This window comes from Pongo abelii, chromosome 6 (assembly GCF_028885655.2).
Source record: "Pongo abelii isolate AG06213 chromosome 6, NHGRI_mPonAbe1-v2.0_pri, whole genome shotgun sequence".
NCBI classification, from domain to species: Eukaryota; Metazoa; Chordata; class Mammalia; order Primates; family Hominidae; genus Pongo; species Pongo abelii.
Genome location: NC_071991.2, coordinates 64,913,188 through 65,057,366, shown reverse-complemented (window position 1 = coordinate 65,057,366; position 144,179 = coordinate 64,913,188). Strand labels below are relative to the sequence as shown.

The following is a 144,179-nucleotide window of genomic DNA, read 5'->3' as shown; positions in this document are numbered from 1 at the left end:
AAAAGCACATTGAAGTACACAGATCAATGATGTTATGAAGCAACTACATTAACAAGTCTGCAAAATTAACCAGCCGGCATCATCATGACAGGATCAAATTCACACATAACAATATTAATCTTAAATATAAATGGGCTAATTGCCCCAATTCAAAGACACAGAATGGCAAGCTGGATAAAAAGAGAAGACCCACCATGTGCTGTATTCAAGAGACACATCTCATGTTCAAAGACACACGTAGGCTCAAAATAAAAGAATGGAAGAAATTATACAAGCAAATGGAAAATAGAAAAAAGCAGTGGTTGCAATCTTAGTTTCTGGCAAAATGGACTTTAAACCAACAAAGGTCAAAAAAGGCAAAGAAGCACATTACATAATGGTAAAGGGTTCAATTGAACAGGAAGAGCTAACTATCCTAAATATATATGTACTCAATGCAAGAGCACCCACATTCATAAAACAAGTTCTTAAAGACCTACAAAGATATGTAGACCCACATGCAATAATAGTGGGAGACTTTAATGCCCCACTGTCAGTACTGGACAGATCATCAAGAGAGAAAATTAACAAAGATATGCAGGATTTGAACTCAGCTCTAGACCAAGTGGACCTGATAGATATCTACAGAACTCTCTACCCCAAAACAACAGAATATACATTTTTCTCAGCACTACATGGCACTTAGTCTAAAATTAATCACAAAATTGAAAGTAAAGCACTCCTCAGCAAATGCAAAATAACAAATAATAAAAGTCTCTCAGACACCGGCACAATCAAGACAAGATTAAGAAACCCACTAAAAACTACACAACTATGTGGAAATTGAACAACCTGCTCCTGAATGACTTCTGGGTAAATAACAAAATTAAGGCAGAAATAAAGTTTTTTGAAACCAATGAGAACAAAGAGACCAACGTATCAGAATCTTTGGGACACAGCTAGAGCAGTGTTAAAAGGAAAATTTATATCACTAAATGCCCACATCAAAAAGCTAGAAAGATATCAACACCCTAAGATCACAACTAAAAGAACTAGAGAACCAAGAGCAAACAAACCCCAGAGCTAGCAGAAGGCAAGAAATAACCAAGCTCAGAGTGGAACTGAAGGAGATAGAGACACAAAAAAACATGTCAAAAAAATCAGCAAATCCAGGAGCTGGTTTTTTAAAATCAATAAAATAGACTACTAGCTAGACTAATAAAGAAGAAAATAGAGAAGATTCAAATAAAAACAATCAGAAATGTTAAGGGGGATACCAACACCGACCCCACAAAAATATGAGCAACCACCAGTGAATACTATAAACACCTCTATGCAAATAAACTGGAAAATCAAGAAGAAATGGATAAATTCCTGGACACATACACCTTCCCAAGGCTGAAACAGGAAGAAGTCAAATCCCTGAATAGACCAGTAACAAATTCTGAAATTAAGGCAGTAATAGCCTACCAACCAAAAAAAGCCCAGGTCTAGATGGATTTACAGCTGAATTATACCAGAGGTACAAAAAGGAGCTGGTACCACTTCTTCTGAAATTATTCCAAACAATTGAAAAGGAGAACTCCTCCCTAACTCATTTTATGAGGCCAGCATCATCCTGGTACCAAAACCTGGCATTGATAGAACAGAAAAAGAAAACTTCAGTCCAATATCTCTGATGAACATCAATGCAAAAAATCCTCAATAAAATACTGGCAAAATGAATCCAGCAGTGCATCAAAAAGTTTAACCACCACAGTCAAGTCAGCTTCATCCTTGGGATGTAAAGCTGATTCAACATATGCAAATTAATACATGTAATGTATTACATAAACAGAACTAAAGACAAAAGCCACATTATTATCTCAATAGAGAAAAGGTCTTTGATAAAATTCAGCATCGCTTTATGTTAAAAACTCAATAAACTAGATAATGAAGGAACATGCCTCAATATAATAAGAGCCATTTATGAAAAACCCATAGCCAATATCATATTGAATGGGCAAAAGCTGGAAGCATTCCCTTTGAAAACTGGCACAAGACAAGCATGCCTTCTCTTGCCACTCTTATTCAGTATAGCTACTATAAATCATGCTGCTATAAAGACACATGCACACGTATGTTTATTGCAGCACTATTCACAATAGCAAAGACTTGGATCCAATCCAAATGTCCATCAATGACAGATTGGATTAAGAAAATGTGGCACATATACACCACAGAATACTATGCAGCCATAAAAAAAGGATGAGTTCGTGTCCTTTGTAGGGACATGGATGAAGCTGGAAACCATCATTCTGAGCAAACCATCACAAGGACAGAAAACCAAACACCGCATGTTCTCACTCATAGGTGGGAATTGAACAATAAGAACACTTGGACACAGGGTGGGGAACACTACACACCATGGCCTGTCATGGGGTGGGGGGTGGGGGTGAGGGATAGCATTAGGGGATATACCTAAGGTAAATGACAAGTTAATGGGTGCAGCACACCAACATGGCACATGTATACATATGTAACAAACCTGCACGTTGTGCACATGTACCCTAGAACTTAAAGTATAATAATAATAAAAAAAAAAAAAAGAAAAGAAAAGAAAGTTCTGGCCAGGGCAATCAGGCAAGAGAAATAAATAAAGAGTATGCGAATAGGAAGAGAGGAAGTCAAATTGTCTTTGTTTGCAGATGAGGTGATCCTGTATCTAGACAACCCCATCGACTCAGCCCAAAAATTTTTTAAGCTGATAAGCAACTTCAGCAAAGTCTTGGGATACAAAATCAACGTGCAGAAACCACAAGCATTCCTATATACCAACAACAGACAAGAAGACAGCCAAATCATGAATGAGCTCCCATTGACAATTGCCACAAAGAGAATAAAATACCTAGGAATATAGCTAACAAGAGAAGTGAAAGACCTCTTCAAAGAGATCACAAACCACTGCTCAAAGAAATCAGAGAGGACACAAACAAATGGAAAAACATTCCATGCTCAAGGATATGAAGAATCAATATTGTGAAAATGCCCATAATGCCTGAAGCAATTTATAGAGTCAATGATATTCTCATTAAACTATCACTGACGTTCTTCACAGAATTATTAAAAAAAACTATTTTAAAATTCACATGGAACCAAAAATGAGCTCATATAGCCAACACAATCCTAAGCAAAAAGAACAAAGCTGGAGGCATCATTCTACCAGACTTCAAATTATACTACAAGGCTACAGCAACCAAAACAGCATGGTTTGATACAAAAACAGGCTCATAGATCAATGTAACAAAATAGGGAACTCAGAAATAAAACCACACATCTAGAACCATCTGATCTTCAACAAATCTGACAAAAATAAGCAATGGGGGAAATTATTCCCTATTTAACAAATGGTGCTGGGAGAACTGGCTAGTCATATGCAGAAAATTAAAACCGGTCCCCTTTCTTAAACCTTATACAAAAATTAACTCAAGATGAATTATAGACTTAAATATAAAACCCAAACTATGAAAACCTTAGAAGAAAATCTAGGCAATACTATTCAGGACATAGGCATGGGCAAAGATTTTATGATGAAATCACAAAAAGCAATTGCAATAAAAGCAAAAATTGACAAATGAGATCTAATTAAAGAGCTTCTTCACAGCAAAAGAAACAAGCATCAGAGCAAACAGACAACCTACAGAATGGGAGAAAATTTTTGCAATCTATCCATCTGACAAAGGTCTAATATCCAGAATCTACAAGGACCTTAAGTTTACAAGAATAAAACAACCCCATTAAAAAGTGGGCAAATTATATGAACAGATGCTTCTCAAAAAAATCATACATGTGGCCATTAAACATATGACAAAAAGCTCAACATCACTAATCATTAGAGAAATGCAAATTAAAACCACAATGAAATACCATCTCACTCCAGTCATAATGGTGATTATTAAAAAGTCAAGAAATAAGAGATGCTGACGAGGTTGCAGAGAAACATGAATGCTTTTATGCTGTTGGTGAAAATGTAAATTAGTTCAACCATTGTGGAAGACAGTGTGATGATTTCTCAAAGATTCAGCATGGGAAATACCATTTGACCCAGCAATTCCATTACTGGATGTATTAGTCCATTTCATACTACCAATAAAGACATACCTGAGACTGGGAAGCAAAAGAGGTTTAATTGGACTTATATTTCCACATGGCTGGAAGGCCTCAGAATCATGGTAGGAGGTGAAAGTCATTTCTTACATGGCAGCAGCAAGAGAAAATGAGGAAGATGCAAAAGCAGAAACCCCCGATAAAACCATTCTATCTCATGAGACTTATTCACTACCATGAGCACAGTATGAGGAAAACTGCCTCCATGATTCAAATTATTGCCCACAAGATTCCTCCCTCAACATGTGGGAATTATGGGAATAGAATTCAAGAGGAGATTTGGGTGGGGACACAGAGCCAAACCATATCACTGGGTATATAAGGAATATAAATAATTCCATTATAAAGTTACATGCACGCCTATGTTCATTGCAGTACTATTCACAATAGCAAAGACATGGAATCAACCCAAATGCCCATCAATGATAGACTGTTTAAAGAAAATATGGCACATATACACCATGGAATAGTATGCAGCCATAAAAAGGAAAGGTGGTGGCAGGGAGGATTAGGGAAAAGAGCTAATGCACATGGGGCTTAATACCTAGTTGATGGGCTAATAGGCCAGCAAACCACCATGGCACACATTTACCTATGTAACAAACCTGCACATCCTGCACATGTACCCTGGAACTTAAGATAAAAATAAAAATCAGACTTAGAAAAATAAATAAAAATTAAAAAAAATAAGATCACACAGAGAAACCTTAACTTTGTCAGGAGTAAAATGAATAAAAAGTCTCAAAAGGAAATGCTCCCATTACCTATGTTCTAAGTAAGTTTCTCCCTTTGGAAGCCTCCTCTGAGGAGATATTTTTTAAATATTTAAAAAATAGCTTCTACAGTGTTTTTCCTAATTTCTAAGTTGAAACTTAATTTATGTTTCTGAGTTCGCTCTTTGGGATGGGAGAAGGGGAAAGAGAAATGATGATTAATTGCAAAAGAACCACTTCCGCGAAGCCACAGCATTGGGAGGGAAAAAGCAGATGCCTTCTGATTCACTTTGACGAGGAGATTTGCTCATCTTCCTTCTTTGGCTTGTGTTTTTGGCTTGTGTCATTTGGTCCCCACCCAGGATGTTTTTACATTCATTTTGTGTTTAGAAAAGACATATCAAACCAAAACATTTAAGCTGCTCTTCTGCTCTTGACATTAATAAAGCTGATGAAGATAAAAAAGGAATAGAAAAAAAAAAGAAATCCACCAGAAGACATGCCTATCCATGACCCCAGAGACAGGCTTGAAGATGTGTCTTGACTATAGACTTGAAACAACCAGGTGTCTCAGTTACAGCCCATCTCTACCATAGACTTGAGCAATACAACTATCCCAAAGACCCATAGAGTGGTCCAACAGTAGTCCTCCTAGAGACCTAGAGGAAGCCACACTCATCAGCACATAATACATAAACGTAACCTGGTGACAGGCCTGCTGACTGTGAACTCAGAGGCAGTCCTTCATCTCAGCACCAGCCCCACAGACTCAGTTCCTGGGCACAGTCCAGTTCACCTAGAAACCAGAAAGAATCCACAGCCACTAGAGCCACTGGAAACAGGCCCACCAACTGTGGTCTCCACTATGAACCTACTATCAGGCAAGTGACCCTGATCTACCTCCATTCAACTGTGATCTCAGAGGCAATCCCATCAGCCCAGAGACCTAACAGGAATATATTTTAAATTTTCAAAACCAGTGTATAAGACTGAAAGAGGGGGTTTCACCTTCAAATGCACAGACACCAATGCAAGACTACACAGATAACAAAGAATGAGGCAAACATGACAACACCAAGGGAAACTCATAAAGTTCCAATAACCAACAACAAAGAAATGGAGATAGACAAATTGCCTGAAAAAGAATTCAAAATAATCATCTTAATGTAGCTCAATGAGATGTAAGAAATTACAGACAGAAACTAAATGGAATTAGAAAAACAATGCATAAACAAAATGAGGAATTTCATGGAGAATTAAAAACCTTAAATAATCAAATGAAAATCTTAAAGCTTAAGAATACAATGAGAGAACTGAAATTTTCAAGAGAGTTTTAACAGCACACTCAATTATGCAGAGGAAAGGATTAGTGAACTCAAAGACAGGTCATTCAAAATTAGCCAATGAGAGGAAGAAAAAGAAAAAAAAAGGTTGAAGAAGAGCAAAGAAGGCATGAGGAATCTAGGGGACAGCATGAAATGTGCAAATATAAAAATAATGGGATTATCTAGGGGAAGAAAGAGAGAAAAAGAATACTATAAGAAAACAGATTTATAGGCCAATATTACTGATGAACATAAATGCAAAAATGCTAATAAACAATTCAACAGCTCATTAAAAACACAATTTTTACTATGATTAAGTGGGGCCTGAAACTATGAAACTACCAAAAGAAAACATAAGAGAAATTCTCCATGACATTGGTCTGGGCAAATATTTCTTAGATATTACCCCAAAATCAGAGTAATTAATAGCAAAAATAAACAAATTGTATCACATCAAACTAAAAAGCTCTGCAGAGCAAAGGAAAACAATTGATATAGTAAAAAGACATCCAATGGATTAAGAGAAAATATTTGCAAACCATAATCTAATAAGAGGCTAATATCCAAAATATATGAAAAACTAAGACAACTCAGTAACAAGAAAACAAATAATACAATCAAAAATGGGCAAAAAACATAAATACATAATTCTCAAAAAAAGATATATAAATGCTAACAGGTATATGAAAACATCCCCATCATCACTGATCATTAGGGAAATGCAAATTAAAACCACATAGAGTTATCACTGGCAAGGGTATGGAGAAAAGAGAACCCTTGTGTACTGTTTGTGGGAATGTAAATTAATACAGCCATTTGGAAATAGTATGGAGGTTTCTCAGAAAACTAAAATTAGAATTACCATATGATCTAGTAAAATGACTTCTGAATATATATATCCAAAATAAATGAAATCAATATAGCAAAGAAATATCTACACTCCCATGTTCATTGCAGTATTATTCACAGTAGCTAAGATATGGAAGCAACCTAGGTGTCTATCATGAGATGAATGGATAAAGAAAATGTGATATATATACAAAAGGGAATACTATTCAACCAGTTTAAAAAAGAAGGGGTGGGAATCCTATTTGCAACAGCATGGATGAAGCTGGAGGACACTGTGCTAAGTAAAATAAGCCAGGCACAGACAGACAAATGTAGCATGATCTCACTTATATGTGGAATCTAAAAAAGTTGAAGATATAGAAGAGGAGAGTAGAATGATGATTACAACTCGGTGGGGAAGGGTGGATGAAGAAAGAGGAGAGGTTGACCAGGAGCACAGGAGTACAAGGTTTCATTTAGACAGGAGAAATTAAATTTAGTAAACTATTGTAGAGAATAATGACTATAGTAAATAATAATGAATTGTGTATTTCATAATTGCAAAAAGATTTTAAATGTTTCACCACAAAAATGGCAAGTATATGAGGTGATGAATTTGTTAGCCTGATTTAATCATTCCACATTATAAACATATATCAAGAAATTACATTATATCACATAAATATATACAATTACTTGTCATTGAAAGATATAATTTTTAAAAGTTTTGAGAGAATAAAGATATCTGAGAGAAATCTAATATTTTGCTTGAGAAAAAAGATGAGTAAGAGAAAATGGCAGGGTGTATTGTTATTTTTCAAGATTGCATTAAATGCTGAAAATAAAAATCAGCTTCATCAAAAAATAAATAAAATAAAATGCAAATCCTTAGACTTCACACAAACTTAATAAATCAGAATTCTTGAGGGAATTTATTTGAATAGTCATTTTTACCAAATTGTTGACATAATTTTTTTTTTTTTTTTTTAGATGGATTCTCACTCTGTCACCAGGCTGGAGTGCAGTGGCACAATCTCAGCTCACTATAACCTCCACCTCCTGGGTTCAAGCAATTCTCCTGCCTCAGCCTCCTGAGTAGCTGCGACTACAGGTGTGCGCCACCATGCCTGGCTAATTTTTGTATTTTTAGTAGAAATGGGGTTTCACCATGTTGTCCAGGTTGGTCTCAATCTCTTGACCTCATGATCTGCCTGCCTCAGCCTCCCAAAGTGCTGGGATTAGAGGCGTGAGCCACTGCACCCAGCTGAGATAGTTTTATACATACCAAATTTTTTTGAGAAGCACAAAAGAAAATGTGGTTGAATATCCTGTAAGGAGACAGACCAGGAGCATACAATGTATTTTTTACTTATAAGTGAACAGCTTCTATTCTGATTTAACTTTTCCTCAAGGCCAGATGATCCAGATTTCCCTTTAGCACTTGACGATGAAATTGTATACAAATGTGACGAACTGCCACTGAGTAGTTAACCTGGAAAGTCTGACCTTTATAATAAAGAACTACAATGAAAGAAAAACAGCAGCAAAAGAACTGAAATGTGAGTAGAGAAGAGAGCTTAAAAATGCAAAGATGGCAGAGGCTAGCTAGATATATAGTGAGCACAGCTGAGAGTGGAGAGGTGCAGAGTCCATAAGTGGATCACTGAACTAAAAGTTAGAAATAAAGAGAACCCACTGGGTATAAAATAGGTGGTAGAATTGGCTGGTTATCTCTAAATTCTCCTTCCCTTTGTTATTTGATAAATGTGGTTATCCTGCTTGTAATTTTCATGCAAAAACCTATTGAGATATATTATGAAAACCATTTGAAAGCACTGTAGTTTTGTCTCAAGCTAAAAAGAAAAACATGACAGCAAGAATTGAAGGTGGGGAATGGGAAATGGGAAGTTGTCCGCCTATACTCTCTTTCCAATTCTCACCCCAGCTACCAATTCACAAGTACTAAATTCTCTGTCCAAACACACCATGAATATTTATGGCATGGGAAATTGTCCACAATGGGCCCTCTCTCCTGCATTTGGTGAAATTCTTCATCCTCTCAAAGATCTAGTTTGAATGTTACCCAGTCTGTGAAGTCATTTTCCAATCCCCTTCCACAAATCATAACTAATGCTCCTTTCTGCCTTATCTCTTTCTTATATCCTACTCATTTTTCTATTATTCTTAGTTGAATATATGAGCACTTAGAGAGTAGAAAACAGGCATTCTTCATGATTGAATCTCAAATTCCTAACAGAGGGCCTGGCACATAAGATGCTCTGCTCAATAAATTATGACATCAGTTTAATTCACAGTCACTTCAATTTAAGGCAGGTCAGTTGTTCCTGCAGTGCCACTTAACACCATGCTCTCTCTCTCTCATACCTCATTTACTAATTCTTATTTTAAGAAGGAAGAGAAAGAAAAGAAGAATCAAGGGAAGACAAGAAGGCAAGTGTGCTCTGAAGGTTTTTATAGATAGTCTTCCCTGCCTAATGCTCACTCATGTATTAGGCAGCATAGGCTATGTTATACCTCAGTAACAATTTAACCTCAACAAGATCAGAACCTTCACTAAATCAACTAGTCTTTTTGACTCATGCTGTATATCCAGCCTGGATAGGAGGAGCATTGCATTCTACACATTAGTCAAGAATCCAGAAATGACAGAAGCTCTGCCATCTTTCCATGCAATCATCTTAACATAAAGTTTCAGTATTTTCTAAAAAATTGAAAAATAATGTGGATAATTTACATCTAATCTTAACTGCCTTTACTCTGAAGTTATAGATGTTACTTCCTCTCAAAATCCACTGTTAAAATTAATGGCAAGGCCCCAGCTTAATTGCATGAGATACTGGATAGTTTTTCTATATATGCAGGAAGAAGACAATTAGACATGATTAGCTCTAGTGATCTCTATCGCACAGATATTTATTATGCACTATGTGTTAAATACTGGGCCAGTAAACAGGAAAATAACTGTCAGACAAAACAGAGCTTTCATAAAGCTCATGAGACAATGAAGAAGAAATCGAGCTATTCCACCTCCATAACAACAAAAGCCTGAGTTTTCAGACTCAGATGAAATGCAAATATTACCCAGCATCAAGCTTTACAGATCATTAGCAAAGGTAATAAGAAAGGAACACCAATGGTATATACCACAGCACTATCTGGCATACCTGAACCCATCAAATGCAACCTCCTGTTTGCAGCACTGTGATATGATTTGGTTCTGGAGTGGGTGATGCTCACTCTGCATAGCTAGAGTGAGCATAGAGGAGCCTCTGAGTGATGTGGTCTTTCTGTTTATGCATCATCATCACACAGTGTAGTTCTAGCCAGGTGACTGACTTGCATTCATCAGCACAGCTGTAGTTTAAAAATCTATAAATTACAGATATACTTACAGCAGTCAGGCCAGAAAGATCAAGTACATTCTGCTAAAAGCATTCCTGGATTAAAGACTTAAATGTTCGACCTAAAACCATAAAAACCCTAGAAGAAAACATAGGCAATACCATTCAGGACATAGGCATGGGCAAGGACTTCATGTCTAAACACCAAAAGCAATGGCAATAAAAGCCAAAATTGACAAATGGGATCTAATTCCACTAAAGAGCTTCTGCACAGCAAAAGAAACTACCATCAGGGTGAACAGGCAACCTACAGAATGGGAGACAATTTTTGCAATCTACTCATCTGACAAAGGGCTAATATCCAGAATCTACAATGAACTCAAACAAATCTACAAGAAAAAAACAAACAACCCCATCAAAAAGTGGGCAAAGGATATGAACAGACACTTCCCAAAAGAAGACATTTATGCATCCAAAAGACATGAAAAAATGCTCATCATCACTGGCCATCAGAGAAATGCAAATCAAAACCACAAGGAGATACCATCTCACACCAGTTAGAATGGCAATCATTAAAAAGTCAGGAAACAACAGGTGCTGGAGAGGATGTGGAGAAATAGGAACACTTTTACACTGTTCATGGGACTGTAAACTAGTTCAACCATTGTGGAAGTCAGTGTGGCAATTCCTCAGGGATCTTGAACTAGAAATACCATTTGACCCAGCCATCCCATTACTGGGTATATACCCAAAGGATTATAAATCATGCTGCTATAAAGACACATGCACACGTATGTTTATTGCGGCACTATTCACAATAGCAAAGACTTGGAACCAAGCCAAATGTCCATCAATGATAGACTAGATTAAGAAAATGTGGCACATATACACCATGGAATACTATGCAGCCATAAAAAAGGATGGGTTCATGTCTTTTGTAGGGACATGGATGAAGCTGGAAACCATCATTCTCAGCAAGCTATTGCAAGGACAGAAAACCAAACACTGCATATTCTCACTCATAGGTGGGAATTGAACAATGAGAACACATGGACACAGGAAGAGGAACATCACACACCGGGGCCTGTTGTGGGGTGGGGGGAGGGTGGAGGAATAGCATTAGGAGATATACCTAATGTTAAATGACGAGTTGATGGGTGCAGCACACCAACATGGCACATGTATACATATGTAACAAACCTGCACGTTGTGCACATGTACCCTAAAACTTAAAGTATTGAGAAAAAAAAGCATTCCTAGGTAAGTCATTGGGAGCTAATACATTTCAACGGTCAATATTTACAAGGAGGTCTGTTTGGAGTTAAAAGAAAAACACTTCAGGTATTCTCAAATACGAAAGAATGAGTTACATACCCACTGTCGACTGCCTCCTTTTAGCACCTGGCCCAACCATTTGCTAAATAAAAGTATACCTACCAGTGGTGAGTGCCCAAAGTGCATGGGGCACTCACTACTATGGGAGGTTTACTTTTAAAAGTATCAGTCTGCACCCCCACCCACCAAAGTCCATGCTACTATGGGGGGTGGGGGCAGGGACTGACATCTCAGCGAAGTCAGAGAAGATTTATATGAAAAAGAGGTGTTTGAACTGAGATCAGAAGAAAGAGCCAGTGTTAGCTGGGTGGCAGAAGAAATAGCATATGGATAGGAAAGGAGCAGGCCTGTTTGAGTAACTCAAAGAAATCAGCGAGACTGGACTGTGAGGAGCAAAACAGAAGGTTGGGGAGGGGAAGTGATTTGAGACAGGCCTGACTGGCCCAAACCATGGCTGGGACAAGACAAATTAGGGATCTTTATCTCAGAAGCAAAGAGAAATACTGAAATAGTTTTATTGAGGGAGCACAGAGAATGACGTGATCATTGGAGGCAGTGAGAGAGTGGAAATAATGAAATGGGTTAGATAACCACTGCAGACATCTTAGCAGAGAAGATGATAAGGGTGAATAAGGGTGCTGTTGTGTTGATAAAGAAAGGTGGCCTGATTCAAGAGATATTTAGGAGGAAAAAGTGACTGCAATTTGTAATGGCTTGGATATGAAGAGAGAGTACAGAGAGTTACTAACCATATCCCTGTGACTTGTGTAACTGGATGATACCGTCCACCATAGAAACCAATAGAAGCAAAACAGGTTCAGATCACTGTAGGAGAACAGTGAGAACCCAAAGAGCAAATCCCTGGCTTTTGCACTCAAGCAAGCATGGCCTAGTTATAGGCTGGCATTATCCAGAAGGCTCCTATGAGCAACAAATTATGAACTGCATTGTAAACAAAGAATATGTGAAAAGGAATTGAAGGGTAATTTTCAGAACAGCATCCAAGTGCTCATACATGAGTGACAGAAATTCAGTGACAGAAGGGAAACGGAAGTGCCATTGTTGCATTTTTTATACCGTATCTTTTAAAGCAGTTGGGAGCTACTGGAGAGAAAAAATGGAAGTGGGATGCTAGAAGGAGAGGGGAAGGCAGAGATAGAGGGAAAGAACAGAATTGTTTGCTAAAATTCATGTTATGTTACAAGATATTCATCATTATAGAGGACAGTTAAGGCCAGGCATAGTGGGTCACACCTGAAATCCCAGTACATTGGAAGGCCAAGGAGGGAGAATCACTTGAGGTCAGGAGTTAAAGACCAGCCTGGACAACATAGCAAGACCCCATCTCCACAAAATAAAAAATAGAAAACTTAGCTGGATGTGTTGGTGTGCACTTGTAGTGCCAGCTACTCAGGAAGGTGAGGCAGGAGGATCACTTCAGCCCAGGAGTTCCAGGTTACGGTGAACTATGATCATGCCACTACATTACTGCCAGACACTATCTTTAAAAAAAATAAAAGGGGCAGTCAGATACATTTGTATTTTCTGTTTGTTGTTGCTGCTTTGAGACAGGGTTTCGCTGTGTCACCCAGCCAGGAGTACAGTGGCGCAATCTCAGCTCACTTTAACCTCCGCCTCTTGAGCTTAAGGGATTCTTCCACCTCAGCATTCCAAGTAGCTGGGACGACAGGTGTGTGCTACCATGACATTTGTCTTATATAATTATATGGTTCCTTTAAAAATCAAGTGTAAAGAAAGGAATAAAGCATTAAATTAAGCTCTAACATAGAGGATAAAAAATGGTCTAGTGAAAATTAGTGTGTTATTTGTGGGATAAAAAAAGGAAAGGAACAGATAAAACCATAAGGAAGAGTAGGAAGATTTGCTCAAGCACTTGTCAAAGCTTTTGTATACCTCAATTCTAGTTCCTCAGCTGGCATTCAGTAGCTGTGTGACCTTGGACAAGTGTTTATTCAATGCATGCCTCAATTTAATCACCTTTAAAATAAAATTAATAACAGCTGTCCTGCCCAAATTAAAAAAAAAAGTATGAAGATTCTTTAAAAATTGTAAAGCTGTTCATATAATTACATATGTATTATATAATTATTGCTATGGTTTGACTGTGTCCTCCAAAACTTACATGTTGAAAACCTAATCCCTAACGCAACAGTGTTGAAAGTGGGGCATTTGGCTAAGTGTGTGTAGGTGGAGCTCTCATGAATGGATTAATGTTGAAACAAAAACAAAACAAAACAAACAAACAAAAACCTTAGGGGGTAGGTTCACTCTCTTCTGCTTTTCTGCCATGTGAGGACACAGAGTTTGTCCCTTTTTACTCTTCTGCCTTCTGTTCTATGAGTATACAGCAAGGAGACTTCACCAAATGCCAGTATCTTCATCTTGAAGTTTCCAGCCGGTGAGAAGTAAATTTCTGTTCCTTATAAATTATCCACTTTCATATATTCTGTTATAGCAGCACAAAAGGCTAAGGCAATTAGATGATTATATTATTAGTAGTAAATGTAACTATTAATTCTCAGAATAAGCACCTATGGCCCTGAATAAGCTAGGTGAATAAACAATAGACAAGCCTCCAGCATAAACAGAGAAGGATAAATTCACAGTGAGAACTCTGTATAAGGACAAGTAAGGTGAAGTCAACACTGACTGTTTGTTTTGAGAGGTTTTACTGGAAGTGCATGTGCAGCAAAACACAACATTCAAGCAAACGAAAATAATCATGAAATTATCTTGGCAAGAATGAAATCTTAGAGGTGGGGACTTCCAAGCTTTTATTTCTTTCCCAATTTTAGTTGTTTTTTTTTTTTTAAAAGGTGTAAGATCTGGGACTACATTCTATTTTCTGTAAATTGTGCAGAGCAAGTGTGTGGTGACCATTTTTTCCCCTCGGATTTTAATCTACCGGATATGCCCATAGAGTTTGCAGGAATAACAGCTGGTTCTGGAAGCTGTTGGAGATGTGAGATAAAGACAGGTGAGTGTGCCATAAATGTTTTATGTAAATCTTGAAGAAAAGATGGGAGAAGTGGACTTGTGCATGTTTATTTCATCTTATATGCATTATTTTTCCATTTTAAGTATTTTTGCACTTGGAATGCAGCTTATGGCTATGTATACATTTAATGAAGTATTTCTTACATACACACACCCAAACACACTCATTAATAAATCGGTACATCTGTCATGGAAGGTATATTTAGGTGATGAAAGAAATACAATATATTAACTAAGAGTGGTCACAATTTTTTAACAATCTGTCCAGTAAAAAACAAAAATAATTCGTTTGCAAAAATGTTATTTTGAAGGAGATAATCCATTCTTAATTTGTTCAAAAAACTTTTATTAAATACCTACTATGTGCTGGTCCTGTCCTAGAGAAACAAATACATGGGCTCGTAGAGGAGGGTGTGAAGAAGCCATCCTATGCAGAAAGGCCATTCTTGAAGACACCCCTGGATTTACTCTGCCATATTCCAAAGAACTTGCTCAGAAGTCACCTCTTTATATTGTCCTTCCTGTTATCCTCCAGGCCTCTGATTCTTTGATCTAGCTCATTTTCAAACCAAAGATCATCAAGCCTCTTAAATCATACTCTTTAATCCAGTTTTATCTACAATGGGATGGAGGTGAATGATTCTGAGCCTCCACCCAGGAATCATGACCTGTTAAAAGTGTTTTCTTCCACAGGAGTCACAGTTTGCTTTCCGGAGGATCCCCAACCAGCTCCCATAGTCATCAGTTCACTCCAGTGAAGTTCAAGATTAAGTGCTAAGAGTAGAACCCCCTGGCTCACCCCTGTAATCCAAGAACTTTGAGACGCCAAGGCAGGTGGATCACTTGAGGTCAAGAGTTTGAAACTAGCCTGGCTTATGTGGCAAAACCCCATCTCTACTAAAAATGCAAAAATTAGCCAGGTATGGTGGTGCGTGCCTGTAATCTCAGCTACTTGGGAGGCTGAGACAGTAGAATCGCTTGAACCCTAGAAGCAGAGGCTGAGATTGTGCCACTGCACTCCAGCCTAGGCAAAAGAGTGAGACTGTCTCAGAAAAACAAACAAAACAAAACTAAACTAAAACAGTAGAATCCACAACAGTTATCTTAGACCTAAGGAATAAAATTTCGTTTCTTCATCATGACATTTATGGCTTTAAGAACTTAGGATAAAACAATGTTCTCAACTCTTTCTTCCTCTTACCTTCCATATAATTCCATCCATTATAATAAAATTTATCTAATGTCTGCTTATTTGCTTATTCCTGCCTAATGCCTGTAATCATGCTATTCTTCCATTTAAAAGTGAGAAACAAATACAATAAAGTACACAAATAAACTACTCAAATTTTCTTATTTATATATAAACCCATTTAACCAAACCGAGGTCCAGGACATTCTCAGCACTGCATATAGCACCACCTTTTCTGCCTTTCCTGTTATCACCTTCCCCAGAGATAATTACTTTTCTCATGGATATTAATATAGCTAGTTTTTTTATAGAATAGTTTGACTTAATTGTCTAAGAAGGATGAGACAATGAAAGGAAAGGACCATATTGAAAGGAAAGCATAAATTAGTTTTTTCTGACTGGAAACCTTTTTCAGTAGCCACTTCACTATATAACAAGACCCATGAGCTGAGCCTGGGTTACCATTTAGCTATTATAATGTCCCAAATTAATAAAAACTGAATTTAAAATTTCACTGCTGCAGTCACCTCTTCATTATTTTCCCAGTAGTATCTGTGAAATAGGCTGACCAACATGTGACCCAAGAATGAGAAGTTCCACACTGACTTTTTAAGAAACTATCTTATAAAATGATTCCCTTTATTTCATATAAAGAAATGAAGATATAAAGTCTGTTTGAAGAGATTATTTAAATTTTTAAATTTTATACTTTAATCATATATTTTTGTGTGCTTTTTAATGATGATACAAGCCTATAGGATGCTGTTCTGACTTATGTAACTCAGATAGAGAAGTTCCAGAATGGCATTCCTGAATTCTCCCCATAAAAATAGCCCTCCTTTGAGCCACTAATCAAGAGACTGAGAGTCTAACTGTTGAACCAGCTATCAATCTACTTAACTATACTATCACTGAGCTTAGGTTTCTCTGATTTTTATTTAAGGTTATCACACAACAGTTTATTAAAATCAAATTATTATGTCCATGACATCTCTGACTGACCTATGTAGTGATTCACACAAAAAATAGAAAAGAGAAATGAGATCAGTTTGAGAAAACAATACTTTTACCAAATTTCTACCAAACTTACATCATGTCTCCTGACAATCAACATATTCATTGAGGAACAGCTATCTGTAGGGCACCACACTAAGCAAGAAATAGAAGACAACTCCATTCTAAAGCCAATTGTGATCGTTAATAGTGAAGATACAAGTATGAAAATGATTACCACCTGGAGTCATGTCAAGACGAAGATATATTTCTCTACAAAAGACTGTTAAGAGACTAAAATCTTAGGGCAACAGTGCTGATGGCCCTTGGCAAGTAAATATGATGCAAGGACAGAAGTTAGCAGTGTGAGAGGCAGAAGAGAGTCATTTTGGCAAAGGTACCAGGAAGCTTCAGTTATCCCTAACAACCAAATATTTAGAACTGAAATGTGTCCAAGCTCATAAATTCTTCTGCCACCAATTCTATTGTTCCTGAAGCTGAGAGAAACAGAGAGACAGAGAGACAGAGAGACAGAGAGACAGAGAGACAGAGAGAGACAGAGAGACAGAGAGACAGAGAGAGAGACAGAGAGACAGAGACAGAGACAGAGAGACAGAGAGACAGAGAGAGAGACAGAGAGAGAGAGAGAGACAGAGAGAGAGAGAGAGAGAGAGAGAGAGAGATAGCCAAACAAATGCTATCAAAGTCCTGTGATGAAATACAAGGAGTTCTAACCCCTAGGGTCACCAGACATGCCAGAAATAATATTCCCAATGTTACAAGTGCTCTTTGCCCTTTGCCCCTTGACTGGGAAAGTATATTAGAAATTATAGTCATATTTTCCCTTTTGGTTTATAGAAAGAAACTTAGGAGTCATCCAATTTCAGTTAATATCAAATCAATTCCTATTAGTAGAAAAATCCAACTCAGCATTGCATTTTCCTTGGCTTGAAAAATGATATTCAGAATTATCTGACTGGAATTAAAGTTCAGCTTCTCTGCTTGTCTCTGTGTTGAGCTGCAGTTAGTCTTGAGATGTCAAGCAAAATTATAATTAAAGCACTGAATAGGTTAATCCATACCTAGACTTAATGTTTTAAAAGGACATTTAAAATGTACCTTTATATTTATTTGACAAAGAATCTGCATACACACCTAACTCTTTATATATCTCATTTCATCTAGTCCATAATAGAACACTTTGTATTGTTTAAGCCTTTTGGCTGTACAGATGGTTCTTAATTCATAATGAAAAAAGAAAAAAAAAAGATTTGTCAGTTTCTTTTCAACCTGTCTTATTTATATATCATGAGGACAAAGAACGTTCCCAAATGGTTCAGAGAGGGAGAATTAGTATTTGCTGCTCTTTTTCCCTCTTAGCTTCTCATTTTATTTTTAATGTTTGATCCAAAGTCATCCCACTCCTACTCGACAGTGCAGAACTTTCTTGTTTCTCTTACCTCTTGCTTTGACTATTTGAGTCAATCCAAAATACTTCTAGAGGAAATTTATGTTTGACTATAACAACTCTGAGCTCAACTTGGAATGGTGGTGACCATCCTTCTTATGAAGACTAATAGTTCATTACTTCCCAAGTCATTCTATTTGAATTTTGAGTCACTCTTGTTTTTAGAAGTTTGCGTTTATCGAGCCAAAACCCAGGCAACAAATCACTGGTCCTATTCTGCAATATGAAACCAAACAGAATCAGTCTAATGATCCTTCTATATACAAATTTATAATCCTTTAAGGAATATATAGGATGCTAGCTTTTTTTGGTTTTTAGTTAATTTGCTTTGTTTTGAAACAAAAATTTCCAAGCAAAATAGTGAGATTTTTCTAGAGACAGAAAAAAACAGAAGTGCCAGTTTTCTTGTAATTTTTCATCTAATTAAATTTTTGATTCCAATTCTCCATTTGACAAATGAGAACGTCTACTTCCAACTCTAGTCTTCACAAATATATGCAAGACAGGATGGTTACATTTTATAAAGTCAATTTAGCTCATTATTCTCTACAAATAGACTTAGTTCACATGCTAGAAAATTGAAGTATTTGATCAGTTAGGAAGAAAATATATGTGATTTTACAGGACTCTTGAGCAATTTTTCAGAAGAAAGGAAAGGGGCATTCTTCCTTAATTATCTAACTTAAATTTCACCTCCTCTGTGAAGTCCTCCTCTTTCCCCAGCTTCCTTTACCCTTCAGTCATCATCTATTTCCCTTTAACGTTTTGTGCAATGGTCATATCCCAACTTTGGATTATAGTTCAACATGTACAAACTAATCTCTAGTCTAGCCAGTGGGCTACTGGAGGACAAGAAAGTTAATCACTTGTTGTATCTCAGGCACATTGTGAGGAAATCAATAGATATTAATTCACTCAAATTAGAAGTTGAATTAACTCTATTTCCCAAAGACAAGCTGAATAGATTCTATTGATTTGTTCCAAGGTCATAGATGTTGATGGTTTAGAATGAAGCTGATTCAGCTTTCCTGGTCTCATCTGGACAAGCTGATTGTATACACACCATTTGTTCATTTTGTGAAACTATGTTCCTAAGAAAATATATTAAGCTTTCGTCCTCACAATATGTATAATACTTGTATTTTGCAACTTACAATATTGGCCATATTCAATAAGGGGACATTTTCTACAAGAATTGCTCTCAGATGGATACCATGGATGGCCACAAACTTTTCCTTTGTGCCATTTTCAGCAGAATCCTAGATACATCCTACAAATTTATATGATTTTTAAATCATAACTCATACTTTTTAATTACCTTGGTATTTTTGGAAGGCTTTTCCTAGTCAGGCAAAGAGACCATTCTAAACCAAAAGGAAAGCTCCATTTGGGGTGGAAAATGAGCAGACTAAAAAAATACATCCGAAGGGCAAAAAATAGGTATCTCTGTGTCCGATTTTTTACACCAGTCTCACAAAATCTATGCCTAGAACATTTTCACAGGACACTGGTACCATGGAGAGATCAAATGACAAACTTATATGGCATTTGATTAGATTAAATTATAACTAGCCAGATTCTGATCAAGCAAAGAAACACACAAAGACATGTGGCACAGAGCTAAGTTCTCGGTGTTTTTACCCAGGACCTTTTCAGCCCCCTGGTGGCAGAGGAGAAATAAGAATTGATTGGTGAAGACTCTCCTTGCCCTTCTGAAGAGAAGTGATTTCTTCCTACCTCAGGATGTTCATATATAGCTGCCAAGCAGAGCCAAGGAAGCTGTCAACCTGGGAACGAGTTTTGGTGGTATTGAACCACTTCTGTCTTGTTCCCCCTTACTGTCCCTATTGATTTGGGGACAGAGCCCCAAAGGCCAGATATTTTAAGGGACATTCAATATATGAGAATTATGTGTGAATTATGAAGTGTATAAAGCAAGATGCTTTGAAACTCTGTGTCCAGTTAAGTGGTGTTTCACCTTGTCTGAGCTTGTTTCCTAATTAGTAAAGTTAAATAAAGAAATTGAATGATTTCACTTAATTCCTAAATAGCAGATTGGAATCAAACTTCCTATACTTAGCTTCTCCTACACTTTATTGCTTAGGATATGTCAATAGCAGCAAACGCAATTACCAGTGAGGAAAACTAAATCATCACCACCATTATCACCATCATTGTCATTGTTATTATTATTATTGTCATGTTCCTCACAGCATGGAAGAATATTTTTCAGAGTTTTTATTGTTTCTTAGAGAAGGCAATTTAATATACCCAGAGTTAGTCTTTGACCAGTGTTAAGGGAACAGCTCAATACTTGTGATCCAATCCTTACATAACTTGAGGGGAAGATTTATTTGTATATTTATCTTTGTTGAATACCTACTAAGTTTGCCATCTATCCTTTATTGACACCTCTTTTTATCACTTCAAAGTTGAGATAATGGTAACTATGTATTGTAATAATATTTTTTAAAAATCTGTAATTGGCATTTCCAATATTTATTACTCAACTTTCTATATATATAACTTTTTGGATTCTTTCTAAATTAGTATGCTTTACATCATAGAGGGCACTCAGGACCTGTCTCCAGGATTCACTGCCATATGACAGATGCCAAAAATACATACACTAGAGGACTTTGGAACTCTGAAGAGTCCATACATAGTATTAGTGATTCTTTTCTCTGTGCCATTTGTAGGATATAGTCTATTATTATCACGTTTGAGTTGTAGCTCATTTGTTTTTCTTTTAGATATGAATATCAGAAGATATGTTATAAAAAAGGGTTAAATAAAAACCCCCTTCCACTATTCCAGCTTTAAATCAAATGCTGTCAGCTAATGTAATACATAATATAAATATGATTTTCTTAGTCATTTACAGTAACATTTTCAAAGTGACATGAAAGTGATATCTCTAAAATAAAAGTCTGATGATAACGCTGCCTTTTCCAAAACATTTCAGTGGCATCCTACACCTCATTGTTGAAGTTAAAACTCCTTAGTATGAAATATAAGAGTTTCTGTTATTTTGCTCTTGCTTATTGTTCTATTCCTTGTCCCTTAATGCCACATCCCACATTCATGGGTTTTTACCCTCAGGTGTAACAATTTATGATATTTGTTTTCAAAGACAGTGATAGATGCAGGTCTCCATATATGATAGCAGTTACAGTTTGTTTAAGGTATATTCTAAGGTCTTAGATGAAGCATAAAGCATAAATGCTTTATGATGTGAAAATATCTATAAGTCTACTGAGTCACAGAAACCAGGAAATAGGGACTTTCCAGGTGCTCTGTTAATCCATGTTGTTGTAAAGATGCATGATCATTAACTTCACTGAAAGAAATGGTAGCCCAGTGGAACATTTCATGCCCCAGCATAGTTCCCACGCAGGATCTGAGGAAAGGAACATTTGTTTTCATTCATTACATTTCTGTAAAAAAAAAAAAAAATACACAGGGTATCTTGTATTATGTCACAAGAAAAGGAGAAAATGTTCTCAATGACGAAGGGTCACTTTCTTGTTACCATTAACTAGAGTTTTCCTCATGGAATGAATGATATCACTGCTTGTTTCCTTCTGAGCTCTCTCTGAAAAAGCCCTTTTCATTTCCTTCTGAGCTCTACCTAGAAAAGCCCTTTCCTTTACTGAGTATTACCAAGGAAGGCTGAAAAATGAGTTTCCTTTAAGTATTTCTGATTCATACTCTCCTTTTCCATTTCTATATTGTGACTTGCTTACACATAGCATATTTCTGTGATTTAAGGTTCTTCTTGTAATTCTTTTTTAGCACCAAAACAAAATGTGTTGTCTATCTTTTTATATACATGAAGTATACACATTGAAAAAGTGAAAATACGTACTCTCTGTTGCACCTTGCTATTTATCTTCCTAAAAGAATGAGTCCTTGAAAAAAACAGCTGGGCATTAAAATAACAAACATATCTAGTACATGCCAGAGAAAATTTATAATAAATTTAGAAAATAATCTTTTTATAATAGGTCCTCAGATAGTAGCCTAATATCACATGTGCCTTTTCTAATAATCCCTACAGCCATCTGAGATTGAGAGAGAGTTAGGAGCCTCACTGCATGTGCTAAACACTAAAGTAATTGGAGCTGAGGCAAGGCTATTCTAAAGAAAGCCTGTATCTCAGTGGGGAGCTCCCTTTTCAAAACTATCTTGTTCACACAATCCAAATGACATTTGGAAGCAGCAGCAGCTTTGGACAAATTGCAGCCTTTTGCAAGTACACTCTCCAAATCTGGTTCTGCTGCAGTTACAGTCCAAAGACTCAAGTTAGATTCCAGGGCCTACCACTTAAACTTACAAGCTGTATGACTATAAACTATTTACTTTACTTCTCTGTGTTTCAGTGCCCTCATAGATAAAGTGCATATGATTATAGTACCTACACCTCGTAGATAGGTACTGTGAATGTTAAGACAGTAGAAATGCCTAGCATATAGTTAGTGTTTAACAAACTTTTATTATTACTATGATTAAGGTAGCTAGATATACAGAAAAGGAAACATTGGTAAAATGAGAATCACTTATGGAATCTCTTCTCATTAGATTTACCTGGTATCAATACATTATAGAGCACACAATTATGTCCTTGCTCTCTTTAGCTATCTATAGTTTCATTCGGGAGGGGTCTGAATATTCCGTGGTTTTTTAATCCACATAAGGGTAACAGAAGAAAATACTTGAGTTCTAGAAATGCCTTAGCAATGGAAAAGTTACCAGATACTCAGGGCCACTCTCACAGGAGCTGCTTTCTAGCCATCTCTTCTGAGAGCAGTGTCACACTGGGAATACATAGAGGACCATGATGTAAAAGCAGCAGCAGCTCCTTTCTGTCAAAACTAGTACTCTGTTCCTGCTTCCTTGTGAAAGACAGCATAAGAGAGGAAATGAAAGCGTTTCAAAGACTTGATTAGTTTGTGAATAGAGAGTCAGCTCAGGTGAATAAAATGATCAGTATGGGACCAAAAAGGAAAAAAAAAAAAACCTCAATTTGGATTCTCAATCAGATTTCTGAGATCACTTAACTCATCAAGAACCATCTCCATTCAAAATCCTTTTACATCAAACAACATGAGAAGTGTGCACAACTACAAAACGAAACACAACAAAACCTTAGATGTTAGGAGGTCACGTTCAAGGGTATCAGCAAAGGCATGTTGGGATCCTCACAGAAACAAAATGTTAATTAACGTGGGTAAAAATGTGGACTGGGGAAACAAACACCATTACCTACCTAAACAGCTGGCTTGATATAAAAGAAGACTGTGTGCCATTCTATTCTCTTCATAGTAGTCTTCTCTCTCCTGATCAAATAAAATTTTGAGTTTTATATCTACTGTTTAAGATTATACTGAATTTGAAGGGTAACTATCTCAATATATGTGAGATTATATTGAATTTTCTCTTTATATTTTCTAGAGAATAAATATAAAACATTAATATTACTATTTTGAAACACTGTGGTTTACTTTTTGGAAAGAGAAGAAAGGGCAAAGGGATGGGAACTAATATAGATATACCAAATTATGTGCAACACACACATAAGTAACTTTCATTTTATTGGTTAGTTTGCTAAATACTATACATGAACTATCATGTTAATCCTTGCAATAACCCAATAAGGTAGGTTCATTTTTATTCCAATTTTACAAATAAGAAAATAGCCTCGGGGAAGGTAAATAATTTGCCACAATAATCTCGGTAGCTTGGAGGAGGAAGAGCCAACCTAGATCCACCTGCCTGGAAAACTTTGCTTATTGCAGTTCACCACATTGCCCAGTTAGCCAGAGACCCTGAATAAACTCTTCCAGAGCCTGATTTCTACAAGGATCTAATTTAATGGTTAGCTCTCTAAGAGAAGGTGCCTTTCCTCTAGGGGGAAGGCATTGACAATTCTAGACAGTGACATAACCCTCTGCTCAAGGCTGACTTCCTCTTTGTTGGTGACAGCTGATTTCTCCTCCTGGTTCAATCTAAGAAGCACAAAACCAAGTGCATTGCCTCATTGGGCAAGAGAAAAGTCATGAGCGTGCAGAGAGATTCCTGGCAAAGAGGATTACAAACAGCTTGTTTGGAAAGATTATTTGAGATTTAGAAAGAAATAGAGCTCATGCTTTTAAGTAGAGGCATGCAAATTTTGGCATATAAACTTCCTGCTTAAGAAATAAATTATCAATCTATGCCCCAGGTTGTAAAGAATTAAGTCAGATTCTTCCCATAACCTAGAACTCTCTCTGTTAGTCATAAAAATTACTTAGGACTTTGTTATTTCATTCCAGTAATTAGCACTGACAGCTGAGAAGAGACTAAGGTAAGAATGGCCACTAAGACTAAGCTAGTTTTCCACGTTACTCATTAAATCCTTTTAGACTCACTCCAAGCCCTGTCACGGGCATGTCTCATCCCTGAGCTGCTCTTCTAGACTGAGGATGAACCTCACCACCTCACTGTTCTTAGAGACTATATGGATTAGTAATTATCTCATGTACTATACTTATTATATCTCTTTCAATTCTGGGATGTAACAAAATAGTGGAAATATACAAGTGATAAACCAAAACAATGTATTTGGTATTATAATCTTTCACAAGCCTAGCATGGTTCTGAGTATACTGAATCACAACACTTTAAAACAGCAATTAAAAAAGCTGAGCCCTTTTATATTTGCCAGGCACTATTTTAAGGACGTGTTTCTATTATTTTATAAATTTTTCATAAACACCCTGTAAGATAGGGACTGTAAATGCTCTCACATGCCCCAGTCTGACTTCTGAATCTACTTCCTTTACACTCCGCTACTCTACCACCTACTGAGAGGACTCAGAGCTAGAAAGAATATCTTCATTTTACAAATAAAGTGAAGAACCAGAGAAGTTAACCACCTTGCCCATGCTTAAACTATTACTAGCAGAACTGAGCTAGAACCCAGTTTTCTGATCCTACTTTCAAAATTATTTGACTACAACATAACTTCCTGTAAGGGAAGTAATTCATTTATATAATATTTGTGCAATTTTAATGTTTTAGAGGAAAACTGTAGCACTTTCAAAGTTTCTCAGTCCCTTGCATACTATCTGCATGGCATATGTGTTATCTTTTATAAAAAGGTAATACATAATAATGTATTCTCTTAAAAACAGCATCCTTACCTCAATGCCAGATGGAAAAATATTTCTCAACTACTAAATGAAAATATTAGCTGTGAGTGATTTGAGATTCTGCTTGATGAGGAAGCTTTTAGCAGAAAAAGTGGGTTTAGGCTTTAATTTTTAATTCACTTTTACTTAGATAAAACAAACATGTAGAAAAGTATGGGATATACTACTGTTAATGCAAGTACTCATGTACAAAAATACCTAAACACATATTAATACATTGCTACATATGGTTTAAAGCCCCTTTAGAAAACAAAAACAAAAACAAAAACATTATAAAAACAGCTAATGCCTCACTACCATCTGCTTCTTCTACTAAATGTGACCACTCTTCTGAAATGGCCATACATCGTCCCTATGCATGTCTTACATACTTTTACTACTCACATATGCATGCAGTCATAGGTAATATACAATAATTTTATGTTTAAAATGTATTTGAAGGGGCCAGGTGCGGTGGCTCACTCCTGTAATCCCAGCACTTTGGGAGGCTGAGGCGGGCAGATCATGAGGTCAGGAGATTGAGACCATCCTCGCTAACACGATGAAACCCGGTCTCTACTAAAAATACAAAAAAATTAGCCGGGTGTGGTGGTGGGCTCCTGTATTCCCAGCTACTCGGGAGGCTGAGGCAGGAGAAAGGCGTGAACCCAGGAGGTGGAGCTCACAGTTAGCGGAGATCTCTCCACTGCACTCCAGCCTGGGCGACAGAGCAAGACTCCGTTTAAAAAAAAAAAAAAATGTATTTGAAGGGTTATCTATTATACAAATCAATATTATTTTACTTTCTTCCCTGACATCATGTTTTGTTCTAGTTTTCAGTAAGATAGTGCTATCTTTAGGTATATAAATGATATCCCTAGATGTTAGGGCATATGACAAATGTGAGTATAAGATATGACTATGAAGGAAAACCACATATTTAAATAACAGATCCCTGTAAGGCAAAGACTATTATGTATCTTGTTATGTATTTTATCATCTTCAATGCAGATAGAATACTTCTTAAATAAAAATGAAAAATTGACATGATAAAAGTGGAGTGGAGATATAAACAAAACCAAGTATTCACACAGACAGAACCAACTGCTAAAATATCATGAAAATCTAGGACAAGCAAGGTCCACCAGAGTAGGGTAAAGAATTCCGAATGCTCTTGGATTCTAGTCCTGCTGAGCCACTAGGGCTATTGCCCATCCGCTGCTCTGGCCTTTCCAATATTCCTGTCCCCGCCTATCTTACTCTCCTGTGCTTACAAACCCTCTTTATCTTCTCTCAGTCCAGCTCTGAGTTTTAGCCTGAGAAAATGCCAGTGGAACATCCTCTTCCTTTCTCTTGAAATTCTGTCACCCAACAAAGCCTTCTGACAAGTTCCCCATCACTGGAGCTCTTTTGCAAACATCCTCCCGTTAACTACAAATTATTTTGCCTTTCTGACTTGTTGCATTATTCATGCTTTTAGCCTCATAACTCCCCAAGGCATGTTATTCCTTTTGACATGAATTTTTCATTTTCCATGCCTATTTTGTGTGACTAAAACATAAGCAATCATAATAACTCGGTGGCTTCTGTAGTGATGTTTCTCCAGAACTCTATTGTCATCCCATATAAAACGTACAGTATGGATTTTTCAAGTGAAAAGATTAATATCTTATTATTCCTATTAAGACTTGTAAGTCTGAAGTTAGAGATGACAATAAGAGTATTGGTTTATAACTCATTCTAATACTAGAGGAACTCCAGGAGCCCCACGACTGGAGCCAAAATAACTACAAAGTGATAATACACATGTGTATGTTACTTAACAGTTTTGTAAATCATGTTTGCTTACATTACTTCATGTGATTTTCACAACAGTAAGAGGTTTAAAAATGAATGACATGCAGACTACTAGCCTTTTAATTTGCTTCTATTTTCACAAATAGCATCCTTACAGAGTGCTGCAACCAAAAGCCAGAGAGAGTCTTGCCTTTCGCAATGCCAAATCAAAAAGGTGAATGCATAGCCCACTCAGAGAAATAAACCTTATGAAGACAGTCTTCGCCACAGGGGCCTGCTCATCATCCAATACCATCCTCTTGGCTGTGGACCTTTTGATGAAACATTGAAATTAGAATCAACCAACCTAAATATCTGTAACAATATCTGGAAAGGTGTATAATTCAGAATTGCATGAAGACAACAAGATTGGTAAACTTGCTATAGTTGACACTTAGGACTGGCAATTCTGTGTGTGCTCCTGTAACCCCAGCCACATGGAACTCCATGCCTGGAGAGTGTTCTCAAATCTGGGCATATCTTCTCTGGAGTATTCAAGTGGTCTCTTGAATGCCATACATGGCAATTTTGTATGCTGAATTGTGTCCCCTCTCTCCAAATTCGTAAGTTGACGTCCAAACCCTCATTACTTCAGAATACAACTGCATTTTGGAGACAAGGTTTATAAAGAGATAATTAAGTTAAAATGAGGTCCTAATCCAATCTGACTAGCATCCTTCAGAAAAGAGGAAGAAATGCCAGGGGTGTGAGAGCACAAAGGGTCAATTATGTGAAGAGGTGTCAAGAGGGCAGCCATCTGCAAGTCAGAGAGATAAACCTTAGGAGAAACCAATTTGCCAGTGCCTTGATTTTGGACTCTCTTCTTCAGAAATGTGAAAAAATAAATTTTGTTGATTAAGCCACCTAGTCTGTAGTACTTTGTTATGTCAACCCTAGCAAACTATTCCAACAGCAAAGAACATTAGTCCTGGATATTTCAAGTGCACCAAATGGCTAACTCTGCAATCAAGATAAAGCATCGCAAGGAGTCTTGAGCTCTCATCTTCCTCATCCAAAAACCCTCAACCTTGGTTCCCAGTCACCCTCCACCAACCCCCTCCTTCTTAGTTTGGCTTTGCCTCATCGCTTGTCAGTCATCCTCTGTACAATGGATTTTGGCGATGATAGGGGCCCAGTAGCTTTAGATTCTGAGCATTGAAAAGAAAATACGTTCTATATGGGCTGGTCTCCAGGCACACTGTCTAAAGGGTAATCAAAAATTTTCCATGAAATGTAACCACCCTCTTGCCATCAGATCTTGTATGTATTGTTGTACAGAATATGTTTTATCAGTTCTTCAATATGATTTTCCATAAAACAACCCCTTTGTATTATTTGAACTTTGATATACAACATACTCCAAGAGGAGGTTAAGTTTCTTGAACTGGTTGTGAGGAAGGTTAGGAAATTCATCCTACCATACTCACAGCACTATAGAGGCAAATGTGGCCTAAAATTATATCCTTGCAACTGCTTCTACCAGGTTTATGAAATTACTCTACAGTTTCCAGTTTCTTCTTACTAAGGTGCTAGTGATAACCATTAAAGAAGGTAAGCCTCTGCTTAGTCCTGCCTAAATTCCTTCTCATCTGATTTCTGTTTTCCCATGTTGTTCTTTTCCCTTTGAGGAATGAAAATTTCTCATGCCTGGATCCTTACTTCTTAATCTCTGTTTATACAGTTCTCCAAAATGTATGCAATAACATTTAGCAATAAATGTCTATAAGCTCTTTTCATCTTGCAAAAACTTGGCTGCCTACAAATTTATCACCCTGGAAATGACATCTGCCTGTTCTATCAAGTTGGAAATGCTGCTCACCAACCTGAGCACTTGTGCCTTTTTCTCCAACCTGCTGGGAAGTTGGAGGAGCCTGGATCTCTTGTGGGAAGAGCCATTCCCAAATGGTGCCTGAGCTAAAAGCAGATCTCATGGTGGCAGGGGTGATATCTACAATATTTAATAACTAGTAAGGTACAAGCACAAAAACCAATCAAAACTCATACATATTATGTGGCAATATGAAGCGTTTTCAAATTAATCATGAGATAAATTTAAAGAAATATTAAAATTTACCAAATAACTTACTGCAAGTCCCTGGCTTTGTTACAGGTATATCATCATGGTACTTATTAGCCACTGGAGAGGCCAGAATTACATCAGAGATACAACCAGCCTGCCACTCATTGGCCTGTTCCCTCTGTGATGTTCCTGACACTGCCAGCAAAACCTCTCTATCACAGACTTACAGCTTCCTCCAGCTGCAAGAAACCCTGGTCTTGTTCTTATCTACTAAGCAAATGAATATTATAATCTACAAATAAATGAGCTTGATTGAGTCCTCATCCATTTATTCACTCATGTCACAAAAATTAACTGAATTCCAAATATGGACCAAGCACTAAATTCATTTTTTAAAATTTAATGAATAAATAAAATGATATGAGTAGATGCATAAGTGAACAAATGACTAAAACTATGGTGATTACTAATTCTCTTTTGTAGAATAAGTATAGATTATTCTCAAAATAGAGGCTCTTAACACAGAAGACAAGGTAGGGAGGAAACTTCTACAAGTTTTAAAGAGAGCAAGAGGGCAGAGAAGGGACATTTAGTTCTGAGATATCAATGATAGGACTGTGTTACAGATTCAGAAGCTGTCATTACTTGAGAGCAGAAGGAAGAAACAAAACAAAACGTTATTAACAATGATGGCAACATGTTAAGTCTAGTTGGTTCTACCATAAATATTTGTATAGACTCTGCTATTTTCAAACTAATACTGATTATAATTCTATCAGTTTAGCTTACCTCAACCCTGAAGAGGTTTATATTGCAATCATTCCACTCTATTAAAAACTGATTATTTTGCAGCTTGTATTATTTCTTTTAAGTTGCAGATTATGTGCTTATTTCAGTGAATTTCGTTGTATTTGGGCCTATGCCTGGGGCCACAACTCCTTTAACTAACACAAAAGAAAAAGTTGAGTCATAAGCCCACCAAGATCCTTTTCTTATTGTCAGGCCTCTGAGCCCAAGCTAAGCCATCATATCCCCTGTGACCTGCATGTATACATCCAGATGGCCTGAAGTAACTGAAGAATCACAAAAGAAGTGATATTTAAATGGCCTGTTCCTGCCTTAACTGATGACATTCCACCACAAAAGAAGTGAAAATGGCTGGTCCTTGCCCTTAACTGATGACATTACCTTGTGAAATTCCTTCTCCTGGCTCATCCTGGCTCGAAAAGCTCCCCCACTGAGCACCTCGTGACCCCTACTCCTGCCCTCCAGAGAACAACCCCCCTTTGACTATAATTTTCCTTTACCTACTCAAATCTTATAAAATGGCCCCACCCCTGTCTCCCTTCGCTGACTCTCTTCGGACTCAGCCCACCTGCACCCAGGTGAAATAAACAGCCTTGTTGCTCACACAAAGCCTGTTTGGTGGTCTCTTCACACGAACGCCAGTGAAATTTTGGTGCCATGACTCAGATCGGGGGCCTCCCTTGGGAGATCAATCCCTGTCCTCCTGCTCTTTGTTTCGTGAGAAAGATCCACCTATGACCTCAGGTCCTCACACCGACCAGCCCAAGGAACATCTCACCAATTTTAAATCGCGTAAGCGGCCTCTTCTTACTCTCTTCTCCAACGTCTCTCACTATCCATCAACCTCTTTCTCCTTTCAATCTTGGTGCCATACTTCAATCTCTCCCTTCTCTTAATTTCAGTTCCTTTCATTTTCTGGTAGAGACAAAGGAGACACATTTTATCCGTGGACCCAAAACTCCAGCGCTGGTCATGGACTCAGGAAGACAGTCTTCTCTTGGTGTTTAATCACACGGGGACGCCTGCCTGATTATTCACCCACGTTTCAGAGGTGTCTGACCACGCGGGGATGCCTGCCTTGGTCCTTCACCCTTAGCAGCAAGGACCGCTTTTCTGGGGGGCAAGAACCTCCCACCCCTTCTCTCCATGTCTCTACTCTCTCTTATCTCTGGGCTTGCCTCCTTCACTATGGGCAGCCTTCCATCCTCCATTCCTCCTTCTTCTCCCTTAGCCTGTGTTTTCGAGAACTTAAAACCTCTTCAACTCACACCTGGCCTAAACCTAAACACCTTATTTTCTTCTACAATGCCGCTTGACCCCAATACAAACTCGACAGTGGTTCCAAATAGCCAGAAAACAGCACTTTGGATTTTTCCATCTTACAAGATCTAGATATTTCTTATCATAAAATAGGCAAATGGTCTGAGGTGCCTGATGTCCTGGCATTCTTTTACACATTGTTCCCTCCCTAGTCTCTGTTCCCAGTGTGACTCGTCCCAAATCCTCCTTCTTTCCCTCCCGCCTGTCCTCTCAGTCCCAACCCCAAGCGTCACTGAGTCTTTCTAATCTTCCTCTTCTACAGACCCATCTGACTTCCCCCCTCCTCCCCAGGCTGAACCAGGTCCCAATTCTTCCTCAGCCTCTGCTTCCCCCACCCTATAATCCTTTTATCACCTCCCCTCCTCATACCCAGTCTGGCTTACAGTTTTGTTCCGTGACTAGCCCTCCCCAACCTGCCCAGCAATTTCCTCTTAAAAAGGTTGCTGGAGCTAAAGGCTCCTTTTTCTTTATCTGACCTCTCCCAGAATCAGTGTTTCGGCTCTTTTTCATCAAATATGGAAAACCCAGCCCAGTTCATGACCCGTTTAGCAGCAACCCTGAGACACTTTACAGCCCTAGACCCTGAAAGGTCAAAATACTGTCTTATTCTCAATATGCATTTTATTACCCAATCTGCTCCTGACATTAAATAAAGCTCCAAAAATTAAATTCCAGCCCTCAAACCCCACAACAGGACTTAATTAACCTCGCCTTCAAGGTGTACAATAATAGAATAGAGGCAGCCAAGTAGCAACGTATTTCTGAGTTGCAATTCCTTGCCTCCACTGTGACAGAAACCCCAGCCACATCTCCAGCACACAAGAACTTCCAAACACCTAAACCGCAGTGGCCAGGCATTCCTCCAGGCCCGCCTGCCCCAGGAGCTTGCTACAAGTGCCAGAAATCTGGCCACTGGGCCAAGGAATGCCCACAGCCTGGGATTCCTCCTAAGCCGCGTCCCATCTGTGTGGGACCCCACTGGAAATCGGACTGTCCAACTCACCTGGCAGCCACTCCCAGAGCCCCTGGAACTCTGGCCCAAGGCTCTCAGACTCCTTCCCAGATCTTCTCAGCTTAGCAGCTGAAGACCGACGCTGCCTAATCACCTCGGAAGCTTCCTAGACCATCACAGATGCTTTAAGTAACTTTCACAGTGGAAGGTTAAGTCCGTCCCCTTCTTAATCAATACAGAGGCTACCCACTCCACATTACCTTCTTTTCAAAGCCCTGTTTCCTTTGCCTCCATAACTGTTGTGGGTATTGATGGCCAGGCTTCTAAACCTCTTAAAACTCCCCAACTCTGGTGCCAACTTAGACAATACTCTTTTAAGCACTCCTTTTAATTATCCCCACCTGCCCAGTTCCCTTATTAGGCCGGAATATTTTAACTAAATTATCTGCTTCCCTGACTATTCCTGGGCTACAGCCACATCTCATTGCCACCTTTTCCCCTAGTTCAAAACATCCTTCACATCCTCCCCTTGTAACTCCCCACCTTAAACCACAAGTATAGGATGCCTCTACTCCCTCCTTGGTGACCGATCATCCACCCCTTACCATCTCATTAAAACCGAATCACCCTTACCCCACTCAACGCCAATATCCCAACCCGCAGCATGCTTTAAAAGAATTAAACCCTGTTATCACTCGCCTGCTACAGCATGGCCTTCTAAAGCCTATAAACTCTCCTTACAATTCCCCCATTTTACCTGTCCTAAAACCAGACAAGCCTTACAGGTTAGTTCAGGATCTACGCCTTATCAACCAAATTGTTTTGCCTTTCCACCCCATGGTGCCAAACCCATATACTCTCCTATCCTCAATACCTCCCTCTACAACCCATAATCCTGTTCTGGATCTCAAACATGCTTTCTTTACTATTCCTTTGCACCCTTCATCCCAGCCTCTGTTCACTTTCACTTGGACTGACCCTGACACCCATTAGACTCAGCAAATTACCTGAGCTGCACTGCCGCAAGGCTTCACAGACAGCCCCCATTACTTCAGTCAAGCCCAAATTTCTTCCTCATCTGTTACCTATCTCGGCATAATTCTCATAAAAACACACGTGCTCTCCCTGCCAATCGTGTCCAACTGATCTCTCAAACCCCAACACCTTCTACAAAACAACTCCTTTCCTTCCTAGGCATGGTTGGATACTTTCGACTTTAGATACCTGGTTTTGCCATCCTAAAAAAGCGCAAAAGGAAATGGAAACGTAGCTGACCCCATAGATCCTAAATCCTTTCCCCACTCCTCTTTCCGTTCCTTGAAGACAGCTTTAGAGACTGCCCCCTAGCTCTAGAGACCCTAGCTCTCCCTGACTCATCCCAACCCTTTTCATTACCCACAGCTGAAGTGCAGGGCTGTGCAGTAAGAATTCTTACACAAGAACTGGGACCGTGCCCCGTAGCCTTTTTATCCAAACAAATTGACCTTACTGTTTTCCCCAGCTCTCAAGTCTGTGTGCGGCGGCCGCTGCTACCCTAATACTTTTAAAGGCCCTTAAAATCACAAACTATGCTCAACTCACTCTCTAAAGTTCTCATAACTTCCAAAATCTATTTTCTTCCTCACACCTGACACATATACTTTCTGCTCCCCGGCTCCTTCAGCTGTACTCACTCTTTGTTGAGTCTCCCACAATTACCATTGTTCCTTGCCCGGACTTCAATCCAGCCTCCCACATTATTCCTGATACCACACCTGATCCCCATGACTGTATCTCTCTGATCCACCTGACATTCACCCCATTTCCCCATATTTCCTTCTTTCCTGTTCCTCACCCTGATCACACTTGGTTTATTGATGGCAGTTCCACCAGGCCTAATTGCCACACACCAGCAAAGGCAGGCTATGCTATAGCACAAGCCACTAGCCCCTCTTAGAACTTCTCATTTCCTTTCCATCGTAGAAATCTACCCTCAAGGAAATAACTTCTCAGTGTTCCATCTGCTATTCTACTACTCTTCAGGGATTATTCAGGCCCCCTCCCTTCCCTACACATCAAGCTCGGGGATTTGCCCCCGCCCAGGACTAGCAAATTGGCTTTACTCAACATGCCCCGAGTCAGGAAACTAAAATACCTCTTGGTCTGGGTAGACACTTTCACTGGATAGGTAAAGGCCTTTCCCACAGGGTCTGAGAAGGCCACCATGGTCATTTCTTCCCTTCTGTCAGACATAATTCCTCGGTTTGGACTTCCCACCTCTATACAGTCCTATAACAGACCGGCCTTTATTAGTCAAATCACCCAAGCAGTTTCTCAGGCTCCTAGTATTCAGTGAAAGAATGGTCTTTTAAAAACACAGCTCACCAAGCTCAGCCATCAACTTAAAAAGGACTGGACAATACTTTTACCACTTGCCCTTCTCAGAATTCAGGTCTGTCCTCGGAATGCTACAGGGTGCAGCCCATTTGAGCTCCTGTATAGATGCTCCTTTTTATAGGCCCCAGTCTCATTTCAGACACCAGACCAACTTGGACTGAGCGCCTCCCCCCGCCAAAAAAAAAAAAACTTCTCATCCCTACTATCTTCTGTCTAGTCATACTCCTATTCACCATTCTCAACTACTCATAAATGCCCTGCTCTTGTTTACACTGCCGGTTTACACTATTTCTCCAAGCCATGACAGCTGATATCTTCTGGTGCTTTCTGCAAACTGCCACTCTTAACTCCCTCTTAAAGTAAATAAATAATCGTTGCTGGCAGGGCTATGCTGAACCTCCTTAGGCACTCTCTAGTTAGATGTCCTGGCTCCTCCCAATTCTTGTCCTTTAATACCTGCTTTTCTCCTTGTCTTATTCCGTACTTTTTTCAATTCATACAAAACCATATCCAGGCCATCACCAATAATTCTATACGACAAATGTTTCTTCTAACAACGCCACAATATCACCCCTTACCACAAAATCTTCCTTCAGCTTAATCTCTCCCACTGTAGGTTCCCACACCGCCCCTAATCCCGCTCGAAGCAGCCCTGAGAAACATCGCCCATTATCTCTCCATACCACCCCCAAAAATTTTCGCTGCCCCAACATCTCAACACTATTGTGTTTTATTTTTCTTATTAATATAAGAAGACAGGAATGTCAGGCCTCTGAGCCCAAGCTAAGCCATCATATCCCCTGTGACCTGCATGTATACATGCAGATGGCCTGAAGTAACTGAAGAATAACAAAAGTGATATTTAAATCGTCTGTTCCTGCCTTAACTGATGACATTCCACCACAAAAGAAATGCAAATGGCCGGTCCTTGCCTTAACAGATGGCATTACCTTGTGAAATTCCTTCTCCTGGCTCAAAAAGCTCCCGCACTGAGCACCTTGTGACCCCCACTCCTGCCCGCCAGAGAACAAACCCCCTGCCCTTTGCCTGTAATTTTCCATTACCTACCCAAATCTTATAAAACGGCCCCACCCCATCTCCCTTTGCTGACTCTCTCTTCGGACTCAGCCCGCCTGCACCCAGGTGAAATAAACAGCCTTGTTGCTCACACAAAGCCTGTTTGGTGGTCTCTTCACACGGATGCGAGTGAAACTTATTTGCAAAGCACGGGCTGAATTAACGGGACTATGTTGCCCACAATTAAAGAAGCAATTGTCTTGTTCAATCATTTTGGGGCTTCTTTTAGAACATAAACTTCTCAATGACAGAAATTATGGGCATATTCACATTTGCCTGACCTGTAACAGATGCCAAATAAGTTTTCCAGATAAATGACTGAATGGGTAAATGTGCTCTGGACAGACCTCACCAAGACACTGGGTTTAGCACTAGTGGGGCAACTATTTGAAGAGGAAGATAGGCAACCCACTATGAAACTAACATGCAGGGAAGAATCTGAAAATTCTTTATTGGAAACGAGGGGACTTAGGGCGTGCAGCCTAGTGAAGAAATGTTTTAAAGTTTTGAGGGAATGATTGTTGTCTCCAAATGTCTGAAGGAAGTACATGCAGAAGGGCATTAGTGAAACAGTTTCCTCCCACTGACAGCAAAATCCATGAGAACAGGGAATGTGTCATATCATTTTATCTTCAGCATTTGTGGTACAGATTAGGCACTCAGTCAGCATTTATTAAATGATGAATAAATGAATGAATAAGGTCCAAAGTCAGATTTGGGCTCAAGTACAGGCAGACCTTCATAAAAGGAGAATTGTTCAAAAATGGAATGCTCTTTCTGGGTGGCAAGTTTTACGAAATGTAGTCCATAAAAATAAAATGTGGATAACCATCAGCTGGGTTTAATTCTAAGATTTCCTGATTTATGCATGGGACTTCCAATGAGTTACTAAATATTTTCTGGGCCAATTCGTTCTGAAAGTTATACCCAAGTATGAATGTGATTGATAATCACACAAATTGCGTCACCAGTGAGATTATCCAGTCATCTAGAAAATCATAGTATTAATCCAGAGGCCTCCAGAAAAGAAGCATAAATAGAAAAATTCAATCCATCATTACTGCCAAAAGAAAAACATAGGAACGATAACAAGATTTCAAAGCAGGTATTCTATTAAACTCTTTCAAGAAAGCACTTCAAACAATGAAAAGTATGTTTTATGTGGAAAATACAATTGCTCATGAAAATAGACAAATAAAAACAACAAAAATCTATCCCATTACAGATTTCTATTGAAAAATTGCTGCAATATGCAGACTGATTGGGCCATTTTATCTAATCCTATACAATATATAATTTTAAATAATCCTTTCACAGATATGTTTTGATAGTCTATAGTTTTATTGGTTAGGATGTTTTAGGGAGCTATATTGACCCTCCATGCCCCAAGAATTCATGCCAATTACTTTATCTGATATCCAGAAAATATTCATTTTTTATATTCCCAATCAACAAAATGTTTATTTCGGTTTTTCTGAAAATAGGAGCAAGTCAAATCTTCATAGTTAATTATAATTGGACCTCTCTCAAGGTCTTTTCTTGTGTGAAGTACTCAGTGATGGAATTATTTCTACTTGAGCACTGTTTAGTCAGGGTTGTAGTTTTTCTAAGATTTTTTTAAACACTGGAATGTTTTGGAAATACAATCCCCTTTATTAATGTAAGAGCCCTGACCATAAACTTGAGCTAATTCTGTTGAGTCAGGGCTTACTGATAGATTCCTGAATTTACCCAGAGCTGTAAACGTTGTGTTCCAAGTGTCCTTTGCCCTCAAGAAATCAAGGAGTGCATTAATGTAATTGTCACTGTAATATTTAATAAGAAACCTTGCTTAGGATTTTAGAAACTTTCCATTTGAAGGTGTTTTTGCTCCTAAATAATACAGAAACTATCAATATACAAATAAGGCTGAGAAGGCAGGAAAGCTTGTTGATTGTGCTTACTCTGCAATCCCAGGACACAGGAAAATGGAACTTAAGAAGCAGGTAGTCCAGAAAGAATAAATCTTCAAGTCTGCTGTTTTTACTATGTGAAATAGTTGAAATTAACTGTCAAATCAGGTTTTAATCTAGCTAAGTAGATGTAAAAAAAAAAAGCGATTTGCAGTTAACACAAGCATGTCTGTTATTGTGCCACAAAACTACAAAGGAAGCAACGGGACTGAAATGTAATGATGACAACAGATCTCACTACATTTCATGTTTAATGTTTTGGAAATCCTTTAATACAGAGAACATTGATTCAAGGCCTCTCTACATGTAAATTCAATAACTGTTGACCAATTATATTTTATGCCATGTGTATAAATATTTGTCTAGCTCCTCCATGTGATTGAAAATGGCCTTAAAAATTGAAAGATTTTCTGCAGTCATGTCTTGTGCCAAGCATAGTGCTTTGCTAAGAATAGATATATAATTAACATTGTTTTCTCAGAAGTTGTAACTTCATCTATTGTTCTAAGAATAATAGGTCTTTCCTTCTGATTTTTTTTTTTTTTTTGCCAATCAGAAAAAAGAAGAGAAAGAGGAAAAAGAGAATGAGAAAGAGAAAGGTAACGGGAAAGAGGAAGAGAAGGAAAATAAAAGCAGAGAAAGAAGAGCCTGCCATTGACTGGATTGCCGTAATTAAAACAATCAATTCTCATTTAATTTATTTGGATCATGCTAACACTTATGGTACCTGGGTTGACACCAATTAGTGCTCCATAAATGCTAATTGATGGGTTGGTTGATAACTGCAAAATCTGTATCCATGTGAAGTCACTGTCGTGCTCTGGGGAATCTGGAGGAGGATTTCCAAAGACCCTTTGCAAAGATGGAAAAGTTAAACATTTAGCTTTCTCTCTTCCTCTCCTTCTTGCAAGTTAAAGCTATCTCTATCTTTTAAATTTATTGTGCAGATAAACAAGCCTAATACTAGTTTCCATAAATTAAAAGAAACACTTTGTCCTTCCCATAAACTAACTGTTAGGTTTATGTAAAGTTACAAATTGTTTTCACTGCTGTATTTATTTTTTGATGGAATGAAGTACAATGTTTTGTAGTCAGAGAAACTGGTAATTGAGTAAGGAACTTACAGATACCCTTGCAAGAATTATTCACATCAGAGTGGCGTGAGCTGCATTAGGTCTGGTCCTCAGCCTGTTTGTCCTCAGTATCTCTCCCTGTCAATTTTGGCATCTGGTACTTTCTTTAAGTCTTGCCCATTCTGGGAACTTTCCATGATTCCCTTCATCTATAAAAATATCTTATGTCCCTTCCTTACCATAGGTTTAATATGGTGATTATTTAAGCTGTGGCACAAAGAGCCTGATAATGACAGGGTATTATCTTTCCCGGTTGCCACTTTTACTTAACAGGGACTTCAGTGTTTTGTACTTATGGTGGTCAATTGTCTTGGTTTGCCTGAAACTTCCCTGGTTTTAGCACTGAAAATTCCACATCTCAGGAAAGCCCTCAGTCTTGGACAAACCAGGAAAGGCTGTTTACCATAAGTGCACTGAAAGAATTCTGTAAAAAATGTCAATTGAGAAAAACTTTTTAGCTTTCTCTCTCAAATTGCAGTTCTCAGTTAGCGATTTTCTTAGCCTGTTCTCTCAAATCCCTGCTTAGGATAATCTACCAGGTCTCCTCGGGAGTTCAGCACATTCTGTCTTTTTTCTTACCCACCACACCCTTCAAGACAAATTTCCCAGATGCTTGGCTCAGTGTGCTCTCTGGGTGATCCAAGCCTCCCCTTGTTTTTGTTTGTTCTATAAGAGACATTTGCTTCCCAGCCATCCCAGTGTTCATCAACAAGAATAACAATAACAACAACAACAACAAAATCAAAGGAGTGACAATCTGTTCTTAGACTGTCTTTGCAGTTCCCTACCAGGAAAAAGAGTATTCCTTTTCTGCAGCACTTAAATCCTATACTGGCAACAATGAAAACCCAAGGGAAATTATCTACAAGTATGAACAGACAGTCCCCAATTTATTTACGAGTTCGACTTATGATTTTTTTGACTTCACAGTGGTGTGAAAGCAATACTCATTCATTAGAAACCAAACTTTGCGTAAGTACCCGTACAACCATTCTGTTTTTCATTTTCAGTATAGTATTGAATAAATTATCTGAGCTATTCAACACTTTATTATAAAATAGGCTTTGTGTTAGATGATTTTGCGCAACTGTAGGATAATATAAGTGTTTTGAGCACTCTTAAGGTAGGCTAGGCTAAGTTATGATGTTCTGTAGGTTAGGAGTATTAAATAACTTTATTTTTTATTTATTTGTTTTGTTTGTTATTGTTTCTAGAGATGAAGTCTTGTTTTGTTGCCCAGGCTGGACTGGAACTTGTATTACCTACACCAATGTTGTTTACCATTAGTTCCCATAAGCAGAGTTTGACTCTATCATGCCTGAGTTAAAAGAACAATGGCAGTTCCAGCTGTGTAGTTCTATCATCTTTTATTTCACATCAATCCGTGGCTTTGGAATGTCCCTCATTTCTCAGGCATTGAGGATTTTCTGGTGATAGAGAAATAAGGGGGCAGAAATTTCAAAAGGCTCATTGCAGGATTGTTTAAAATGCATTTGAACAAAGTAGTTGATTTTAGTAACAAAAAAAAACCTGATCAAATAATTTTTGTTACGGGCTGAATCGTACCCTCCCTCAAATTCATGTTGAAGTGCTAACCCCTGGTACCTAAGAATGTAACCATATTTAGAGGTAGTGTCTTTCAAGAGGTAACTTAAATGAGGTCAGTAGGTGGGCCCTAATCCAGTATGACTGGTGTCCTAAAGAGAAAAGGACATGACACATTGACACACTCATAAAAGGAAGAGCATGTAAAGATATAGGGAGAAGATGGCCATCTTTAAACTAAAGAGAGAGGCCAGAAATATATTCTTCTCCACCGCCCTCAGAAAAATCCAACCCTGCCAAAACCTTGATTTTATTTCTAGCCTCCAGGATTGTAAGAAAATACATTTCTGTTTTCTAAGCCACTCAGTATCCCCCTTATCTGCAGGGGATACATTCCAAGACCCAAGGTTGATGCCTGAAACCACTGATGGTGCCAAACCCTGTGTAAATTTTTCCTACACATACATTCCTATGATAAAGCTTAATATATAAATTAGGTTCAGTAAGAAATTAACAATAATAAAATCAAACAAATATAAAAGTAAAACAAATGTAAAAAAAGTTATGTGAACATGATCTTTCTCTCAAAATATCTTATTGCATTGTACTCAGCCTTCTTGTGACAATGTGAGATGATACAATGCCTACATGATGAGATGAAGTGAGGCAGATGAGGTAGGCATTGTGATGTAAATGGAAAATTCCAGAAATAAACAATTCATAAATTTTAAAATTGCATGGCATCCTGAGTAGTGTGATGAAATCTCTCTTTCCTTTTCTGTCATCACTTAGTACCTATCTTGGTTATCAGATTGACTGTCATGGTTTCCTTGTGCTTGTGTTCAAGTAACATTTTTTTACTTAATATTGGCCCCAACGTACAAGAGTAGTGATGTAATATTTTCAGAACGGGGATGGCCACAGGTAACTGAACCCATGGAAAGTGAAACCACAGATAATGGGGGACTACAGTAATGCAGTTTTTTACTAGATAAACACAGAATATACTAAGTGGTCAAAACAGAGCTCTCATTAAAGATGGATTTAAAACTTTGCTCGAGATAGGAACCCAGGGTGGGTGGATTAATTACATGCAGTGGGTTTGCACCTGTTTCACTGGAACCTGGACTCTTATCCCTAAGCATACAGTAACTTCTCAGCAATCAAAATAGAAAGAAATATAGAGCTTTTCTAACAGTGTGAAAGGATATTCGATTTTCTTTTTTCTTCCAAACTATCAGTAAAATCTCTTGAAAATAGCTTTAGGAATGTAATATCAAGTACTTACTTATCTTCCTCTTATAAATAACCTTGATCACTAATCTCTTGTTTCACCACAACCCACACCATTCCATCCAACCTTGAAAAACCTAACAATATCCAATTTCATCCCAAAGAGCATTTCTCTATGCACAGCAAATTATGAATATAGTTGAATAAATATTAAACAGGAACTATATATTGAGGAAAAAATGATTATAGGCTCCTAAAAATAAAAAGACAGGATTAATTCTATGACATGTTGATTATATCTTAATAAAGCTGTTAGGTATTTTAAAAAAGAACAAACACACCACCGTTGTTGGTGGTATCCCTTTACATTTTGCCCTATTTTTTGATGATGTCTTGGAATCACGTAATTCACTTCGATTGCTGTTGCTGTTCTACTTTCCCCTTGGGCAACATTTTGGGGTTATTACTCAGTCAAAAGAAGAGATAAAGATCTCCAGTGAAAAGTCAGATGGCTGAGAAAGGTGAAATACCACTGAGCTTGGACCCCGCTTTCCTAGTTTCATTCAGGAAATGTTTGAAGGAATTTGCCGTGGTTGTTTTTCACCAGCAGGTCATGACACTCGATTCTAACCTTACAATTTTCACAGTCAAGCATTCTGGGAATTCCTTCTCTGTCCCTCTCTTCCCCTCAGCTTCTTTCTAGCAGTAGGTGAAGTGCATCTACTACGTTATAGGTCCTGCTTGAGAGTAATCTAAGTCACAGGAGATCTGCCTCTGGTCCTCTTAGGCCAGGTGCCCCTGTGGCCTTGATGGGGTTGTAGGTGGTTTTGTCATGTCATCAGCAATTCGTAAAGTGGTATGTAGAGAGCAGATATTGCCTGTGAAGTTCCATTTACTTATCATTTGATTTATTGGAGAAGTTTATAGAAAAGCAGGCCCGTTGCCAGTCTCACACTAAGGACTCAGAAAACTAGCTTCTTGAATTGCACTTGAGGGAGAAAGATTTCCTGATGCAGCAAATAGTGCTGAGGCTAAGTGATCCTCTCGCCTCAGCTTCCTGAGTAGCTAGGACCACGGATGTGCACCACCGTGCTCAACTATTTTTTTTTTAAATTGTATTTTTTGTAGAGATGGGGTTTTGCTGTTGCCCAGGCTGGTCCCAAACTTCTGGCCTCAAGCGATCCTCCTACCTTGGCCTCCCAAGGGCTAGGAATACAGGCATTAGCCTCAGTGTTTGGCCTGGTCTTTTTACAAATGGAAAACACAGTATCGTTCCTTCTTTCTCTTTACCTGATCTATAAAAAGATACAAATTAACCGTTGTTTGCTTATCTCCTGGATGGATTTAATGCTCTCTAAGATTCTTTTGTAAAACACCAAAGAAACTTCAGCTAGAGCAAACACAGCAGCCCTACATCAAAATTATCATTTATCAGTCTTTTGAGAGCTGGTGTCAGGAAACCTATTTTAAACTGGATTAGGCACAAAGAATTTGTCTCTCACAACTAAAAACTCCAGGAGGCAGTTTCAGGCATTCCAGTATCCAAGGCTTGAAGAGTGTGATCAAACCTGCGTTTTGTTCTTGTTTTGTTAGTTCTCCTATCTGCATTTGATTATATTAGTTTCATCCCTGGGCTCCACAAAGCTGCCCAGCAGCTCTGGGCTTTCCCTTTATGGTAACAAAATGGCTGCAGCAGCTCCAGCCTCACCTCTCCTCATGTTCCGGTTTCAAGGTGACATGGCCTTGTAATTTCCCCTGGGCTAAACTAAACAGTGTTTCCCAGGGCTTTCTTCACTGAGTGTCTCTGAGTGTTGCTGATTAGAGTTGACCACAGAGAAATCTATGTAAGATTTGGAAGGTCACAGGAGCATTGTTACTCTTGGAAGGTGGATGTAGGTCAGGTGATCATTGCATCACTGCACTCCAGCCTGGGTGAGACAAGGAGACCTTGTCTAAAAAAAAAAAAAAAAAAAAAAAATTCCAACACAAAGAGAGGAAGACAAAGTTTCCATTGTCATGAATAGGCAGCCTTCTTTCATTACACCATAATCGAACTCTTCCCTATCTCCACTTCACCCCTTTCTTGATTTTTCGTCATGATATAAAATGTCTGAGTGAGCACGGAGTATGTATTTCCTGGGAGTAAACCCATAGAATGAGTTTTTCCACTCTGCTAAGAAGGGGTGCAGTAGCTAGTTCTATTAGGTCATTTAATCCAATATGTGTAAGATCAACATTACATCAGACTTGCCAATTTCAGATTCTGCTTTAAAGAGTGAGTTTGGTAGAACCAGTTTAGGTAGAAACAATAACTTAATCATAACTAAAGATTTGATTTTTCAATGACTCACTATATTTTCATGAACAAGTTAAATGCCCCAGTAAATTCCATGTATTGAGTTTAAGTGAGCATGTAAACATTAGGAACATTTAAAATCTACTTCCAGTCACAAAAGGGCAGAGTCTTGATATCTTTAAGAACAGAAAAAAGGAAGCCATAGATTCTTCCAATCACCCAAAGAAAAACAATTAACAAGGAAATGATGGCAGAGGATAAAATGTGCTGCATTAATCTCAAAGTGAGGTGGTTTAGCTTGCCACCTCTTCTCAGTCGCCATCTCTTTAAATGTGGAATATGATCCTTGGAAAGAACATCCAATCACCTTATTAACACTTTCTAATTCTACAGTGAAAGCAGGGCATATAGATAGCTGTATTGATCACATTGATTAGAAACTTTTTTCCAATGGGAAAAAATACATTTAACAAGAAATTCAACAAATAACACACTAGGGAAAACAAGGCTTTTTCCAAAGATATTTTACAGAAACAAATGCAATATTACATATATTTTGTAAAATTATCTTAAAATTATACTGAATACATGTCCCAAATTATTGTTAACCTATTTTTATTCAAATATGTTTATGCTTTAAATGAAACACAGAGATTTTAATTAGTTTTACCATCAAAATTATTTTTGTGGGCCTTTATTAACTCATGAAAAGTTCACTTGCTCTAAATAGAGCCTTAATATAAAGTGATTTTTGGTTCTTTAGTACAATTTTTAAAACGATTTCTCCAGTAGAATTATGTGAAATCTCATTTATCTTAAAGCAAACTAGAGGACTTATAAAAAATCTTTCCATTTCTATAGAGATGAAGGAAATTTTAATACAGTGGTTCTCAAACTGGGGTCCCTGGACCAGAAACATCTGCATCCCCTGGGAACTGATTAGAAATGCAAGTGATCAGGCCAGACCCTCTGAATGAGAAATTCTGGTGATCGAGCCCAGCAGTCTTTCACCAAGCCCCTCCCAGACCGTTTTGCTGCTGCTGAAGTTGAAGAACCACTGCCGTAATGATTGCCTGGTCTAAGGCCTTGACAATGAGACTGGAGCATGTTTGGCAGCGTGCTTTGAGAAGCTCCTAGTGAAACCAATGCTGACCTCCTAACTCAGTACTCAAGCATCATACTGTAGTTTGTTTTAAATAGCTGTAAGTCACCAATTATTCAAAAACATTGTGTATTACATAATCAATTTCAAAAGATTATGTAAAGAATAAATGAGGATATTTGTAAAGTGCTTAGTGTGCTTATGTATGTGTGCTAAATGTGCTATGCCTTACACATAGAGGACACAATTTTATTGTGGATAATTGGTATTCAAATTATTACTCTTAAATCACATTCTCTTTTCTCAAAGCAAAATGAATAAAGAAAAACACAATACATTCTAGTCATTGAACATTTATAGACATTTAAACCCAAGGGGAACACTAGAGGTCATTTGGTTCAAGCTCCTTGTTTTACTGGTGGGAAAACTGAAGACCAGAGAGGCCAAGTGACAGGTCCACAGTCTCATAGGGAATAATGGACAAAGATTAGAAACCACAGCTCTCAACTCCTCGACTAGTGTCTTGTAGAAGAAGCCTTTCATGCTATACTCATTATGACAACAACAATACTTTCTATGAAATTTTCTCCTTTGGCCTTACTAATTATTATCCAGTGCTAACCTCTCTGTCTCTACTCCCTCACATATAAACTGACACTATTATTCAAAATTACAAAACTATTTATTAGGCTTAAAACTTTCTAGATGTACATAAATAGAAAATCAATGTAAAATATGCATGCAAAAGATACACATTTCTACAATGTTCAGTGAAATCTTGATGCTGAACATCAGATACATTTCAGATGCTGTATGTGTACAAACTCAACTTTCCTATGTATATGTGGTCACTTTATTTTGTGCTGTGGACCAGTAAATATATATGCAAGAAACAAACCTTCGACATGCCATTTTATTCTGAAAAAATGTCTTTGGATTATCCCACCAATCATATTGATGTTCTTTAGAACTTCACTCTCACTAAACCATACAGCAGCATGTGGGAGAAAAGTTCATACAGAAGGAGGAGGGACTTACCTATATATAAGAAGAAAAATGATCTATTTTAATGTAAAAAGCCTCCAGTGACATCATTGTTCATTATTCTTTTTCTTTTATATTACCTCAAATATTCCTTAGATATAAACAATTACAGAAAACATAACAGTAGCACAATATAAAAATTCAAGTCCATCAACTTCCAGTTATAGCATTGTACAAATTTGAGTGTATGTATGTTCTCTTTTGTATGCTCACATTACACATTCAAGGCTGATTAGTAGCAGCAATGTTTCTCAGCCCAATGCCATCCATTGATTTAGCATTCTATTCCTTCCAGAAACCTAGTCATCCCCAAACTGAAAACTTTATATAGTATGTTCTACATTACAGGCCATGAAGATGTGCTGTATCCATTTATTAGTATGAACAGTTAATGACACACTATTGAATGCTCCTACTTAATTGTTTCATATGAAGGCTTTAACACAAAGGAGGTAGAGGATCTGTGGCTTATACAGAAAAATTACTATGTTTCAAGCTGGGCACTGAATTAAAATCTTATCCTAAGTCATGCATCATTAGACAAAAAGCCTGAGGAACTGAAAGAACCATGTAAGCATTTTCTGCTTTCAAAATGCTTAAAGAAGTTTTAGATTAATGGGATTTGATGCTTTTAATGATGTCAAAGATGGGATATAAGTGCCTTATTATTTCATTGACTTACTGCCAAATATTAAAGGCAATTCATGATTACTAATTTAATCTTTTCTGATTATGAAAATCCATTATAGCAAGAAAAAATATAAAGTTCAGAAAAGTAGAAACTATTTATTTAAAAATTAGAATATATTTATACAAACAGAATATTTGGACATGGGCTTAAAATTCCTCTGGAAGGCTGAGAGCAGTGGCTCATGCCTATAATCCTAGCACGCTGGGAGGCCGAGGCAGGTGGATGACCTGAGGTCAGGAGTTCCAGACCAGTCTGGCCAAAATGGTGAAACCTGTCTCCACTAAAAATACAAAAATTACCCGGACATGGTGGTGCACACCTGTAATCCCAGCTACTTGGGAGGCTGAGGCAGGAGGATCGTTTGAACCGTGGAGGTAGAGGTTGCAGTGAGTCAAGACTGAAACACTGCACTCCAGTCTGGGCAACAGAGCCAGACTCTAGCTCAAAAAAAAATAATTTTCTCCTGGAAGGATTTGTTACAAGATTATAAAATATATTTGTGTGTATTAATATTTAAACCATTGTTTCATCCTTAAATTACAGAGATCTTGTTTTTCATTTTTTAAACTCTTATTATTCTCAATCGCAATCATAATACATGATGCAATGTAAACCTGAAATTATTTATTTAATCTTACTACACTAATCAGCTAACAAGATCTCTGTCTTCTCAGATCTTGGAGCCTGGAAAAACCCAGTTATTAATCCCCACTATCCCTTCCCAAAATTCTCTGGTTAGCTGACATGTTAATAAGATTCCAAGAATGTTCTAAAGAAAGCAAAATCACCACTAAAAATGACTGTGTTCTGAAAGTAAAAACTGTGGGTTTTTTTCTTCTCTCATAATTTATTTTTAATTAAAATAAATTCTGTCCTTGGATATGTATACATAATTCTTTGGTCAGGCTGTGTTCCCTTATCATCAAATATAAATATTGAAAGCCCTAAGGATTGTTCCTTTTTTTTTTTTTTTTGAGACAGCCTGTCACCCAGGCTGGAGTGCAGTGGCATGAACTTGGCTCACTACAAGCTCCGCCTCCCATGTTCACGCCATTCTCCTGCCTCAGCCTCCCGAGTAGCTGGGACTACAGGCGCCCAACACCACACCCAGCTAATTTTTTTGTATTTTTAATAGAGACGGGGTTTCACTGTGTTAGCCAGGATGGTCTCGATCTCCTGACCTCGTGATCTGCCCGCCTCGGGCTCCCGAAGTGCTGAGATTCCAGGCGTGAGCCACCGCGCCTGGCCAAGATTATTCTTAAACCCCAATTTGAATTACCATTGCCAGCATACCAAATATCCCAGGGTGGGTATATTAAAAGCTCTAAAAAGATTCTGCTTTTACTTTTTAGCCAAATGGACATCTTTTTTTCAGGTTCCCAAAACAAAATCCTTATTTGGCTTACCCACATTTCTTTGAGGCTGTGTGTTTTCTTTCTAAATTCTAGCAGCCTTAATGGCCCTAATGTGGCTTCCTCTTGCTCCATCCTCATCTCATCCTTGAATCTTTTATCCTTTCACTCCTTCACCCCTGCTATCTGCACCTATTCAGCTCCAACCCGTCTAAGAGCTTCAGTGCTTTGTGGGATCACTGCTTACACCCCACCACACCAGGACAATGCCTACTTTTCCTTCAGATTCATTATTTCTTTCCAAGAACAAATTTCCCTGACCCACCCCCACTTCCAGTTTCATATGATGGCATCTCTATGTTTATATCTCGTAGCGTCACAACCTCTCCATTGCAACTGTTATTATGCATGCCATTTTATATTTAACGGTGTCATTTTTTAAAATTATCTATTACTTAGCACTACTGAAGTCAGAGTTCATGCTGGTTTTTTCCCATTAGCCTCAAGCATCTATATGCCTGCCAGAAAATAGACACATACACTCTACCTATTGACTGAATGACAATAAATGAATATCTGTCCAAATACACACATAAACACTGGCAGGCAACCAGAGGATTGAACAGATGAGTAAGCACAGAACATCTCTTTGTGAACTTTGCCAGCCATTAGCATTTATACTGACCCAAGGTCCTATATAATTTTTGTCCAATATAATCAGTTAGGCTGTGCTTTATAAAACACTGTGGTACACACACACACACACAGATGTGTTTGCATGAGCATGCCAACATAAAGATATCAGTGTTTTTGGTGGTTAAGACCTCTCTACTCAACAGTGTAATCAAGTTAATCAAGTTTCTGGTGGTGGTTATTTAATAATAACTCACATTATTAAAAATCTCCAAGAGCTAAATAACTATTTTACATTATAATCCTGCAGAAAAAGTCCCAAGTTAGGCAGGATTAGAGAGGTTCCAAGATGCTGAAGGAAGGTGATGAAAACACTAGGTCCATGCATGCAGACAACAGATTTCTGGTAAGTCATATTTTTCCTTCTGTCAGTCTTTCAAGAGATGATGAAAAAGAGTAGCAAGTCTCACTTAAAATGAAACGGCGACTGTTTCCCTGTAAGTCTTAACATGCATTTTGTTTTTACTATTCTGTTATGCAGTATGATTTTTTAAAAAGAAATAGAAACAGGTTTTTCAAGCAGAAAACCTACTTTGTACTGGCTATGTAGCCTCAGACGTTCTCTCCACTTCTGAGTTTCTCCTCATGAAAAATGGGGGTGATGCTGGCGAACCCCAATGATGTACTGAAGAGGTCAGGTGTGAAAAGCAGGCAGCCGTGACTGGCCACAGGGTGTGTGCTTGCTTCCCCTCTTTCTAGCTGCCTCCTGGGAACACTGCCTTGTTCATGTTGATAGTCTCTAGTTTACCCAGATATCTGTGTGATGTAATTATTCAAACAGCTTTAACTTAGTAAATTTAAAATAACACTGAAAGAGAGAGAGGGCACTTTTCTTTTTTCTTTCCTTTCTAAGAGCAAAGCAGCCTAATACTTGTATTTGAAACATACACAAAAATACATATTTGAGGATAAAACCCATCTTGGTTATCAGTTAGGCTGTGCTTTCATCAGAAAAAAAAATTGGTTTTGAGCACGAAGAAAATTAATATAATGCTTTTCTGAGATCCTTTCTTTCTTACACACACACACAGACAGACACGCACACACAGACACACACACAGACACACACACACACACACACACACACACACACACACACCATTACCTCATTTTCCCTCCCCTCAAAAACACACCCTTTATTTCTATACTTCCTCAGAAGTGGAGAATGCAGTTACTCTCAAAACCTCCAAAGAATTTACTAGTATTAAAACTCCAGTTAATTCTCTCCAGTGTTTAGTCACAGGGTTTTTCATTCTGTCCAAAGCTGACTGAAGGTCTTGTAACACGTCTCTGTAGTTATTTCCATAGTGAGCACTCCAGGTATACAGAAAATCATAGGCAGGTTTCCACATCATCTATAAAGAAAATAAATAGATTGGAGTAGTGTGGAAGCAGAAAGGAGAGGAAAATCATTTTTAAAAAAAAAGATGTAAAAAGCCTCTTAAGATTTAAAATAAAATGGAATACCAATTATACATGGACTTATTTGATGTCATAGAAAATATGGTTTAATAACTATCAGCTTCCTGTTATATCCCTGTGTTTTTAAAACTAGAGATTTTAAAAATAATAACTACAAATAGGGCCTTTTTTCACTTGATCCATCATCTATACATTGCTGTTGCCTTAATGTGAATATAAAATTCCTTGCACAATTTTTTGACGGTAACAAATGTTATTGAGATAGCCTTTTTACTATTTGAGAGACTTTTAAGGTTAATTATTATTATTATACCTATCTGTGGTGAGTTTTATGACACCAAATAATATATCAGGAGAGAAATAGTATATTTAACATTTTAAATCATTTTACTCGAGCAAGTCTATAAACAAGCAAAAATCTAGCTTCTTGATCAAGTCAAGATGAAAGCAAAAATATAGTTCTCTAATTTAAAATATTTATTTCATGATATATTTTATAATCAAAAGAAAAACCAATATTCAATGCTGCTTCTTTTTGCTTTTCCTAAGCACCTACCCATAACAATGATGTCATTGTTTCCATAGAAATAAATGTACGTCAAAGAGAAACTTCACATACAAGCATGTATGTAACGGTAACCAAGGCAACCAGGCTACAGAGAGAATAGAGACAAAGGCAGACCAAATAAGACAAATTGTAGAATACACACACACACACACAAGCACACACACATACGTCACACACACAGCACCTTAAAATGAATTTTCTCTAGGGAAACAACAAAATGAACCCTGTACTTATAATTGGAATATTTGAAATATAAACTTTATTATTTGCATATTTTGGGGGGTTCACTGAACTAATTTGGTTGTGATTCTATCACTTGCAAAATGTAGGAACATAGACTCTGAGCTAAATATCATGCAGAACTGCCCTTTTAAAGTAGAACCTCTATCACAGTTCAGTAATATCACATGAACTAAAGCCTTGGCATATAATTTTCACCATCCTCCAATATCCTCATATAGTCTAATTTTAAAGTTAAAAGAATTAAAGACCTAAATAGGGAGTTCCATTATGTATTTGATTCAATCCACATAAAAGGCTCTAAGGACAATTTAATGTTATTTGTCCAAATTGGCATTCCTGGGAAGCCATGAACAGCCATTTCCTTGTCTCTCTTGACAAAGCTTAATTTTGCAAGGTAGAGAATAAAAGACAATTATCAAAGTTATGCCATATCGGTATATGATGCAGCAACAAAAATCATCTCAGATTTTTGTATATAAGTTTTACCCTCACCAAGCAGATTAATAATTTTATCTTCTAAGTCTGATAGAATGTGAATGAGGCATCTGCTCATCTATATTTCTGAAGACTTACATTGAAATCAAACATCTCAAAGTACAATTGCCACTAGTTTCTCAACAATGGAATATCAGTTGAGAGATAGTAATGGAACCTTTTTTGTCAGACTCAATCTTGGTTGTCACTGCTCAGTTGCAAAGAATCACTAAACAAATAGATTATTCTGTAGTGGGTATATTCTGTCCATAAAATCTCTGAGATGTGGATACTACCTTCTATTCATTTATAAGTCCCTGATGCTCAACGAACTGGTTCAAATTGTCATGTATTTTTTAAAATAATGGTGTTTATAGCTAAAGGCTTCTAAGACTGTTTTAAGTCTGCTAGTGATTGAGTCTGATAAATGATGTATTTGGAGATATTTTATGATAAACAGCAACTTAAAACATTTCTGTAAAAAGGGGATGGCATAGTAGATTAGCGTAAAGCATCGCAGAAAACAGACATCTCAAGAATTATAAATGGGTAATTTTGGGGTTGTCCACTACACTACAGATTCAAATAAACTTTTATAGTCAAAAGCAGCCAAAATGGACCCCCTACTTTCATGGGAAGAAAAGCTCTGTAACTATGGCCTACCTTGCTGCAGGACTGTGAATTGCTATGTATAGAGGAGCCCTTAGGCACACTCAATCAAGAAGCAGCTTCTCCATGCTGTTGAGGGCAGGAAATACCACAGGTGATGCAAAAAATAGAAACTACAGATTCAGGAAAGGTCCGATGACACATCTATTCATGCACTTACGCAAAGCACCACATAACGTCCTCACATTTGGCAATTTGTTTGTTGTTGTTGTTGTTTTGCTTTGTTTTGTTTTGGAGACAGAGTCTCACTCTGTCGCCCAGGCTGGAGTGCAGTGGTGTGATTTCAGCTCACTGCAACCTCCGACTCCCTGGTTCAAGCAATTCTCCTGCCTCAGCCTCCCGAGTAGCTGGAATTACAGGCACGTGCCACCACGCCCAGCTAATTTTTTTGTATTTTTAGTAGAGACAGGGTTTCACCACCTTGGCCAGGATAGTCTTGATCTTCTGACCTCATGATCCGCCCACCTCAGCCTCCCAAAGTGCTGGGATTACAGGCATGAGCCACCATGCCCAACCCTACATTTGGCAATTTGTACTAGCAACAGAGTAGTGTCGACAGCTCTTGCAAATCAGAGAAATTTGGGTACAATACTGAGTCCTTGGTTCTAATTAAGATTTTTGAAGGTGTAAAGACTTCCCACGAGTCCCCTGAATTTGTCTGAAATGCAAGGGGGAATATTGCCCTAAACTGATTTGAGATTCCCTAGAGTGTAAACCATAATCTGGCTAGAAATGGGTAAAAGAGCATTGGGCTGAAAACAATAGGGCATTGGTAAACTTTATGATTTACACTAAAATATGAGCATACTCTGTATTCCATTTTTCTTCCTCATTGCAGCAAATTAAACCTGAATATTCCTTTGGTGCAAAAATTCATCTTCTACATACAAAATCATTGGTAGCTCTCAACAAAGATGATAGAGAAACACTTTTATAGCATAAATACAATGAAAATATTCAACATTATCATTGTTCATTAACTATGTCACTTATCAAATCAAGGTTTATTGAGTACCTTCCACTACAATAAATTTTGTTACAGTAAGAAATAAAATGATGAATATTGCATGACTCTTGCTTTTAGAAGCTTATAGCGTAGGAAGGAGATAGACACTTGCACAAACACTGGCACAAGGGATTAAATAGGATGTGATAATAACAGAAAAACTCAAAAATTACTTGCGTATTTTAAATCAGTGTGAGAAAAAATGATTGTTGTATTCACTGATACTATAATGGAAAGAAAGATAGGTTTGGGTGTCAGAGTCCTGTGTCTACATCCGAGTTCTGTTGCCTATTTGATAGGTCAATTTGATAAACTAATCAAGTTATTTCAGTTTGGAATTTTTTTAATCTATAAAATATGGATAATCATTCCCAAATTTTGTGTTCAAAATACCTCATGAAGTATCTGGCATATAGTTTGCATGTATACTTTTTAATAGGATAGAGAAGAAAGTACTTATTTTTTGGCAAGGGCAAGCTAAAGAGCCTATTTTCAGCCCTACTGAATATCAAGCAAAAGGGAGGGTATCTGATAAAAAATTACAATTGGAATGGGGAGATGACCTTGAGAGGACAGACAAGGGTTTAGCATCACTTGTGCTACAGGGATGGCAAAACACATGAGAGTAGAAGAAAACGCCAAGGAAGAGAATAAAGGGATACAAAATTTAATTCTCAACTAAGTCAATTATTAGTGGCTACAAGAGAGAAATAGAAGCAATAAAAGGATGGGGAGAAGCTGGAGTCAAAGGGAAAGAAAGTGAATCACATGCTTCATCTTGCAAAAGCCAAGAAGTATAATAACATCCCAAAAAGGACATGCATTGGCTTGCTGGAGCCAGCTCACACAAGCTCCCTGGATATCCTCCCAACTCCATGTTCAGTGACACCACAATGGTAGGTTAAAATGATTTACGATTGGAATATTTACACTAAGAACATTAACAAAAGCTATAAGTTTAGGTTTTTTCCCTTTGCAGGGTTGGTTGTTAAACATATGCCAGTGTAACACTGAGGACTTCCCTTTTCTGTTACCTCCACTGCTACCTGTAACAATTAACAATGTGGAAATATAAAGAAAAACTTGGCAAATCCAGGATTTTGGAAATTAGCAGGACTTTGGTAAATTGGAGAAGGCAGTTTCAAGAGAATAGTCGGGGGCATACGACAGGTACAAACAGGTATCAAAGAAATGGAAGACACCAAACAAATGGGTCACATCTGAAATTTGAGTGTCAAGGGAAGAGAGACAGAACCAGAACAAGCAGCAGTAGAAAATAGAGGTATTTTAAAAAGAAAAAAAAAATTTAAAAAGTAATATCCTACCAGAACAAGCAGCAGTAGAAAATAGAGGTATTTTAAAAAGAAAAAAAAAATTTAAAAAGTAATATCCTACCAGAACAAGCAGCAGTAGAAAATAGAGGTATTTTAAAAAGAAAAAATTTTTTAAAGTAATATTCTATGATGGCAAGGGGATTTGGGTTTGAATCTTAGCTTTGCCATATGGAGAATTTAAGGTTAATGAGGCTTAAAGAGGTAGCATATATAAAGCACCCAAGAAGAAAGGTTAACTTCCTTTGGCAGCAACATAAATACAAAAGGATGTTAAAATCATTATAGAGTTAGGTAGGGCACAAAATTAGAGAGGCAACTATCATGAGAAATTGAGAAGGAATGGGAACAAAAGCATATGTCAAGAGTTATGTACTTAATACACTGATAAAAAATATTAAATTTGGGGAACTATGTTTTCCTTTAATAAGTAAATCTCTAGGCTGGGGGTGGTGGCTCACGCAAGTAATCCCAGCACTTTGGGAGGCTGAGGTGGGTGGATCATGAGGTCAGGAGTTCGAGACCAGCCTGGCCATTATGGTGAAGCCGTGTATCTATTAAAAATACAAAAATTAGTGAGGCGTGGTGGCACGCGCCTGTAGTCCCAGCTGCTTGGGAGGCTGAAGCAGGAGAACCGCTTGAACCCAGGAGGCAGAGGTTGCAGTGAGGCAAGATCACGCCACTGCACTCCAGCCTGGATCTCAAAAAGAAAAAAAAAAAAAGTAGATCTCTATTTGAGCTTAGCCTTAACAAAACCTGATTAATGGTCCAGGTCTCATCAATACAGTAAATAGGCTAATCAGTTGTTTAATTGTCCGTTGTGGAATAGCTATATGAACATTTGGACACAAGTTCTAAAGATACTTTTATTTTATTTTTTCTGCATTTTTTATCTCATTTCATTCTGGTTTTCTTAAACAGTAAATACATTTTATCCAAGGCAGAGACATAAGAGGTAATTTGTGTACATTAATTAACAATAAACTCTATGAAATTTGCCCTAAAATACCTACCCAGTAAGGTCACAAAAAATTCTAGATTTTGTAATAAATTACAAAGAAAATGAAGTCATCTTTTCTGGAAATGTTTGAAGGAATAAAATGGGTAGAATAAATAATTTTCTTTCCGGACTGACTAACATTTAATCCTCCGAAGGCTAGAAAGGAGTTGCAGACAGCCAAGATCTCTTTCAAATTTACGTTGTCTTGTATCTATTCTGTGTTTTAAAAATAGTTCTTCCTCTCTTGCTCAATGTTATGATTAAGAAAAGATATGCAGAAACTCTGCACTTGTGTTTTGAAAAATCTAAAGGAAAGCATGCTCCTGAGGGTTTGCTTTTTAGTTGTTAAATTATTCTTAACCACAAAAATTATCTCAGCCTTCTCATTTCTGTCACAAATATTTAATACATAGGCTGCATTCTTATGCCTCTATTCTTAGATTTTTAACGGTAACTTCACGATGTTGCAGTTTCATTCTTGAATAGGAAGCGTGAGGCTGATAAAAGCACATAGTTGTTAACTTTTCATCTATGTGCTTTTGTTTTTATAAAAAAGGGCAGCAGCATGAGTAAGTATTTAACATATAAAATTGAGCAGTTTTCCAAAGTTCCAGGTTTTGTGTGGAAGAAGTGTGTCTTAGGTTATCTTTTCAGTGTTATAGGACAAAGTAAAAAGTAATGGAGCAATAAAAAGTAATAAGTGGAATGCCAAATAAATGAAATAGGAATAAAATCAAAAAATACATAGTTTTCCAAATTTAGAGTGCTCATTCCCAGAAGCCAATAAGACTCATTAGATAATGCACTAGAAAATGAAATGCAACATGAGTAAAAGAAATTCAGATTTGAGCATAGCATTGTATGTCTTTTTTTAGCTTATAAAATATGAATAGCATAAAGAATGCAATTGGTTTTAACTACTTTTGGATAATTACATTTTGTCACATTAAAGGATTAGTAATCCACTTACTTTTCCCATAAACTTATAGGAACAACATTTCATTTTCAGTACCATTAGCTGAAGAAGTAATAAGGCAAGGTTGCCTTCTTAATGATTATTACATGTGTTCTATCCTCAGTACATCATTTACAATATTCAGGTAAGCTTTAACATTTAACATTACCTATAATTAGTAAGTACATAAATATTGTTGAAGGTAAGATTGCTGTTGTCTTCAGAAGAGAAGGGAGGCTAACATATCTGGGGGCCCCTATGTCCTCACGAGGGAGATGCTGCTTGGTTAAAACTTGGCACAAGTTTCCATTGAAAAAGTCTATTTGGGGACAACCAGCTAAATTTGGGTAAGAATAACCACTTGGAACTTCAGGGGTTAAGCACGAGCCAGAGGAAGATAGAGGACCTATTCCTTGCTAGTGCATCTGCTTAAATAGTCTAACATTATAGGAAAACCTGCTGGTTAAGCCATCTTACCAATTCCTAGTTGGGAGGATTCCTCATTGCCTCCTCATCATCACTGCCACCTATACCCCTGCCAAAAACATATATTCATGGAGACAACTGACATCAATGTTTAAAGAAACTGGGCTTCTTCAATTTAATTTTTCGATGTAAACATTAAAACAAATGAAAAAATACAGCGTCACGAGCTCTGGATTTAGAAGCACACATCTTGGTTTAAATCTAGACTCTTGGTTTAGTAGCTCCAGGATCTTAGATAAGCTATCAACTTTCTTTAGGCCCTTGCTTTCCCCTTCTGGCAAATGAGAAAAAAGGTGTACCCAATGCTATAAAAGAATTGCTAAGTATACAAAGGAATGGATGTAAATGTTTTCGGCACACACTAAGTGCTCAATTAATGCTAATTATAGTTGAGTTTAAAGTTAAGTAACAAAATCACAGTCAACTATCCAGGAAAAGAACCCAGGTAACCTTGCTATAAATCTAGGGCCATTTTACTAAAGTATTGCTACAACTTTATTTCTTTATTAAGCAGTTCTAACAAATGCTGATTTTGGTCTTACACATAGTTGGATTTTGGTTTTCTGAAATTCCTTATTGTTTATGTTCCCTAGTACTAAAGCTTGAAAAAGAAAACCTAAAGTCAAAATTAAATAGTGTCTTTAAATCCATTTTAAATTTTCTTAATAATGTTTAACTTAATATGCATGTTATTTCTATTTGATTTTCAGTATATAATATAGAATTAAGTCAAAGATCACAGGAATACAGTGTGTTACCCCAGAAATTTCACTGTGCTATTTTTGTTTTCCTTCTCACCTCATTCCTCCCAAAATGGAGTATCTTTTTGAAATTAAAGTTTGTAACAAGTATAGAATTATACAAAGTAGACAATGGTAATCTAAATAACATCACTGTGCCAAATCTCTAGTTCAAAAAATGAAGATTTGAGATATCATTCTATACATTTTACAACTGGTATGTGAATTTCCATATAATACTTTTCCCTTCTCTAAGAAATTATAAATATATTTCTCATTTCAAAAGAACAGCAAACAAAAGAATTAAGTACCAAGGCTAGAACTGAACCAGGCCCTGATACAGAACTTGATAATTCAACATCCCTGTAAGCAGAATCCAGAAGTTGCCATGTAAGCCAGAAAACCATATAGCCCAAGGACATTTCTTTTAACTTTTGCGAGAGATAATTTCCAAGGAAAATTAAGTGTTGTTAAGCCCATAAGAAATAAGTTGATCAGCCAAGACTTTATCTCATTTTTTTCCATGCATTGCTATTCTGCCAGTTTCTCAGATGAGAAACCTTGAAATAACTGCTAACTTTTTCCTTACATTCTTCCTATAGGTACTCTCAGTCACATTACTAAAAAAACAGTGTAATTTATTCTATTTTCCAAAAATTACTCAATGTTATATAGTTGTCAAATTCACCTTTTCCTCTTCCTCTTCATTAAAATAATAAATAATATGTATTTAGTGATTACAATATGCAAAACATTGTCCCAAATATTACACATTTATTATCTCATTTGATCTTCTAAACATCCAGTGAGTAAGACAGTATTATTCTCCTTACTTCACAGACACACAAAATAGATTCCCAGAAAAGTAAAGTAATTTGCCCAAGGCTTGAGGGCTAACAGATGGTAGAGGTGGAACAGAAGTCCAGCCAAGAATCTTAACCTCTATGCTCTGGTCGTCATTGAAAACTCCCCTCCATTGATACCAACATATGTACCTGACCACATCACCCAGTAATCATTAAGGCGAACTTTCCCCTCCTGGCAACATCTTCTCAGTGGTCCCTAGAGCTCACTGATATTTAGAAGCACTGAAGTCTACTTCTATTCCTCTCCAATTACTCAAAGGCCACCCATCCTTCAAAGCTAGGATGTGTCTCCTAATTACTCCTCACCACTTTGATATTTTTTAAATAAGTTAAATTTGAAAGGGCTTATCATTAGTATAATACAGTGGTTAGGACTTTATACAAGACAACGTGAATTCAGATCTAAGTACTTGCACTTAATAGCCATGTAACTGGATAAATTACACAAATACCTTCACCTTCAGTTTGTATATATGTAAAGAGCAGATGGCTATAATGTTTTCCTTACAAAGTATATTGAAATAATAGAGATACTGTAAAGAAAATGCTCATAATGACTAGCTGACAATGAACATTTGGTAAGTTACAACTATTACCATTGTCATCTAGTCATATACTTTTAAGAAATATTATAACAATTCAAATATTAATAGTTTATCCCAATTCCCAGGCCAAAATAAAACCTGTTTTTTAAGGAAAAAATAATCATATTTTGTGTTTTTTATGGCTCCTAAACCAATGTCCAGAACTGATAGACCCAGAATAAGCATTAAGTATATGGATGAATTAAATACTGAAGGCCAGAATACAGATATAAGATACTAAACAAGTGGAAAGAATTCCATATGGAATTCATTCACTTATAGAAAATTAATAAAACTTCTTGAAAATCAACAACTTCCTCATCTTTAATCTAGGCTTAGAATAAAGTACTTTGAACTCTCCAGCAGCCAGTCAGAAAATGAGGAACAGGTTGTGAATACAAGATACAAAGGAATATTAGATCTGCATTGATTAAATGGTGACTACAAATAGACTTAAAATACATCTTCCCAATTATGAATCTCTACAGGTGAGTAATTTCTGAGACGAAAAAAAAATTACCATTAGGAACATTGACTTCACTGGCTTCCATTGGGAGAGTGGCCCATTCTGGCAGGTCAGATAAGAAACCATTATCAACAGGACTATTGGTGTCTTTGGCTGAGGTAGAGCCCAGTGGGCAAAGGTAATTGAAGAAAGGAAGTGAGGCCAGAGTGGTGGCTCACACCTGTAATGCCAGCACTTTGGGAGGCTGAGGTGAGTGGATCACCTGAGGTCAGGAGTTCAAGACCAGCCTGGCCAACATGGTGAAACCCCTATCTCTACTAAAAATACAAAAATCAGGCAGGTATGGTGGCATGCGCCTGTAATCCCAGCTACTTGGGAGGCTGAGGCAGGAGAATCTCTTGAACCTGAGAGGTGGAGGTTAGAGAGAGCTGAGATCCTGCCATTGCACTCCAGCCTGGGTGACAGAGCCAGACACTGTCTCAAAGAAAAAAAAAAAAAGAAAGGAAGTGAAACTTTAGTGTCCTTGGTGAATATATGTCCTTACTAAACAAGATAAAAATGGCATAATCTATATTGTTAAGCAAGGGGGCCAATGAGGGAGTCATAGAAAAATTATCGTCATTTGTGGTAACCATCCCTAGAAGGCTAAGTGAAGAGCACCCAATTTAGGCCAGTGAATTTCTTATCTCTGAATCCCCAGCATGTCCCCTTGTAAAATTCAACATTTAAAAAGTGAGCTGTTTTTCTAATATTCTATTGATTCCTTTTTTAAAAAATTAAAGCTCTAAATATATTCAGAAAACTCCAATAAATTTTCACTATCTTTCACGGAAGAACCTTGGCAATAGTGACATCTTTGTATAGCATAAGTGCATTTTTTCTGAAAGAAATACTCTGAAAAACACACTTTGCTTATTATCGGATTCCAAGCTTTACAGCTTTGCTTTTATGTAGTAATTACCATGTCATTAGAAAAGTTGAGTAACATTTCTTAAAATTTAACTTGAGGAGATGGTTAATTTAAAAAGTGACATTCTCAAAAGTTTCCAAATAGAGGCTTTTTCTTCACCTTAGAAAAAATTAAGAAATGGTTAAGGTATTCAGAAAATCTGACAAATATATTATTAATATGCTTCATTTTTTAACCAGCTTGAGGCTTGGTAAAGATTTAATTTTGAGGCAAATTTTGATAGTATCATGGCTACTTTACGTGGCCTGAAAAGAAGACAAATAAAAAATCAAACAAGTTGCTTAACCCTGGCTGCACCTTCTGACTCTGCAACTTAGTCACCGTAGTAAACAGTGATGGACAGAGTGTAATGGTTAAAGTCATGGACTCTGAAGTCAAATGTCTGTGCTCTAAACATGGTTCCAGGACTTTCTAGCTGTGTATGTTTAAGCAAGTTACTTATCCTCTCTATATCTTAGATATTAGTGTCTGCCCCATAAGTTTTTATTGAAAGGATTACATTAGTTAATTTTTGTAATATTTCCAGAACAGTGCCTGTCACGGAGTCAGTGCCAGATAACTCTCCCTAAGATACAATAAAAATAGAACAAAGGGAAGAGAAAGAAGTTAAAGGAGAGAAAGTAAGTGAAAGAGCCCAACTGCAGGCATTGGCACACATAGAAGGCAATTTTTGGAGTGTGTGCCCTCTGAGGAAATGACATACAGGAAAAAAAGCAGCCCAGCAACCGCTAGATCTGATTATCTCCCTGCCCCAGTACACTTCCCTCCCTCTGCACCCCCTACCCAGAACTAATATCAGTGTGCTTTGAAATAAACTACTTGAATTGTAAATTGATCATATTTAAGAATCTCCTCCCAAAGAGAAAAATTATACAGCTATTTTTTAGGAGGTTGGAAATTAGCATATATTTACCCATTAGTTAAGTGACCTCGTAGGTAAGATTTCTGTATATTATTTGGAATGACCTCAGGCCAATATACTGTGGATTTTTCTAAGTATTTAATAACATGAATCTGAGTGATGACTATTACTATTAATCACAATAAGTTGAATCATAGAAAGACACCTAGGGGCTTTCCTTTCTGCTTCTGAGTGTTTATCAGCCTCAGGCAAAGACTTAGTCATTTATGATTTGGGCTGTGCAAAAGTAAATAATGGAAAAGTAGGTGGTTTGCTGGCCTCCATCAAGATTTAGGGGAAGACAAACTATAAACAACCACAATTAGAGAGAAGCCAGATGCTTAAGGAGGCTGACAGAATAAATAACTCTGATAAATAACTCTCAACAAAACTCTTTCAAAACAGAACCTTATTAAGAAAAAAAGGTCCTGCTTTCAATTAGACAACTTTTTCATCAGTCAACTGAAATGTCCGAATCAGAAGAGCGTATCCCTCATAATATTTGTTTTTCCTTCTTAAAGGCTTCCTATCTTTCATCTCATTCTGTAAACACTTGAGTCCATTTTGTGTACTGCACCGAATGCTATCTTACGCTTATTTATAGGCTGTAATGCCCTTCTAAGTTTATGGAGATAAATGTAGTCTCTGAGGGGAAAGACATCCTCAGTCCCTGGTTGCTCCTGGCTAAAGAGTCTTATTTTGGAGAAGCCCTGGCTGGAGAGCCAGGCTGTAGGAACTCAGAAACCAGCCTGCTGACACTTCCACTGCAGCTGCTGGAATTCAGCTGACTTGATTTGACTCTACTTTTCATGCAAAGGTGGCTTTGTCCTGTTCACCCAACTGGAATGGTTGCATCAAAGTAAGAAAATTTTCTCCAAAAATGAATACCTAGATCTATGCCAAAAACAAAGTGAAGAATACAGCTTCTGCCCTCACCAAGTCATCTCTAATAGAGAGAGGATTTCCTTAAACATAAATATCTTCAAAATGCTTGTTCATTTGAGAGAAAGATACAGAATATTTTACATGTGCCCTTCACTGGAATATTTTTATTTATTTAATTCAATAAAAATTGACTCACAGCTCTTTATGGTAATCTGGAGAAAAATATGTATCTAACTTGTGCCTAACAGCATACATTTGTTTTGATAAAAACAATATTTTCATGGTAAATATTTACTTTGTACTAAGTGCTAACATTCTGCAACTGATGCCTGTAGTTATTGTAGGCAACATTGTGAAGGAGATAATGAAGCTCTTAGTTATCTATCTCTCATCACCAGTGGCTCTACATCCACTTTCTTAAATACTTCTTGTCCCTGAGCATTAGTTATCATAAGTGACTAGGTTTATGCCTGAGGCTGATAAATATATATTATTATATCTTCCTCTATTGTCCTGACTTGCTCCTGTCTCCCACCTTCAAAATTTACCTGTTTTATGACTCAAGCTCTTATAGCCATCCCTACTTACTGGCCCAATTTGATCAATTAATTCATTGATCAAAGGCCATGAGAATATGAAATCCAAAAGAAGAAACATCAATATTTTAAAGGCTCTCAATGCCTTTTAAGAGTGTGTGTGTTTATTTCAGATAGTACTGATGAGTTACTAGTGCAGTGATTCAGTTAGTGGATCATCTTGGACATTCCCCCAGTGAATCCGTGAATGTGGTACGGGTTTGATTACATTAGTGTTACTTGGTCTGCAACTTTTCACTATTGAATTAGACAAACAAAAGCCTTACCTCAACAGCAACATCTCCAGTGTTTCCTCGATGAGGAATTTCATATGCCTCCATTTGTTGCTTTGTGAGTCGTACTAACTTTTCAGCTAGTTCCCTCCAGCCTTTTCCAAGCTTGACAGCTGAAGTCAGAACAGCAGCTTCTCGGATGAGACGTGCAACTAATGCTTGGCAATCCATTTTCAGAAGAGCCTGCAGCAACAATTACATGTCACAGTTAAAAGCAACTAACTTGGGCTTTTTTCTCTATAAACTGGAATTTTTATTACATATTCTACAAATGGGAGTCCTTTTTTTCCCTACACATGTAATTGAGTTTTCTAAAGCTCAAGAAGTTGATTTACATTTAAGCAAATTCTGTAAGCAAACTACAGTAGACATAACTAAGCCAGAGTTAGGGGAGATTTAGAACTAATTCAGTGGCTAATTATAGGACCTTGGATAAACCACTTAACTAATATGTGTCTTTGTATCTTTAATTGTGAAAAAAGGAAGTTAAATTACACACTTCCAATGGTACTCTGAAGTTCCGGCAGTCTCTAATTTATCAATCTAGGATTAGTTATTTACTCACGAGAAATAAAGCCTTGTTCTAGGAGAAGATTGGCTACAAGAATTTCTTTAAAGTGTATGTGAACTGGTGATGGTAAATATTATTCTATTTTCACCAAAATATGACTTAAAACGTCCCAGAATCATGCCTGCTGTGTTTAAAAAAAAGAGACACTCCTTCAACTTTGAACAAAGCTATTGATGTTTATAAGTTTAAAATATATATATATAAATTTATTAAAAATACTCTCTCTCATCACCAATATAATGGTATTAAACATAAAGTACAAGGTATTAAAGACAAAACACCTAGTCTTCTACAATGCAAAATAGAAAACCATCAGGCTCTTACCTAACCATGCATGTTTCAAACAAGTCTACAAGTTTGTGTTTTGCCTTGAGTACCATTTTTAAAATATGGGATTACATCTATCTATACTTCTTTGTTCAGATGAGCAAATAAAGTAGTTCCCCCTTAGGAGGGGGAATCCAAGGAGATCCAAGAATCCGAAGGAGTCACATTTCAAGGCTGTCCAGTGGATGCCTGAAACTGCAGATAGTACCAAATTTTACACACACTGTGTTTTTTCCTATACATGCACACTTATGGAAAAGTCTAATTTATAAATTAGGCACAGTAAGAGATTAACAACAATAACTAGTAATAAAATACAACAATCATAACAATATACTCTAATAAATGTTGTGTGAATGTGGCCTTTCTCTTTCAAAATACCTTATTGTACTCTACTCACCTATTTGTCAATCATGGTTGATGGTAGGTAACCCAAACCACAGAAAGTGAAACTGTGGATAAGGGGAACTACTGTAAACATGTTTGGTAGCCCCTCATTATTTAATGGCACTTTGGAGCTTTATCTACCAATATGAAACAATAAGTTAAAATAAATGAGCAAGTAAAGCAACTATGAAAGTTGATAGCATGTTCATTCCCCTGGAAGTATGCAATTAGAAGGACTACCCATGGTTTTGATACATAAATGGATCCATACCTTTATACGGAAGAGTTATAGCCTCAGTGAGAAACAATACTGAGCTAGCGGGCCCCTGATGGTACTTTTAGTTAACTGCGGAGTGGGGTTGCTACTTTATATTCCAGTTTCTTGTTTTAGGGAAAAGATCTGTACTTAGAGTCATAAAACATGAGTTTAAAATCCAGCTCCACATAGTATAAGACTTTAGATGCATCACACAATATCTCTACTTAATGATTTTTAAAATCAATATAGTGTTAATTCCACTTTGTCTAAACTTCCATAATCATTGTGAAAATCAAATTGGATGCTGAAGTGCTTTAGAGAGTGTCAAGTATATAAGGACAGCCAGTCTCAATGTCAAGAGATGACTAAAGGGTTTGGATCCCGCAATCTTTTTCAGCTTATCGGGTTGCTTCCTGCCACCCCAAATCAATATACAATTCTAGAAATATGTATATTTACTATGCAAATAAAGTTTCAAGAGACAACTCTATACCCCATGCTCCATCACCTGCCAGTCAGAGAACCAGGCCTGAGCCTCTTCATACAGAAATCCTGAAACCTCCACTAAAGCTTGGAAACTCCCTGCTTGAATGGACTCTCTACTAGATTTTCTAATTAGCCATTTGAGGCACTCTGATAATTATCATACCCCCAAAAATACAGGTATGATCAGGCTTGAACTTTCAGACCATCATTAATGACCTTTGGCCATTACAACATTTTTAGGCCACTAAAAAAACAAAAGAAATTAATTTTCCAATTCAAACCTTTGCAGGTGAATATTAAATATGAGCTATGAGAGTTAATGAGCTATTACAAAATGCACATGCAGCTTCCACCAGGTAGAGCAGCTTCTAACATTCAGTCTCCAATGGTTCTGAATGTCCCAGGGTAGGTAAGAATGCAGCACACCATAAAAAATCTATCAACTTAGCAACTGGATATTGGAGCTTTTGAATTTCAACTTCTCTAAGTATCACTGTAGAATCATCAAAAATATTGAAAGAGAGATAATGTTATATATATTTATTATATGAATCATTGTTAATGCCACAGATTAAATTTGTCCTCCAAATATTTTCTACTTCTTTTGCATCTTCATTAAAACTTTGCTCCTTTGCATGAACCTGCCTATATAATTTTATTTACCTTCTACAGAGCACCAGCCTTTCACAATGATAATATTTAATACAAATACCTACACATATATAGTACTTATACAAACATTTTTATACACACACACATTACTTTGTTTCATGAAGGCATAGTGGCTTTACGCATGATTTTCAAACCAAAAAATATTCAAATCCCATCTATAAGAATAGGCAACTGTAGGACTTGGGCAAATTGTCTAACTTTCTAAGACTTGGTTTCTTTGATCTATAAGATGAAGATACTAGCTATACTTACCCCATAGAGTTGTTAATGGCTAAATAAGCACTAGAGAAGCATTAACAATCATTATTATTTTTACACTCATGTTTTAACCATTTTTAGAAATATGATCTTCATTTTTTTCTTTTTATAAAATATTGAATTTCTACTTTAAAGGTAAAAAGTACTTTGTAATTCTCCACTGAGCCTTCCACTGGGTTGAATACCACACTAAAGAATTTGACCCTCAGAGTCCTATTAAAACATGAGGATTAAGATGAGAATTGCTAATATCATTGTTTAGGCTGTAATGCATTGTATACATAAGAATATTAAATTGCTAAAGGATATTGGTAATACGTTAAAAAAAAGAAACAGCCAGGTGTGGTGGCTCATGGCTGTAATTTCAGCACTTTGGGAGGCCAAGGTGGGAAGACTGCTTGAGGCCAGGAGTTCAAGAGCATCTTGGGCAACATAGTGAGACACCCATCCCTTAAAAAAAAAAAAAATACCCAGGCATGGTGGCACATGCCTGCAGTCTGAGTTAGTTGGGCAGCTGAGCCCTGGAGGTTGAAGCTGCAGTGAGCTGTGATTGTGCCACTGCACTCCAGCCTGGGCAACAGACCCAGACTTTGTCTCAAAAAAAAAAAAAAAAAGAAAAGAAAAGAAAAAAGAAAAAAATCCCACACACACTGAAAAGTAGTTCTCTAACAATGGCCAAGTTGTCTTTAGTTTGCTTTCATGTTATGGAGCCTCTCTGGTATCTTAAGAGTTGTCTAAATATTTGAGACAGGAAGAGAAGTCATATCTGAACTGTTAAGCCCAGCACAAACAGAACTTTTTATTTTCTTTTAAAAGATGATCCCGGTTTTTGGGGAAATCACAATTGAATCTCAAGTTTAAGAAACCAGTTTTATGATCATGTAGGAAAAACTATATTTGCTATAAAGTGTCTTTAATGTATTTAAGACTGTTGAATTTTTAAACATTTCTCCCCTCACATGTTTGGTTATAAATATTGTCAAGTTAATACAATTCTCGATGGCAATTCATTACCATGATCAAGCAATACTCACCACAATAAGTTCATATAGAAACTTCCTTGTATTTCTCTCTGTGTGGCAATCTTCCTTTAACTTCTTTATAACATAAGAAACTTTTTCTGATTCTTTGTCTGCGTGAATTTGATCAAAATCTTCCACGGATAGATGTGAGTAACCCAGGACATCAGCTAAAACTTTCCAATCATAAACTTTTTCTGACACCAAGGTTAATACAACTGAGTAGATATAAGTCAATTTTTTTAAAGGCAGGACAATTTGTTCAAGAAGATTTCTGGTTGTAAAGACACTATCTGACATAAACATTACTTGCTCCTTTGAAATCACCTTGACATTTTTGCAGTGTACAAGTCCAATCTTACCTCTGAGGACTCCTACATACCATTCTTTCACTTTGGACTGACCAATAACTTTTACCTTACCTTCCCCGAGGAGAGCTATTGTGTCCCCTTTGAAATATTCAAGGAAGTAATCAATCTTGCTTTGTCTTAGCACTGCCTTCAGGGTTACCCCATAGTTGGTAAAGTTCAATGTTTTATCTTGAAATGTAGGATATTTAACAAGAATTTTTGGTGATAAAGGAGCAGACTTGATTTCCTCCTTCTTCTGCAAATAGCCTGGCAGATTCGAGAGTCTTTTTAGGTTTGGGGTTGGATCAGGAGTAGTGATACAGAACTGTGCAACTGGTTCACCATTGGGAAGCTCCACCTGAACACAAAAATCAAACAAGTGCATCTCTCTGTGCTCAACTAAAGAAAATAAAAATTGTTGATGAACTACTTCACCTGCTTCCAACTGCTTTTGTTTAATTTCTTTCCTTTCTCCTTCTGTCTTTACTTCAAAATCAGGATCACAGGAAAAAATAGAAATACTTAAATCTTGTGGCTTGTCAAGTAAAAATGACTGTTTCCCCCAGAGCTGAAACACAACTGGAGATATGTTTTTTCCACACTTCTTAATATCAGAAATTGTAAGCTGTCCTGGCATATAATTATGTCCACAAACTGTTAAAACAACAGTAAAACTGGGATGGATATATTTGGGTCCATAAATTCCAATTGAGGTGGTTTTGTGGATATAATCCCAAATGGTGGCAGCTGGTGACTGAAGAGCTTTAGCTTGTGCAGCAACCACTAGATACATTACCTGACTCAAGTCAATTAGCTTGACTTGGATGGTGTCTTTGTAAATGTAGCAGTTGCTTAAAATTTTAAAAGGGCCTTCTTTACCCAAGCTGTGTAAACATACCATTTCTGTCATGACTTGGCTGAAAGGATCCTTTCTTACTTCAGCCCCAATTTTCATCTCCAGCAAAAGGGCTTCCATTGTATTGAGGTTGCCTAACATGATTTCCAACAACGGGCTCACAGTGCATGAAAGATCATGGTTAAGCATGTGTGGTGGATCAAGGAAAGCCCTTAGAGACACCTCTTGGAATTCCCCCACAGCCACATGACCTTGGGGCACATGAACAGTGATGTCTGATTCAGGTAATTGTACTGACCCTCCTTGATGGTTTACTTTGCAAGCTATGGTGACCTCAGCAAGTTGTGTCTGGGCCCATCCAGGGCTCTGACTAATTGTATTCAAGTCAAGACAGGAGCGGGCCAGCTGGCGTTGACTTAACCAAGCCATTTTATAAGCCTCTCGATCATTTTTAAGCCACTCTAAGTCGTGTAGTAGGATCTGGTCAGAGTTATGTATACTCTGATGGGCATGTGCTGTGTCGTCTAAAATGTCCAGAAGTTCTGAAACACTTTTAGATCTTCCAGATTTTCTTGAGGAAGACTGCCTAAGTAACTGATGCACATCAAGTTCATCACCGGAGGAATCAAAAGAATTTCCATTTTCTATTTCTCTAAAGAAAAGAAGAGGATCTTCCTTTAAGATGGAAATATTATTTCTCTTCCTATTATTTCTTAGTTGAGTTATGTCATCCAAAAATGGGTTAGAAGCAGACAGTTGATTCCAGAATGGATTTGTAACTTTGGAAGCATTATTACCATGAAGGGTGAAAGCATCTGGCCAATTGTGAAGCAAGTCTGGGTCCTGGCATTCTTGTTATTTAAGGAAAGACAAAGCAAAACAAAGATAAGGTGGCATTGAGAGTTATAATCAAGATTAATTTTTCCCATAGCTTAAAAATTCAGGACTTACTTTTCATTTTTCTTTCTGATCTCTAGTCTACTAGCTAACATAAACTCAATGTTAAATTTGCTCAAATTTATATGTAATGAGAAAAGAATATTTTTTCTACCAGGTTATTTTTTGAACATATGTAATGTTATTTTAAGACATCATGATTTATAAACTAAACAAATAAATATTTAATATGATATAATAATATATTTAACACATTTTCTTGAAAATGACTCAGACTAGCATGTGCTTATGCTTTATTATTTTATGTATCATGTTTACAAAAGCAAATTTCTGGTCAAATAGAATAAAACAGTTATTCAATTATCCATATTTTTCTAAACATTGAATTGTTGGTCTCATTACATTCAGAATATTAATTTAATATTTTCCTTTTCAGATAATGTTGAATATGTAGAAAATATCAAATACATCTGTTAACATTTAAAATAATGTTTAAAACAATATGCTAAATTAGAAAGTCATTAATTTATTAGATAATTCTATAACTTTGTATTGAAAAATGTTAATAACATTAACATTTTTCAGGAAAAGGAATTCATAAAATGAACATTGAAAATTTAGACCACCATTGGTTTTATTGATCAAAGGAATACATTGCACTCAAGCTTGCAATGGCAAATAATAATTTTACCACTAGAAATTGAAGCATTATTACTTTGGAAAGTAAGTGTCTTAAGAATTTGTAACATTAAAATATTTACATTTCTATTTTAAGAATTTCTAGATATCTCACAACATTGACGCCATTTTTTGTTTGTGTAGAGCAACTCATACTTGGTCATTTCTTAGTAAATAATTATAAAGACTCTAGACTTTGTGAAGCTAGTGCTGCTTTCAGAGACAGGCAGAATAGCCAACCAAATTTTCAGAAGATCTATTGAAAAAATAATTCAAGCAAACTGTCAGAATTTCTTTTGTTTAATATACGTAGAAACATTATCTTGATTGAAATATTTTTAAGTGTTATATGCTAAAAATTAGAAGATGGATTTTGAAAAATAAAGGTGGCATTTCTCTTACATTCACACTTTTCTTTAATAAAGTTAACCCTAACTCTCTTAAAACTTACTTTTCCTCTGAGGATCAGGTTAATTTTTTGATGCTCCATGAAGATTTCCTAGGTCAATCAACCTTCAGAGAGCCTTTTTACCCCCAAATTCATTATAGTTATTGCATATAACACTCATTTATTAACAACATTTTTCCTTTTTATAATATTTGTCATAATCTGTTGGCTGTGCTATTTTGCACATCTTTTTAACTATTTCTATGATAAAAACAAGATTTTATAATTCTTTTCATCTTCCAGCATTTTCAGACGTAGACCTTCAACAATTATTGGTGATGAATTTCATGTACTTACATGGACAAATCACAACAGTTATAAATTCCCATACCTGTAATATTGCAACTTTTTGAGAGTTTTCCTGCTTCCATGTCAACCAAATTTGCTTCAGACCTACTTTGTGCAATTCTTCCTGACCAAAAATATTTTCTTTCAGTGATTAGCATTTTTCCACCTACAAAGTAAATAGATAAGTATTTTCTGTAAGCATACATATACATGCTGGCAGAGAAAATAAACTCAAAGACATCATATGCATTTCTGTAAAGAACTGCATGTGAAAATCCTCTATATAAATCTTCTACTCCTGGTAGGATACTCGACTAGATATACTAAAATATGTATTAGCACTCCACTAAAAAATGATCAAATTCCAGATTAATACCAATAACCAAATCTTGAAATGTATTACTGATCCCATATAAAAGTAATTAATGAGAATTCCAAGGACGACAACAACAAAAAAATAGTAAGTTGAAAACTAAGTAAATAAACATTTCCTGTTTGGTGATTGGAGGGCTAAATATCACAAACTAAAAATTTTCCCCTAAATCCTCGTATACATTCGATGCAGTTCCATGAAAAATTGCATGTAAATATATATGTGTATTTGTTACTTCTTTTTTAATAGTTAAAATTTTATTTATTTCTTAATGGATAAAATTGTATGTATTTATTGCATAGAGCATATTGTTTTGAAGCATGTTGTTTAACAACACATAACAGCAGCAATAACTTCTTAAGCTATTTTAATATTTACATAGAAAAGCAAAGAGCTAATACTCAAGATAATCCAGAAGAAGAGCATGACAGAAGTAACGTGCACTACCTATCAGATATCAGCATTTATTATAAATAGGCTCTAAGTAAGACAACATGGAAGTGGAACATAAATAGATGAAGGACACAGAATAGAGATCTCAGAACCAGACCCACCCTTATATGAAGGATTGATACTTGGCACAGGTGGCCATACAGAGTGGTGTGGAAATGGTGGATTATTCATTAAACAGTGATGTTGCCATTTGTTGTGCATGCTAAAAAAAAATTACATTGATCACTATCTCATCCCATGCACAGAAAATAAATGCCAAGGGATTAAAAAACCTAAAAGTGAAAACAAAACCTTTAAAATTTGAAAGATAGTCTAGAGATCATCTTTATGTTTTCTGGGAAGGAGAGAATTTCTTAAACAAGGCACACACACTTATGCAATATGCAAATCCTACAAAATAAAACCACACATTAGAATAAGATATCCTATATATCAAAGGACATCAGTAAAAACACAAGCCAAAACTAGGACAATTTATTTTCATTGCACATGACTGAAAAAGGAAAAATAATTGGATTCCAAAATATATCAAAGATTCCCAAAAATCAATAAACAAAATAAAACAACACTATAGAAATTTTTGAAAAAATTCTCTAAATGAACATTTCTCAAAAAATGGAAACACAAATGGTCCCTAGATATATGGAAATATGATCAAGCTCACTGGTAATTAGGAAAACGCAAAATGAAACCCCAAGAAACACAATTTTTACCTACAAAATTTGCAAACATTTTAGTCTAGCAACACCAATTATTGACAAATATGTGCAACAAAGGGAAAGCCTATATACTTGTCGTGGAAGTTTCAATATGTGTAACCACTTGGAAGTTAATCTGACATTGTCTAGGAAATATGCTTACAGCCTAGTACCCAACAATTCCAATCCCAGTTATTTGTTTTAGTGAAAACTCTGCAGATGTGCATCAAAGAGATATACATGAATATTCATTATATTATCAAGAAAACTGAAATCCCTAGGATATTCCCCAGAATATCCTTTGCCATATAAGTGGATAAATAAATTGTGGCATATTAACACAATGAAGTATCATACAACTATTGACACAGATGAATCACAACTAAAAGTATGAACACATACTAGTAGTCAATATCTCATGTCTGGGACTCAGCCCTCTTTACACATATAATTTCTCTTCATCCCATGACAACACTGAAAAATAGGTATTATAAATATGACTTTCAGAGTCTCAGCAATAGAACGTAACTAAACCACAAGATCGATTAGCAAGTGAGCCACTGACCAGAGTTACTTGTTCATGTTATAACTACTACATGCAGCCCATAACTTAGGACGCTACATACCCTATGTCAGACTCAAGATTCCCAATGTACCTTCTGAGACTGTCCCACCTTCCAGTTCACATTTCCAGTTATTTTTTAAATTATCATTATTTATTTATTTATTTAGAGATGAAGTCTCGCTATATCGCCCAGGCTGGAGTACAGTGGTGTGATCTCAGCTCACTGTAAACTCTACTTCCTAGGTTCAAGTGATTCTCATGCCTGAGCCTCCAGAGTAGCTGGGATTACAGGCGCCCACCACCAGTCCTGTCTAATGTTTGTATTTTTAGTAGAGACAGCGTTTCGCCATGTTGGCCAGGCTGGTCTCGAACTCCTGACCTCAGGTGATTTGCCCACCTTGGCCTCCCAAAGTGCTGGGATTGCAGGCATGAGCCACCACACCCAGCCCAGTTACTTTAAACCTTACTTTTTGTTCTCCTTTGTGTGTGTTGACCACATCTCCTTCACCTGTGACCCCTCCTTCTTTTTTGTTATACTCTTCTTTCTAGTTCTTGACTTTTTTTCTTTTCAAGTAGTTTATTTTATTTTTTACAGAATCCAGAAGTCTTTTCTGATCTATAAAAATGAAAGAAAAAATTAAAACAAGATGGAAAAGAGGGAAAAGGAATAAAAGAAAAAGAAAAGGAAAAGAAGGGAAACATGTGTTTCCAGGCATGATAATTAAATAAATCCAAAAATTGTCTCATAAGGTGGTATGCTTAAAAAAATCCAATGTTGCAATAACAATTTCTTTCCCTGATTGGGGAAACTACATCGAAAAAATGGGCAAAACGTTGAATTATGCAATATTCAAATTGCACGGAAACCTCAAATTTCCTGGCAGAACTTCCAAATGCTGTGGTTGATTTTACCAAATATAATGTCCAAAATTAAAAGTTTTTAGCACAGAATAAGTAGCCAAAACTTTGAGGTAGAAAAGCTGAGCTCAAGTTCCTCAGCAAAATGTAACAAACTAAATTAAAATGAGGAACAAATGTCTAAATGGAAAAATATTTTCGAAAAGATAAAATATATTCTTAAAAAATCAACTTAGTAAACTACCTAAACTCTTTTATTTTTTATGAGGAAAGAGCAAAATGAGCAATATGTACTGAGGATTTCTTTGAGGCAAATAATCATTGATATGAAAAATAGTTATAACCAAATGGAATGTAGGTAGAAGTCCTCAACCACATAAAAACCAGGAATGATGCCTTATGCAGCTATGACCTTGAAGGATCATAACTTCTCAGAAACAAAGGCACCAAATGGTCATTAGCTGAGATTCTTTGTGGATTATCCTTATTCTCCAGTCACTCAAGCAGGTCTTCGCTGTCCTTCAAGGTAGTTGTTCCAAATCTCAGTGGCACCAGGATCACTTGGAAGGCTTAATCAAACAACCCTTTGGAACCATCCCAGTGTTTCTAATCCAGAAGGTCTGGGATTGTGCACAAGAATTTTATTTCTAACAAAGCTGTCAAATGATGCTGATCCTGTGGTTCGGTTCCAAGGGGCACATGTTGAGAACCACATTCTGAAAGCCATTCTAAAAGCTCCTTCCCTAGCCAAATGGTTTCCCTAGCCACTCTCACTATCCCCCAACAAATCCTCTCTCTCATAATCTTTCTCTACACAAACACATCCCTCCATCCCTCACAGTACCATCCTAAATCTAAATTTTTTTCTATGAATCCAAGGAGAGGTGGTATAGGGGGAAAAAAAAATCCTTGACTGGAAGGACAAAGATCTGCCTGGACGATGGCATTGCTTGTTTACACAGGGTGCAAATCACATTAGCCACATTTAGCATTTCCCTATGTTTTATTCCAATTAAACCCCATACTCAATGACAATTGCTGCCCAAAACAGGATTTTTTTTTTTTTTTTACTTTGTCTAGAGAAACATGAGTCAGTCTTTGTTGGAATGAGTAAATGAGAATAGAGTACTCTAGTATTCATTTAATTTGGGACACGGTTTTTCAATATGCCTTTTAAAAACACTTATGCTGATTTTGCATGATCCATTACTTTTTTCCTTAAGAAACCAACTAAGTTTTGCCCTTATTTATTTTACTATTTAAACTAGGCCCTAAGCAACTAGAAACATTTACCAAATGTACAACTTAGCAAAAAAGTCAGAAGATATTTTTTGTGAGGGTAAGGGGTGGGGAGCAATGCAGTGTTTGGAATAAGTAACCAAGAAAACAATACACTTAAAAGAATTATTTCTTTAAAACGTGTCCTTTGAATTGTTTATGGTAGTAATTACATAGTGAAAATTGCCAGTGTTAGCCAGCTGGCAGGTTCAAAGTATTTTCCAATTAGTCCTTGAATACCTGAAACCTCGATGATTTCCATGAATTTGTACTGTATTTAACTCTTGATCTATGTGATAATAAAACCATGTCCATGTAGGCTATAACTCTTATAGGTGACTGCAAATACTAAAATATCAGGAGAGCAACTGCTGGACTAGTAGACTTTTCCTTCACCCGCCAAATGCCAAACCTGCCCAAGTAACATTGTATTACTTGTAAATGCAACCAGTATTTTTTTAAAAAGGCCCACAAAGGAATCATAATCAGCTGATGATACACACCTGGTATGATTTTATTGGACATTACCATGCTGTGAGTGGCCTTACTTGATCTTACCCTAGGGCAACTTCTGATGGACTAGTGGCACTCTCTGATTGGTAATTTTTAATAATATACACCATACACAAGCACACTTTCTCCCAGTTATTAAATACTTCGAGTGTTGCAGCTGATTATTCTGACCAAATATTTAAAAGACCTGACAGGGCAAATGTCAGCAGTTACTTTTCCCCAAGGCAAAGAGTTTCAGAAGATTCTCCAGGGAAGGGAGCAGGCCCCCCAGTGCATTAAGCAGTATTAGAAATCCATAATAATTTCTATGATACCTCCAATCCTCGGAACTCAAAACATTTCATCAATACATCATCTTGTTAATATCACCAGGTCAAGATGTCTATCACTTCTTTCTATCTTATTATCTTTCCATCACTGGCAGAACTGAAGTTCAGGAAAATCATAATTGTGCAGCATAACATCATATTAGTGAGAGTAATCAGGGATATAAAAACAGTAGATCAGAAACTGTTTGATGTGCAGTTTAGTGATGTAGTCAAGGAACATTTCCAGAAACCTAGATCTGGAAGAAAAGGTATAAAGGACTCTCTGAACAGATACACAAAAGGAATATCTTGGGCCTGTAAAAAATAAAAAAGATAAAAGATAATCATAAGAGCTATTATTTATTATTTATTTGGAGCTTGCCACACTTCTGGTATCATGCATGGCTTTTCTTGTTTACTTGCAACAATTCTAGAAAGTTGGCTCTACCATCATCCTTATTTTTTTTTTTTAAATCTTGCTCTGTCGCCCAGGCTGGAGTGCAGTGGTGCTATCTCAGCTCACTGCAACCTCCACCTCCTGGGTTCAAGCAATTCTCCTACCTCAGCCTCCTGAGTAGCCTGGACTACAGGCGCACACCACCATGCCCAGCTAATTTTTTGTATTTTAGGAGAGGTGGGGTTTCACCATGTTTCCCAGGCTGGTCTCGAACTCCTGAGCTCAGGCAATCTGCCTGCCTCGGCCTCCCAAAGTGCTAGGATTACAGGCATGAGCCACTACGCCCGGCTTCCATTATCCTCATTTTAAAGGTAGGGAAATAAGTCTTAGGGACATTATATGCCCAAGATTATAAAGCTACTAAGTAGCAAACCAATCTTTGAACTTAAGGATACTAGATACTAGCAAACACATTTTTCAACTCTACACAACACTTTCTACCTATAGATTAAAACTTCTCTTCCAGAGGAAGTGAAATTTGAGACTATACCCTGGGCCCGTTGCTGGAGAGTAGTATCAAGCCGTGATGTTGATCCCAGAAGATCTCCAAGTTCACAGCAGGACCTGCATCATGGGTACGTGACCTGTGCAACAACACAGAGCCCCACTCTCAGATAGGCCCCATGCTTAGTGTAATGCTCTGCCACTGCCATCTTGAAATACCTAATATGTTTTGAACAAGAGGCCCCATATTTTCATTTTTCACTGGTGCTGCAAATTATGTAGCTGGTCCTGGTTCACAGAGTTGGCAACCTTTATTCTTCAGACCCCGAGAAACGACTAAAATTACAAGGGGCCATGAAGAAAGGAGAAAAGCATTATTTCGGATGAAGAATGCTCATTTTACAGATGATGAAGCCAAGCTGCAGAGCGGTTGATAGATATTTGTCTTTTTTATTTGAGTTCCCTACGGTATGTTCATTTTACACGTGTGTGTGCACGCACATACCCACAACACATATGCCCTTCCTTTGCTTAAAAATATTTTGAGAGATTTACAAATAGTCAGATAACACAATGAGTTTAAACAACAAGTAAGTGTATATTATTCTTCAGTAAAAAAAAATTTAAAAACAAAATAAGTGAATAAGTAAGGGTGACATTTGCAGGAAGTTGGTAGGACAACTTCAAATAAAAGCAACTTCACAAACATCATGCTGTAAATTCCAGTATACCTACTAGCAATAGCCCACACATTTGGCTCTCCACTTTCTGAAAGTGACCAAAATAAGGCAAATATGATTAGTTACAAGCTTCACAGTGATCATAGGATACAAAGAAGCCACTTAACAGCAGCACCAGCAATACCCGGAATAAAGAGGGGTGAAGAGGAGCATGTAACTACTGGGGACAACATCCTCGGTCCCCCCTTTTACAGTATGTTCAACAGTAAATCTCTTTAATGGAACTCTTTCTTAATGTGTTTTGATGTTATCTCACCCAAAGGCAATTCTGTCAAGTCAGGTGGAGAAGAGTGGGCCCAGCTAGACAGCTATCTGCCTCCCTATTCTAAGACAAGCACACATGTCAGGTTACAATCCCAAAAGGACAGGACCTAGTCCAGTAAAGCCCACTATACTTGGTTCCTCTCAACAGAGTTTCCCTTTCCACTTTTCAAGTCAGAGCTGACTGAGACGTTCTAGGCCTAAGATCCAGAGCAGCTTTTTCTCTTGAAGACCCAAACAATTCACAAAGTTAAAGATGGGAGTCACGCTCGCTTGTGAAAATTGAGATGAGTACATTTGAGATGACAATTGAGATGAGTAGCTAAAATGTAGCCTGAGCAGATAATCATTCTACCTCTGCATGCTGTGCCATGATATGGACTGCAGTTTTCCTCAGAAACAGTTTTGTTACTGCTCCCACACAAGAGCATACATTTCCAACTTTCAAGGCCATAGAGCAAAGCTGTAGTACTTTCATTGTGAAAAACATTTAATGAGTTCTTTTACCTAATCCCCACTGTTGCCATAAAATATTCCCAGTGATATATCTCTCAGGTTTGACTTTAAGCAATAGATGTTTCAAGCAAACTCTGAGAAATAAATTAGCTACAAATCTTGTCCCTGGGATTGGACAAGTTTAATTATTGCAAAAGTAGTTGCATATGACTTTGTGTAGTTATGGACCTGCAGTCATTTTTCTTTCCTGTACCCTTCAATGCAAAAGACGTTTTCTGGGTTGTATTTTTCAAAAGGTATAAAGATCAACCCCCAATTCAGAAGGGGTGGACAAGAGGGGGGTTTATAGTGTGGCTAATAAAGCTGTAACTGTAGGGTCCTCACTTGCATGGTCTTTTCTAGCGAACTGAGCCAAATTCTGTATTTGTTTTCTCTGCAAAGCTCCACTGCTTCCTAGAACACTTGACAGTAAATCAGGAGACCTCACTGGTTGTCATCAATCAGCAATGTCTTTCCTTTCTTTTATGTAAATGCATTTTTGTAAATGCATTTTTTGTAAAGTAAAAAGAATATAGGCTTTGGAGTTAGAATTCTCTGGTTACAGTCCTTCTAGTACAAACTTGGAAAAGTTACTAAACATTTCTGGAACTCTACTTATCATCTGTAAAAAACGAAAATAAAATAGATAATAATTAGTATTACTATCAACATATAATAACCTCACATGCTGTTCATAAGGATCAAATGAAGTACTGTAAAAAAGTGGCACAAGAGGACCCCTTGCTTTTCCTCTGGTCTCTCCTTCCTGATTATTCCAGTGCATATAGAAATAACTTTGCCAACTGGGCCCATTCCAGAATCTTCTCATCTCAATCAGACGGCTTGAGACTCCAATCTCTGATAGCTTACAAGTTGTGTCTTGGGACCCTGTATCCTATTCTTCACCCTTCATAGAAAATTTTACCATTGCCATGATTCCTGCCAAAAGAGTGACTGGACTCATCACAGCAGAGGCACTGGAGTGCAACAGAAAGAATGCAGTCTTTGAAAACAGACAGACATAACTTCAGACCAATGCTTAGAAATGAATTCACTGGTCTTAGCACCATTTTCTAATCTACAAAATGAGGGTAAAATATTGTCTTCAAAAAGTGGTTACAATGATATGTGAAATATATCTCAATAAAGCTTTTTAAAAAAATTGTTGTAAATATTAAATTAAATAACTTAAATCCCCAATGAACATCAGTTGCTGCTTAAAATGATAATTCTTCTGTTTTTCACTTTTGTGCCAATTCTGTTGCTCTTAGCCAATGTAATGAGTGGTTACTGACAAAGATATGTAAAGAATATTGGAAAAGAGGAAACAGAATAAACACTGTGAAAGTTTGTCATTTTAGCTTAATAGATTATTAAACTTAACAATACTTTTCACCTCTCTGAAGGGGATAATGTAAAAATTATTGTATCATTTAAAATTAGATTTGTATTAGTACTTTTGCAGTAAAATCAAATATTTTTAGCCAACACTTTCTCAGTTGTTACTGTATGGAATTAATTGTAAGATTCCCAGCATTCTTTGCCAAGAGAAAAACACTCTGACATTTTGTGCATACCCACAGTTTTCCTTGGTTTGAACTTCAAACATGATGTGAATCATTTGCCTATCATCTGACATGGCTACCTACTTGAAAGAGAATAAACATGAATCTTTGGTCACTGTTAAGTGAAAACAGAATGTTTATGCACTAACGTTTGCTATGAGAAAGAGCCTATGAATAAAATTTGGTAGAATGGGCAAGATTAAAGAGAGACTCATTACACCACACCATCCAATTCATACAGCAGGAATTTCCCTTAAATTCTCAACAATTGTTTACATCTAGTTTTTAAAGTTTCAGGGAATCGCAGTGTTTCTATTTGTTATTTTTGTAAACAGAACGGTGTGCAACAGTATGAACTCTTTGTCAAAGCACTGACTTGAAAATACTGATGTGCATACATGTGTGCATATATCTATTCAGAAATATAGACAGCTAATAGAGAAAGATGGATATTGATATAGACATATATATGATTCAGCTGAACAAAAATATTTTTTGTTATTATTAATGCTCCACTGCTTTCTGATTACTAGAAACTGGAAGATTATTTTATTTTCTATTTTTTTTTGAGGAGGAGTCTTGCTCTGTCGCCCAGGCTGGAGTGCAGTGGCGCTATCTTGGCTCACTGCAAGCTCCACCTCCTGGGTTCACACCATTTCCCTGCCTCAGCCTCCCGAGTAGCTGGCACTACAGGAGCCTGCCACCACGCCTGGCTAATTTTTTTTTGTATTTTTAGTAGAGACGGGGTTTCACCGTGTTAGCCAGGATGGTCTCAATCTCCTGACCTCGTGATCCGCCTGCCTCAGCCTCCCAAAGTGCTGGGATTACAGGCATGAGCCACCATGCCCGGCTGATTATTTTCTTTCTTAGAGACAATTATTATCTTTTTTTTTTTTTTTTTTTTGAGTTGGAGTCTCGCTCTGTCGCCCAGGTTGGAGTGCAGTGGTGTGATCTCAGCTTGCTGCAACCTCCACCTCCCAGGTTCAAGCAATTCTTCTGCCTCAGCCTCCCATGTAGCTGGGATTACAGGTGCCCATCATCACGCCCAGCTAATTTTTGTATTTTTAGTAGAGACGGGGTTTCACCATATTGGCCAAGCTGGTCTCGAACTCCCGACCTCAGGTGATCTGCCCACCTTGGCCTCACAGAGACAATTACATCTTCAAAATTTCACTTATTTCAACACAGTGTCAAGTAGTGATGTGAGTTACAAGAAGTATGGAGGAAAAAGCTGAGAGAGAGGAAAACTGCCCTGGGTAAGAAAGGAAACCAACTGAGGAGACTGAGGATTGGGACAAGTGATTGCAGCCTAAAAGGGAAATACGAAATAAAAAGGCATAACTAACGAGAATATTCTGAGGGAAATACTGAGAGGTATGCATTGTCAACCCTAATATCTAGTTCTCCCACACAATCTTCAGAAAAATCTATGTTACTCACTGATTCAGGAAACATTTATAGTGTAAAATAAGAGGTGTTGAGTCCAACTTAACAGCAGGAATAAAAGGAAAACAGAGCTGCCCAAATGAACATACGGATTACAAATAAGGTGAGCTGCCATTGATCTGGGTTTGCCCAGGACTGCCCTGTTTTAAAATCGAAACCTCTCAGTCCAGAGCAAACCAGGATGGCCGGTTACCACAGTTACAGGAACATGTTAGTATATAAGTACATAGTCCAACATAAAGAATGTAAAATATTCAATGTAAATCTCTTTTCTATCTGTATGGATTTTTAAAGTATTTTAAACCATCATGAGGAAGAAAATAAAATATATAAATATATATACACATATATATACATATATATTTGAGCTATATAGGAACGACTTTAATTTCATGTTTAAATTAATTATGTTTTGTTATTCTACTTTCAGGAAACAGAATAAAATACAAAATAAAATACAAAAGAAACCATTCAGAATAGAATAGGCAGAATTGTCCATCACTGTCATTTTTAATTCTTTCGATCGACCTAAAAGTTGAACCCCATCACTTAACCGCCCAAAGTGACAGTGAACCTCTCCAGGAAGGAGCTCTTCCTCTCCTTTCTCCTCCATCCCCCCTTTATTTAATGCAGGTGGAATACTCAAGATCAGGAGCCTATCTGCTTGCTGAGAGCCTGTGCTGCTCTAGGGAAGCTAGTGGGTTCCTTGTGATTAGCTGGGGAGACAGGAAAAGGCCTCAGAGTTGTCCCCACAGCACCACCTGGTGCCAGGTTGGGGTCTTCCTGGACTGCTGTTTAGGAGTTTTGTCCTGTTCTTGCTTTCTACCTCCTTATCAGTTTCCCTAAACAGTTTAGTATAAAATTGGGGTTCTCAACCATTCCTCTGCATCAAAATCAATTTCAGAGCTATTTTTAAAAATACAGATGCCCAGAAATCATCCAAAAAATCCGAGATGGATCCCAGGCTTCATTTATTTTCAGAAAAAGCTTCTAGGAGATAAATTGAGGGCCACCAAATCATAATTATGAGGTGATAATATACAAGTTTTGCTTTGTTTTATAAAAACATATTATTAAACATAACAAAATATATGGCAGCTGAAGATGCCCATCCTTGCCCTGGCACACTCGGGACACTGTGCTAGACATAGGATTTCACTATGATAAGGGAAAAATTTACAGCTCTCTTTCTTGGGGCATGGCCCTTTCTAGTATAGCCTTATGATTATAGGAAAGATTAGTTTTGTTCCAGGTTTTAGGGACAAATTCTTCCTCCCTTAGTGTGATTGTCGGGGTCAATATCTTTGTCTTTTCTTTCCCTTTGAATTGTAAGATCTAGATAGTGACACTGGATAGTAAGGTGATGTAAAGATTGCCTTTGGCATAAGTCCTTGTTCTGCCTCTAGCTTATGCAAAAAGTGCATTGCAAATAGAGTGTGAGCTCAGCCACTCATAAAATTGTGTGTTTGCCTAGCATTATCTGCTTCAAACCTATTATGCTAATGGACAATCTGATCTTGGGTCCTAGCCACATACTATCTTGGCCCAACTAACCAGTAGTCTCTAAAATGTAATAAATTCATTTAAATGATGATGCCATTAACCTGTTTTAGTACTGGCTGGGGTCACTGAGGTTGATGCTCTTGGGTATGATGGGGAAACTAGCTCTGAAAGTGAAGCTAAAGGAACTCTCCTGTCTTTTGAGGAGCAGTTGCGTCACATGAGTATGTTTATAACATAGATAACTGCCTGCCTTTGCATATATAGATTCAGATTTGATTCATAAAAATTGGTTTGGGTGTATGGTTTCAAAGAAGTGGGTAAGTTCATGGATGGTTAGTTGGATGAACAGACAACAACATTTAGCACTTAAGTGTGACTTCCTGATGATCTGAGGTTGCCTGAATCACAGGGATTTTCTCACTCCTCTTTGGACCCCAGCACTTAGCATAATTCTAGAATAAGTTATGAATAAATATTGGTGTAATTATTAAAATTAAATGATAATGCAATATGTGTATAAAGACAAAAGAGACAGAATTTGTCAGTGAGTAAGATGACAGCTCATCTGTAAGAATCGTGTTGGGAAGCTTTCCCCAATCAGCATCTGGCAAAACTTAAATGTTTCAGGGAAAGGAATATGAGAAGTTCATTTTAAAACTTCTAGGATCAAATACAATGAATCTACTGTTTGAATTCAGGTATGAGAAAGAAATTTTAAAATGGTTAACTAAATTTCATGGCCCCAGCGAAATCAATGTTATAAAAATATAACTATATGGGAAATTGCAGATATTATAATGTTATGTGCAAAAGCAAGGTATAAAATATTTTATATGGTATAATGCCTTGTGTGGGTATACAAACATATAGAGCTTGCAGAGTTTTTTAATAAAGAAAAGTATGAGAATAAAATAAAATTCTCACCCCCAAAATCTACTATTGATGTTTTGTTTTGTGTGTATTATTTCAAATGGCATTTCCCTATTCACATAAAATATTATCAAAAAGGAAAATATAAAGCATATAGTAAAAGTATGTACTGTGTGGGTATCTCTGAATGCGAAATAATGTTCACATTTGTGTATGACTATTCATGGTATCAACATTAATTTAAATACTCTTTTCCCTTTGCCTTTCAAGAACAATTTACATCCTTAAATTAAAAAAATGTGTATTTGTTATTTTGTATTTCTTTTGCAAAATCCTTTACTACCATTTTCCCAGTTTTCTGTTGATGAACTTGAAAAATATTCTAATACTAAATATATCAACCCTTTATATGTTGTATATCACATATCCCAAATATCATCTCCCAGTATCTTCTCAGTTCTATTTTATTTACGATATTTTATGTCATATTCTAATTTTATGTTGTCAAATCTATAAATCTTTTCTGACTTGGCCTCTGTTTCTATATTTATGGTTTGAAAGATATCATCTACCCTGAGATAAAATGAATATTAACTTATATTAGCTTCTGATTCCTTATGGCTTTAACTTTTTTTGATGAACTCTTTAACCCGGCAATATTTTATTTTGGTATATGATGCAAAATTTATAGCATTATTTTCCAAATTATCCATTATTCCAACAACCATTAAAAGAAATTTGTTACCACCAATATCATAAAATAAATGTGTGTGAATATGTACAAAATATATACATATATTTAATCAATGTTTTGGTTTTTCTCTTCTTTTTCATGGATCATCAACTTTAAAATACGACAGACAAAGGCAGATTTAAAAAATTGATCAAGCAATAGAACATAAAAAACACTTATAGGTTATTTTCAAAGATATCTGCATCTAATATATATAACCCTTGATATATTTTCAAATATATTGCAAAATCAGCATTTTCATATAATTGCATATACGCATATATGTTCATGAAACTATATATGTATAGCTATATATTGCTATATTAGGGGGTTTTGTGGCTCTGGCACTGGTAAATAACCAAGAAAAATTTTAGGTAACATTTCATCCTCTCACCAGAAGACTGTCACTGTGTTTAATCTTAAAAGCAGGCTTTTCTTCTATTTCTCCTTCTTATCCTTTACTTGGATGAAGAAATAGCATTTTAACATGACTCTTGGCCCCAATGATAAAACCTAATGCTAATATGTTTGCTGACAGTGAAGCTGGAGCAGGCTTAAATCAATTCCTTAGAACTATTTGGAATATAGCAAATATAAAGCTGGAACAATAATAAAAATCTTTCCATTGTAGGCTACAAAGAAAAGACAACACTGAAAATCAGAGATCAGTGTTAGGACTGGGTTCTACAACTGACCTCTTCGATATTCTTCGGTATTATTCCACCTCTTGAGCCTCTGTTTATGCTGTGGTGCCCATCTCATAGGGCAGGTGTGGAAATCAAGTCAGATATTAAAGATGATAGCGATTTGTAAACTGTAAAAAAATTACTAAGTACAACAAATGTTCTCTCAAAACTCATTAATAGAGTATATTTTTACGTTTCTGAATAGACTATTGTTTTATGGTCAGATTATAATTTAATTTCATTTTACAACATATACATAAAACATCATGTTGCACATCTTAAATATATACAATCTTCATCAATTATACCTCAATAAAACTCGTAAAAAGAAAAGATAGAGAAGTCTATACATGAGATAAAATGGCATAGAACTGTAGCAGGGTTAATTAATCTGTCAAGTCTCACTGTTGATGATGGCAGTGCCAGATTCAACCCCTATTGAATTGATCAAGTCTATTGTTTTCAAAGCCTGGATTACTAATCATCATGTTTCTCAGTTCTTTGAAAATAGGGATAAAATAATAGTTAATTTAAAAGAATAGCCTTATGCAATGTCTTTTAAAAATTTAACATAAACTTGCCATGCGCCCAGCAATCACCCTGGATGTTTATCCCAGAGAAATGAAAACTTATTTTCATAGAAATGTATTTGCACAATTGTTTATAGCAGCTTTGTATTTAATAGCCCCAAACTGGAAACAACCAAAATGTCCTTCAGTGAGTAAATGATTTAAAGAACTGTGTTATATTCATACCATGAAACATTACTCAACCATAAAATGAAAGAAACTATTAACACATGCAACAACTTAGATACATCTCAGGCATTATGCTGTGTGAAACAAGCCAGTTGCATAAGGTATGATTTCATTTACATGACATACTCTAAATGATAAAATTGTAGCGATGGCGAGCAGATTAGTGGTGCCAGAGAAAAGGGATGGTGAAGGGAAGAGGAGTGGATATAACTATAAAGGGGTACCGCAAGGGAGATCTTTGTAGTGACGAAGTGGTTTTGTATCTTAATAGCACTGGCAGTTACACAAATCTACACAAGTGATAAAATGTCAAAGAACTATACATACACACCTTGTATGTATCAACGTCAATTTCCTGTTTTTGATATTGTGTGTGCTACAGTTATGTAAGATGGTCCCTTTAGGGGAACTAGATGGAAGGTATATAGGATTTTGTACTATCTTTCCAAATTCCTGGGACTCTATGATTAGTTTAAAATAAAAAGTCAAAAAACTGGAAATACACAGGCACAGAATATCTGAAATTAAATAACAAACGATAACATTTGGTCTGAAATTTGTCTCTTTGTATCTAATTATATCAACTTTTTAAACTATGCTGTTCAAATACACTCTATTCTTATAATTATTTTATACCTGTTTAATTTTTAAGTTTCTGTTGATGTGATAAAATTTCCCACCATGATTTTGAAATTGTCTCAGTCTCTTGTAATTCAGTCAGTTTGTGCTTCCTATATTAAATAGTTCAGGGCTTTGCTGTTAATCCATGTAAGTATGTGAAGGTTATATTTTCTTAGGATTTTTTCTTTATTTTTCTCTGGTGTTTCTCTTTATCCCTATAAGTGCTTTTTTGTTCTAATTTATATTTTATGTGATATTAATATTGCTATACCAACTTTATTTTGATTATTGTGCTTTACCATTTTAACACACATTTTTTTCACAGTTTAATATCTCTGAAATCATGATGCATATGCAATTAATTTCAGGATTTAGCTGCCTTTGTTTTTTTTTGGTATTATATAAAATAATAATGCATCTTATGGGGGAAGTCTTAAATCCAATGAAATAAAGTATTTACCTGACATATTTTTTCCGAACTTCTTATTTCAACCATTTGACTGGTTGTCCAGCCCCAAATTTTGTTGGACTTTTTTAAACAATTCACACTGACTGGCAGTCTTCACCTTTAAATAGTTGAGTTCCATCCCTTTAAAATCATTTAAAAATATGATTCTTAAATTTATCTCCATTACCTTATTTTGTGTTTACTTTTTTGCTTTTATTTATTTCCTCCTTCTATTAGATGAATAAAATGTTCAATAGCTCCTCTTGTTCCCAATTCGAGGTTTTTAAACTCTATACATTTTGTGGTAAGTTTTAAGATCTCAGTTTACCTACTTACTTATAAATATTCGTAAGAATGTATAAATTTATTTTATGTTTCTTACTAATACTCTAAAACAAAAAATGATCATAAAAATATCTGCTTATTGAAAAATTTCACACTATTATTGTTGCCCAGAATGTTAATCTTATTTCACACACACACACACACATACACACATACACACATACACCCCAGAGAATAATTGATTAAATTTATGCCTATATTTTATACAATTCTGTGGTCATCATTATTCTTATGTTCTATGCTTTTGTCCTGAATTAACAAGATTTACAGTTGTATACCTTCAACATTTTGAAGACATTATTTCATTATCTTTTGGCATGTATTAGTGTTGATGAGACAGCTTCAACAGTCTGGTTGGTGTTCTTTTGTAGGCAGTTTTTTATCTTTCTGTTAAATTTTAAAGAACTTCTCTATATTCTTGAGAGTCTTTAGTTTCACTATGGAGTACACCTATGCAGATTTACCTTTTTTTTTTTTGAGATGGAGTTTCGCTCTTGTTGCCCAGGCAGGAGTGCAAAGGCGCGATCTCGGCTCACCGCAACCTCCGTTTCCCGGGTTCAAGCGATTCTTCTGCCTCAGCCTTCCTGAGTAGCTGGGATTACAGGTATGCACCACCATGCCTGGCTAATTTTGTATTTTTAGTAGACATGTGGTTTCTCCATGTTGGTCAGGTTGGTCTCGAACTCCTAACCTCAGATGATCCTCCCACCTTGGCCTCCCAAAGTGTTGAGATTACAGACGTGAGCCACCATGCCCAGCCCAGATTTACCTTTCTTATCATGCTGAGAACTCACACCTTTCTTCAATACTGAAAAACATTCAACGATTTTCTCTATCCTAGTTTCTCTGGATTTTTTTTTCTGGAACTCTGATGAAATGAATACTCTTTTCTTCATATTTATTGACTTTTATGAACTTTTATCTTCTTTTGCTTCGTGCTGTGCTCTCAACAAATAAATCAGTGCTAATGTCCAATTTGTTGAGGTTTTCTTTTTCTATATATTAGGTTTCCATTACTATGACTACATTTGTCAATTCTAAATATTCTGATTAGTGCTTTTTCTTTTCCATTTGTCGTTTGAATAAGGTCTTGCTATCTTACAGAAAAAAAAATCCATCATTTAAAATCTGACTTTTTTCAGATTATTTTATATAATTAATTCATTTTGATTAAGTCCACTTAATAATTATGGCTGTGTTAGATATATTACTCAGCATTCTATTTCTTCAAATGTTTCAGAATTTTGGTTTCCAAGGTCATGTTAATTAGAAGGTATTTTGTCTGTTTGGTTTCTCTCCTCATTCTGCGCTCTCTTCTCTCTGTCTAGTGGATTTCGGTTGCCTCCACTTGGCTTCTCAGGTCACTAAATGGTATTGCTTCTGTCCCATGTTGGTATTCGATATATTGCAGATCCATGTAAAAAGCCTGGTGAACAGTTAGTTCAGTTCCTGATTGGAGGCTGTTTCTGAGTATTTTCCATTTCCTAGGCTGCTTCTTGTTAATATCTGAAGCCCCAAACGGAAGCCAGCAGGAGTTGTTTTTTTGTTGTTGTTGTTTTTTTGTTTTTTTTTTTTCTTTCAAAAGGCTTCCATGATTTGAGGGTTAAGGGTAGCTGACATCAACCAGTGGTTTCAACCAACAAATAAGATTCTGGTCTTCTGTCTCAAACAAAGATCTGTTAAGACTCAATCTACTTACTAAAGCCAAAATTCAGCTCCCACTCTTGCTTTCACACACAAAGTGTGGTAGGTCTGTGGATTCAATCACCTTATCACACTGTATTTCTGCTCCAATTCTGCTCTATGAATTGTCAACTTTGCTTTGGGGCCCAGACATTTTTTTCTATTTTACTATGAGCTGTTTGTTGATATTTTTAGGAGAGATAAAAGAGTGTCAAAACCTGAAGTTGATCATCTTGATCAAAATTCTGCTAAATTTTTTAATTAAAAAGTAAAATTCTTGCCTTGTTCAGGAGAGAATATACTTATTCAATTCAGATAATGATAGAAAGTATGTTCAAAAATGTATAGGCCATGGCCAGGCGTGGTGTCTCATGCCTGTAATCCCAGCACTTTGGGAGGCCGAGGTGGGCAGATCACGAGGTCAAGAGACTGAGACCATCCTGGCCAACATGGTGAAACCCTGTCTCTACTAAAAACACAAAAATTAGCCGGGCGTGGTGGCACGTGCCTGTAGTCCCAGCTTCTCGGGAGGCTGAGGCAGGAGAATTGCTTGAACCCGGGAGGAGGAGGTTGCAGTGAGCCGAGATCACGCCACTGCACTTCAGCCTGGCGACAAAGTGAGACTCCAACTAAAAAAAATAAAATAAATAAAATAAAATAAAAAAAATGCATGGGCTTAAATTAGCAAAGCATATAAATAGCAAAATAGAAATATTGTACATAAAACTAGCAGTTTAATTGATTAATAATTCCAAAGTGTGCCTGGGTGCAGTGGCCACGCCTGTAATCCCAGCACTTTGGGAGAACAAGGTGGGTGGATCACTTGAGGTCAGGAGTTTGAGACCAGCCAGGTCAACATGGTGAAACCCCATCTCTACTAAAAATTTTTAAAAATTAGCTGGGTGTGGTGGTGCATGTCTGTAATCCCAGTTACTCAGGAGGCTGAGACAGAAAAATCACTTGAATCCGAGAAGCAGAGGTTTCAGTGAGGTGAGATTTCACCACTGCACTCCAGCCTGGGTGACAGGATGAGACTGCATCTCAAATAACAATAATAATAATAATAATTCCAAAGTATGATTCATTAAGAAGGCAAATATAAATTGGCAAATGTTTATGAAATATGTATAGAAAACAGGAAACTAAAACAAAATCGAAGAAGAATATAACTACAGATTCTAAGAACAATACATGATTTTGAAAAAGCATAAATGTGACTTTAAGCTAATAAATTTGAATGGCGATACTAAAAACTGTTCTAAGTATGTATGTGTGTGGTGTGTGTGTGTGTATAATTAACATTTACTTATAAAGTAAAAATTCTCAGTGTACAAATAAACATGAAAGAAATAGGAATGCCAGCTAAAACTATGTTCTAAAAATGACCTGGACAATTTGATTCCATATCAGGTTCTAACAAAACTTTTAGTGATAAAAATCTTACATTATATAAATAATATGTATTACAAAGAAAAATGGAATCTTTGTAACAAGCATTATATTGATAGAAAGGACAGTTACAGTATAAAATATTGTAGTGAAATTCCACTGAATATTAGATTAAATATTGTACATAAAATATTAACAAATAAAACTTATAAGTGTATTAAATGAATAATACATATTAACGAAGTTAGGTTTCCCAGGAACAAATGACTGCTTAAGCATTTGATAATATATTCATGCAATCATTGTATTAATTTAATATGTAAAAACTATGATTATCTCAATGCATTCTAAAAAATCATTTGCTAAAATTCAATATTGAATATCACAAAAATATGCCAACAACCTAGAAATAGATGAAAATTTTTATCTGGTAAAGAGTATTTGCCATAAACCTTTCTCTTATACCATAATTAATGATAAAATATTAAAAACATTTGCATTTTAAGAGGTACAATATAATGAGATTCCATATTACTGTTAATTTCCTTCACAGTCACCAAAGGGCTCATAACCAATGCAATGAAACAATAAAAATAAATTAAAACATAGAACTTTCAAAAGAGAGAGAAAAATTATTATTTATAGACTGTATGATGATACTCCTAACCAATTCAAGAGAACAACTGAAAGATTATTAGAACTAACGAGAAGTCTAGGAGGTCAAATAAAAGATGAATAATAAAAATTAGTGATAGACTAGATTAAGAAAATGTGGCACATATACACCATGGAATACTATGCAGCCATAAAAAATGATGAGTTCATGTCCTTTATAGGGACATGAATGAAGCTGGAAACCATCATTCTCAGCAAACTATCGCAAGGACAAAAAACCAAACACGGCATGTTCTCACTCATAGGTGGGAATTGAACAATGAGAACACATGGACACAGGAAGGGGAACATCACACACCAGGGACTGTTGTGGGGTGGGGGGAGGGGACAGATAGCATTAGGAGATATACCTAATGCTAAATGACAAGTTAATGGGTACAGCACACCAACATGGCACATGTATACGTACATAACAAACATGCACGTTGTACACATGTACCCTAAAACTTAAAGTATAATAATAATAATAATAATAAAATGAGTGATAAATCAATTTGATAATGTGGAGACAAAAGTGACTCCATTATGGCTGCTAACCCACCATGTTGACTTCTGATTAGCCCCAGTCCCATGAATGCCTCCTGATTCCTATTTGCTCTTCTTAGTGTAAGAACATGTCAACCTTAATATTATTGCACAAATTACAGGATATGATGCACATCGCATTCTTGCCTATTCTGAAGGGTTGCCTTTAATTGTCTTGCTGGACCATATATACCCTTTCCTACTGTATATAAGCCCTGGGCCTGGGAAGAAACAGTGCAAAGAGTTGCCTGTCTTGCTACCACCCAAGACCATGCTTCTGTTTGTAAGTTCCCCCCCATAAAACACCCAATACCAACAACCTCGATTTGTCTTCCTCATTCTTTGGTTTCTGGGCTCCTTTGACACATGGAAGTCACTTTACCTATATGGCCCTTTCACAGAATAGACAATGTAATGAAAAAAAATCCCATTAACAATAGCAGCAATATCTACAATACACATTATTTACAAAAACTAATGGGAAATCTTATGTAAAAACAAATTAAACAGTAGAAAATTCTTATTCTATAAATATATCAATCTTTCAAATGAAACATTTAAATAGAACTTAATTGAATTTGACTAGTGGGGTAGCCTGAGTTCTAAGATCACCCCCAGTGACTCTCAACCTTGTCAATCCCCTCCTGTGAATGTGGGTTGAATCTGCTATTATGATAAGATGCCTCACCCATGATTACGTTACATTGTATGGCAAAAGGGAATTTATGGTGGATGTACCCTACTTAATCAAGTAGGCCCTTTAAAAGCAGAATCTTCTCTAGCTCGTTGCAGAAGAGGAATTCAGGGATTAAAAGCATGAGAAGAATTTGACAAACCATTGCTGGACTGAAGACTGAGGGATATGAGCAGCCTCTAAGAGCTGAGAGTAGCCCCTGGCTGTAGCCGGCAAGAAAACAGGGACTTCAGTCCTACAGCTGCAAGCAACTAATTCTTTCCACTAACAAAAACAATCTTAGAAGCAGATTTTTCCCCAGAGCCTCCATAGGAGAATTCAGTTCAAACGACACCTTGATTTTGGCCTTGTGATACCTTCAGCAGAGGGCCAAGCTTCATTGTACCAGACTTCTGACTTGCAAAACTGTGAACTAATGGATGGTTATTGCCTTAAATCTCTAAGTTTAAATGGTAATTTGTTTTGTAGAAATGGAATCTAATGCAACGAGATGCTTTAACATTCATCAGAAGGAGAAATTCTCCACAACGTATTTTTCTTGCTTTCGCTTCTTTCCCTGTAATATCCTAATTCCAACAGTTATTCAAGTCAGGGTCCTTCAATACCTGATTCTAACTTTTTTTTTTTTTTTTTTTGAGGGAGAGTCTCACTCTGTTGCCCAGGCTGGAGTGCAGTGGCATGATCTCACCTCACTGCAGCGTCCCTTCCCGGGTTCAAGCGATTCTCCTGCCTCAGCTTCCCAAGTAACTGGGATTACAGGCGCCCGCCACCATGCCCAGCTAATTTTTGTATTTTTGGTAAAGACGGGGTTTCACCGTGTTGGCCAGGCTGGTATCAAACTCTTGAACGCAGGTAATTCATCCACCTCAGCCTCCCAAAGTGCTGGGATTACAGGCATGAGCCACCACACCTGGCCCCTGATTCTAACTTTTAAGGATTATTCCTCACTTCATTGGGTCCTTCTTGGCTTCCTTCATCTATTTAGATTTTAAGTTCTAACACTGTAGTCATTTGCTCTTAACTCTCAAACACACTTAAAAAAAATTATTTCAATAGCTTTTGAAGTACAAGTGGTTTTTTTACATGGATGAATTATATAGTGGTGAATTCTGAGATTTTAGTGCACCCATCACCCGAGCAGTGTCCCGAGAGCACTTTTATTCAGTCATACTCATCTGAGAAACCCCAAGATTAACAACATCTAACCCACTACCTTTTGCTGAAATTTGTTGGATTTAAACATGAGCAGCAATCTCAACTGTGCCCAACAAAGAATACACCAAATCTTATATCCTTCTACCTAACTCACCCTCCCATCTCTGAAACAATTTTCTCATATCTTCTACTCTTATTTCAAACTTGCAAAACTCCATTTTTCTTTCTCATTATCAAATAAACTCTTGGCTAACTACTTCACTAAAAAATAGAAGCAAGCAGTAAAGAATTGTTATAAACTTTCAACCCATCTAATAAATTTCTTGCATTTATATCTGTATAATTATACTCATGCTATTTCTTGGGTATCTGTTCAGGAGAATGATACACAGAGGGAGAAAAATATAATTCAGCTCCTTGTATGTTAGAAATGTTTACCTTTTGTCTGCTGAAATATTTTCACTGATTAAACAACATTCTTTACTCTTAACTAGAAAAATTTTTCTTTGTGTAGGAGCACCATTTTCCAGCAATATTGATGAAACATTTGAAAGAAATGACATAACTTTTCCCAAGGAAATGTTATTCAAAAGGAAACTGGAAGAAACGTCTTTTATAATATTTCATATTATTTCTTATTTTCTTTAAAGGTATATTATAATTGATTTTATCATAAAGGTATGCAATTTAAATATTATTATACTAAGTCTTAGAGATGAGAATATTCTCAACTTGAACTTACTTCAGGTCAAAGATTCTTTGATTATGATTCACAGAGAACTTTTCCTCTTTAATCGTGAGGGTAGAACACACGCCATTACTTTTCAATCTCCTGGTAAGACTGTGAAGAATAAATAGTACCAGTTCTCTCTAAGAGGTAGAAAAACTAAGCCTGAATTCTTCCCAAAATTGTTATTTGTTATTTGAACAGAGGCTTACACTTTGCTATCATAAGAACTCATAAGAAAGATTGCTCTTTCAAATTCTATCAATATCCCAGCCATTTCTCCTTTGGAAGCTTTTAAAAGAATATTTGAGATATTTATTCTTGCAAAATCTATCTTCTGGTATTCAAACAACATCAAAAATTGGCATTACAATTACCTAAACCAAGGAGGCAGCAACTGAATGAAATTGACATGTAATCATAGAAAAGAGACAAGAAATAAGGAAAACTCTTGGGATTGGGTTGGATGCCCAAGCTAAAAATGAGATGGTGCTTACAAAGTTTATTAAAAAAAAAAAAAAAAAAAAGATTTTCTTTAAACAGATTTTAAAATTTTCTGCTTTTTTATAAAGGGAGGAGGATAAAAATAGAGAACAAAGTGAAATCAATTACTTTTAATATTTTAAAACCATTACCAATAAGATAAGATATGAGAAAATAAAGAAATTGAAAACATAAGAAATCTGGCAAAATTAAGGAAGAGACTGTCCAACGTACGTTAACTTAAATCTTCAGAAACTCACAATAGCTAGCAATTACTGGTCATGCTTTGTGCAGGCAGGCTTCTAAATGCATGGCATCTGTTATCTCCTCTAACCCTCACAGTAATGCTGTGCAATAGTTAACATTATTGTCTACATTTTGCGGTTGGGGAGACTGAGATACATAGAGATTAATTAACCTACCCAACATCATACCAGTAGGAAGTAAAGAAGACAAGAGAAAAATCCCAAGATTCTTGCCCCAGGGTCCACATTCTCAATGACTACACTTTTGACTACACACAAAGTCGCAAATGGCGAATGTCCTTGGACCCTAATGTAGAAAGCCTTGAGTAGCTCTTCTGAAGGAATAACTACAGAATTACAGCCGAATGGACAGAGCTACCATTACATTTACAATAGAGTTCCAGTTCAGTAAAGCCTAGCTTCTTGGCTGCACAAGTTGTTTTTCTTCCTTACTTCCTCCTGTTACCTTTCCATAACCTCTTATAATCTAAAATCATCTTTGATTGTTATGAGGTGAAAGGGACCTGCCAACTGGGACACTTTCCAGGTTTTCTAATATAAGTAATATGAAGTATTTACGACCAACAACATTCTAAATAGGATTGGATACTTTCAACAGAAAAATTGGTCCAATAATATATTTACTAACTCATACTAAGTAATTAAAAATTACAGTATTGTTATAATCACCAAAACAATAATAAGGCTGTGTGAATTTATGGCTTTGGTCATAATAGGGCACCATAAAAAATGCAGCATAATATTGAAAAGGTAAAATAATAAAATAAATAAATGAGAGCCAAACATATTAAAAATGGAAAATTAGTCTACTATAGTTAAATCCACTGGAATAATTATTAAAATACTATGTGGAAACTGTGACAATTTATATAAATAACAACAATGTCTAAGGAATTAGTTTGAGGAACCTGAATTGGTCTGTTTGAAAAAAAAGGAAGAATGAACTTATAAAAGACTCCTTAGGGAATATAAATAACACTTTTTGAAAACCTAAATATAAAGATGTTAATCTCTACACAATTTTAATACCCAAACAAATTAGTATAAATAACCTGTAATGTAGACAAAATTTATTATAAAACATCCTTCATTGGAATATTACACAGTCATTAAAAATAATCTTGATGAAAGTAACAGCATAACATATGCTTAGGAGAGTATAGTAAGAAATAACTTAAGACATGGTACAAAACAAAATACATAGAATAATTACTATCATGTTTTATAAAATCAGATGAAAAGAAACAAGACTGAAATGACATAAAGGAAGTCCCTAACTTACAATGGTTCAACTCACAGTTTTTTGAATTTACAGTGGACTTATTGGGATGTAACCCACTTATAAGTGAAGAAGCAACTGCATTCAAAATTATTGCCAGTACCTGTAAACACATGTAAATGGTAAGACCATACTAATTTTGTTTTATTTTTCTATATTTTCTAATTTTTAATGAGCATACATTATTTTATATTAAGATATTATTTTACATAGAGAGGACTATAGTAATAAAATTGTAACTAGTTTTAATTAAAGAGGGATAGGAATACATTTAATGAAAAACAGAGTGAAGAAGAAACCACAACAGGAACAAAAAAATTCTTAAAATTGTGGTAAACTCTAATATGAATTAATATTTCATGGCAATCCTTTGATTCTAACAATCCTTTCACTATACCTATCAATCTGATAACCTTCTTTCCTTTGCCTGCCTTTCCCACAAGCCTTCTCCCTCTTCCCACAGCTTAAACTCCAAGGACAATCAGAGTGACCTTGGTGCACGCCCCTTTACTCCCTAAACACTCTACTAGTTTCTTTGACTAGCTAATGGAACTACGGTTAAGACCTTGGTGAAATTGAACACTCTGCCCAATTATTGTAACCCAGAAGCTTCTTGGAACTGAAGGAAAGCACACAATCCTACTGATCAGACTTGCTTTCAATTTGGGGTTGTTAACGCCAGCTGGGCTCTTCATGCTGCCAGGCAATGCGACTTTATGTTTCTGGTACATACATCTCCCTCTCCCTTCTCGTGGAATCTCCAACACCCTTCTCTGTTGTCATTTGCCCCTGGTGACCTTGCTTCATATTTTAGTTAAGAGGAAAAAACTATCAGAGAGAATGAATTAGTCCATTCTCACCCTGCTATAAAGAACTGCCTGAGACTGGGTAATTTATAAAGGGAAGAGGTTTAATTGACTCACAGTTCTGCATGGCTGGGGAGGCCTCGGGAAACTTACAATCATGATGGAAGGGGAAGCAAACACATCCTTCACATGATGGCAGTAAGGAGAAGTGCCGAGCAAAAAGGAGAAAAGCCCCTTATAAAACCACAAGATCTCCTGACAACTCACTCACTATCGCAAGAAGAACACAGGAAAAACCATCCCCATGATTCAATTATCTCCACGTGGTTCCACCCTTGACACGTGAGGATTATTCCAATTCAAGGTGAGATTTCGGTGGGGACGCAGAGCCAAACTATATCAGAGAACTTCAACCTAGTTCTAACAAAACATTCTTTTGACTTCCTGTATTTGAACCCCTTTGCTTGGATTTCTTTCTCATTACTGTGGGTGAGCTGCCCATGCTATCAGCCAAGTCTCACCTCTGAACAGGACTAGCATGTCCATTCCTGCTCATTGACTCAAAGAAGTTGTAAAAACTCTTCCATCTCTCTAGCATTACAAGTGTATTTTCCTCTATTGCACCTTTTCTATAAGCATAAAACATCATGATGCTTTTTACATCTTTAAAGAAAAGTAAAACAAACCTGTCTTTGCCTTTCCTCCTTTCTTCCTTCTCCAGTTCCCACCCCTTCCCTTTACAGCAAAAACAGGCACACACACACAAAGTACTTTCTCTCTTTATCCACAAATATTTTTCTTCTCTCTCTCTAACACCTTCTATTAATTTTCACCCATTCTCCACTCTACCAAAAGTGCTTTTATCAAGGTCACCTCTGATATTCTGTTGCCAAAGTCACTGGTAAACTCTCATTCCCCAACATGCTTGACCTATCATAATGCGAGGCAGTTTATCACTGTCTCCTCCTTAAAACAGTCAGATTATATTACTTGGGTCATATCACTTGTCTGTTCAAAATCTTGTAATAGCTTCCTTTCTCAATCAAGCAAAAGCTAAAGTTACACAGCCTATATGGCTTTATTCTTTAACATCTGGCCTTATTTCTTGTGTGAATTCATCTGAGATCATCTCACGTAGACTCTAGCCACACTCCCTTACCTTTCATTCCTTGAACATAGCAGGCATGTTCTTGCCTTAGGGCCTTTATACTTGCTGGCTTCTCTGCCAAAAACACTCTTTCCCCTGATATGTATGATGGCTTCCTCATCATCTTTAGGTATTTGCTAAAATATTGCCTTACTTATGAGGACTTTCCTGGCCTCCTTATTTTTTTTAAAAAAATATACACTTCTTGTTGCACTTCTCTGCCTTATTTTTCTTCATGTTACTCACAAAATATAATATACTATATGTTTGACTTATTTATTTTATGTCCTATCTCACCATACTAGAATGCAAGCACCAAAAGAGTGACAATTTGTTTATTTATTTGTTTTGTTCACTCTTGTATCCCCAGAGCTTAGAACAGTTTCTAGCACATAGTAGTTGCTCAATAAATAATTGTGGAGGGACTGTTGCATAAATTTCATTTCCCCTTGAAAACTGAGAAAGAAACAAATTACATTAATAGAATAAAAGTCATTGTGGCAAATCAATGGAGGTTTGTAAAGATTTCCTAGGTGATTTGCAAATCTAGTTCAAATGTGATATATACATAGTTTGCCTGAATGGCTTTCTCGAAAGAAATGCCAGCAACAGTGTGAAAGCTCTGGAAAGCATAACCAAGAAGTAACATATTTAAATTCCACCATCTCTTAGTTCTAGGCCAGAGTAGGAGCAGGAGAAAAAATGGGGAAAAGAGACAGAGACAGACAGACAGACATACACACACACACACACACACACACACACACACACACACATACACAGAGAGAGAAAAAAGAGAGAGAGAGAGTAAAAGAAAGACTTAGCTCGGGCTTCTGTAACAAAACACCTTAAACTGAAAGGCTTAAACATTTTTTCTCACCATTCTGGAAATTTAAAGTCCAAGATCAGGGTGTCAGGTGGGTGAGGTTCTTGGTGAGGGCCCTCTTCCTTGTTTACAGATTGTTGTCTTCTTGCTATGTTTTCATATAGTGGAAAACTCTGTGTCCTCTTCTTATAAGGGCACTAATCCTATTCATGAGGGCCCCACCTTCATGACCTCATCACTTCTCAAAGGCTTCACCTCCTAATTCTGTCACAGTGGAATTAAGGATTCAACATTTTGGAGAGACATAACCATTCAGTCCACAATGGAAAGCTATCCAGTGAAGTACATTTCACTGATTTCTAGTTTTCTTTACTCCAATCTCTGTGACGTAACACCGTACCTATTACCTTTGTGATAGTCACTAATGCCATTTCTATATGCTGAATATCAAAGATAATTGCAATCATGGCAAAATAAATGTTTAATTTTGAATAGTTTTCCTCTTAGCTTTATTTTTTCAAGACATTTGATCCTAATCATTTATTTTTTAGCATTTGTATGATATCTAATAACCACAAATTAATTAATAAATTGTTATTGAATCTTGACATTAAATGAAAAACTTTCTCAATATAAATTTAGTGGAACTGGCAAATGAATATATGAGCCAAGGCATAGCAAATAAACATTTCTCTTTGAGGATTCTTGTTCAAAACAGAATTAGCATTGGCTTTTTCAGTTTCCACAGCCTGCAGAGATAATCCTAAAACATAAAAATTCTGGAGCAGTTCATGGCTTTAAAATGGCAACAAAGCCAAAATTGGTTAGTTTTTGTCAAACCAAAAAAAATGGAAAGGTTTTCATCACAAGCTCTTTTCCTAATAACAGCCCACTTTTTCATTTTCGAAAGCCTGCCTGTGAACTGTTAATGACAGAATAATCAGTGGACATATTCCTGTGACTTCAGCTGTTATAAAATGCAACTTGACATTGAAAAGGAACATAAGTATCACTCCCAGAATGTTTGCTTTCTGTTTTGTAAAAATACAGTCTTTCTTTGTGAGACACAATTGTTACTATGTACACAGAGCATATAAACAAGGGAAGATATTAAAAACACAGAAACAAAGCACCAGTATTTTATAAATGGCTTGCTGATATAATCACCATTCTGTCACACTACTTGCACTAATCTAAGCATTTTTTCTTAGTGGACATTTTACTCATATCTGCAAAAGACTAGCAGTAACATAGCACCTACTCTATCACTCCGAGTCCAGTAAGGAAAGTAGAATCCACATGAGGCATTTCAAGCAGAGGGGACTATTTACAAGATGTTTAGAGGCTGAAAGAGCAAACAGCAGAATGTGAAATAACCCAGCTATTAACACCTGCAGGAAGCAGTTACTATCCCCAGGGCCAGAGAAACAAAAGGGAAGAGGAGGTTGTAGAACCCATGGGCCTACTTGCACTTCTGAGGTGTCTCAGGAGGTCCTGGAAACACAGGAGGGCATACCCATGTTAGTTTGGGGAGCATGGATGGGTGCCAAGCAATAGGTGCTTGGAGAGCTGGGATGAAGTGTGTTTTGCAGCAGTCTGGAAATGCAACCTGGCCCTATGTAGCTGGCGTTGGAACTGATGAGGAGGTGCTGCTCTGTAGGAGTTGGTGCTATCAATGGGTCTCTGCTTACAGGTGCTGGTATAGCCTAGGGGACTGCCACTGGACAGGGGCTGGAATCAGGGAACAGTGCCCGAGGATGCAGGCATCCATAGCTTCATGTTGTTGTGGAAGGAGGCCCAGAAGCTGGAAAGGAGAAGTGAGTCACACTTTCTCTCTTCTTCATTTTTTCATTCCCTTTCCAGGACCTCTCACTGACAAGATCTAACTAAAATATGGCTGGCAATAAAAACTTGGAAAGGTAATCTGTGAGGTATCAGAAACCTACAACACATAAAAGAACACAGGACAGAAATCGACACTGAAGGCAAGGAGATAAGTGGCTTGCATATCTACTGTCTTCAATGCCAGTTTTTCTGTAGTATTTATTTAGGATGATTATGCCTAAAGTTGCTAATGGAAATTTGATGTCTGTTTTTTATCATCTTACTAAAGGAACAGAATAATAAATGAATAAATAAATAATACGATGAAGGATGAGGATATAAAACTATATGTAATATATTTAATATAACTCTAAGTTAGTGACTTTAAGTCTATTAAAGAAATTCTGATTTTTCAATGTTAAGTACATTTAGTAGATTTATGCAAGTTATAAATTTCTTTTCTTATTTTCATGAAACCATGTTAATGCTCTACTTATATCTTTATTATTCTTTCAAATTCCAATATAGGATATTATTGAGCAGGTAAACAATTAGGGAAAAAGAAGAAAACAATTAGGGAAAAAATATCACCCTGTGGTTAATGATAGCCTCTAATTCTTTGCTAGTCTCATTGAAATTGCCCTTGAATCTAGACCAGCCATTGTGATTTGCTTAACTAATAAGATATAGGAAAACCACTGTTCACAGATTTCAAAATCTAGAACAATTACCCTAAGATCATCATGCCGGAGAGACCATATAAAGGAGCTCTGCTTGTCAGTCCCAGCTAAGCCCTGACTTCTAGTCATCTCCTCCCAAGTGCCAGAAATGAATGGGTAGCCATCTTAAACTTTCCGACCACTCCATCTGGAGGCTAAGAACTACAGTCTGTATTAGGCCAAGTAGAAGAATCACCCAGACTGTCCCTAACTAGATCTCTCAGCCACCAAATTGTGAAATATAATACAACCATTGTTTTGAGCCACTAAGTTTTGGAGTAGTTTGCTATGTAGCAATAGATATTGAAACATGGCCTTTTTAACAAAGAAATGCACACTAAAGCAAATTATTCATGTTAAATGTAACCAGATTAAGTTGTGCTACACTTGCTGAACATAATTAAATCAGAAAACATGGTACTCATGAAGATTCAGGGATGAAGTACTCATCCTGTACTGATGAAATTGGAAAGTACTACAGGATTTGAGGGAATGTCTTTGACAATGTGAATCTGACACCAGCTGATCTTATGGCTCCTCACTGTGATGAGTCCCTTCAAGGTGGAAAGTTCCCTAGCAATTTATGTTTATAATTTCATATTCTTTTTCTTAAGATGCCCCTGTTGCCAAGTGATATAAACTTTAGGCCCCGCAAAATAGAATCTGTCCCCAGAAGGTATACAATAATATCATAAAACTCTTCTGGCCCTTCTCAGTAATCAGTATTTTCTCCAAGAAAATAAGAGGAAGGGGGACAGCTATGTTTATAAAACTCTTTATCAGAGCATCATATATAATAGAAAAATAAACTGAAAATAACCTAAATGTTTGGTAATGGATGAATAATTAAATAAATTATAAGCTATCAACTTAGGGCATGATGTCATCTTTATAAAAAGTGGTTACAAAGTTTCTAACAACACGAGAAATTGTTTATAATATAACTAAGTGCAAAAGCTAATCTTGAAAGTTTATATAAACTGTGATTACAAGTATAAAAATGTATATATTACAGATAAAACTTGGAAGGAAATTTGAAGAAGTGAAAACAATTATGTTGAGGTGATGGTCATGAGACACAACTTTGCTCTTAGTGTTTGTTTTTCAATTCTTATTTCTCATCTAAGTTGCATCCTGTTATAGACAATGGTAAGTGGTACAAGCTTTTCCAGAATTCAGCTTCTACGATCTTATAAGAAATACCCTGTCAAAGCTGTAGCTAAACTAAGGGAATGACTGCAATGCCCAAAGCTCACGAAGGCAGGCCTGGTTGTAGAGGGCCATGTCCCACTTTGTAAAATGTGGAAAAATAAACATGTCATTAGGAAGGTAAACTCAGACTCTTGGGGAAGTTTGGCCTCTTTCTATTCCTTCTTTTTTTTTTTTTTTTTTTGTCTCATGAATGACAAAGTAAAACCCTCAGGAGCCAGAAAGCAAACAGCTGACATCACTGTTCTCCAATCCCATCTCTGCCATCTTTATGCCCCCGCCCCCACACACACCTTTAAGAAGACATGTTTAAAGAAAACATTTGCTATTTTAATAATTTTGTGGATATGCTAGAAAGGTAGAGCAGAAACAGCAAGATCTGGAATTTAGGTAAGGTTTGTGGCCAGCGGTTCTCTGATCTGCGGTGACTCCTCACTTGCTGGGAGCCTCCATGTCTCCATCTGTAAAATGAGTGGTTTTCCACCACAGAACTACCCACATCCTATCTTGTCACCGTTATCTGACTCAGTTGTCAAATACGATGGAGTCCATTTGAAAATCAGAGAATTTGGGAAGCCATGCTGCTCTGAGGGGTTTTTGCCTCTTTTTTTATATCCTAATCTTAGATTATAGAATCTTGGATAATAAAATTTTAAGCAATAAAAAGAAAAGAATTAAAAGGAAAGCCAGGTTCTGACACAGAGATCAGTGATGTCAGAAGGCAGGGAGCCCAGCTTGTCTTCTCCGCTCCAAACGTAGAAAACATGACCACAAAGGAGTACTCCCCTGATGTGTTTGTTCTTTCTAGTTTTCATTAGAAAGAAACATACAAAGAGGCATTTTAATCTGCCCCCATGGCAGATGTGTGAAGAGCCTCACTTAAGGAGGCTTCGCTCCTTTCATGGTACCCTTAAAAGCTTACACCTGATTCACTCAGCTGCTGGCTCAACCTCAACCTCTTGGCCCACCCGTTAGAGATCCAGTGAAAAGCTATTAAGCAAATCCATCTCAGGAATTTCACATTCATGCAAAACATCATTTTGCTGTCTTCTTGCAACAATAAGGAAAGGCTATCTTTCAACTATGTCTTGATAATGAGAATTTAAAATTGCCTACCATGTAGTTTCCATTAAATGCCATCTCAATACTAAAAGAGGATATGATAGCCATTCACAACTCACAGTTCTCCTAGTTTTATGCCTAAATCAATTGCAATCAAAAGGCAGTTTTAAAAATAGAGCATGTTACTTCAGCCTCCTAACAAAATTGCCTTTACAGAGTGATGGCTTAATACTACTTCCTTGGATTTTTACTCGTCGTAAAGATGAGATGTGGAATTTGCCTATATTTTTAGTAAACCTCTAATCAGAAAAAGATTACCCATTATGTCACACATTTTCCTTCATATAAAGCCACATATAAGAAATTATTCTCAAAGTTTGGGGATAGGAAATTTTTTTTCCTCCTAATCTTAACGTTTTCTCTTATTAAAAAAAACAAGTATCCCCTATGCTTTAAGTTTTACCTTGATTATCAGGGAAACTTGGTCTGGGTTTTGTGTGCAGTAAGTTCTCACACCTCTGATTTTTCTTGTTTGTTTGTTTAATATAATCATGCTCCTCTTCCAACCTGCCGTACCTTGCTATTATTGCATGAGGTTGTTAACTTTAAAAACTACAGGATTTATGAGTTTAGAAAGGAGACTTTATTTCTCATAAAAGATTATAGCCTTCAAGGTGGCCATTCCACAGGCTGAAAAGCATAACATCCAACAAAGACTAGAGACAGCTACTTCAAAGGAGGAGGGTTTAGACAGGAATTTAAGTTGAATAAATTAAAGTAACATATGTATTCAACAGTCTATACGAGGAGCTGGTAATATTCATGAAGGGGGTCCTGACACATGCATATTGAGCAAATATTCGTATATATGACCCATGTTTACCTTGGGGTAAAGATAACATTTAAATGTATTACAATTAGGCCCTATACATCAAAAGGTCTTTTTAGGACACAAAGGCACACAAGTGTGCAATCTATGGTTGGTTTTTTCATCAGGAGAATGTTATTGAAATCAAAGCTGTAGTTATGGCTTGTGGAACAGGGGATCAGTTAGCTTCTGTGAGCTGGATGTGTTGTCATTATTTTAATATTGCTCATCTTGAGGCCAATGCTTCTTTAGCTGCTAGAAAAAAAGAAAAACCTTGTTGCAGCTAGAACATAGTTTATTCCTGAAGTGTAGGGGTGTGTGACTTAACCTTGCCTGGCATGGCCTTAGGTCCTGTTTATAATTAGGTGTCTTATTGCCATGAAGAGTCCATTCTGTCAGTCTTGTGATCTCTATTTTAACATTAATACTGGTCAGTTGTTGTGTCTAAACTGCAAAGGGATGGGGTGTAACAATGCGTGTCTGACCTCCTGTCTCATCATGGTTGGGAACTCAGTTTTCAAGACTTCTCTGGGGTCCCTTTGGCCAAATGAGGGTTTGTTCAATCTGTGGGAGGTTTAGGATTTTATCTTTAGTTTCCAAGGCTTAGCTTTTATTGGTAATAATTTTCAGATTTTTTTAAAATTTATTTTATTTTATTTTTTTGAGATGGATTCTCGCTCTGTCTCCCAGGCTGGAGTGCAGTGGCGCTATCTCGGCTCACTGAAAGCTCCGCCTCCCGGTTTCACGCCATTCTCCTGCCTCAGCCTCCCGAGTAGCTGGGACTACAGGTGCCCGCCACCATGCCCGACTAATTTTTTGTATTTTTAGTAGAGATGGGGTTTCACCGTGTTAGCCAGGATGGTCTCGATCTCCTGACCTCGTGATCCTCCCACCTCGGCCTCCCAAAGTGCTGGGATTAAGGTGTGAGCCACTGCGCCAGGCCAATTTTCAGTTTTATTGACTATGTACTTTTGTAATTAGGTACATCAAGTCACACTGGAGAAAGATAGTGTATAAATTTATAACAATGGGCCGGGTGCGGTGGCTCACGCCTGTAATCCCAGCACTTTGGGAGGCCGAGGCAGGCGGATCACGAGGTCAGGAAATCGAGACCATCCTGGCTAACATGGTGAAACCCCGTCTCTACTGAAAATACAAAAAATTAGCCGGGCGTGGTGGCGGGCACCTGTAGTCCCAGCTACTCAGGAGGCTGAGGCAGGAGAATGGTGTGAACCCGGGAGGCGGAGCTTTCAGTGAGCCAAGATCACGCCACTGCACTCCAGCCTGGGCGACAGAGTGAGACTCTGTCTCAAAAAAAAAAAAAAAAAAAAAAAAAAAAATATATATATATATATATAACAATGTATATATGTGTATGCATGCATGTGTGTATGTGCTCTATGTAATATATACTATCATTAATTGTCATAGAAAAACATCTTTAGAATTAAAAAGAACTTAGCGATCATTTAATTAAATGGTTCCAAATATATATCTATCATGCACGAAGAACCGGTTTTCTCAAATGAAATATGGCCCAAAACTTAAAAAAATAAGGTTGAAAAATAAATAAAGCAAAGTTCCTTTGGCTGAAAGGTAAGAGGATCAAAGCCCACAAATTTCACCTCGCAGCCACTCACTTTCACTGCAGCAGAGCATTCTCAAGTCACCCCACAAAACCCCTAATTTTCTATGGTACACATTTGACTACTACCAGTCAATTTTAGTCATTGCCTTTTGTAAGTTTGAAAAATGACATATGATGAAGTTGTAAATTATCTATAAACATTTACCTAGTGAGTGACCAGGTCACCCCACCAGAACTCAAAGTCCCTGATTTCTAGAAGTTTATTTTTGTCCAAATAGAAAGGTCCATCCCAATGTTGGCTGAAAATTAAAATTCTGGTCTTTGAAAAGAGTTGGGCTATTTGGAATTTCTGACAAAAACTAAAGAGAGTCTAAGATTTTCCTAAACTCAACAAGTCAGTTAATATTTTCTCTCAGGCCCAGCACGGCTATTTTCCCTCCTCCCAGGCTTATGTGCAGCAAAGGCCAGCCCTACCTTCTTTTCAGATTTGCTTTCAGCTGCTGCTGTGTTTGCCTATTCCCTTGGAATCTCTATTGGATACCAATTTCTTGACCCCTCCTGGGTAAAGAATCACATGGCTTTGTGTTTTTTGTATGTTAAATAAACTTAGCCAAGATAACAATTTTGTGGAATCTTAGTGACTATTTGTTTTTCTTTCTCGAGCATTTTTACATGTTGTCCTGACTTTAGCTTTTAACATTATGGATATCAAGATCTCTTGTCTATTTAGTAAAGCCTGAACATGTTCTCATACGCCTACTCTCGATAAACTTGGACTGAATTTACCTGAGAGTGTGGCTTATTTTGCAAACACCTACAGACAAAAACTAACTAAAATGTACTTGTATGATGAACAAAGATTTCAGAAAAACTCTGGATAGATCATGGAAAGTTTAAGAAGCCCTACTTGAGCTTCAAATTTCAAAGTCATGATTTATAAACTCAATTTCAGGTGAAACAGAAAAGTTTCAATCACATGTCTATCATGACTTAGTGTCATGGCTTTTAGGAGAAATGTTTCCAAATCTACCATGTATTGTTTTTATTTTTATTTTTTATATTATACAAGCTTATACTGTTTACTAGAAAATAGGCTATTTCATTTATAGAAATATTTTATGTAATAAAAACCATTTCAACATAAACAATTTCAATGATCGTAAGAGGAAAATACCACCCTCTGGTGGCGAAACCCTTAAACAGCAAAGGCCTGAGGGCAGAATGCCTCCAGTTACCACAGTGGCTAATCCAGGTGTAAAGGGAATGACAGGAGGGTCTGATGTCTGGGTATTGGCAAGAAATCTCAAGAAGACCATATCATCTGGAGATCCCTGAGGGCATGTGGTATGTGGGTATGGAGGAGAGTAGTGGAAAGAGAAGCAAACCATTACCAAAGAGATATTGATCAAAGCAATGTTTTATCCCCTTTCGTGGGAGCTGGGAAAACCACGCACTAAACTGGTGCGTAAGTAAAGTCCCAGGGGCTTTTCTGAACCAGAATTAGGCATCAGATCCAAAGACAGCATGGGAGATCATAGAGGGATAAAGAGCCAAGCATATCATGCTAGTTCAGGATATAAACAATGAACAGAACAGGACTGCCAAAAACTAGAGTTTAATGGATGTTGGTCTCCTAGTGGGCAAGAGAAGATGAAAGGGGATCAATTGGCCAATGTAAACATTTAAGGCTTACCAGACAAGTAAACATTTTGTCCAGGCTCCACCCTTTGATTATTCAATTGTATCTTGATAAGCTCCTGGTCTGCCCCTGGTCCAAGCCTCCATTCTGGAGCTCTCCTTTTAGATCTCAGCCTAGCCTATAATTTCTTCTGTCGCTTTCTAACAAGGCAAGATTTTTACAGGGTTATCAATTTATAAGCCAAAATTACTTGTATATTATCTAATTAATTCAATCTAAAGAATAAATCCCATGCACCACAAGGAGACTTGATGTAGAACAATTCCTTCAAATCAGAGACAGAATAGGACTAAAAATAATAATAGTAACTTGAATTGGCAAAACAATGAAGACTCAATGAAAAAGAGAGATCCACCAAGGATGCCTAACAAATCTTTTATCCATAGAAGAGTGGTGCTGAGACTGTGCAGATAGAAAGGCTTGTCTAAATTAATGTTACAAAATAGTTCTCAAAATGTAAAGGTCTATGTAAATACAATATTTTATGCGAGTGTATTATTCAGCTGCCAGTATGTAGGGAGAATGGCAATAATAGTAATTTGAATTTATGGAGCGCCTATCATCTTAGACACTTGTGCTTTTGAAAGCCAGCTTATTAATCCTCAGGACTATCTCAGGAGAAAAGTAGCCAATGTTATTAGCTCCATTTGCAGATAAGAAATTGAGACAGACGCAGATTATGTGGTTCATACAAGGCTTGCACAAGAAATCTGTGATGAGAAGGAAAAATTATTAGCTACTAAGGTAGAAATGTGATCCACAGATAAACAGTTGGCAAGGTTTGATCTTCCCCTGTTCATACTCATGGAAAAAGTAAGCACTGTCCCAGCCAAAGCTATCTAAAGCAATATTATGTATATTACACGGAGAAGGGACCTGGTGTGTGTAATAGTACTGGAGGCTTCAGTTCAACCCAGAAGAGAGCAACGAAGCGCTCAGCTTGCCTTGATTGGCAGAATGGATGCCTTGGCAACCACTTGGCCTGAAACCAACCTGCCATCTCCAACACCACTATCCCCCACCCACACCCTTGTCACATAATCATCAGGAAGCCATGCTCTGAAATAAGGATGAAATGACAGAATAAGTAAGTCTTCAAATGAAACAGGAAGCACACAGAGACAGCAGAGCACTTATTAACACGAAATTAGAAACCAAAGTGAATGAAGAGGAACTCACAGAGGTGAGTCAAAGAGTACAGAGTCATTTAAAAATGTTGATGAAGAATTCACTTTAAATCTTTACCTTTTTCTTGTTCTTAAAGTTAAGAAAGACTTATTTTTAAAGTAAAAATAGATATCTTAAAAATAAATTTAAACAATAAAATTAAATGTTCTATAAAATGAATCAATCAGAAAGTAGTGAGTTATACATACTTTTATAAAGGAAAACGACCTTGCAAACCAAGTTTTAAGGCTCAAATGAATTAGCCAAATCCTATACAATTACTAACAAGATAGAGAATAAAGATAAACAAGTGGCTATACCATTATGTGTGTGTGTGTGTGTGTATGTATGTATATATACATACATATATACGTATTTCATTTTACAAATGAAGATAAATAAAATTGATAATAAAATATTTATTCACACTAAACACCTAGGAGTGTGTGGGAATAACAGTTTTGTTGGGGAAAGGAAATACAGGGGCCAATTGATAAAACACGAAGAATCTTTTAAAAGTTACTAGATTACTAGATTTAAAAGATTACTAGATTTAAAAGATTAAAAAGATTTAAAAGATTACTAGATTACTAGAAATGGACAGTTATAGATGAAGAGATAACAGTTATATCCCTCATTAACAAACACTATTAAGTTATATTTCAAAATACTGATAAATACCGAAGAAAACACACGATGACTTCCAAGGAAAAAAGAGGTTACTGAGAGACCTTTGATATCAGTATTTCCAACCAATTGACTGGTCATAACGACAAATCCTGGAAAAGAAAGTAAATTGTTGTCAAAATTTAACAGGCAAGAGTGCATAGGTTAATCACAGGAAATTTTTAGTTTAGGAAACTGCCAAACTCATCACAAGACATGAGAGATGGAGTGATGTAATTACCTAAGAAGGGGGATGAAGTAATGCACTCAACCATCAGCACCTGATTTCTTTTTTGCTTGAGCCAGAAGAAATCTTTTCACTGATGCACAGTCAGATACCTGAGATATCCCCCACAACCCCAGCTAGAAACATGGGTGCTATCTAATCCTGGAAGTTTCTAAGAGCCATTCAATATTTTCATCCCTATTCTCTGCTTCCAGGCAGGATGGATATCCAGTAAGAATACCTGAGTACCATATACTGGCCAGCATCCATTCTGACAAGTCAAGTGTCCATGCCATACTCATTGCTGAATATTTTTAACATCATTCTGCATTCAGAAAAGTATCAACCTAAGCCTACAAAGGAAGTGCTCCTCTCCCTATTAAAAACTTCCAAGATGACTAGGTGTTATTTGGTGGGATGGATTTCTATTATTATGCTTTTTAATTTTAAAAAATATTCTAAAGGGAGAGAAGTGGTACTATGTCATCTGAATTGGTGAATCAAATTTAAGTGAATCTCATTGGTGCATGAGAGCTGGTCACACTCAAAAGAAGGATGTGACACAGTCTGAGGTTTTAACTAAAGAGAGGGAAGAAAGAAGCAGCAGGATCAGGCAATACAAGAGGCCAAGAGGGGCTCTCAGCCTGTCCCCACCATGGACTAATTATGCAGAATTTATGAAATGGGTTCTGAAGGTTGAGCTATCTGGGTTCAAATGCAAGCTCCACAGTGAAATTTGTAGGGAGAAGCAGGATGAAGGGCTTCAGGTAAAAGGAAAATGATCCACAATGGTGTAAAAACAAGAGTGAGCAGAAGTCGTTCAGCAAGCAGCAAGCACTTCAGTAAGGCTGAGGCTTAGCAGTGGGGTAGGGGCAGAGGTAAGGATGGGGGAGGGGCAAGAGGGAAGGATGCAGAGAAAGGCAAGAGGCTGGTCATGACATACTTATAACACAGACTGAGGAACTTGAATTTTAGCCTAAAGAAGACGCAGAGGAGTTTAAGTTCAGTCAATGACATGATCTCATCTGTGATTTACATTTTAGGAAGGTGGAAAGCAAAAGTTGAAGCAGAACTAGGGACAAGGAGCGAGGGCAGTGGCCTGAACTAGGAAAGTGGTTGTAAGAATGGAGAGAAGTGGACAGAGTCCACCTTGTCCCTTGTTTTCGACTCCTAAACTCCAAGGATTATAAATTACCCGCTTCAGGTTTTGCACTTAAGACCACCTTAGATTCCATTTTTGAGATTCTGTCTCCAAGGATGCAAAAAGTGAACCTTAACCTCTGTACCAGTTGGACTCATGTCTTCCTGTACAGGAAATGAGTTTCAAACCTCACTTACTGGTAATTATTCTTCGTGTTTTTTCAATTGGCCCCTGTATTTCCTTTCCCCAATAAAACTGTTATTCCCACACACTCCTAGGTGTTTAGTGTGAATAAATATTTTATTATGAATTTTATTTATCTTCATTTGTAAAAGCTATCTGGGTTCAAATGCCAGCAGAAAATGAGCCTGGTCTCAAAAACATGTCCGCACATCCAAGCCAGCGAATAGTTTCTTTGACAATCATACCAAAGTGAAAGGATAATGTAGACAAGTGCAGTTATTTAGCAATTCACTAATGCTATCTAAAACTTCTTCCATTTTTTCACAGTCTTTTGGTTAAATCCCATTTTATGGATTGTAAAATGGGAAGTATTCAAAACAGATACAAGATTGTGTTTTCCATCAAAGCTATGACATAGAGATGGGCTTAGTTTCCTTCTTTTAGAAATTTCTAGATTCCAGAATATGCTTCTTTATATTTCGGACATAGAGCAAAGTGGTTGATACATTTCATACTTGCCTTGATAGTCAATCAATGTGTTTTAGAGGAAAGAAAATGGGACTCGGAACCAAAAAACCTGATTGAGCTTCTAAAACTCTCCAACCTTCAATTTTACATCTAGTAAGTAGTAATAATAATTATTATTATTCCCTTTCCACTATGTTTTATGAGAATTAAATGATTTACTATCTGTGATGAGAACCAAACACTTTTTGATTTTGGAAATGTGCTATATCTGTCCTACCCAATCAGGTAGATAATAGCTACATTCATGCAGCTGTTGAACATACTTCATGTGGCTGTTGAACACTTGAAATCGAGCTAGTTTTACTGAGAAATTGAATTGTTAATTTTCATCAATTTAAAGGGCACATGTGGCTAATGCTTACCTTATTGGAAAGTGTAACTCTAGAGTACTGATTCAGTTTCAATTATTCCTAGTCTAAATTCATTAATTCTAACTTTGCTCTGGAAATCCACAGATAGTATGTTGTCTTTGTTTAAAAATGAATGTTCTCTTTATATGTGAGCAAAGATAAGCACGTAACCTTCTTAAAAGCAATTGGTAAGATGAAACAAAGTGCAACTGTATTTTTGTCCACCACTGTGCTTTTAAAAAATTTATTCATTGGGGGAAATTTTTTCTAATACCACTGATGAAATTTCCCCAGTTGGTCCCATATATCTCCTGGTCACTCTTAGATTAAAAATAAAAAAGTCCTGGGTTATTTTAAGTTTCAAAATGCAGTATAATTTGTAAATTTTCATCAGCACCAATCTCCTAGGGCAAGACTGATCCTCCCCTCCCCACACCATATGGGTCTACGGCCTTTGGGGAAGAGGGATACAAGTGCGTATCTCCTCTTTTTCTACCTCACCTCTTCCATCGCCCGACTAACTAGCTAGCTGCTGCTACTGATGGCTCCGAAGTTGGAAGCTTTGACCCTCCTTTCGAGAACCAGCAAATATTTATTGCTGCTGCTGCTGCTGATGATGATGGTGTGTGCGTGCATACATGCACTTTGGAAGATCCTGAGGAGCTTTCAACGGCTATACCTATGAAGTGAATGATGCATCCAATTTTTAAGTCAGCTAAAGCCTCCCTGAGCTCTGGTTTCCAGGCAGGCAAACACACCAAGCTTTCCTGGAATGTGCAATGAGGTGAAACAATAGCATCCTTCATCTCCTCACCTACCCCTCTGGATTGGGATAGTCCTTCAAAAATCGTTCTCACAAAATCCTCTCAGTGTTCAGTCCCCCTTTATTTTTTATCGCAACTTGGAAGTCAGCGAGGAGCTCAAGATTTGTGAAAATATTGCCAATTGGGATTTTTGCCAGATACCTCTTTCTGGTATCTGAAATCAATCGTCTTGGAATTCTAATTAATTTTTTCAATTTAACAACCTGTTTCTATGCAAAAATGATCACGGTGGCTCTGGTAATAATAGCTAATGGCTGGAAAATTACATAATCATAATGGAAAGAGCAGTACCTTCATAAGCAATGTGGGCTTATCACTAAAATATATTAAGCAAAAAAAAGGAAGCCAGACATGTTTCCATTTGCATTTTAAAATAGAAGTTATATGTATGTACATGCTTTTATATTATTTGGATTTTTAATTATACAGAAGAATTGCTTTAGGTTTCTCCTTATTATCTTTATAAATACTATATTTGGATACACATTGAAGCCTGAATTTATTGCTCAATTCTTTTTGTTTGTTTGTTTTTTTGAGACGGAGTCTTGCTCTGTTGCACAGGCTGGAGTATAGTGGCGTGATCTCGGCTCACTGCAAACTCCGCCTCCCGGGTTCATGCCATTCTCCTGCCTCAGCCTCTGGAGCAGCTGGGACCACAGGCACCCACCACCACGCCCGGCTAATTTTTTGTATTTTTAGTAGAGATGGGGTTTCACCATGTTAACCAGGATGGTCTCGATCTCCTGACCTCGTGATCCGCCCACCTTGGCCTCCCAAACTGCTGGGATTACAGGCATGAGCCACTGCGCCCAGCCTGCTCAATTCTTTAGGATGTGATCTTGGAGTCTTTCTATTTGGCATAATATCTCAAACATCTTTTTTCAGCCTGAACATCCTGAGACATTGTGTCTCAATCCAAGTCCAAGTGAAAAGCACTTCCCACATAATTGATCAACTCGTTTATAAGATCAACCTGGAAAACTGAATGAAACACCAATGATAGAAAAAGTGAGTTTATATTTTTTGGTTAGGTGAGCTGTAACAAATATACTTTTCACAGGTGTCTACAGAAAAATACGTTGAATTACAGGCATAACATAAAAATTGCATTTACACTGTAAGTTTGTAAGCTACATGAAAATAAGGAGGAATTAACCACCACATCTTAAAGATGATACTTTATACTTGATATTCTAAAACAAGTAATACTTGTACTGCTTTTTCAGTTTATTAAAATTATCCAAAATGAGGATGATCCAGTGAGCAGAGATTGTACATTTTTCAATTAGGAAAGGATAAAGATCCTCTCCTAGCACCCTAGTTTAAGGATCTATATTTAAATTTACACCATAGTTATCAATGAGCAAGTTTCAGTAAATTTTAAAAAGTTTGATATATGAATTCATACTTTATTGGATATTAATACAATTTATTTTTTTAGAATGAAAAAAACATGAAGAGAAAGTCTCATAAAGTTTTACCTCTGATGGATTTTCATGGTGTCAAAACAGATTAGTTTTTAGCAATGTGCCTTGATCATAAACTTTTTGCTGTAACTTCAGTTGGGAGGAAAGTAAGTCAAAAGCTATTGCATAGAATTAAAGTTAGGTGCTTAATTTCATACCAAAAGAACATAGAAGTTGGAAAAAATAACTCAAAGACAACATATTAATAAATCACAGTATTACAGTAGATATTCTTAAAATATATTTTCCAGGACAAAGCAGGAGTTGGGAAAAGCCCAGATACTAAGGGGCTTCCTTGATCCTGCTTGATCTGTGGTGTGGTCTGATTTGGTCATGATCTCAATTTCCTAAAACCACTTCATCACCTCACCTGTAATTCAATCTATTTTTTTTTGTAGTCGCCTGTGAAAAGAAAGTTTGTTTCTTACAGCTCACCTAGTTATCAAAAAATATAAACTCATTTGAAATAATATTCTCCTTATTTTCCTGCTATTGCTTTGATCACTTCTTCCCTGTTTTCTGTGGCTCCTCCTGTGATATCTGTTTATTTAAACATTTCCCAAGGGTTTTTTGTTTGTTTGTTTGTTTCTTCTCACTTCCAGTAATCTCCTTGAGTCGTTCCATCCTTTTCCATGATTTGAAATCCCTATTTTTATGGGAAAGCTCAATGATGTTTGTCCCCAACCAACACCCCTCCCCAGAGCTGCAGAACTGTAGCATTCACTTTCCGGATGTCTCCATGTGAACACTGTTTCCATGTGAACACTGACCCTACCCTCAGGCACCTCCATATATACCCTCAGGCACCTCCATCAATATATCTCTTCTCCATCAACAAAAATGTCTTATCTCCATCAGCAAAAATGTCTATTTCTTTTCCTTAGTTCTGCCTTTTGGGACAGTTTCACAATCTTCTCTGTTGTTTTAGATGAAAATCTTAGAGCCCCACTCCATCATCTTTCTCACACATTATCATCATCTACTTGGTAAATCCACTACCCAGGCCCCTTCTTTCTGATACTATGGTGCCTGCCTTGGGTTAGCCTTTATTATCTCCTTTCTGGGGTCCTGATCCCATCTTTACCACACTTGTCTCCCACATTATTGTCTCTTCCTTCCCTACGTCATTCTGCCCATGGTGAGGACAGTCATCTTCCTGAATCACAGGTACAATCATGACATTCTAGTGCCTATCCCTGCCACTCTACTGAAACTGCTCTAGGCAAGACTTCCAGTGATATTCAAAGGACACCTTTCTATTTTATTTGGCATTGCTGTGACATGTGACACTGTTAGCTTTTCTCTTCTTGAGAAGTTCTTCTTTGTCCTTATTCACTCTACCTTCCATTGGATTTTTCTCCTGTTTCTCTGACCTCTCCTTTTTAGTCTCCTCTATGGCTGTTTCTTTCTCTGATTAAACTTTAATGTTATTACATCAGAGAGCAGCACCCTGAGCACCCTAATCTTCTCATGCTGCAGTTCTTAACACCCCTGGGAGAGCCATCCACACCCATGATTACAGCTACACTGAAGGATTGCTGACTTCCACATCTATTAATCTCTAAACCATTTGCCCTCGTGACTCCAAGACCTGTTCCATTGCTTAAGGAATTTCTCCACATGGATGGCCACAAATATGTCAAAGTTGGCCAAACTCAACTTATCTGTTCTTCCTTCCAAACCTGTTTCTCTTGTCTTTCCTGTTGAAAGGAATGAGGACATCCCCATCCACCCAGTTACATACCTATGTCAGAAACTGAGAGGTAATCCACAATCAGTTTTATCTCCTCTGGCCCCCAAGTCACTGTTGCCAGTCCATGAACTTCTACAAAATTAGTATCTCTAAAATCTTCTGCCACGTTCCATTAGTAATTTGACTTCTTTTGTGCAGGCTTTATTATTTTCTCACCTAGATTTTTGTGATAAATCTGACCTGGTAAACTGCCTCCAATCTTTTCCATTTGCCCTTTTAATTATTTTTAGGATAATCTTTCTAAAATGCAAGTTTCATCAATTCAATCCATTGTTAACTTTTTCTTTTCTTTTTTTTTTTGAGACAGAGTCTTACTGTGTCACCCAGGTTGGAGTGCAGTGGTGCAATCTCAGCTCACTGCAACCTCCGCCTCCTAGGTTCAAGCGATTTTCCTATCTCAGCCTCCCAAGTAGCTGGGATTACAGGCATGTGCCACCCCATGTCTGGTTAATTTTTGTATTTTTTTTTCTTTTTAGTGGAGACGGGGTTTCACCATGTTGGCCAGCCTGGTCTCAAAACTCCTGACCTCAAGTGATCCTCCCACTTCTGTCTCCCAAAGTGCTGGGATTACAGGCATGAGCCACTGTGCTCAGCCTATTTTTAAATATTTTAAAAGGACTTTCCTTCTCCTCTATAATATGGTCAAACGCTTTTATATGTTAGGTCCTATAATTCAAATTCTAGAAATTTATCTTTAAAATAAATCAGATATGTCCTAGGATTTTTGAACAATGTGCAACATAGTGCTATTCACCATGTTAAATTTCTAATAACAAATATTAGGAAAAAAAAACAGGTATTTTCATCAATAAAGGATTGTTTAAATTATGACATACAAATGAGCAAAATTTAAACTTGTATTATAGAAGAATACACAAAGATATCAAAATTGTGTAATACATAGGTAAGTGAACTAAAAATATTACATAACTTTTATAAATTATCCATTCATAGTATCTATTATTGGCATTAAAAGGTTAACAGGATATACACACTGATATGGTTTGGCTGTGTCCTCACCCAAACCTCATCTTGAATTGTAATCTCCGTAATCCCCATGTGTCATGGGAGGGACCCTGTGGGAGGTAATTGAATCATGGGGGAAGTTTCCCCCATGCTGTTCTAATGACAGTGAGTGACTTCTCATGAGATCTGATGCTTTTATAAGTGTCTGGCATTTCCCCTGCTGGGACTCATTCTCTCTCCTGCCGCCCTGTAAAGAGGTGTCTTCCACCATGATCGTAAGTTTCCTGAGGCCTCCCCAGCATGCAGAACTGTGAGTCAATTAAACCTCTTTCTTTTATAAATTCTCCAGTCTCAGGTATTTCTTCATAGCAGTGTAAACATGGACTAATGCAGTAAATTGGTACAAGAAATGAAGTGCTGCTATATGGATACCTGAAATGTGAAAGGGACTTTGAAACTGGGTAACAGGCAGAGGTTGGAACAGTTTGGAGGGCTCAGAAGAAGACAGGAAAATGTGGGAAAGTTTGGAACGTCTTAGAGACTTGCTGAATGGCTTTGACAAAAATGCTGATAGTAATATGGACAATGAAGTTGAAGCTGAGGTGGTCTCAGATGGAAATGAGGAACTCGTAGGGAATTAGAGTAAAGGTCACTCTTGGTATGTTTTAGCAAAGAGACTGGCAGCATTTTGCCACTGACCTAGAGAACTGTGGAACTTTGAACTTGAGAGAGATAATTTAGGGTAACTAGCAGAAAAAATTTCTAAGTGGCAAAGCATTCAAGAGAAAGCAACACATAAAAGTTTGGAAAATGTGCAGTCTGATGATGTGATAAAAAAGAAAAACTCATTTTCTGGGGAGAAATTCAAGCCTGCTGCAGAAATTTGCATAAGTAACGAGGAGCCAAATGTTAATCACCAAGACAATGGGGAAAATGTCTCCAGGGCATGTCAGAGACTTCATGGCAGCCCCTCCCATCACAGGCCCAGAGGCCTAGGAGGGAAAAACGGTTTCGTGGCCAGGGCCCAGGGCCCCACTGCTCTATGCAACTTTGGGACATGGTTCCCTGTGTCCCAGCTGCTTCACCTCCAGTCATGGCTAAAAGGAGTCAAGGTACAGCTCAGGTCATTGCTCCAGAGATTGCAAGCCCCAAGCCTTGGTAGCTTACACATGGTGTTGAGCCTGCAGGTGGACAGAGGTCAAGAACTGAGGTTGGGGTACCTCTGCCTAGATTGTAAAGGATGTATGGAAATGCCTGGATATCCAGGCAGAAGTTTGCTACAGGGATGGGGCCCTCATAGAGAACCTCTACTAGGGCAGGGCAGAAGGGAAATGTGGGATTGGAGCCCCCACACATAGTCTGCTCTGGGGCACTGCCCAGTGGAGATGTGAGAAGAGGGCTACTGTCCTCCAGGCCCAAGAATGGTAAATCTACTGACATCTTGCACCATATGCCTGGAAAAACCACAAACACTTAATGCCAGCCTGTGAAAGCAGCTTAGAAGTGGGCTGTACCCTGCAAAACCACAGGGCTAGAGCTGCCCGAGGCTGTAGGAGCCCACCTCTTGCATCAGCATGATGTGGATGTGAGACATGGAGTCAAATGAGATCATTCTGGAACTTTATGGGTTAATGACTGCCCTACTGGATTTCAGACTTGCATGGGGCCTAGAGCCCCTTTGTTTTGGCCAATTTCTTCCATTTGGAATGGGTATATTTAACCAATGCCTGTACGTCCATTGTATCTAGGGAGTAACTAACTTGTTTTTGGTTTTACAGACTAATAAGGAGAAGGCATTTGCCTTGTCTTAGATGAGACTTTGAACTTGGACTTTTGGGTTAATGCTGGAATGAGTTAAGGCTTGGGGGGGACTATTGGAAAGGCATGATTGTGTTTTGAAATGTGAGAACATGAGATTTGGGGCAGGGGTGAAATGATATGGTTGTGACTGTGTCCCCACCCAAATCTCATCTTGAATTGTAATCTTCATAAGCCTCATGTGTTGTGGGAGGAACCTGATGAGAGGTAATCGAATCATGGGGGCAGTTCTCCCATGCTACTCTTGTAACAGTGAGTGACTTCTCGTGAGATCTGATGCTTTTATAAGTGTCTGGCATTTTCCCTGCTGGCACCCATTCTCTCTCCTGCTGCCCTGTGAAGAGGTGCCTTCTGCCATAATTGTAAGTTTCCTCAGGCCTCCCCAGCCATGCGGAACAGTGAGTCAATTAAGCCTCTTTTCTTTATAAATTACCCAGTCTTAGGTATTTCTTCATAGCAACATGAGAACTAATGCACACACAAACCTTAAAGGTATGCATCCTTGGTAGGCATTAATTGTGATTTGTAGATTTTCTATAGTGAACATGTAACACTTTTGAAATCAGCAAAAAAACATGTTATTTTATAAAAAGTCTAAATCAAGTTGGCAGATTTTTTCAAGCAAATTTCTTTACCCAAAAAAGCATCTTAGAGTATCTTCCACTGTCTCCCTCTCTCCTCACTGCACATCCGCAGCCTAGGTTAGGCATCACTGTCCTGTACAAACCTCTGGCATAGTTCTCACATTGTATTATAAATTTTATATATGTATTTGTCACTTTCATTGCCCTATGACCTCTTTCATCCCTATGTACCCAGTGCTAAGCAAAATACAGGTAAAATACATGCTAACTGAATACATGAATGAATAATGCTACTTATGTCACAGTGACCTATATTGATTCCCCACTGCCTTCAGGAAATAATGTGCATGCTTCTTACGCTGGTATTTGAAAATCCTTCAAAATTAGATGTTATCTATCCTTTCAATCTTTTTCTTTTCATATTTTTGCCCCCATTTCCCCAAGTACATCTCTTAGCACTGACATCAATGAGGGGGGATGGCGTCTTTCTTGTTCACTGCTATATCCCAGAATGTAGCCCCACAACCTCTTAATGGATGGTCAGGAATTATTTGTTTAATTAATGATTAAATACATTAATTAACTTTCTCAAAAATATTCTGTAGTTGCCACTTTCCCATATTTTCTAAAGAGCTACTGCCTCCAATTTTTGCCTCATTAATTTCCTCTGTCAAGACTCCAGGGCTTAGTAAAGTTTAGTCACCTGTAAGAATCATTTTCCAATCTTCCTATGCAAAACTAAATTCTTCTCAGTACAAATATAGCACTTATTTGATATCTCCCTCCTATTATGTGTGTATGTATGCCCTTTTGATATTATTTACATAGTGTCTAGAGTCTAAACTTTTAAAAGTTAAGGACTGTAATAATTTGATGTCTCTCTTCTCAGTTTGCTTCCATCTATCATTTCTCAACTGTCCTAGATGGAATAGACTAACAATCTCTATTTACTAACTATTAACATAAGGATTCCTGGGAATCAGTTTCTTCATCTCTAAAAGAGGTATAATAGCATTATCTGCTCCTCCCAAAAATTAATTAAATAATATAATATAATTAATGTGTTTGGCATATAGTAAGTACTCGGTTGGTACTAATAGTTACTATCAATATTATCATTATCATTATTGTGATTAATATGATTAATACTAAAGTAAGTGCCTGTTAAATGGAAAAGTCATATGATTAATACTAAAGTTAATACCTGTGGAAAAGTCAGACAATCTCTAACACCATAGGTTGAGAAACAGAGAGGTTGATTTCAGATCAAATTTTGCACTATATTTTAGAAATGGGAGTGTTCCAAACATATCTGAGTCTCCCAGATGCCACAAGCTTCTGGCTTTCAGTTACATCTAGAAAGATTATTTGATTAGAACATTTGAGATAAACAAGTGTGTTTAGAATAGAAACAGGAACTCCTATTTTGGCTGGGAATATAATGTGTTATAAATGTTTTGGAAAGCAATTTCTCAATATCTCATAAAGTTGAAGATGCACATGCCCATGGTTCAGCAAATCAGTTTCTGGAAATATTCACTAGAGTAATTCTTTCATTTGGACACAAATAGGAATGTACTGTAATATTTTATAATACTACTTATGATAGCAAAATGCCATACAGCCATGAAAATAAGTTGTGCTATAGGAATAGATATGGATTAATCTTAAAAGTATAATGTAGAGAGAAAAGAGCAAGTTGCAGATGAATAATGTATACTTTATTGTTTCCATAAAATTTTCAAACATTCAAAACAATATTATAGACTGTTGTTTATGGACATCTTCACATACACAGCAGTGGAAAGAATAAAAGCATTTAAAAAACAAATAAAAGAATAAAACCATACACTGCAGTGATATCATCAAAGATAGGATAGTGGTAACCTCTGAGGGTGAAAAGAGAATAGGATTAAGGAGGGTACTTTTTTATCTTTAATATTTTATTTCTTAAACTGGGAGGTGAGTACATAAGTCTTTGCAATATCTATCTTTAAATGTCTACTATATATTACATGTATTGGGGAAATATCTAAATTAGGTGTTTTCCCAGTGGAAATAGAAAACATACAAAACTCTTCTACCATTCCTGGAAATTAAATCTGATGTCTGTTCTGGCTGGAGATGAAGATGTTTCTGTTTATTCCAAGGAAGGCCCCTATAAAGAAGCCTCTTATCTCTGGGCAAGGTGGTGGCCATAGTAACCAAGAGAAAACACCCAGGAGAAAATAAAACCTGGGAGGAAAGAGTCAGCATGCCCTTCCTCTGCCTTCCCATCCCTGAGTACCTGAAGATTCTTTCTTCAGCTCTTTTCTCCTAGAAACTTGAGTGGGGCAGGAGGAAAAGCAGAGCTAGGTGTCATTTCAATAAAGAACATACTTGTCTCCTCCATTTATCTGGCCCTCCCTGATGTTGCTCCAGAATTCCAATCCCACATGATTAACAATGTAGTTTCCCTTTTCTGCTTGAAGGTCCATTCTCCTCTCAATTTCAAATCACCTGAGATAAAAAGCTGCATTTCCCCATGAGAACCAGTTCCCTCTCTTTTCCTTCAGTGCTACTGTCCTTCTCTCAGACCACCAAGCTTAAAAACTCCAGATGCCCAAACGGCAAAGATGGCAGCCCACTCCTCCCTCTGGGAGTTCTGGCCCAGGGAGTTTTCAAATTTCTGTAGGCCGGAGAATACTAGTGGGAGTGGCTGGAGACCCCAGTTGGTAGGTCCCACCTAGTAAAAAGAAATGAGATCAGGGACCGGCTTAAAGAAGCTGTATGGTCATGTCTTCGTAGAGCAGCTGTTCTGTGCTGGGATACCACTTCCACCTTGGTCAACTTGGCATCTCCAAAGCCCACAGGCTGGAATAATTAAGATGTGGAAAATGCAAAGATGGTGGCCCACCCTTCCCTTTGGAAGCTCTCTTTTCAAAAGAAGACATGCATGTGGCTACCAATTATATGAAAAAAGCTCAACATCACTGATCATTAAAGAAATACAAATCAAAACCACAATGAGATATCATCTAACACCAGTCCGAATGGCTATTATTAAAAAGTCAAAAAATAACAGATGCTGGCGAGGTTGTAGAGAAAAGGAACGCTTATATGCCATTGGTGAGAGTGTAAATTAGTTCAGCCATTGTGGAAGACAGTCTGGCAATTCCTCAAAGACCTAAAGACACAAATACCATTTTATCCAGCAATCCCATTACTGGGTATATAACCAAAGAAATATGAATCATCCTATTATAAAGACATATGCACACGTATGATCATTGCAGCACTATTCACAATGGCAAAGACATGGAATCTATCTAAATGCCCATCAATGATGGACTGGATAAAGAAAATGTGGTACATATACACCATGGAATACTACATAGCCATCAAAAAGAACAAGATCATGTATTTTGCGGGGACATGGATGGAGCTGGAAGCTATTATAAACAGGAAACCAAATACTGCATGTTCTTACTTATGAGTGAGAGTTAAATGATGAGAACACATGGACACATAAAGGGCAACAACACACACCAAGGCCAATTGAAGGGTGGAGGGTGGGAGGAGGCAGAGGATCAAGATAAATAACTATTGGGTACTAGGCTTAATACCTGGGTGATGAAATAATCTGTACAACGAAGCCCCATGACATAAGTTTACCTATGTAACAAACCTGCATATGTACCCCTGTACATAAAATAAAAGTTAAAAAATAAAATAAATAAAAACTCAAGAGCAGCTGGGCTGTCATTAATTATTACTATTCAGTTTTCTTTTTTATTGAATGACTCCTTCATCCCCTGCTTCTTTTCCATTTTAATTCCTACCACTCTTCATTTATTCATGTTCAGCTTATTGAAACCTATTTCCAAAGAGCTCTCCTGGTGTCATATTCCCTATGCTCCAATCCTCCTGCACACTATGCCCAGGAGGAACCCCCTAAAAGTATGGATTTCCACAGTCGGCTCCTGGTCAGAACCATTTTGAGCCCCCTGCTATCTAGCTGCTGAAGAATAAATCCCTTTAAAGCTTCCACAACCAACCTTATTCCAGCATTCTCATCCAAAATCCCCTAGAATACCCTCCATGGAATACCCAGTATCCCTCCTTTCTTTCCAGCTACACATAAAAACAGCCCATTCAATTTCACTTCCTAATTCTTGTGCTTGATATTCCCCCTACTTCAGTGTTTCCCAAACTTCACTCATTCTGGTACCTCATCATGATTTTTCCACTACCAATTGCCACCTGAACTACTTTTTACTTAATATTTCCTGTAAATTCACTCTTATTTTAAGTAAGACAAATATTTGAAAGGTTAATGTCTGTTAGTACCATAAATGAAAAAAACTGATATCTATTGTAATAAATAGGCAATAACTATATATAAATGTTATTTTAAAGCAGTAATTAAATTAAACTAAGTACTTTTTGCCTGCTAACATTTATTGCTTATTCTGTGAGTGTTATAAAGGAAGCTTAAACAAGTGTTTGGAGAAGTTTAAGTCATATCAAAAACAATAAAACTTATTTCTGAAAAATTGAAAGTAAGTCAAAAAATATAACTTTCTCAATCTGTCATCTTAATGTTATTATTATTGATTGATCAGTCCATATGTTTCCGAAAATCATTTAATGTGCAAAAGTTTGGAAAACACTGCTGTACATGAGATACTTTCATTACCTTTTCCTGCCTATCTCAACTCTGCACATTTTTCCAGCCCTGCTTAAAGTTCTACCACCTCCCACAATGTCCTCTTGAAATTCAGGGCACTGTGACTGCCCCTTCCTCTGGCAGCCTGGGTATGCGTCGCTTCTGTGTTTTAGGAAGTCACTCCACTCTGCTTTTGAATGACTCATATACATCTCAAGTTTATTTATTTATTTATTTGGTTTCCAGTAATTATAGCTGAAAGAAAGGTTTTTGAAGGGGTCTTTTTAATCCCCTGATACTGAGCATCACACTCTCTGTGGAGTGACTCTATGAACAGCATGAATGACTAATGAATTAGCACTTACTCTCTTTAACTATTTATGAGGTCATATCTCCGCTAGTAGATAAGGATCCCCTCAAGGGCTGTGCATGAGTTTCTTCTAGCCTCTAAACCCAGCCCAGGGGGAGTATATTGCAGGATTGCTAGAAATCTTTGTCAATTGAATGAATGACACTTCCCAGTGACACTACACCATAGGCAGCATTTGACAACAACAACAAAAGCTGCCCTTTTAGAAGTATACAGTGTTCAGTGCCTCCGCAGCTTTCCTCCACCTTTGGAGAATTACAAGTTTCATTCTAATGCTATCCTGCACTTGCTGACATAGGGTTTACATTTATTAATATATGGCATGTCACATATAAAACTCTGCACACTCATCTGAAATGCTGGTTGTTATCACCTTCAGTTATCACCAAATACCATAAGGGATGTTTAGTCTTAATAGACACCTAGGCATATGTGTGGTCTTTCAAGAAAGAATTCTCTAAAAATTCAACAGACATGTCTTCAAGTTCAAAATCAGTATAATTCCAAAATGTCTTTTGTCCTCCAAATCAGCCAATACATTTTAAGACAAGATGGTGTTTAACAAACTTTACCGTAATAGTTTTTATTATCTCTAAAACACAAACAGATAAAAATATTCTATTTGTATATTAGCTACAAGGAAGTTGAGAAAACTGGAATAAATAATATTTTTGCTTTAAGTTTTAAAAATGAATCACAACTAAAGCTTTTAAGCAAATTGTAACTAATAATTATGACTTGATAATTTCTAGATTCTGTAAACTACCCATGAAATCATATTAAAAATCACTATTATGAATAAAAGATAATCATGTAATTAAGTTAAGGGGGGCATAAAAGAATCACCACAGAGGTTAAGACAACTTTAAGAATATACCTGAAATTCATCATTATCACCTAGTAATTGCTATGTAAAAACCAGACATTAACATAGATAAGTCAGTATCAATCCTAAATTAGACCCACTGAATATAGACTTAAGACATTTTTAGGGAATTAGGAAGACCTTTAACAAATGGAAGGCATTGGAATTTTCACTACATGCTTTTTGATCTTAAAAATAATTTTTTAAATCTATCTTTATTAATTGTGGTAAAAAACTTAACATACAATTTACCATCCTAACCATTTGAAGTGTTTACACTTACAAATTTTAAGTTCAATAGTATTAAATATATTTACATTGTTGTACAGTCTCCAAGTGTTTTCATCTTGTAAACTGAAACTCTATATCCATTAAACAACTCTCATTTCTCCTTCCCCCAAGCCCCTGGCAACTACCATTCTAAGTATCATTTATGTGAGTTTGACTACTCTAGATACCTCCTGTAAGTTGAATCATCCAGTATTTGTCTTTTTGTTTCTTTGGTGTGTTTTCCAAGCTTAATTGAAACTTAATTAGGATGAAGCCAAGTTACCCTCCATCATGTATCATCTATCTATTCAGTACAATGCACTGTGCTAATTTAATGCCCCCCTTAACTTAATTACATGATTATCTTTTATTCATAATTTAATGCTATTAACCTAATGAGGTAGGTTATGCCACACACTTTACAGATGAGGAAACTGAGACTTTTCGAGGTGAAACATCTTGTCAATGGTCACAAATCTAATAAGCAGTGGGGCTGCTGATTGCAACTTTATCTATCTTCAAAGTACAGTCTTTTTAATATATCTGTATGCTTTTTGAAATATTTAAACTTTTTAGGAGATTTCAGCCATCTACATATTTTAAGCAACTCAGAGTGTTTTGTTTTGTTTTTGCCTTTGATGGTTAATGTCACCTGGGTTCCTCCTTTTTTTAAAATAAACTACTTTATTCTAAACCATGTCTCAAGGTATTATTCTATTTATGTCATGAGGTTTATTCTAACACATGTCCCATAAGCCCACAGAATACCAGTTACCTTCCCTTTATTTAAGCAGGACTTGATTCGTTAAGCAGTTGGTTTGTTAAATTTTTCTGGAAATTATACAACTTCCTAGTGTGTAGTACATATCAATAGTGAAAGGAATATTATTTTTAAAAAAGCAGCACTTACATTTGTGGAAGTGAGCCCCAGCTTCTTCAGTTCAGACACATGGTTTTAGTGAATAGAAGTCACTCTATCAAAACCGGGTACTCTTCAAACATGCCTTGCTCCGTATTCAGGCAGGCAACTGCACCCCTGCTTCCTGAGCCACCTGGGACTTGAAGTTCTACCAGTGTGGCTCCAAAGCTGCCCAACCAGAAACCCCAAAAGGCAAGAGAACTACGATACCCACAATTCAGGCTCCTCACCCGAAACCAGAAGAGGGCGTATGGCTAGAGTTTCACCCTAAGAAGAAAGGGGAAGCAGGTGGAAAAGCAATTAAAAAAAAATCAGGTGAGCATATCTAAGAACCATCTGTAAAGATAATCTTATTTCTATGAAAGGAAATAAAAGTGGTTTAATGTTTGCCAGGGAGTAAGAAGGCACTCTCAGTGTTGGCAATAACTAAAAAATATTTATGCAAACAAATGCTCATGCAGCTGGAACTTGCCCCACCAGATTCTCTTTCGGTGATTCAGAGCTGAGGGTGCCTCACTGCCCTGTGGAACAGGTGAATAAAATCTTCCCAGGTGAGTGACAGTGTCTAACTAGTTCCCCCTTTCCCCCTACATCAGCACTGTGATTGTCACTCAAAGACATAGATATATAGACATAATGGAGACCTTTTGGGATTTCATCTTCTAAAATGCTCTGGATTTTTAAGATAACACTTTAAAATGTGCCTTTTAAAATGTAAGCAAGAATAAAGTTTTCTTGATATTTTCTTCCATTTTACTTTCCAATTCTGTGTTTTGTGTTTTCCTTCTGTATATTTTGTTCAAAATTCAAGAAAGAGAAAATTAGGGGAAAGGGAAAAAAAGTAAAACTTAGTAAAATGAAATGTGCAATAATTGTTTCACATTTTTTTCCAACAACAGCAACAGAGAATGTTAAAAACAAATGTGTTTCTCTATTTGTTCATACAGCATCTCTCTCTAGCCTATTATCTCCTGTTAGACACAGCCCAGAAAATGAATAGAGACAAGTCCTGGCTGGGTCTGGGTTCAGAAACATAATAGAAGGATTCATCTAAAGTAAGTAGATGGCAGAATAGTGACAAAGAAAAAGTTTCCTTTCCCTTTTCTGCACTTTCTCTCCTACTGTTCTAACCACCCCTTCCTCCCTGATGCATCCCGGGCTGTCATGCTGCCAGATCACCTAATCCACCCAGATTCCCTTTGAAGTTTCCCCTTGACTCATCCCACAATCCAAACTGAGCTGTTCTGTTTCTCTTTGTCACAGGTTCCTCAACTCTCTACTAGAACCTAGCTTTCCTTTATGTCATTATATTTTTTCCAAAACAAATGGTTCTTAATTTCCCCAAACCCTACAGAGGGCGTTCTGCATGGCATTTCTCCTCCCTGAAACCATTTTTGCTCAACTTTAAACCTTCAGAGATTTCATTTTTTCCAAAGCTCAATGAAAAACACTCTTCATCAAGATGTCCTCCTCAGTTTGTCTTAATCTGAGTTATTCTCTTCCTCCTAATCAATTTCATAATATTGTATCCGCTCCTCTCATAACACATTGTATATCTCGTTTCATTGGTTTACATGGGTGTGTGTGTACATATGCAGTCTTACATTCCTATTTGAAGGCAAGGCCTCAATGTATCCCTACCTCATTAACTCATTAATGTACAAGTAGATGTTTGCAATAAACAATCAACGTATAAAATAACTGAGATGTTAACTCTAAGGTGTGTGTGTGTTAATGCCTAATGCCATCTTTATCTGTCCCGGAAAACATTTACATTTAAAAACTACCTAAATGCCATGCATGAGTACTGTTATCAGAATCCCCCTGCAGTCTAATCTGGTGTGGCTCCCACAGCCTTTATTTGCAGAAAGGCAAAGTATTAAATCTAGCAATTGAATCCTTGACAGTACCCAAAATGAAAGCCCTAGTGGGTCAGCACTCACTGTTTACCAGCTCCAATCCCTGCTGTGCACCTGCCTTTCTAACAGCTCCCCAAGAACTGGGATCCCTAGAGTCCTCAGTCCCATGGTCTTGGAGACCTGGCCCTACCTCTATCATTTTTTATTATCAGCTCCAGCATTTATGGATCCCTTCTCCTATTATCTAATCTATGGGCTCTAAAGATTAAACTCTGCACTTTGGACTATTTAAATAGTTCTTAACCACTGATCTCCTCCCTCAGGGAAGGGAATTCTTTCGACAGTTGCTAGTTCCTCACACCTCTGCCTCTATGGGATTCTCCTGGTCCCCACATGCTCTGCTGTGTCTTCTAGCTGTCAGCCACTGTGGAGGAAGTGAACCTTCTAGATCCTGCTGACTTATACAATGAATTTTGTGTGGACCATCAGACAAAAGGGCTGGCTGGTGAAGGTGGCTGTTGTCTGGAAAGTCCTCCCAGCTCTCCTCTAATTATGTCATAAGGACTGGAGGCCCCTTAGCCGGCTTGTGTGAGTATCACCAGCTATGTAAAGTTGGGGCCTTAGCTCATCCTCAGCACATGGCTCAGGATCACTTCCTTAAGAAAGTCTTTTCTGACCTCCTTACCCCTACCATGTTTCTTGTACTGACTTACGCAATGGTCACAACCAACATAGAAGCTGAAATCCCAATGACTCACTGTCCCAGCTGCCCTTGTAGATAAGGGAGAGGCAAAGCACTTAGAATGGCAATCAGACATGGCTATCTGGGACCAGGAATTAGGAACTGCTGACACAAAGAAGCAGGGACAGAAGAGAACTCACTCTTGTGGTGAGCAGAGGCAGCTGTGCAAACAACATGCTGTTCCGGATGTGACTGTGGTGGCCGTGGGGTGCAGAGTCCAGGGCTCATGGCGTTGCTCATGCAAATTGTGGTTCCTGGGCCTTAGCAGAAACAAGGAGCCTATTCAGTGGCATTGCTTTGGCTGCTGCTCTGACTTCACAAGCTGTGTGCCTGATTCTTAAGCCCCTCCCAGCAATTCTGGGACTGAAGTTTGGTGTGTTGCTCTTCAGTTTAGATCTGCCACAGTCATTTGCTGTTGCTTGAAGCTAAAAACTCTGAGTGATACGTACCTCTCACACAATTCTTACCACATTGTCACTACCCACCCCAGTATGTTTAGATTCCATCAGATCAAGTACTGGATTTTATTTATCTCTGAATATCCTAAATCTCCACAGTGCCTGGCTATAGTACATGTATATATATTTGACCTACATTAAACTGGTCAATAAAATGAGGAAGTCTTGCTTAAAGTTCCTTCTAACTTAAAATTTGCCTGACCACATGGAAGCTGTCAGGTTGCTCATTAATGCAGAGGTAATTTTTTTCTCTTAACTAGGGTTAGAATTTAGACTCTACCCCTTCTCTATCTCAGAGGGAGCAGAACTAGTGGTTTCCTACACTGGAGAGGGAACTCAAACACACAAGCTATTGCTTATTGTTATTTAATAATCAAAAGGATTTTTGTTTCCTTTTTTCTTTTTTTTGTATCCTTCAGTGACCTATGTCGTATGCTAAAGTCACTCATGTTTGGCCCCTGTAGTACAAATATACCAGAAAGAGTGATAGGAAACAGCATATTCCCTCCTTGTTCAGATTTTTCTTAGTATGACATTATCTTGGAAAGAGAAAGGCCACATTTGCAAGCTTGGAAGAAAGTTCCCCCTGGAGTTTTTTCTCTGTCCTGTTTCAGTATGTATTGACTCTCAGAACCTGGGCTGCTATGACATCCGTTTTCTGGGTCACTTTGTCCCTGAGTCATTATCATCCTGTAACTTTCTGAAAACATTTGACTATGCCATTTACCAGTTAATTTCAGTGACTAGCTGAAATCATAGTAAAATGTTAGAGCCAGAGTAAATTTAGGTCAGATTGATTTTATTTCCCCAGATTAAGAAAGTGAGCCAAGTTGTTAACAATTTCATAGTTTCCTTCATTACATCTTTTTGGAGCCTTACTCAACCATAAGATGAATCATCCATAAAATGACCCCCACAAAGCTGTGGTTTAGATGTTCATCACTCTTTTCTGTCATTTGTTGCTTTCAGGATAACACGCAAGGAAATATCGGCCAACTCTTCACACGAGCACGAGATATTTCCATGCTAGCCTTTTGCAACTAACAACAGAGAGAGCTCTGTGCAGTTTTCACTGGCATTCCTATGGATTACTTGTGTCATAACTGTAATCTAAAGAGTTGTCCATTTGTTGATTCCTTTGTATTTGTATGGTAGAATTGCCACTATCAAACCAAGATCTTTAGCCGTTTTTGTATCAACTTCTCTGGAGCTTATGTGATTTTCCAGAAAATTTCCAAGGCATAGTTTTGTCCCTAAGTCCCACGAATATGTAATATTTTGTGTCTCTCTATTAAAATAGCACTTTTTGTGCATTCCATTAACAAATATATGTGTACGTGTCTGTGTGTGGACAAACATATCAATTACTTCACCCACTTTAGTGGGAAAAATAATTTACTCTGAGTTTCTGGAATACCAGCTAGTGAGTAAGTTCTTTGAGAATGGAGTATCAATGTTTAATTATATTCTATAAACCCAAGACAAAGGGGTGGCAGATATTCCTAATTCATTTTCCAATATGTTTAGATAATAGGCTTCATTATATATATATATGTAAATATCTTGCACATTTTTAAATTTTGCACAAGAAAGTGCAAAACTTTTAAAAAATATTAACATCTATTCACATACTGTTCTGTGGACACCATCAATGGGATTTTATGAGTAGATAAATTTTTCTGACAATTGGAAACTCTGTAAGAAAGAAGCAGTACATTTTATATCCTGGGAATATTGTCTCTTTTTTTTTAACGTACCTAATAAATATTATGCCACAGTGAGCTCTATTCTTTAACTTGAGATTAAAAGGTTGAACACAGAGACACAGATAGGTTCACTGACAAGGGGCCAAATCCCAGTATTCTCTGACATAGAAGAGGAATGCTTTAAGTTACCCATGCAATACCCCATTAGAATTTCCACCTTGGATGTTGGAGTCTACATAAGGCTGGCTTCTTATATTTTCACACATTCTTCTGGTGCTAACATGTTCATTCTAACTGTATTCGCTTTCAATTGCTGATGCAACAAATTACCACACATTTGGTAGTTTAAACCACATGAACTTCATGTCTTGCAGTTTTGGCAGTCAGGAGGCTGCTACAAGTCTCACTGGGCTAAATTCTAGGTGTCAGCAGGACCACATTCTTTCTGGAGGTTTTAGGGGGGCAATCCATCCCCTTGCCTTTTCCAACTTCTAGAGGCCACCCACATTTCTGGGGGCAGATCTCTTTTGCCCTCTTCAAAGCCAGCAGCTTCAGGCTGAGCGCTCTCTTGTCGCATCTCTGATCCTTCCGTCATCACATCTCTCTCACTGACTACAGCCAGGAAAGCTTCTCTGCTTTGAAGGACTCATTATTACATTGAGGCCACCTGGATAATCTGGATCAGCCCCTTCCCACCCACCAACTCAAGGTACAGACCCTTAATCACAACAGCAAAATTCCCTTTGCCTGGTATATTTACATATACCAGGGATTGGGGTGAGGACATTTTGGAGGGGCCATTGTTCGTCTACCATACAGGGTTACTTCCTCAGGAAATTCTCCGTGTAACATTCTAGGTTGGAGTTGAGTCCTGTATAGGCTACCCATCGGGGAAAAGAGACAGTCTCTTGATTTGCTACAGGACCTGTGTTAGAAGAAGATGTATGATTGAAGAAGCATAAAGAAAGGCATGGTGTCTCCAAAACATCACCTGCCTCTGAGCTGTCACCTATTATTTTATTATGATAAACAGATGATTCAGTTTCAAACATGGTTTGCTCTCAAGAACAATTAAATTAAATTAGTTAAACAAGATGGCATTAAAACAGAAATACAACTTAGAGGGATTGCCATGGCAAGGATTCATCAATTGACATTTTGGCAAGGGTAAGTTTATGAACAGGGCTGAGTGGGGAAGGATAAGGGGAGAACTAAACAGAGGGATATTTATTTGCAGAAATAAATGCAGGAATCTGCTTGCATCAGAAAGAATTGCCTCTCACACACGTGGTTTTCCTTTCTCCTGAAAGAGCCAAGCCATGGATCCAATTTTCCTTGCCCGGTACTACATGACTCCATTGCCCTGACTCACCATAGATGATTGACCACAGATCACTGGGTGGAAAATTGATGTTCAAAGCAAAACTGACCATCTGCAACTAGATCAGGATTTTTTAAATTGTATTGGAAGTAACAGCAAAAACCGCAATCACTTTTGCACCAACCTAATATATTTTGTTAGTTTGTGGGTCATTAATCAATTTATCAACATTTTTAAGTGAAATAGAATAAATTGAAATAGAATGGAACTGAATAGATGAAATGAATAGAGTACAATAGAATAAATCAGAATACATTGAACTAAAAAGGGTCAGTGTTGTTTCATGAACTGTTCATTCTAATGTGTATGTGAGTGTGTGTGTGTGTGTGTGTGTGTGTGTGGTGTGTGTGTCTTTGAGTGTTGAGTTCAATATAAAGTGGTTTCCTTTCTGTAGGCAAATTTGAAAACTATACAGTTAGATAGTTGGCTTATAAAATAATCTAGCATGAAAGCTATGTCTTATTAGAATATTTTTATATGGGATAGTAACCAACTAACTAACCAATCAAATTTTCTTTCTTTGGCATGCAAGCAGAAAACTTCAAGTAGAGGTACAAACTCTGGAGTATTGCAAAACCAGGATAAGCACCACAACAAGACAGAAAGCAGAAACTACAAACTAGTCAAAAGTTGGCTGTAGAAGCAGAGAGCAGCAGGGTGGAGGGCTGGTGATTGGCTGTGGCAGTAGAAACAGAAAAAGATGGAAGCAGAATAAGAGAACAGCTAGTCACAGGAATGATAGGATCCCAGAATGAGGCAATATTAGACACCCATTTATAAAGGCAAGGCAAGGTGAGCTGTTAGTTATTCTTACATTCAACAAATACTTATTGACTGCTTACTGTGTGCCAGGGACTGTTCTAAGAGCTGGCTATATTGCATTGAAGAAAATAAACACAAATCTATGGTTTCATGAGTCTGCATTGTAGAGGACTGTACTGAGTTATGTTCTAACCTATACTTAAGTTCTTCCTGATTGTAAACATGTGTTACTGACTTACCGTGCTTCCTAAATGTGTTCTTCATCCTTTCAACACACCTTCATTATTTTTATTTCTTGAAACATGAAATAACCTAACTAATGTGGCCCAAATAAAAGTTAATATTTGAGAGTTTTGCTTAGGGTCAGTTCTAAATGTGGAAAAGTCTTATTCTAGTGAATGTAAAGCAAGAGCTTATCTCTTCTTGTGGATGGCGCTAGGGCCAGAAAAGAAGAATGAATTAAATTAAATATAGCAAAAGTATCATCATTGTTTCTTCTTTAATCATTGCAGAATTAATTTATTTATTCATTAATGTTCCAATAATTGATTCTTTATAAGGAGCCAAGAATTACTTATTAGTCAAAATTTGCCAAACACTTTAAGCAATTCTCGAGGCATATCCCTCCTGTCTTTTTAAGAAATATTTAACATCAAGTATCTCTTGTGTTTTTAGTATATTTTACCTCTTTCTCTCATTTGAATCCTTCCTATCCATACATCTCTCCAATGTCCCCCATTTTATAAAAATAACAAACATTTACATCTCTCTCAAGCAACTATGATCATCTTTGCTCCCTATCACTGATCAATGTTTTGACAGAATCTCTCCATATACACTTGCTGTTCATTTCCTTATCTTCTCAGTCCTCAACTCTTTCTAATCGGACTTCTCCCTTCATCGAGTTCTCCTTATGGCCATTTTTCTAAATTCGATGAATTTTTTTGTAATCTTTATCTTTCTTGATTTCTCAGCAGATGTTCAAACTTGTCAGAATGGTCTAAATTGTGCCATAGATTTAAAAAAAAAAAAAAAAAAAGCAATGAACAAAAAATCTTCCAAAATCTCAGGCTCAGGACATTAGATATTTCTTTCTTGTTCAATTTGCCAGTCCATTGAGAAGTAGTGGGAGGACTTTCTCTTAATCACTCAAAGACTTAGACCATCTGAGCAGCCTCCATTTTGAACACTGGTGTCTTCACAGAGGGAGATCTCTGGTGAACTTTACACAGGCAATTATAAACTCTTCCCGGAATCAACACACATCCTTCCTACTTACAAGTCTTTCGCCAAAACTAAACACATGGTCACACTCACCCACAGTGGGCCACTAAGTAGATGTTCCCAATGTTCCCGTAGCAGAGAGCTGGAAAAAGGTGATGAGCTGGATGCAATTTCGACAGTGAAGTTCACTGATCATGCCTTGGAACTTACTCTCCCTTGGCATCTAAGAAACCACACTCTCACAGTACCTCCCCTCTCCTTGTGGCTGATCTTTTCCTGTTCTTGCAGGCTCACTCTCCTTCCTCTGCTCAGCTTGCCCTAGCACCTCATCTCTTTCCCTGAGCAATCTCATCCTTGTCACTGTTTCTATTACCCTCCATTCATTAACAATTTTAAATCCGTGTCCCAGTCCCTCTCTGAACCCCAGAGGCAGATATCCAGCTCTCTTCCTTTCTACCTATGCATCTTAGTCTTAAACTGGACTTGTAAATTAGCCCCCAAATGTTTGCTACTTCAGGGAGTGTGGTACCATGAGCCACTCAATTTTGAAAGCCAAAATCCCGGGACCCATCCTTCTTTCTGCTCCTCTCTCCCCCACCCCGTATCTAATCTATCACCCCCTGCTGTCAGGTTTACCTCCTAAGTAGATCTCACCTGTACTCCTCTTTCCATGTTCACTGACACTGCCCTACTCCAAACTACCCACATTCCTTACCTGGAATACTATAGTAACCCAGCTGGCCTCTCTTTATCCATTTTGGTGTTCAATAAATCATTTCTTACATTGAAAATAGTTTTTCCCCCCAAAAAGTAAATGCAATGCTTTTGCTTTAAAATTCTTAAATAGCTTTCCTTTGTTCTCAGGGTAAAGCTAAAATCAGTATTTGGCCAATAAGTCCTTCCGTGGTCTCTTTAGTTCCTTCCTATCTCTCCATTCTCATCAAGTGTCTCTTTAATGATTTGCTCTGCTCCAGAGGACCTATTTTAGTTCTTGGAATTTTCTCAGCTTTCTTCCACCGAAAAAATGAAATGTTGTACCTGAAATGCTTTCCACCCTCTTTACCTTTGGATTTTGCCCTTCCACAGAAAAGCCTTCTTTAGAGTATCTATAAAAAGATAATTATTCCACAATAATTATTGGCTGGGCACGGTGGCTTATGCCTATAATTCCAGCACTTTGGGAGGCCAAGGCGGGCAGATCACTTGAAGTCAGGAGTTCAAGAGCAGCCTGGCCTACATGGCAAAACCCCGTCTTTACTAAAAATACAAAAATTAGCTGGGCGTGGTGGCAGACACCTGTCATCCCAGCTACTGGGGAGGCTGAGGCAAGAGAATCACTTGAACCCGGGAGGCAGTATTTGCAGTGAGCTGAGATCATGCCATTGCACTCCAGCCTGGGCAACAAGAGTGAAACTCCATCTCAAAAAAAAAAAAAATTTTTGTGAAGAATTCATGTTTGCTTTTCGGATAAGTTCTAGGAGGCCAGGGCCTGTGTTTCTGTTTCTTCGCCATTATTTTCCTAGCTGCAAGCATGGTGTCTGGGATACAGTAAATGTTTGCTGAACATAGCTTGCACGCATGACTGAATGGCAAATACTAGATTCCTTTTGTATATCAGATTTTAGTGGAAACAAAATTTATATCTTTGTTTAAAATTTCTCCAAAAAAAAGATAATATGGTCCTATCAAAGAAATTGATACAGAATTTTTTTAGAAATATATGAGAGTTTTGCTAAAATGTAATTGTTGGTGGTATTTTAAGTGATAACCTCACTAATAAAAGAAGCACAGTTTCTCATCTTTTCCCAATTATATTTTACAGACTTTCTTCTTACACAATACCTAGGGTAATAACTAGACACACATCCAGATGTGTGTGGCCATTGCTGAAAAAGAGCAATTAACTGGAAAACTGTGACAGTGATTTCCCACTTTCCATTTCAGAAAAAAAATTAAGAATTACTAAAGTCAGAGCTTAAAGTCATAGAGTCCATATTAAATAAATACAAGCCTACGGATTTCACCAGCTTTCTGAGAAATGAAATTAACTAGCCCCAGGCAAAAGAGATTGAGGTAATGTGTCACCCTAAATTCTAATATGGTATTCTTAGGAGGTCATCCTAAGACTGATGTTGCCAGTAAGAAGGAAATAGTTTATCTTAATTACATATATTAGCTTTTTTAAGTTAATAAGGTTCCTCCAGAGGAGTTTTAAATGCTGCCCAACAAATACATGTTCTTCTTACTTTCAGGCATCCTAGAATTGAGTAATCAGTTTCCCATTAATGGAATAGGCACTGGCAATTTTACATTGTTAAGATCAAAATCTATGTTTAAAGACCAGATGGAACCAATCAGGCTTTTTATAATAAACATGACCAAAATACTTTCAGCATATGTAAGAAAAGACAAAATATCAAATATGTTTAAGACTAAAACCAAAGATACTGTTCATATTAATTATTCTATGCAACTAAATTATTTTAAACTTTTCGTATCATTTTAAAGCACTAACTTCTTGAAGATACCTAATTAGTGAATTTTGTTATTATAAGAAAGTTATTTTATGTGGGGGCAAATACCTATTTTATACCTACAAAACAGGTATTATCTAAATCTATAAAACAGATTTGCTCCTATTCCACTCAATTTTGCAGGAGATTAATAATATGCTAATTATCTAGAAAGTGGCCTGCTGCTCAATTTTTAATGATGCCAGAGCCATTTACAGATACACATGAAGGACATTAGAGAGACACTAGGATACAATCTGAAGAGAGATTCTTATCTTTGAAAGGTTACTTAGAATTTCTTAAGTTTAAGAGTACCTTTGTTTTGTAATCTCACACAATATATATTTATTCATATGTGGAGGAGAAAAAAAGAATACCTTCCACTTGCCCATCACAAGGATTATGGCTGACACTCCTATGATAAAAGACAAATTAGCAGGAGCCTTCAGAAATGAAGACCGAAAGACCCACAGAAAAACATGTATTTTTTGTGCCAGGGTTTGATGAAGAATATACAGGGGTATACAAATATGTTTGAACAAAAAGGCCTGTTTGTTCAGATTCTTCTTGACCTCTCTGTATAGCATCTCCTTCCTCCTAAGTCTGGGATAGAACCCCTCTGGAATGAAGGTCTTAAGACCTACTTTCAGGCCAGGTAGGTCCAAGAATTCCTTCATGACTATGTTCACACAGAAAAGCAGGGGAAGGTCAGAAAGAAAGTGACCTTTCTAGGCTTTATGGTTTGCTTTAGGGAGAGGAATTCAAGTTTCTATGACCTACTTTGGGGAGAACGGAAAGAGGGTAAAAGAAGGACAAGGAAGGTCACGGAGGCATTGCTTCGGAGGCTCTCCCATTCTCCTTCAGTTTGAATTACTCAGCAGGCCAAGGCACCATACTCCAGAGTATCTTGTTCTAAGCCCCGACACATGCAACATACAACAATGTATGAAGCACTACAACAAAATGGCACTCAAAGGAGTTAGATGAATCTTCTTAGTGCATGAACTGGGCTCTTAATCCAGTGTTCTTTCTACCATAGCATGATAATATTTAATATCAGTCTTCTTTCTGGAATCATCAATGTGCCAACACACCGGAAACCATGATGCTGCATATTTTTAAATAAATGTTTTGTATAAGTGGTTAAAAGAAACCATTTAGTAAACGGGGAAAAAAAGTGATTTCCTAAAATTTGTGTGGATCAAAAACACTTTAGGGGAATGCTTTAGGATTCCAAAGAAGAAATTAAACCAAGAAAAGTCCCTTTTATTTTCACTGGTGGGTAGATGAAAGTAAAAGTTTTGAAAAATAAAAGAGCTCTAGGACTCATTTGGATGCACTTGTTTGTATTGCCAAAAGGTAAACCACATAATGCAGAAGAAGATTTCTGGCCAATTTAAGAGCCTTACAAGGATAGTTTGTGGCATTACCACACAATTTCTTTTTATATTAATGCTGCTGATACTGATTTGTCTGTTGATCTCTCTCCTGGAAGATTTTCCCAATATCACTGAGGCTGTAGAAGTATCAGAGAAATACTAGTTTGAAAAGTGATTTCCAAATAATCTTTCTACACATAATCCCTTTTGGAGGGACTGGGGATGGGGAATTGACAGATCACTGCATTAATATAAGAAGAGTTGTGCTATTTTTAAACAATTAAAAACTGTAGAGAATATGACTATCATCTCACACAAAAGTCAGAAACATCTACACTAATGCTGTCATGGGATTGCTGCAGGAGAATCACAATGAGAGCCTTCTCAGAATAATGAATGACCCACTGAGGAACAGGGTGTTTCCACTCTGTATTGACATCCATCCTTCCTCTCCCAACTGAACAGCGGTCCCATTGCTTTGATTCAGATTGTCCTAGAAAGAAAACTCCTCTTATGTAAGTAAACAGAACTAATCAATCATTAGAAACTGGTGACTTCCATTAACATTGTATTTCCATGCCCCTAAATGTTAAGGAGGCGTTCATAGGCTCGTCTAAGAACCTAACTACTGTTTTAAAAATTGTCTCTTTGGGAAATTTCCTTCCTCTTTTCCTCTTCTCTCCCCAAAAATGACTCACACACACAGTTGATAAGAATTTTTAAAAGCATATGTGTTTTAAGTCATAAAATAATATGAATAGTAACAGTAAAGTTTGAGTGCTTTGAACATCTAGGCAGTATTTCAATTCTTCAAGTGTTTGTGAAATTTTTCTGTTACTATAGTTAAAAAACAAAAGCAAAAACAAAAATGGAAATGGGAATCCAAGAACCTGGATTCATACTCCCGCTCTTTCACTTCCTAAGCTATGTGACCTTGACCCAAGACAATCTGAGTCACTTTCCTCAGCTGGAAAAGGATATAATTTCGGTTACATCACATCTTATGGTTGTAAGGCAGTACAGAGCAAGTCAACAGCATGTTCTTCAAAACGAGACAAACATGGATTTAGAGTTTACTTCCACCACCTACCAAGTTATTGAATTTATCTGAATCTCAATTTCTTATCCTTCTGAATTTGGAGGAGGATTCAAGATAATATGTGCCTAGTAACTGCTGAGCTAATAAATATGTGCAATGATTATAAATGATGTGGATGGTGCTTGAAAACCATTAAGTGCTAGTTAGCTAATATAACCATCTAAGTATCACATTGTTGAATATAAGAATATGTACAACCATTACGCAATTTAGATCACAACTTGAAACCATAGGGTATACTGAACTTGATGCTTGCTGATTATCTATCTTTCTGACTAGAATGACTAAATACAGGCTATGTAAAATTAGGAGCTTTGTCTATCTCGATAATTATTTTATTCCCAGTCCCTAAAACAGTGCCTGGAACACAAGCAGCCCTTGATAATAGCCTAATACTGATGTAGAATCTATGTATCAGGCATCTCATTTTCATAACAACTCTGTGATCTAGGTACTATTTATTATTAGGCCTTATTTACAGGTAAGAAAACTGTGGCATGGACCAATCTCACAGGGAATAAAAGGCAGAGGCAAGATTTGAACCCTGTCTGGTTCCAGAGTCAATTCTCAAATGCCGCACTTTACTAGAGATAAATATTTGTTGAATAAATGACTGAGTTTCTATCTTCATCCACAATTGTTTGGTGATATCTAAACCATAATAACATTAAGGATACAGTATTAATTAAGTCATTTTATGAAAAAGGATGGCCATTTTGTTTCATCTTCATATAAAGTTATCCAGAAAACTTCTTGGAGCAATAAAGGGAAAATGGTCCTATTTTCTGAACACACTGAAGGCCAGATTACACAGGGCAGTGGGGTGTAAAAGAGTTGTCCACTATGTCTTAGTAGGCTTTGGGTGAAATGATTTGGAGTCTTCTTTCCCTTAATTTAATCTCATAGAGTACATTTATTTTCCTGCAAACTGTGGAGGGAGGACACACGTTCAATGGAGAAGTCTGGCAGTCGGGGCTCTCCCTCCCCAGTAACAGACCCTAAGGAGGCTGCTAGGGCTAATGCTTGTTGTAGGAAGTAAAATTTTCATTTCCTATATCACATTCTGGTTGCTTACTTTTGTATTTTGTATCTTCTCTACTCAGATCTAAGTATTTTCTAGGCTTGATATTATTTACCTTCAAAGTAAGCTCATGTGAGAGAAAAGCTGTAAAATAGCTTGTATAACCTTGCAGAACGCAAACTTCCTGAGCCTCAATTCCCTTAATAATACTTTATCCTTTCCAAGTATAGTTTTGTTGTATATCAGTGTGAAATAATGCATCAAGAACTATAAATTGCTATACAAATGTGAAAAATATCGTTACTATTCTTACAGGGTTAAGGAGGTTAAATGGCACAGTGGTTAAAGGCTGGAGCACTGACATAGCATTCCAACCTGGCTCATCATTCATGTGATCTATGTCCTTAGTGTGCCTCAGCTCCCTCATCTCAAAAGAACTGGTAATAATAAAACCTATCATCAGGATTTTGCAAGAATTAAGAGAGTTGACACATGTAAAGTCCCTACAGCAGTGTCCGGCAGGTGATAACAACGTCTTCATAAATATTAGCTATTATTATTTCTAAAAATTGGACCACATTTTACTGGAATATAAACATATTTAAGGTTTTCTTTCCTTCCTAATAAATCTTTATATTCCAAAAACACTTTTAGGTCTATATTTCCACTGTCTTGCCTTCTTCATTTATCCCTGAATATGAATGTCTTTTATATTTATAAATAATTCCTACTAGTCCCAATTTTGCACAATCAGGAAGGATCCTAAAAGTCTCAAGCACATAATAATTTGTCATTTTGTCATTTTCTGAAGGCTATATCTGACTCCTGTGTTCTATAAGGTACCCAGATGTTCAAGTTAGAGTGAACTAATAAGTTTACATCTCAGTCCAGTTGTTTGTTCTCTCTACTGCTCATTGCATGAGTAGTCATCCTTAGTCAAGCTTATTAGAGCTTCCCATTATCTTTTATGCACTTTTTCAGGGATAGATGGTTGGACTTCATGATGAATTTGTATTTATAAATTTCATTATTCTACAATGTCTTGAAATCCTTAGAGTAGTCTATCCAAAAGGGAGCAACATTCTTTAGTTCTAGATCTGTGTTTCCAAATATTTTTTAGTAATTTTTACCTAGATGTTCATTGGAAAAATTAACTACATTATTATAAAATTAACTTCTTCCTCAAAATTATGTCTTCCTCTCTCCTATAGCTAACATATGAACATCATCATTGACCCCAATGTCTTACTCCACATGAAAAATTTTCCAAGTCTTCTTGATTCTACCTCCACAGTATCTCTAGCATTTATTCTTCACTTTCTAGTTTTTCCTCTTTATTAGTTTGGGCTCTTGTCTTTTGATATGTGGACTGTTGCAAGTAGCCACCTAAGTGGGCTGCTTACCTCCAGTATCTTTCACATGATCATATCACCTCCTTACTCAAAATCTTTGAAAGCTTCCTTCTGCCTAGAGTGTAACCAAAGTATAACACCATAGCATCCAGTGCCCTTCACAATCTGAGTCATGCATCCTTTTCTAACTTATCTATATCAATGTCTCCACATACCCTCCACTTCAGTCACAGGGCACTCTTTACAGTAAGTTTGCATTCATGCATACATATTTGCCTTAACTCAATTTGTTCTTTCTGCTTCTTTTGCCCATCTCTATTGATCTTTCATAAACTCTATTCATCCTTTTAAAAAAATCTACCTGACACTTTCTTCCTTCCTTCTTGAGGAATACATTCCTCAGTCTTCTATGTTGCCATAGCAATAAAGTAGTCAATATCACACTGTTTTAAAGTTGCTATTAAAATATTACCTATCATGGGAAAATATTTATTGCCTCTTGTCACTGCATCCCTAGAAAATAGTATCTTCAGGCGAAACTAACCTACTGACACTTTATTGATAACTACAGTGCCAAGGAAGCAAGAGTAAAAGAGAAAGTGAAATGAGGTAGGAAAAGAGTGAAGCAAATACTAGGTGATTTTTCATGAATACAGTGGTTCCACATGAAACCATTGTATCTCAGACCAGGCCCTCTGGGAAAAAAGATGAGTGAGTTCTTCTATTTATTCTTCCTTTCTCTCTTTCATTAGTCAAGGTTCACCCACAGGGCATTAACTCCCGTAACACCGAAGTGCATTGCCAAGCTCCTTTGGGCAGTCAGTGGACAAACCTAGGCCCCCATGGGTCCTGTTAGATTGGACCTAGGTGCTGGAAATGAGCTATAAAGGTTCATCTCATCTTAGAGGAGGCAGAAACAACTGATGCTTTTTGGAAATGAGGTGATTACTGTGATGACCTTTATGACAATAGGAAAAGAGTACATGTAGGTAGACAGGCGATGCCAAGAAAATCTGCGTGATGGGAACATACAAACTGGGTTCAGCACACTTCTCTTTGTGCCCTGATACAAAGCAAGGTTAATGTCTAAGTGTTTACTGTATATGGAATACAATGATCATCAACTTCACTATTTTAAAATGTGACTTGAGGCAAAGCCAGATTACTTACATTTGACTAGGTAGTAGGATCACAGGAAAGTAGCATATATTGGGTAGTACTAAGTGCCAGGCACAGTACTGAAGCCCGTTATCTTCTTTGGGTGAATCTTTTAGTCGAATACTCCCAATATCCTACAAAACAGGCACTTTTAACATCTTCATTTTAAAGGTGAAGAAAGCAACAGAGTTGCTTGTCCAAAGTCAAACATCTAGTAAGTTGCAGAGTCAAGATTCTGGCCCAGGTAGCCTAACTCCAGAGCTTCCCCAAGTATCCCCTCATAGCCATGTGAAACTCTGTTTTGAAGAAGACAGTCAGACCTAAACTTGGAGATGAGGATAGCTTGCATTATTCTTTACTTGGCAAATGCAGAATCATTCTCGCAACCTCCTCCACAACTCCCAGGACAACATAGAACTGCATAACTACCCTCAAATCCATTGTTGTGTGAACCCACCCTGCTATTTGTAGTCATAAAAATTCATCACTACAGAGTTCACCTGCTTTTTTAATTCACAGACTAAATTGATCAACACTATTTCTTCAGAAATCAAAAGATTTTGAGTGCCTGTGGAGTGACTTGCCACTGAAGTCACATTTGGCTATTTACTACTTGCTGAGGACTGTGCAATGTGCTCAGCTCCTGGGTTTCTCTTCTGATATTGAATTACTGTAGTGATTAGGTATTTATTTCCCTTTCTCCAGAGAGGATGACTGCTGTTGTGCTCCCACATGGGCTTCTGTCGTCTTGCCTGGAGGAAAAGAGGTGTGAAGTCTATTTCAGTGTTCACTAAGTGTTTAATCAGCCAAGAAATCTGATCGCTGTCATGTCTTAGTGTAGCTCTCTAGGAA

At 37.1% G+C, this 144,179-nt stretch overlaps 1 protein-coding gene and 2 long non-coding RNA genes across 6 annotated transcripts; 2 read left to right on the top strand and 1 right to left on the bottom strand.

Moving 5' to 3' along the window:
* The first annotated feature begins 7,979 nt into the window (after positions 1 to 7,979).
* Positions 7,980 to 29,736, top strand: LOC129060370 (uncharacterized). 2 transcript variants are annotated; one of them, XR_008527012.2, is made up of 3 exons: positions 7,980 to 8,102; positions 14,526 to 14,686; positions 29,475 to 29,736. It is a non-coding gene; the product is annotated as an uncharacterized LOC129060370 (long non-coding RNA). The 2 variants fall into 2 exon arrangements; XR_008527011.2 differs by lacking the exon at positions 29,475 to 29,736 and adding an exon at positions 27,472 to 28,327.
* Positions 29,737 to 44,673: 14,937 nt separating this feature from the next.
* Positions 44,674 to 126,784, bottom strand: MACC1 (MET transcriptional regulator MACC1). Of its 3 annotated transcripts, XM_054559417.2 has the most exons (6): positions 126,665 to 126,784; positions 73,444 to 73,592; positions 70,931 to 71,053; positions 67,386 to 69,427; positions 63,386 to 63,574; positions 44,674 to 50,312 (listed from the first exon to the last, which is right to left on the bottom strand). In XM_054559417.2, the coding sequence occupies exons 3-6, from the start codon at positions 71,043 to 71,045 to the stop codon at positions 50,100 to 50,102; spliced, it is 2,559 nt and encodes an 852-aa protein (XP_054415392.1). In that variant the 5' UTR covers positions 71,046 to 71,053; positions 73,444 to 73,592; positions 126,665 to 126,784; the 3' UTR covers positions 44,674 to 50,099. The 3 variants fall into 3 exon arrangements, with proteins under 3 accessions (XP_054415392.1, XP_024106206.1, XP_054415393.1); XM_024250438.3 differs by lacking the exon at positions 73,444 to 73,592 and having other exon boundaries at positions 126,665 to 126,751; XM_054559418.2 differs by lacking the exons at positions 73,444 to 73,592; positions 126,665 to 126,784 and adding an exon at positions 99,015 to 99,881.
* A 120-nt stretch (positions 126,785 to 126,904) lies between these two features.
* Positions 126,905 to 131,014, top strand: LOC100936219 (uncharacterized). The gene is made up of 3 exons (XR_008527013.1): positions 126,905 to 126,988; positions 127,621 to 127,728; positions 128,856 to 131,014. It is a non-coding gene; the product is annotated as an uncharacterized LOC100936219 (long non-coding RNA).
* Positions 131,015 to 144,179: the final 13,165 nt, after the last annotated feature.

What these genes read in the sequence shown, in the direction of transcription:
- MACC1 (XM_054559417.2), bottom strand. Translation starts at nt 71,045, where the DNA reads ATGCTAATCACTGAAAGAAAATATTTTTGGTCAGGAAGAATTGCACAA. An exon ending in AAAAAGTTGCAATATTACAG is followed by an intron (nt 69,428 to 70,930) that starts GTATGGGAATTT and finishes TTAAATAACAAG; the next exon opens with AATGCCAGGACCCAGACTTG. An exon ending in TTCTATATGAACTTATTGTG is followed by an intron (nt 63,575 to 67,385) that starts GTGAGTATTGCT and finishes TTGTTGCTGCAG; the next exon opens with GCTCTTCTGAAAATGGATTG.